General features: G+C 41.7%; 6 protein-coding genes and 4 non-coding genes across 10 annotated transcripts; 8 read left to right on the forward strand and 2 right to left on the reverse strand.

Annotated features, from left to right (window-relative positions):
- Positions 1 to 1511: 1511 nt before the first annotated feature.
- On the reverse strand, positions 1512 to 12813 carry rdh10a (retinol dehydrogenase 10a). Its single transcript, XM_033639285.2, has 6 exons — positions 12234 to 12813; positions 11600 to 11835; positions 5513 to 5611; positions 4261 to 4406; positions 2883 to 3014; positions 1512 to 2784 (listed from the first exon to the last, which is right to left on the reverse strand). Exons 1-6 carry the CDS (start codon positions 12661 to 12663, stop codon positions 2661 to 2663), a joined length of 1167 nt encoding a protein of 388 aa, XP_033495176.1. The 5' UTR covers positions 12664 to 12813; the 3' UTR covers positions 1512 to 2660.
- Positions 12814 to 15018: 2205 nt separating this feature from the next.
- rpl7 (ribosomal protein L7) lies at positions 15019 to 21194 on the forward strand. Its single transcript, XM_033638240.1, has 7 exons — positions 15019 to 15105; positions 15610 to 15709; positions 16444 to 16610; positions 17450 to 17587; positions 19560 to 19669; positions 20348 to 20563; positions 21146 to 21194. The coding sequence occupies exons 1-6, from the start codon at positions 15092 to 15094 to the stop codon at positions 20554 to 20556; spliced, it is 738 nt and encodes a 245-aa protein (XP_033494131.1). The 5' UTR covers positions 15019 to 15091; the 3' UTR covers positions 20557 to 20563; positions 21146 to 21194.
- Positions 16077 to 16168, forward strand: LOC117265130 (small nucleolar SNORD12/SNORD106). The gene has a single exon (XR_004502390.1). It is a non-coding gene; the product is annotated as a small nucleolar SNORD12/SNORD106 (small nucleolar RNA).
- Positions 17673 to 17764, forward strand: LOC117265136 (small nucleolar SNORD12/SNORD106). Its single transcript, XR_004502395.1, has one exon. It is a non-coding gene; the product is annotated as a small nucleolar SNORD12/SNORD106 (small nucleolar RNA).
- LOC117265129 (small nucleolar SNORD12/SNORD106) lies at positions 19844 to 19935 on the forward strand. The gene has a single exon (XR_004502389.1). It is a non-coding gene; the product is annotated as a small nucleolar SNORD12/SNORD106 (small nucleolar RNA).
- Positions 20612 to 20704, forward strand: LOC117265137 (small nucleolar SNORD12/SNORD106). The gene has a single exon (XR_004502396.1). It is a non-coding gene; the product is annotated as a small nucleolar SNORD12/SNORD106 (small nucleolar RNA).
- A 4305-nt stretch (positions 21195 to 25499) lies between the features above and the next one.
- Positions 25500 to 41111, forward strand: shrprbck1r (sharpin and rbck1 related). The gene is made up of 14 exons (XM_033639079.2): positions 25500 to 25913; positions 29233 to 29407; positions 29840 to 29917; positions 30178 to 30319; positions 32283 to 32373; positions 32521 to 32842; positions 34372 to 34472; positions 34616 to 34786; positions 36647 to 36807; positions 36946 to 37057; positions 37425 to 37604; positions 37988 to 38086; positions 38279 to 38422; positions 39856 to 41111. The coding sequence occupies exons 1-14, from the start codon at positions 25638 to 25640 to the stop codon at positions 39934 to 39936; spliced, it is 2133 nt and encodes a 710-aa protein (XP_033494970.2). The 5' UTR covers positions 25500 to 25637; the 3' UTR covers positions 39937 to 41111.
- A 3149-nt stretch (positions 41112 to 44260) lies between these two features.
- On the forward strand, positions 44261 to 66377 carry oplah (5-oxoprolinase, ATP-hydrolysing). The gene is made up of 29 exons (XM_033639067.2): positions 44261 to 44394; positions 45089 to 45292; positions 46686 to 46892; positions 47472 to 47663; positions 48633 to 48747; positions 50586 to 50709; positions 51336 to 51531; positions 52930 to 53095; positions 53319 to 53457; positions 55615 to 55682; positions 56078 to 56253; positions 56956 to 57081; positions 57228 to 57340; positions 57427 to 57597; positions 57689 to 57826; positions 58138 to 58276; positions 58486 to 58598; positions 59408 to 59559; positions 59721 to 59881; positions 59991 to 60092; positions 60195 to 60369; positions 63177 to 63361; positions 63464 to 63610; positions 63700 to 63834; positions 63986 to 64135; positions 64330 to 64487; positions 64692 to 64852; positions 64985 to 65082; positions 65509 to 66377. The coding sequence occupies exons 3-29, from the start codon at positions 46722 to 46724 to the stop codon at positions 65659 to 65661; spliced, it is 3924 nt and encodes a 1307-aa protein (XP_033494958.1). The 5' UTR covers positions 44261 to 44394; positions 45089 to 45292; positions 46686 to 46721; the 3' UTR covers positions 65662 to 66377.
- A 2610-nt stretch (positions 66378 to 68987) lies between these two features.
- foxh1 (forkhead box H1) lies at positions 68988 to 76022 on the reverse strand. Its single transcript, XM_033639069.2, has 4 exons — positions 75339 to 76022; positions 73046 to 73635; positions 72338 to 72442; positions 68988 to 71348 (listed from the first exon to the last, which is right to left on the reverse strand). The coding sequence occupies exons 2-4, from the start codon at positions 73517 to 73519 to the stop codon at positions 70380 to 70382; spliced, it is 1548 nt and encodes a 515-aa protein (XP_033494960.1). The 5' UTR covers positions 73520 to 73635; positions 75339 to 76022; the 3' UTR covers positions 68988 to 70379.
- Positions 76023 to 80921: 4899 nt separating this feature from the next.
- On the forward strand, positions 80922 to 105159 carry ppp1r16a (protein phosphatase 1, regulatory subunit 16A). The gene is made up of 11 exons (XM_033638142.2): positions 80922 to 81048; positions 95139 to 96302; positions 96934 to 97004; positions 99749 to 99894; positions 100236 to 100339; positions 101643 to 101767; positions 101853 to 101978; positions 102066 to 102141; positions 102371 to 102500; positions 102600 to 102762; positions 102849 to 105159. The coding sequence occupies exons 2-11, from the start codon at positions 96056 to 96058 to the stop codon at positions 103386 to 103388; spliced, it is 1728 nt and encodes a 575-aa protein (XP_033494033.1). The 5' UTR covers positions 80922 to 81048; positions 95139 to 96055; the 3' UTR covers positions 103389 to 105159.
- Positions 105160 to 106562: the final 1403 nt, after the last annotated feature.

Raw genomic sequence — 106562 nt, forward strand, 5'->3', positions numbered from 1 at the left:
CTTCTATACATAACACATCCCCGGGTATGGACTAGTCATTATAAAGAATCTTTTTATCTTTGCACCTCTTGTCTGCACTTTTTTCTATTTTAAATGGTGATTTTTTTCATTATGAATCGCTTAGAAATTAATTTTACCTTTAATACCTTTTGTTCACTTTACTCTTTTCTGTATCCTTTATTATCTTTTATATCTTATTGCTCTGTAAACTTTGAATTGACCTTGTGTATAAAATGTGCTTTACAAATAAAGCTGATGTGCCTAAATTATTAATATTACAAACAAAAATTAAATTTTAGGTAGCCTACTAGAACAATATAATTAATTGCTTTTTCAGTCTACATTACATTTTGCTGTTGACAAAGTTTTCCTTTGGGGACATTATTTACTGTTTTAAAAAGGTAATAAATCACAATATATTGCAGTATATTTTATCGCAATACTCAGCATATTGGAACATTTTTAAATTCACAATAGTATTGTATAGTGACTTCTGTATTGTGATATCAAAACGTGGATCCTCTGTTGATGCTCACCCCGAGTAGTTAGCAGCCCCTCCATGAAACTACTTTATTCATTGTTTTTACCAATTTAAATCAACAGGTCTGTTTGTTTTGCAGGAGAAGAGACCTCTGGAGATGATTTGACTCATGGTAAAAATCTCCTGAACAATGAACACTGAAGGAATTCTAACCAGGAGATGTTGTGGCTGATTGCAATCTGCAGTCCTCGCTGCTAAATCCCCCTAAATCTTCCTTTAATCTTTATTTAATCCTTCCAACGAGCAGGTAATAACAAGACACCATTTAATAATCTAAATCACTTTTATTAATTTAAGTTAGGTAGAGACACTAAACATTGGAACCACATTTGCTCTGCTATGGAGCGGTCTTCAGAAAAATTACAAAAAAAAAGAGGCTTATGTCATACTGTCAAAAAAAAAATGGCAAAAATTAAGAGGTAGAGAATTTAGGCCCATCGCTGTGACTGGAGGGATGATGCCTATTGGAATGTAGTTGAAATTCAAAAACTCTTGTCGTCCCAAAAGGTATATAAAATATTCATACATCAAATATGGTGGAGACAGTCATTTTGGGATACTGGGGTATTCACAACATTTAAACATTTACATTTCACTTTAACTGGACACGGTGGACAATGGACAGGAGAGTTAAAGTGTTACTTTGGAAAGAATAATGGAAAGCTAGTGTCTTTAATACATTTCCCTCGACCACACGTTAGTGTTGGGACAGCCTGGAGTTACAGCCTATGTCGGGTTATCTTTTTAACAAATAATATTGGTAACAGATAAATTTACAATATAAACACCACAGATCTTGAAAATAAAGACAAATGAGAGAAATACAAATTTATTTTCTCTCCGTTTCTCCCAAAGCAGTACATTCTGAATGTGTCACACATGCTAGTCAGGGGTGTGGTGATCGATATATCGACTCAGTGATCGACGATCTAATATCATCGACGCAAAAGGAAACCATCGATACATATGGTCATCTTTAAGATATGCCTTTATTTTGAAATCGTCATGGCACGTCTGTGTTACCATTTCCATCCAAGCACACCTCCTTCCCAAACATTCAAACAGTGCTAGCAGCCTAGCGCCAGGCCGACCATAGCAAGCAGCCAAGAAAAAGACAATGAGGATATTTACTGGTATCGTTTCATGTCAATCGCAGGCCCCTGAATTGACTCCAAATCAGATTGTGGCAGACTGTATGATATCAGCAAACATCGTATCGTCAGAAGAACTGATCTAATATCGCGATTTCCACCCCTAATGCTAGTTAAACCCATCGACGCCTTCACCCACTTTTCATTTGAGAGGTTCGTCAACACAGACCTGAAATAACAGGACCATCAAAGGGACAATGTTGAGTCCCGTCACACTGGAAACTCCTGTGAAGATTTGTCAGCCACAATCTGGCCTTTGAATTTGGAACGCTTAGACTTCATTATCAACACATATGCTACATGTCTGGAACTTAAGTATTTAGCAACAACTGAATATGGTAAACTGTATCGTGACTTTATCTTGTTGTTGTTTTTTTAATGGCACAAGTTATAATTAGAGCTGCAAACCAATTTTCCTGACTGCCTGAAAAAAAGAGCCTCAGCGTGGGGAGATGTTGGGTCGTCTGAAATGCTGCGTTGAACCTTCCTACACGGAGAATGCTGGCAGTGTAGAGAAAAAATCTGAAATTACAGTGCATGTCTACAAAAATAAAATAAAAGTGAAAAACAAAATCTTTTACTGTCTGTACAGTAACATACTGTATATTTCCACAATGACACTAGATAAGGCTGGTGACTACATTACGTAAATAGTTAATTATAGGATAGCTTTTCTGTATGATTTCAAAAACTAGTGACACAGTATATAGATGTTGGTTTCTTTAAACAAACTTAAAAAAAAAAAAAGACAAAACAAAGTCAAATAAATCCTTTGTGTAGTACACAGCTTTCTTTGTTCCAGAGGAACAATATGGTAAACCTTTGCATTTGCTCAATGCAAGTGCACCAGTCTAGATTCAGTCTTTTCTTCTTTCCTTCCTTCTGTCTTCCCCATTTTTCATCCTCAGTGGTTGTTTCCTCATGCTTGCAGGTTTATGTGCCTCTGTTCATGTTACAAACAGCGCCCCCTAGATCCCGTTCTTCGCCTCGTTGTTGTTCATGGCCTCCTTTCTCTGAGCTAGGAAGGGGTACATGCACTTGTCGGCGCCTAGGAACCGGTACATGCACACGATGGCCTCGAAGGGCAGGATGCTGCGGAGACGGGACGGAGATTAGATTAGTTACACGAAATATGGAGTGATGAGGGAGGGGGAAGACTGAAATTAGGGGATGTGTAGGAGGCTGCTCACCTTTTCATGAAGTTGACCATATAGACGATGCGAGGTGTACAGATCATGGGCTGGTCAGTGAGGATGGCCCTCATGGCCTGTTTCACACAGAACTCTGGCTTCAGCGGAGGCAGGAAGGGCTCGATCTCCTTCCTGAACAGAAAGAAAAACATCAGTTATTTACAGGCCCGAAATTCAGAGAACTTAAAATCTAATTTGCTTCAAACTGGCAAAAACAGATTTTAAATTTCTGAGGAACATTCTTTAACTTTTAAGTGAATTATGTTTGATTGAAAACATTGAGGAAGTAGACCGACACTGGCGTTCACTGTTTTAGTCCATGGGTTAAGTGTTACCAAATCACTGTTTTCCAAGTCACAAGTTACAAAACAAGTCTTTACACTCAAGTCCCAAGTCTGACACTTATCGTTTCAAGTCCTTAACAAGTCGTAATGTGATCTGCACTGATTATAATGCCACTGTAACAAAGTAACAACACATTAAATTAAGAAAAATTATGATTGCTTTTTCATTTTTTTTTTTAGTTTTTTAGAAGTTGTGGTGTCTCCGTCTGTAATTTTCAACCCGCACACTTTGCATACATTTTCTTTTTTTTCCAGCTGGGGCTCAGTAATGTAACTTTAGTTCAGCATGGTTCGCTCCTGCAACTGGACTGGATTCATGCAAATTGGTTCAAACAAAGTGGATCTTGGGAATTAAGTTTCAACTTGCTGGGAATGAACAGCGTTAATGTTAGTTGATTTCGTAAAATAGCTGATTTGTGGCAAACTTTTTAAATACCACACTTAAATCTTTGAGCTTTTGGGAAGGTATCAAGTTTTCTCAAGTGAAAAGGCTCACGTCCAAGTGAAGTTACAAGTTATTGGTGGTAAAATCCAAGTGGAGTTTCAGATCATTTTTGATTTTGTCAAGTTGAGTCTTACACCATCAAATTTGTGACTTGAGTCCACAGCTCTGAGAGATGCTGGTTTACGAGGTTGTAACCACTTGTTGTATACAGCAATAGTGATTGCTCCAAAGCGGAGGGCCAGTAAAGCCAGAGAACATGCCACCTGCTGACTGTAACCATCAAACAAAGTGAGGACTATTACAGCAGCAGAAGGGGGGAGTTAGCCCAGGTGCACCTGTTGGTGAGGGTTTTCCCCTGGGAAAGTCTTTGTCTAAGCCGAGCGCTGACCAATGGCATGCGAGTGACTTTATAATATCTCTGTAACACAACAAAAACCATCAGCTGCTGCTTTGAACTTCAAAACGGTGTCTGTGGGGCGATTTTATAAAGTGAAAATTAGAGATGACAAACTCGGCCCAGGTGCAAGAAAGCTTTAAAAGAACACACAAACAAACACATTAACATTGTCCGGTGTGTGTTGACGCTCACCTTATCCTGCAGCCTTTGAACATTCCCGTGTCGACCAGGTAAGGGCACACCAGAGTCATGTTGATGCCATCCTTCTCTGAGGCCTTCAGCTCATGGCTCAGTGACTCGTGGAACCCAATGGCACCGAACTTACTGGCACAGTAATCCTGAGGGAATAAATAGAGAACAGGTTAGCCCTGTAAAACTCTGCCCCTGCCCGCGCCGAGGGACCACAGACAACATTATCAAACATGCCCCATGGGCACAGAGGTCTCTCCTTGCTGTTAATGATACAGCCACAAAAACCTGAGCGAGCTTGTTCGCTGCTCTACGGTTTCATTAGCATTCTTCTCCAGTGCATCAGGAGACTGCTCGGCTTGGCGGGAAGGTTTTGATGTGGTTCGCCGTGGAAATAATCTTGTTTAAAAAAAAAAAAGGCTTGGGCAAACACAGATGCATGTCGATAAACACGGGAAGGATAAAGAGATTTGGCTGTGCCCACATGACAGGCGGGGGCTTTGGTTCCCTGAAATTAATGTGCACGTCTGAAATCACATTCAAGGCAATTCCAGGAAGCATAAGAGCTTAACAAAACCTGACTAAACTCCAGTCTCTTTGAAGGGGGACTTAATCATTATGGATGAATGCTTGTACAACAAAAGCAAACGTGCAGCTATAAAAACAAAGGCAAGCGTAGTAGTAGTCCCTGCGGACCTTCTGAAAATGACACCGTTCTCAGTCAGGGGAATAAATTAGGACTCTGTTCTCCGAAATATCAAAATGAAACCTTCTAGGAGGGCAACAAATGTGCTCTCTCTATGCTTATGGAGACAAATGACTCCACTTAATATTTTAATATACATTAAAAGAACAAAAGGAACTGAGGGAGAAAGAAAACTATAGGAAGGAAAACCAAAACCTTATCCATTGAAAGCTGCTGTGAGTTGAATACTGAGTGAGCACCAAGTTGTTCACAAAGCAGTGATGAAGATGTCTCTGTCCCTTGGGGAGCTGTCAGCTCATTCTGGCCCTGGGGCCAGAGCCCAATAGGGGCCCCACACCCCCACTGCTGCAGATAGAGGAATCTATAAGAGGCTCCCCAATGCTCATCTGTGTCCCTTAATTTAACGGGTGGAGGGACAACTAGAGAAAGGGGGCCTAACCTCCCCCAGCGCAGTGTGCTAGCTGGCACGCTGAGGGCTTTGGAGAAAAGCACTGGTTTTGGATGGTGGGAACGATGGGATGTGTATGTGTTGTTGTGTATGATACTAACCTCCACTCCAGCTGTGCTGAATAAACCCAGGGAGCTGGCAACCGTCACAATGTGACCATGATTCAGCTCCAGCATCTTGGGGAGAAATGCCTTGGTGGTCTGGGGGAAGGACAGAAGAGACAGAAGGGCAAAGGGAAAAAAAAGAGGAAGGTTAGTTCACTTGTGCAGTTTGTCTGTGCCAAAGCCCTTTGATCCTCTCTGTCCCCCTCTTCTTCCCCCTCTCCATCTGTTTCCCCCTCTTCTCCATGGTGATACAGAGAGAGGCGTCTGAATGAGAATTCATAACACGCACAAAAAAAAGAAGAATCAGACAGAGCGCTGGAGGTGCAGCGTTTTAAAGTATGAAAATAAAAACTTGAGTTGAAAGGTGTGAATTAGATGTTGAAGGAAGAGATGGATGAGGGTTTTCCCTCTTCAGGTATTCACTGTACAAACAGGTATGTGGTGTGTGTGTGTGTGTGCGCCGCCGTACAATCTGTTCTTTTCCCACACAGATCTGGTGCCTGTCGTTGGGCCCGGCTCTAAAGACTTGGTGACAACACCAATCATAGGCCTCCGTTCACTCAACAACAATACAATTCAGCCTCTCGTCTACCCGCACAGCCTCGCGCCCTGCCCGAGCAGCAGTCAGCAGAACAATCGGCAGCGAGATGAGCTCCGAGATGAAAGGAGTTTCACCAGAGTGCCACGTGAGAGCCTTGAGTGGTTTCACCGGCCGGTCCGATGAGAGTTAGTGAGGTGGTGAGAAGAGCAACCCCGCGGTGGAGATTCAGAGGGAGTTAGCGGTTGATTAAGCTATGGATCCATCCCTCATTCTGCTCGTCTGCTGACTCTGGGCTCAGCATGAGCCAATCAGCAGGTGTGACATGTGACGGCAATGACAGGAACCCAGGAACTGACCAATCACTCTCTCGCTAGGAGGTCTACAAACAACCAGCAGGCCTTTTGTTGTCGGCACTGCTACATCTATTCTAGTCAGATGTGTGCTGCCATGGTGAGGAAGAAAGAAATGTCACTGAGGACACCTTTACACAATAGTGCAGAAACAGTCAGTCCATAAATTGATTAATCCTCTGCCTATGCACTTTGATCAATACCAATTTTGACAAGTAAAATACCCAACTCCTCCTGGCTACACTTTGAACTGTAAAATCTAAAATGTGGGGTTTTTGTGAGCAATTTTAAGACATCACTTTCAGCTGTAGTAAACTGGGGTGAGCATTTGTTATTCCTTTTGACAGTTTCATTCCTTGCCTCCAATAATCCTGTGGTCATATAACTGAAGGGTAACAGTTTCATTGGTTGGTACAGTACGTAAGCCCGGCCAAAGAAATGATTCAGCCTCCTTTGTGAACATTTTCTGGAGGGGAGCACAGAGCCAGAGAGCGCATGGTACCAGGTAGTACAGCCATGAAACCACTGGCAGGGGAGGAAGAGCCTCATTAAAACTGCAACCAGAGATTAACTGCATCGGACCTACTGACTTCTAGTGTAACCTCAGCAAGGCTTTACATCTGTAGGTCTCCTTGTTTTGTGCTGCAAATAAAACAGCAAGGAGTAAGTCAGATCTACGCAGAGGAAAGCTGGGTTAAGGAGGATGACTTCACCGGTTTATTCTAAAGCAAGGTACAATATAACTGATCTGACTTAGCTCCAAACATCTGCACTTTTTCCAGGCATAAATTTTTTGCCGCATTATTCAACTCATCAAATGATGAGGCCCGAAAAGAGGGAGCGAGAGAACATGAGGCCTGGGCAAAAGCTGAGAAAGGCCTCTGCGAGCCAGAATGGCAGTGAATGAGGGAGAGAGTTGCGTGCAAATGAAGCATTAACTTAAGATATGCCCATACCTGACTTGAGCCAAGGTTTCCCACTCCCACAGCAACTTTCAGAGAGCGGGGAATGACTTGATCTGGCACAGCGCTCTCCGACTAAAGCCAACACTCCGATACAACTGGGTGATTTTGCTGAGTGGTCTGAAAATAACTGGAACTGATGGAGGAAAGGCTGATTCCCTCAGCGGGAGGACGGGGCCGAACGTGAACAAACGTCCCGTCTCTCTCCCACCCTCCCGTGATGTCCTGCTTCTCATGGCAGCTCTGGCATGTGGGTATGACCCCCGTTGACCTCTCAGACACAAAATGTGTGAAGGCAACCAGGGGCTCGTGTCTTACATCAGAGCGGCCGTAATTGGGTCTCAACGCTCCCTTGTTCCGCTAAATTACCCGCTGACACAGTCGGGCCTCCTTGGCCTATGTGGGGGTGCCTTGCCTGCTGCACCCCCTAATTGGTGCGTGCCCCCAGGAGCATTTAAGCCACACAAAGCTTCTTGCAGCTGGGGTGTCAGGCTGCATTAGTGCTAGCGCCTGACCAACAGGAATATGAACAAAATATTGGCCTTTGCGTCGGACCAGATGGCCATTTAATTGGGCTGACTTTCCCTGGACGACAGAATGAAGGAGAGGGAGAAAAATCCCTGAGTTCAAGAGCTCGTCTGATCCTACAACAGATCGTGGAATTTGAGTGGGTTGGGTTTACAGGTCGTCAGGGATGATGGATACAGATTGGTCGTGTTGTGGCGGCCGTGCTAGTCAGTGAGCCTCTGCTACAGTTGACTAAACCTCAACCCCCCTGTTGGGTGGACAGCTGGAATCCAATTTACCTGGAAAGCAACCACATCGATGGTGTTTATGGGGCACTGACATGACGTACTTTCTTACCAAGAGTCCCAGCAACCACTTAAATATGTCACCAAAAAAATCTGTGTAACTCAAGAGTGCAAATGCTTTTCCTAAACTGGATTGTGTATTATGTAATCTGTTGTCCCTGACTGTTTTTGACATGCTTCTAAAATTTCTGTAACCTAGTAGAAAAGGAGATTTTAATCTTAAGTGACGTCCTAAATTGCCTAAATTTTCATATCCAGATGGATTTGTTGACCCGTCTTTCTTCTTACCCTCCTCATCCCATGCCTTGTGATGTGAACAGGTACATGCTCAGGGACAGACTCTACATGAGAGTACTCAGGACAAGCTCCAGTAAGGGGTACAGGTGCACCAGGCTCGAGGAGGGGCCCATATAAAACCAGTCAAGTAGGACCCTTCTGCCTGGCTGCCTCCTTTCTCTGGCTACAGCAGGAATGCGGCCTGCAGAACTTGGCTCCTGTCGCCTGGCAGCTTGTCAAGCTGATCCACAGACAAGAAACCAATTGTCAGATAAAGTGGGTCAGCAGCAGCTTACCATTACCCTCTCGCCTCGCCTGTGGATGGGAAGGCACTGCCTTCCTTCCTCTTTTCTTTCCTCTGCTCTTTTCCCGCCATGTCGCTGTCAAGTGCTCGGCGCTTTCATGTAATTGCACAAGAGCGGTAGGATTTCCATGTGAGGGGAGTTGCTGCTTATTGTTCATGAACCACCTGTTGGATAACCAGCTCAAGATGCGGAGGATGATTTCCTTTCATGTCATTCCACCAGACACACACTAATCCTCAAACACAAACTCCGGTGACATTAAGTGAGAGGGCTGCACATTCCCCGTGTCCGCATGACTAAAAACTGAGGCTCGAACATCACAAATCGCCAGCTGGACTAATCAAAGCATCATCAAACAAATTAAATGTTATGACCCCCTGCCTAATAAAAACCTGAAAGGACTGAGGGACTGAATCATAGCTGTTTGTCTGTGTGTGTGTGTGTGTGTGTGTGTGGCAGGGCCGGATGAACAGAGTTGGCCTCCGTGACTGCCATGCAGCTGCACCCACTGCCTCCAAATCAGGTTGGGAGGAGTCAGAGGGGCCTGTACGAGGAGGACAGAAGAAGTGTGGGGTCTGAGCTGGCTGGTCTGGCACACACACACACACACACACACAGCTATTACCATCCTTTTCCTGCTCATGTCTCCATCCCTGCCTTATTCCCACTACACTGTCCAACAAATGAAAACAAAATACAAATATTTCTTCATCTGACCTCTGGCCTTCCTTTTGCTTATTTTACACTCTGCGGTGCAGTTTGGACGCAGGGAGAGCCGTGAACCTGCTGTCATGTTGTTCTTGAGAAACTGGGTGGGTAAATTTCAGTAACTGGCCAGGATTAATGGAGGGAGGCTGAGAAGTTTTGGGGGTTGACATCGCTTCTCTGATGTCTCCCTGAGTGGCCAAACTCATTATGATGTTTTGCCAAATAGTGACGCTTGACAAGCTGAATAAGAACACTCCTCATGAAGAATGCACCCCAGACTCTCAGTGTTCACTGCTGAAGCTTAAAAATAAGTCATGACAAAAGGTGGAGCAAGAAAACCCTCTGTGCCTGTGTAAATTAAAATGACAAAAGCCGAGTGGCCCTTTGATTTAATCTAAAACTTTGTCTTTGGAAAAGACAAACTCGTCTTTTGTAAGAGCCCTTCAGTGTCAGTTCTATAAAACTCATTGAAGGCATGAACCTAAATAAACAAGGCTTAAAATCCATTTCAAACTTTGTATGACTAGACCCCAAACTGAGGGTATTGTTGAATCATAAACCACAATTAAGCCATTTTAAAAGCCTGTTGTTCAAAAAGGAAAAACTTAATCAAAGGTTTGTGTAATGTACCACCAGAATACATTCAGTAACTGTACTGTGTTTGTGTAAGAAAGGAAAGTGGACGGCTCCCTGTTAGTCTAAGCTCTATTCATCTAGCTTGTGTCTTTAATGAACCACATCCTCCATTCTGGCTGTCGCCATTCATTAAGTCCGTCTTTCATCTGCCACCCCCCACCCCTAAAGAAACCACGCTCTCCACAGAATATGGGAGAACACAAACACAGACCCCTATTAAAAATCCCAAATCTGCCACCCAACCACTGGATCCTGACTCCAAATCCTGGATGTAAAGGGGATGTGGACGTAGCCAGCAGAGAGGCACATGAATGGCTGAATGGAGCATCCATTAAGGAGGAAATACACAACCTGTCTGACTGACAACACAAGAGATTTTCATGCTCAATTAGGGAGCTTCAAATCACTGTGGTTTCATGGTATCATTGAGAATGCAGTCCTGCGTAAAAAGAAGAGCCGGCAGCCAAAGTCTCAAAATGAGCATCATCCGCCTCGCCGGACACGTTGCTCGATATATCGTGACAAATACAATCAAAGATGAAATGGTCAATTCAGAGCTACGGCACCAGGCAGAGGACACATTCACAATCCTTGCATTTTACCCTACAGCAGGCCTTTAAACCAATTTGTGCACAGCCACTACAATTGTCCCACAGGTGGCCGTAGCCAAGCAATGCAATTATTTATCAGTCCTGATTGGAGGAGAGGGGCTTAAATGCTAAACACTCAACTCTTATTACCATCAGCAATAGATTTCTAATTACCAGGCTGAAACCATTGTCTTTCCACACCCCAAACACACACACACACACACACACACACATATAGAAAAGCTATAATAGCACCTGGCCTGTTCAACACTGCAGCTTATGCTTAACTAAAGTGCAACATATTCACTACATCAAGTCCATGTAGCCTCTCAGATAAGTATTCACACTGAAAAAGGCTCGAGGAACGGAGCCAGAGTAAAATCTGATACACAACAAATCACTGCCTGCCAACAAAATGTGGTGAGCTGATCCAACACAGATCCAACCCACGTACAGAACCCCCTGCTTCCATCACGCAAGTCAGATTTGTGCAGATTTGTGCAGCTCTGCGCTGCAAAGGGAAGAAGAAGGAAGGGCTGACATACCACGGGGATCATCACTGACTGGGGGCTGCCAGAGAGCGGCGAAGGCGAGACTTAAGAAGCCAAACCCGTGACTTTCCTCTGGCAGAATGAGACTAAGCGGAGCTGAAATTTGAACATGTAACGCAACTATTTATGGTCATGCTCTCTCGATCCTGGGAGGCACACGGACACACACCTTTTGATTCTCGAGTTTGGCACACAGAAGGATAAGATCATGAACAGGGATGCAAGTCAGACTGGAAACATTCCTGAGGACCTGGCATCGCAGTAAACACATTTGATAACACTGTGCTCATGGAAACAGAGGCAGATAATCCTAACATCCACATACAAGTTGGCATGCTTGTGCCTCAACTCACCCAGAAGTGGGCATGGCAGTTGACCACCATGGTGCGCTCAATCAGCTCATCGGGGCACTCCAGAAGGTGATGGCCGGAGACGACGCCGGCGTTGTTGATCAGTATGTCTACCTCTCCCACCTCTCGACGCACCTTCTCAGCTGTGGAATACACACTCTCCCGCTTTCCCACGTCACACACATAGGTGTAGACCTGCGGCTGGAAAGGGGGGACCTCCTCTACCCCTCCAACAGGTCCTGTAGAGGGAAGGAGATATGATCAATGAGAAAGTTTGCTCAGCAGGCTGATGTAGCCAGTTATTGTAAATAATAAATCAGAATTATTGAGTGAAATTAGATGGCAAGCATTTAAAATCAGTGGTAATTTGTTAATCTGCAGGGAGTGTGATGTGGGCTGTGTTAAGAGTCACTTTTCAGTTGAGTGTTGCAGACTTTTGGCAGATAAGAGCAACTATTTAGGAGTTTAAAAATCTGAGGTTGTGTGCACATATGTCCACATATCTTGCCATGTGAAACATTTCAGCTGCCTACAATAATAGTGTAACTCCTTGAAATATAATTTGCCACAGACGATTTCGCTGACCGTGCGTAAAAACAGATGTCATCCTAATTGCTGCAAAAGCAAACAGACTTACCGTCTTTGGTTATGGGAGTGTCCAGCTCATGGTATATCTGCCGCACCATCTCCGCCGTTTCCTCATTGCTTTGGCTGTTTATGTCCCATAACACCAGTATCGCTCGTCTCCGGGCGAACTCCTTGGCGAAGAGCCGCCCGAGGCCGCTTCCAGCCCCGGTGATCACGCACACCTGTCCCGCCACGCTCTTCTCCTTGGGCCGCACCACCCATTTCGCCCCGGCTGTTACAAAAGCCCAGAGCACCTTCAAAATGACCACGAAGAACTCCGCGATTATGATCATCATCTTTACCAAGCTTTTGAAAATCAATTCAAACAAGCGGCGGAAGAAGCGCAGGGGTTTCCACTCTTGAAACCTGTTTGCAGCAGAAAGGCAGGGACGCACCGACAAACTTGGACCACAGTGCAGGTGAAAGGAAAACGCTGACATGCACAGACGTGGCCGAGGAAAAAAAAAAACACAAAAAGCACCCCGACTTGTGCGTGAAAGGAGAGTTGAGATGCGGCTCAATCAGAGTCCAGTTGCCACTACAGCGCGCACAGTTGCAGTGACTTACGAGCAGCTACCACGGACTGTGCCTCCCACTTCCTCTGCTGCTCCTCCACTCATCTCATCCTCACTCGCATCTCACTCGCTATTTATTCAGTCCTCCCATCAATGCTGGGCCCAATAGGACTGAGACTTGAGCGCCTGTCAGGATGAAGCGCCAGGTCCATACATTACACCCAGAGGTGATGTAACCTCAAAGATTTTACCCAGCACTAATCTGTTGCAATGTTTCCACCATGTACTCATATCCTAAATGAAGATTAGAGAATAAACTGTCATACCCTTTAAAAGCCAGTGATTTTTAATCCATCTTTTGGCTTTTATCATATTTAAAACAGTCATTTATAATTAAAAATATGGCTTTAGAAGGCAGCTGCACAAAGAAGCATGTCTTGATGTATTCCACGTTGCTTTAATCTGATTTTAATAAGCAACAAAATCAGAATAAGGATATCAGGAACACGTAAATATACTGATAACTTGTTTTCCCACCATGAAATGCAGCCACACATCAGCTCCTCCAGGTCAATGTCCGTCCATACATGGAGCATTAAAAACCATCGCTGGTCCTTAAAGAAAATCCCAATTGTTTTGTCGCTTGAGCTGATTTTTTTTTTACGCAAAACTGAACTTTAATCAGAGATCAATACACTTACGCAAATCACATCATCTTAAAGGCAATGATCCATCTCGATCTGCTCATATTGGAAAGTGAAACTGGACTGACAGGGTAGATTACGCACTGAGACGTAGGCTAATAAAGGCAGGGCAAAATAATCATTATGTGTTTTTATGGGCACAGATGTCACATGACAATAATTATGATTATTATTTAAATATATATATGTGATGGCCTTCAGACAGACGAATGTGAAATTGTTCATTTACTGCTTTGCACCATTTTTCCGTATTTAACGTAGCCTACGCTCATGACGTTGTGCAACGTTTTGCAACAGCCATAATGTTACATATGTGCTCCTGCGTGGTGGGCGCGTCTGGAGGAGACAGACCATCGGTGGAAGATATTTAGAGCGTAATGTAACACCACAATATGAATGTTGCATTTAGTTAAAGTCCTATTTAACACTATTTAACCCACTCTGAGGGTCCCTTACGCAAGGAATAAATGTTGGGTTGTTCAGTATACTTAAGCTCTCCAAGATATTTAGGTCTATGAGCTCACGTGCTTTCCATACAAAATATTTATTCTGCATATAAAAATATCTGCATTAGATTTTGCAAAGAAGAGAAAGTAAGCAGCAGAAAAGGGAAATAGGCCTGTGTGGCAAAACTGCACATTGAATCAAATTAACTGTGCATCTGGCCTCATGGCACATGGCCTAGAGCATTTTTTTAGCTACACCATATCATTTCTTTCCATAACCGTGCTTTGCATCACACTACCTGCGTTTTAAGCCTGAAGTAGACAAGGTGGTGTTTTTCCTTACTGAGGTCCAGGATCACTCATGAAGATTCAGCAATAGAGACTTTCCCTCTCAGCTCCAGACGCGCTGTGATCCTGCTCTGTAAAATGAAGTGATTGCTCCCTCTGCTGGGTCAGTGGGTGCACAGCACAACCATCACCTGTGGCACTGGAATTGGAAAGGTAGCGTCACAAACATACAGTGGTCCACTTTAATCATAACAGCAATTTACACAAATATATTCAGTGGGTTTTTAATGGCATTGCTGTTTGTTTCATTGTATTTTCAACCCCATATAGTTTGTCTTGGGATTAAATTTAGGTTTTATTCAACTGTTGAAAGCAGAGGGCGAATAATTTAATTTAAAAAATAGTAATTTAAAATAGGCTACTTTTGTGATTTGTTTACGGTTGGTTTGAGAGATAGGCTATGTGCATACCTCAATAAAACTCCATTACGCTTGTTTTAAGACAATAATATTTAGTTAAGTGTGTTTCCATTTCTTAAAAGGACTTTCATGTTTCATTTAACATAAAAATAATAACAATTAAAGCATATTTGTGCCGGAAATATGATCATAAATGACAGAATGAGCATTACAAAGTTAGCTTAATGTTTTTTTTCGCATTTGCTGTTGAACTACCAGTCATACCAAATAAAACATAGAAAAACGTACTAATATGACACCGTACCTTTCGGAGAAATTCAGCAAACAGTATTACAAAATAGTTTTCTAGCGATTTGATGCTGTATTTTAGCAATAACGCGTTAAAATTCGCATCAGACATTTATTAGTCAGGCAGCTGTGAGGACAGCCCTTAGAGGTCCTTCATTCTTTAACGCGGACATGCGCAGAAGAAAATTTCTCTTTCTCGGTGGACGCAATGGCGGACGCAGAGTGAGTGTCGCCGCTGAATTAAAATCTAAGCACATCCACTGTTCAGATAGCCATCTTTGTTAATTTTACGTTGCGGTTAGATTGTTTACTTTACACACAACATAATCTTGGCAGTATTGTTAAGGATTGTGTTTCTTATTGCTGTTATGATGACTTTATGGAGTCCGATGTGTAGCCGTGTTAGTCCAACATGGCTGGCTATCCAGGCTTTTTGCACTCAAGAAGTAGCTAGTTTATGTCCCAAGAAAGGAGAACGCGTTTCAGAACTAACTGTTAGACTGTGTCGACGACTTTTATGGTACTGGTAATGTTTCCTCAACATGTAGGCTAGCGTTATTAGGAGTAATAGTACGTGCAAGGGAGCCGGCAAATGACAGGTTAGCAAGCTAGCAGCTAATAGCGGCGATGATGAGATGTGTCAGTATAGTAGTTCAAATGTGTGCGTACTCCTGATAGTGTTAGTATGTTTTTAGTCTAATTTTATCACTTGTACGTCTTCAACAGAAAAAAAGTACCGGCGGTCCCTGAGAGCCTTTTGAAAAGGCGAAAGGCCTTCGCCACCATGAAGGCCATGCGCATCAAGAAGATGCTGGCTGAGAAAAAGGTGAGTTGCACGTTTTGTGTATTCAAGGTTGTCCAAGGAGTAAGTCCTTTGAGTCAGGAAGTCTGATTGTGGGGCTAAACATGTCAGTTTAGGTCTGCGGTGTGGACACATGGACAGTTACGAAGCAGTACAGGAAGCAATAAGGGACCAACTTGCAATGCACTAATTAAAGGTGTTGATGGGATTGCATCTCACTGGAGTTGTGCCCTGTTATGATTTCATCCAACAAATACATTGATGCTCATGAATTAAAGTGCCCATGGTCATGGAGTTTAATAAGCAGGTTCACCAGACCTGGTGAAGTCACAGAATTATTAAAAATCATTGAGTTACATTAAGGTTACTGTTAGATCAAGGTGTAGTGCGACATGTGGTTAATGATGGACACTTTTTTCCCCGTCTTATCGTCCTTGGTGAAAAACAGCTGAAAACTAAGCCAGTTGTGTCTGAAACCACACGCCAGTCTAACAGTGATGTTATAGATTGGAAGAGCTATGGGAACATTGTCTGTAATGAAATCGCTACAGGTGTCTTTCGTTAATAACTGTCCACATAATGGAACAGAACAGCAAATGTATTTTCTGTAGCTGTGATATAGCTCTAATATGCGTCAATCATCAGGCAAGTGGGGCAAGAAAAAATGGCAGTAAGCGTCCTCGAATTGTCCTTAAAATGAGTCGGGACCCTGGAATTCTTGCAGTGAATGAATGTATATATCTTTAATGTGTCCTCAGGCCCGCAAAGTGACCAGGAAACTGATCTACAAGAGAGCCGAGAAGTACCACAAGGAGTACAGACAGATGTACAGGCGTGAGATCCGTCTGGGTCGTACTGCTCGCAAAGTGGGAAACTTCTACGTGCCAGCTGAGCCCAAACTGGCCTTTGTTATCAGGATCAGAGGGTGAGTAGTGTCCAGTGTCTCTCTGGGGACAGAATTGTCCCACTTGTCAGATAAAACCATTTTTAGAAACATTTGCATGGATTACTAGATTTCCAACAAGACATGATGCCCGAGCTTTTGACAGGGATCCACAAATGTTCCTGCTCGCAGGCTATGCCATGTTGCCCGCTAGCTGATTGGAAATGCCTTTGTCATGTTGCAGGTTTACTCAAACATTTGATTTTGAATATAGTCAATCCAAACCTGTGTTGCCACTAGAGCTGCAACAATATATAGATAAGTTGTTTCCTTTACTCTTATGACTGTAAACTGTTTACCTTTTTTAGTTGTGGACAAAACAAGACATTTGAGGACGTCATCTTGGGCTTTGGAAAACTCACATTTTTACCATTATGACATTTTTAGACCAAACAACCAATCGATTAATTGAGAAAATAATCAATTAAAATAGTCGTTGCTGTGGCCATATCCTGCATGCTAGTTCCACAGAAATTGTCTCAGGCTGTTCTGGTAGTAGTGGTACGAGAGCACATGTAACAGTTCATATAAGTCAGTTAAGGTAAATATTTTGAGGGACTGAACAGCTGCTGTTTAGAAGGCATTTTCATTATTAATGTCTAAATCTGGTTAATATAGCAATCCATGTAAATGTGCTTTACAGTCTAATGCTTCCTTGGTTGCGTGGTTAATGATGCACACTCTTTCCCCGACTTATCGACTATGGTGATACAGCTACGCAAAATAAGCCAATGATATCTGAAACCACAATCAACTGAACTGACGAGAAAGCTGCATACTGATGCTAAGCTACATGTTAATCAGTGTCGTTTCTTTTCCAGTATCAATGGCGTCAGCCCCAAGGTCCGCAAGGTTCTGCAGCTGCTCCGTCTGCGCCAGATCTTCAACGGTGTGTTCGTCAAGCTGAACAAGGCTTCAATCAACATGCTCAGGATCGCCGAGCCTTACATCGCTTGGGGGTAAGACTGTTGTCACTAAGACTTCCATGTGGTCCTCATGATGGAGATACAATTTGTGTACTGACTATGGATATTTTATCTCTGGAATGTGGTTGATGATGCTGAACTTTTTTCCCCATCTTATCGACCATGGTGAATACTGACTGAAACTAAGCCAGTTTTGTCTGAAACCACATTCTATGATAGTAATAGGTACTGAAAAGTCTCTGAGAAAATATTAAGTTAACTGCCCTGAGGTTTTAGGTTCAGATCAACATATAGAAACTAAAGATGGATAACATGACAGCTCCCCTAAAGTGAAGCAGAAACATCTCGATACCCTCCTGGTAGTACATTTTTACTAACGATGGATTGTCATTTTAGGAAGCTCTTATCACACTGAAAATTGTACATTTGCTGATAGGTTTGGTTCTAACTAGTCAGTGGATGCTATAGTAATGGTGTATGATATCATGACTGACAGCTGTGTGTGCCAATTGGTGTACTTATCAGTGGTGCTGCTTGTGATTGGGTCGGACAGGTGTACAGGTGGAACTCAATATTGCATAGATTGGTACTGCGCAAATGGCATCAAAAGCGTAAGATGCCTGTACCCGCATTTTGGATATTTTGCCTTCACCTTTTGTGCAGAGGAAGGAAGTGGAGACGTGTCCTTCATCTTCATATGCAGTTATTGATAGACATGTAGTCATGGGAAAGGCTTGATGGGAAGAAATACAGCTTTAACAGGGACTGTTAGTATACCCAAGGTGTCATCACTGGCTTGTCTCCAACATGAGAATTCTTTGTCTTCCACCTTTTGAATAGGTCTTATCTCCAGTCCCTCAAGAATATTATGATTTCACGCATCTGTTCAGGACTGTTAGTTTGATGTCATGTCAGGGAATAATAAGTATTGTTAAACAAATAACACGACAAATAGACTTAATGCAAATGTAACTGCAGGAGGTGAAGGCATGGCCACTCAAAGGTTTAGCTTTAATGGCTTGTTATGAGTAAGGGACAAATGTGAATGTTTAATCTGGATTTTTTACACTAAGTAGTGCTTTGAAGGATGAAATTAGCTGAACTTTACTAAAGAAACTCAAGCTCCATAGTACTATAGATGTGCACAGTGTCCAACCACAAATGTCCAGTGTTTGTTTTGCTTTTTTCACTTTAAGGCTTTAATCTCTGTAGGGTTATACCATGTATTGTATCCAGTCTATGCTGGAGTGTGGGGAAACAGAGTGCAGTTGGTTAGATGTGCTTCTTACACTGCCATTGAAGTGTTGATTGCTTTTGTCTGTCTACCTCTTAGTATGATGCAAATGCCACATAACTTCATAAGTACAGTAAATATCCTTGTTTGTATGCTGTATCTGGTTTGTAACATCCATGTGCTGTGAGGTCAGACTCGTGCTCTATCATCTGCTACACTCTCGGGGGTGAAATCTTAAAGCGTGTAGCTCCTCTGGTCACAACCTGTCTGCTGAGGGTCAGTAAATTACTGTTTATGAAGATGGACAATGTGTCTCCACCTCCTTCTGTACAAAAATGTAACCATATCAAGGGTATAGCTGCTGACTTTGTGTGCCATCATCTTTAGTCACAGTTCACACAGTAGCAAACTCTGCAATATCGAGTTCCTGCTGTCCAACCAAATGTGAGCAGCACAATTGCTCATGTGCACACCAGTGGCCATACACAGCTGTCAAGCATCAACTATGTATAACCAGTACTTTAAAGAAAAGCGATCACTTGAACATAAGCGTGATCAGAATTCCTTAAAATTACAGGAACCACCTTTTGGGAGCTGTCATGTTGTCCTTTACTATACAGTCTATGGGTTCAGTCCATTTGGAATATAACGTCTCTGATAATCCCTGAAGGATGTTGCCTTTATGCACATCTTCTCATATTGTTGTTAAGTACATTGTTCAATTTGATTTGAGCTCATTTCATAACCTTGTATGACCTGTTGCTTCCCCAGATACCCCAACCTGAAGTCTGTGCGTGAGCTCATCTACAAACGTGGCCATGGCAGGATGAGGAAACAGCGCATCGCCCTCACAGACAACGCTCTGGTGGAGAAGGCTCTCGGTATGAAAACTTTACACTTTTTTTGCTTAAAAAGATAGTCTCTACATAGCACAGTGTACTGGTGCATCTATGAGGCGAAAACCTCATGTAACCTTTGACCAATTAGTTCTTCTAAGGGAATATATACAATAATTGGTACTTAATTTGGCATAAATCATGGTCTGTATAGTGCTACGTGTGGTTAATGATGCACACTTTTTTCCCCGTCTTATCGACCTTGGTGAAAAAAAACTGAAAACTAAGCCAGTTGTGTCTGAAACCACACGCCAGCCTAACTAGACGTTACCATGAGGGTGCAGGGCTCTGACTTAAGGGCATCCTGCCATCTTAAGGACGTTAAAAAAAGATCAGAGGATGATAAAAAATTAGTTTTAGGCCACAGGATAGAAGGTAGATTTTGCTTTAAAAGACAAAACTAACATAAATAAATATATATGACAAATATGTGTAAATGTAGAATTTTTAGAGTACTCAATTCAACGTTGAGCTTAAGGAGTCTGAACTCGCATTATTCCTTGGTAGAAGTCGGAAATGGTGAGTCACAAACTCCTCCAGTTTGGGTTCAGTCATTTAGTGTCAGTTGGTAACCACCTTTGGCGCGTCAGCTCCTGTGTGTGAATAAAAGCAGCTGGATGCACAGTTTCCAACTTTTTTAACACATTGCTTTTTGATCTGCAGGCAAATATGGCATCATCTGCGTCGAGGACCTCATCCATGAGATTTACACAGTTGGAAAGAACTTCAAGCCCGCCAACAACTTCCTGTGGCCCTTCAAGCTGTCTTCACCCCGCGGCGGTATGAACAAGAAGACCACACACTTTGTGGAGGGAGGAGATGCTGGCAACAGGGAGGACCAGATCAACAGAATGATCAGGAGGATGAACTGAAGTTATTGTGAGTATTTGGTGTAACGCAGGTCCAGACAGTGTGAATGGCTCATGTGGTGTGGTTAATGATGCATATTCTTTTTTCCCCATCTTATCGACTGTGGTGAAAACCAGCTGAAATTAAGCCAATTATGTCTGAAACCACATCTTAGTCATAAATCTTCAAATCATCAACTCCATATGCTTCAGGCTGTGCAAGACACAGGGAAGAAGAAATGTGACGGCAATAAATAGATTCAATTCAGCAGTATGGTAATGATTTTATTCCTGAAGATATCAGGACTGTAAATCAGTATTTATGGCTATGGATTATAGATGGTCTTTAGATAGAGCTGAGTGATGCCTGACTCTAATGGAAATGTGTCGGCCGCCTTTTTAATGTGTTCTAAACATTAACACTGTGAAACAAGTTTTTGAAGTTCCCAAATTTGTTTTTAAGTCCACACTAAGTTTATTCAGGTCTAGTTATCATACTGTAGAAGTATAGAATGAACATTTAACTTAGTTGTTGACATAATCTGTTGGACATTGTTTCGTAACCAGTAACAAATGAAGACCACCGTGTTAACAGCGTCTTTTTCTTTTTCAGGTTTTCAAAGGACCCAAACATGTACAATAAAACTTTGAAGAAAAAAAAAGCTTTCTTGTCCTTGTCATTCATGTGCTATTTGATTCATCAATTCACCACCATGCATATAATCCTTTACCATTATTGACACCTAAAATGACAAGTCGACCATAGTATGTAAAATAACCAATAGTAGTCCATACCCATTGAGTGCACACTTGCCCACGTACAGTTTCACATGGTGTGTGTTTGGGATACAGGTCATAGGAAATTGCAGATTAAATAGTCAACTGAACCCATTAAGAAGAGCAATGTATTCAGACAGAGTTTGTGAATTTGATAGTACGATTGCTTTATTGAAAGTACAGTAGTACCATTGCCAATAGTGGGATAGTTAGTGGGCTAAAACTGTACATTAGTAGTTGAGGTAGCACGTTGAAAGGCAGATAGTCATTGCCTTATAGAAGCTCAGTTTTAGTAAGTTTTCCAACTTTTGCCAAGAGCGAACTTTAGATATTGGTCCCTAGATTATGTTCACAGAGTTTCATGCAGATCAGTCAAACTTCTTAGGAAGAGATCGATTTTAAGTGTTTTTCAAAAAATTCAAAATGGCGGAAAATCTATATAACCAGAAGTTATGGGTTCTTGAGGCAAATTTGTGCAAAGTTTCATGTCTCTACAACATACGGGGCATGAGATATGCCCATGCAAAGTGTGTGATGTCCATTCACATCCTCCCATGACCCTCTACCACTGTGCCAAATTTCACATGGATTGACCGAGTCAGTGAGGAGAAAAACGTGGAACCGACAGTTTTCATCATTATATAGTAAGATAAAACATCAGTAATAAATTTAAATAAGAACAAAGTGTGGGGGGGAAAAAACTTGATCTGAAATTTAAGAAGGGATATAAAAAAATCTTATTTTGGACCAGAAAGGTTATAATTGGGTTGTAAATTAGGCTTAATTTAATAGTAAAACACTGACAGGGAACATATAACTGTACAATCAGTTCTTTTCCTTTCAGTACATTTCACTGCCCACTTGAACTTAAGGTTTTCAATGCAGGACTTTGACTCGGAGTGGAGTATTGTGGTATACGTACCTTTAGTGAAGTAAAAGACCTGAATTTTTGGGACACAAATTTCCTCCACAAGTAGGCGGGAAACAAACAGACATAAGAATAGTCCTTAATTATGTATTATTACTCTATTTTTATCCAAAAGCTACATCGATCTGTAACTAATGAAGGCTTTTGTGGACTAAGCACAGAATAAGTCTGCCCTCAGCTGATTAAATCATCGCTTGTGGGTTTGCCCTTATTACTGCATTATATGTTAAAATATCACTGATAATCTAGTAAATGTTCAATAGACAAGATGCCTGTCTTCACCCATTCTTTGTGACAAAAAAAAGTAATTTATCACAAACTGGGACTGTGAAGTTAAGTTGTGCTTGCAATATGATGTCAATATGAGTCTACACTAGGATGTTAAACACATCAATCAGAGGGTGATTGTGATTGGCCATAAACTCAACCTGTGTCTATTTAAACTTAAACCAGAAGCTTTTGAAAACAGACCTCATTTATTACTGTGAGAATCTGTACTGTGTTCCTTAAGAATAAAGTGGTGTCATCTACTAGCTGATGAATAACTAATGAACTTCCCATAACACTTAATGGAAGGATGTTTCGATTTTTTTTTAATTTTATTTTGTCTGTAATATATAATTAAATAATTTTACAATATAATTAAAATATTCCAGTGTTTTTGTAATGAATGGATGTTCAGTGATGTCAATACTTTATGTCCAAAAACAAAAGATTAATATTTTTTATGTGACAAAAATGAAAAAAAATGTCTGTTATATAACAGAGTGGCACACAAAAGCATAACCTGTGATTTAATGGCACCTGGAAGTTAAAACATGCTGATTTCACCTCAGGAAAGTGTCTAATTTAAGCTTAATTATTTTTGTCCCATTTTACCTGAATGCATTAAGTACTCACTCAAAACCCTTTCCCATAAAAAGTAAAGTGTATTGTGAATATATTTTGAGTATAAGTCAAACATTTGATAAAATGCTACATCTTAAAACCATGTTTTGTTTTTATAACCTTGTTTTAGCTGCAGAATTCTTATCACCAAAAGGAGAGAAGTACCATGCCACGTAGCTTACCTTGCAACTTCAGGGACCAGTGATTTTTATCTTTTTAACTCTTTGCTCTGCACAACCCAGTTATCTCAGACCAATCAGAATGACTGTTTGATGTAAAGCTCATTTGTAGTAACAATTAAATAACATGGTCAGTGACTGTCTGCCATGTAAAGAGCTCAAGATGGAAAACTTTATTGTCCCATTTTACCTGAGGTCCCAGGTTACTTGACTTCACCCCCAAATATTTCCTGAAGAGTTTCACAAGGAGAATTAGCTGACAAACTGCACACTGTAGGACAGTGATACTCAACTTACGGTCCCTGATAAGGTGGTGGGTGCCCAGCCTGCTAGTCTTGAGGGATTTGGACCTAAACTAGCTACTGTAAAACATATCATCTCGTTACATGATTAAACAAAGACTTGATATTGGACGACATCAACGTACATACTACTGCCCATTAATTACCCATCCTACCCATCATTACATCATTTTTATAGTTTATGTAGAATAAGCATTTCATTTGTTACAGATTGATAGTATTTTACCAAAACAGAAAAAAACAGAAAACTATGATGGAGATGACTTTGCCCACTTGAGGGCATGTATAGAAAATTTCACCTTTTTTTTAGATTTAATGTGAGTTATTCTTTGAAAACAAGCATATTTCCAGGTGGCAATCAGGCCCTTCCACCCCACAGGCCCCAGTGCAACCTCACTGTCTATGTTTACACCCCTGATCCCTACTTTTAAGATACACAAGGTGCCAGAGTGTATAAAAAGCATCAAAATAGAGCTTGTTTATCAAAAAATGTGCTAAGGGAGTTTCCTCTGGACCCAATAGAGGTTTGGGCTAAGCCCTGAATGTCCTGAAGTCTCCGAAACGCCCCTGCATACAGAATTGAATTTTAAATCCTACTGTTAACTTATAAAGCCCTAAATGGTCAGGCTCCGTCATACCTTAGAGAGCTCATAGTGCCCTATTATCCCACCAGAACACTGCGCTCTGAGAACGCATGGTTACTCGTGGTCCCTAAAGTCTCCAAAAGTAGATCAGGAGCCAGAGCCTTCAGCTATCAGGTCTCCACATTTAAGACTAGACTTTCCTCTTTGATAAAGCTTATAGTTAGGGCTGGCTCAGGCTTGTTTTGGACCAGCCCCTAGTTAGGCTGACTTAAGCCTCGTCTGCCAGGGGACCTCCTATAATACACCTCCTTCCCACTGTCTCCTCAGTTTCTGAAAGTTGGTTCTTCATTTGCTAACATTCACGTCCTATTACTGCATGTCGCTAACTCGGCTTCTTCTCCAGAGCCTTTTTGCTGCGCTGTCTGGCAGGTTCCCTCGAATCATGGCTCCGCCTGGATCGTGTGTCGTGGTTATGCTGCTGCCGTGGTGCTGCCTGATGCCTCCTACTACTACTGTTATTATACACACATGTTCATTATTGTCGCATACATAAACTATCATATATTAATATATACCTACATCGTATTGTACCACAATTACTGGTATTATTATTATAACATTATTACTAAAATTGTCCTGTATCACTCTCTCTGTCTTTCTTTATGTCTCATTTTGTCATATAGATTACTGCAAATTTATTATCTTCATCTGTTCTGTACGACATCTATTGCATGTCTGTCTGTCCTGGAAGAGGGATCCCTCCTCAGTTGCTCTTCCTGAGATTTCTACCATTATTCCCCCCGTTAAAGGGTTTTTTGGGGAGTTTTTCCTTATCTGCTGTGAGGGTCCAGTTGCTGTAAAGCCCTCTGAGGCAACTTGTGATTTGTTATATTGGTGCTTTATAAATAAAATGAATTCAAAAGTGGCCCCCAGGCAATGCAAGTTAACCACCTCCAGAAGGTGGCAGTAGTGCGACAGTAAGAACGACAGCTGCCGTTTAAATTCAACGAAGAAGACAACCGTCCGTTTACAAACAACGCATGCGCAATACGAAGTGAAAGCATTCGCATCAACAACATACCCAGCGTCACCAGTGTGGAATTATTGTCAGTAATTTTGATGGTTTAAAGGTTTGGGACATCCAGAGGAACACTATTATTGCTCCGCAGCCAAACAGGAGCACCAAATCTGCCTGAGACGACGCTGAAGCGAAGACGGAAGAAGAAGAAGTGAAACCTCCTGCTGGAGTTTTGGAAGTCGCTCCAAACAGTTGAGTGACTACGCACTTGTTTCATGTTGTCAGTGTGGCTATTGAACACCCAGCGACGGGATACAATGTGAGAAACATCGCGACAGGATCCTCAAATCAAAGGGCAGGTAAACAACAGGGGGGTAAACAACCCAGCGGGCCCCGTGTGTTTGTTTCCTACATGAGTCAGTCGGCAGGATGTCGCTGAGTTCAGGCGGGTGGACTCACAGCCCGGGCTACACTGCGGACCAGTCCGCCGCCCTTCCCGCTCACTATGGGGCCTCGCAGGCACAACTTGGCTGCCACACCGTCCTCATGTCGGTTCGGGTGTCGGTGTGCCATTCCGGTATTCGGCCGCTGTGTCTTCCTGGAGCAGGTGATGAGTCACTCCGCCTACAGCTGAGCATGGACCCGGGGAAATCCGGGGAATTCCGGCTGTCGCTCCAGGACAGCAGCGGGGCTGGCAGGAGTGTGGTGAGTGCACAGCAGCAGGGCAGAAGCACTGTGGGGCTTGTTGTGATGTGTGTGTGAGTGGGAAACACCCCAAATCTATAAAAATATGCCCACAGTAAGACTTTTAATGCTAAATATAACCCCCTACTCGGTGTATGGATTCAGTGTTTGGAAATATGGTGACACAAAACTTCAAATTTAGGGACTGTTCATTACTTATGAGAAGGGAGGGGGTGGTGCAAAACAGAGGAGGCACTTCACATCATTTTTAAGCATTAGAGAGAGTTGTTTTTTAATATTTGGTTTAAGGGACTGTCATTCTACTTAAAATGGTCTTTTTCTTTTTTTTTTTTTAATTTGGCCTTTTTTTTGGACAGGATAGTGTGAAATGGACAAAAAAGTGGGGAATGGCATGCAGCAAAGGGCCGCAGGTTGGAGTTGAGCCTGCAGCAACTCTGTAAATGGGTTGTGGCACTATCCACCAAGCTACCGTCGTCCCTATATGATGTATTTTTTATTCATTTTAAATACTCTCAGAAGCCCAAAACCTGCTTGTTCATTTTTAAAGGCATGTTTTCTGTTAAAAATCTCCAATATCACACCATTTAGTACTGCCAGAGACTGTGAAATAAGGTTATTTATGGTGAAAGGAGGGTCATGCATTTTCCCCTAGTCACTCAGGGAGGCTTAAGGAAAAATATTTGTCATGTTATTTAAAAAATAACAAATGAATAAAAAAAATAAAAAATGAACTCACACCCCAGCCACCTTCCAACTCTGATAAGTAAAGTACAGTCCCTTACTGGCTTGTTACCAGGGCCAGTTATTGTTGTCATTTGTTTCAGGACATTTATTTAGGAACATGCAACATGTATAAGCATAATATCAAATGTAACAATAAAGGTATAATTTTTCCCTTTAATAGACAGGGTGGCCAGATGGGATAAAATTAGAGATGCATGATGGTGGATTTGTTACTGATATCCGATATGCTGATAACTGATACAGATGTTTCAAAGCCAATATTGGCCGATACCAATGACGGGCCGATATTATGGTGCATCCCTTGGCACATATTGTCAAAATAACTTGCAGTAATGTCAAAGTCATCGTCACACAGTGAACCTGGAGTCTTTGGGTCCTGTGAAGGTCAGGGCTGTTGAGAAGTTTGCCCAGTAGGTAATTCAGCACCGCAGAGCCATATAAACTTATCACGACCCTCCCTGGAGCTACAAATACTTTTCCTTGAGCCTTCCTGAGTGACTGGGGGAAAACCCTGTCTCTCCCTCGAAATAAATAACCATATTTCACAGTTTATGACTCTGATAAATGGTGTGATTTAGGATTTTATTAAAGAAAAGATGGGTTTTGGGGTTCTGAGGGTATTTAAAATAACTACAAAATAAGACCATTTAAAGTTGAATGTCCCTCGGCTCAGCCAAACCAAAAAAGACAACTCTCTTCCCAGTACTATATAGAGTGCCTCCCCCACTTTGTATCACCCCCTTTTCTCTCATAAATAATAAACAGTTCCTGATACAAAGCAATATAGGCGCATTATCTCCCATTACAGGTTGTAAATGACTGTATATTTAGATATAATTACAGGCCTGAAGAGGTAAAATGTCCAGTATTACACATGAATAAAGCTAAGAATAGAGGGATAGACTATTTCCTTCTTTATTACCCTATTAATAATCATAGGGACCCCTCCGATTTGGCTCCTGACACATGGAGGCTTCCAACCCCTTGGTTAGAAATCACTGAGAGGACGAGGGTTTAGGCCACTGCGTTTGCACAATGCACCATCAAGCCTTAAATCAACTTGTCTTTTAATATTGGTCGTCAATTCATTGCAATCTTTTTAACAAGTGTTATTGCAGCTACACTCAGTCCCAGTGATGTGGGTACACCAAGCTAAAACTGAAGCTTTCTAATGCAGAAATTCTGCAATAAATGCAACATTCATGAAGTTGATAATAGTTGATTTTGCTGAAACTGTTGTAGATTTAACATTATGGTTTAGTTTGGAGGCTGTAGTGTGTGGTGCTGCTGAATTGCATGGCATTACACATGAGGGTATTTCGTATATCTAGTCTGCTTTCATCTTAAATTTGGTTGGAAAATATAAGAAACACCTTCCAGTATTATGCCGTGCAAATTAGCAGCTTTAAACAGATGTTATCAGTTCTACATTTACAACATATAATATCTGTTTTATTGTTTGACATGTTCTCAGTGCATCTACAGTACAGGCCAAAAGTTTGGACACACCTTCTCATTCAATGCGTTTTGTTTATTTTCATGACTATTTACATTGTAGATTCTCACTGAAGGCATCAAAACTATGAATGAACACATGTAGAGTTATGTACTTAACAAAAAAAGGTGAAATAACTGAAAACATGTTTTATATTCTAGTTTCTTCAAAATAGCCACCCTTTGCTCTGATTACTGCTTTGCACACTCTTGGCATTCTCTCGATGAGCTTCAAGAGGTAGTCACCTGAAAGAGCAAAGGGTGGCTATTTTGAAGAAACTAGAATATAAAACATGTTTTCAGTTATTTCACCTTTTTTTGTTAAGTACATAACTCCACATGTGTTCATTCATAGTTTTGATGCCTTCAGTGAGAATCTACAATGTAAATAGTCATGAAAATAAAGAAAATGCATTGAATGAGAAGGTGTGTCCAAACTTTTGGCCTGTACTGTATATTTAAAGGACTACCTCACCCACTAAATGACCAATTGTATGTAAATTATTCATGACGTGCTGCCTTGAATTCTGGTAGAAAACTGGTAGTCTCATGCATCCAGTCGTATGCTCACTACTTCCCAAACACATGTATTTTCCCTATAACTTTCCTATTTAAAACTGAACTGAATGTGAAGCTAATCTATGCTCTCGTCAAAGCCAGACTCTCCAGTAAGTTTTTTTGTGAAAATGCTTTTGGAAGTACTGAGAAGGATACATGAGACTTGGATTATACTACACGAGTTGCGCTGTCAAACATTGTCCTTAAACAATCAATAAATCAGTGTGTTGCTGTTTTCTGTGGAGGCATGCAAGAAAAACAAAGTTTACTTCATGAATTCAAGGTAACACAACCTGACTAACTGAAACAAATGGGGATTTTTGTGGGTGATGTATTCCTTTAAGTTTGTTACAGTATAATAAGATGTTTAATTTATGTATTAATCAATCCAAGTCCACACGTGTAGTGATGCATGTAGTTGCCTTTTTGCACATATATATTACGTAACCTATGATTAATTTACCTTCCCCAATTCCTCCAACCTCATCTCCACTCATTCTGCTTTCTCTTCCTCTTTCTCCAGACCATCGCTGAGTTTGATCTGAGGACAGTAAACTATGAGGTGAAGTCCCCCAAGTGCCACGAGCTGAGTTTGGCAGCGCCTCCACATGACCGCATCAGCTTCAACTTCCGCTGTGAGCAGGAGGCCCACGAGTGGGCTACGGTGGTGATGTCGTCACTGAGAGAAGCGCACAGAGGTCAGTTGTCTTTCTTGTTAAACACTCACTGTTCTTTCAGATAACAGCCACAGCAAAATGATTTGGAAGTGTAAATATTTGATACCTTGTGACAGGATCCTGTGAGCTTTTTCAGACGTGTAGTACGTCGTCGTAGAAACCCCCTGATTGTTATGATTCTGTGGAAACCATCTGCCCTTTAGTGAACCTAGTTCATGCGAATTGAGCTGGTTATTTATTTATTTATTTGAACAAAAGAGCTCTTCACTGCCCTGCTCAGTGCTTGGTAACATCACTGCAGTTAATCTCAACTTCATATTTTGGCTTCAGAGGGAAGTCAGTAAATTGGTCTGTGCTTACTTACACAACATGTTCTTGTTTACTCACTCACATACATGTGAATGACGAAGTTAACACAATGCTTTTTGTTGTTTTGACGTTTCTCTTCGGCAGTCGCCCCTCAAGATAACGGTCCACAGCTCCCCCTGGATGGTCTCCAGCACCAGAGCACCTTGGCCTTGCAAAGAACAGGTGTGTACACATATTCCCTTCACTATGAATGATTATGTGATTATTTATTTCAGATGTGATGTCACTAATTCACTGATTCCTTCACTCATTTTATTCATTCATTCATTCATTTAATCATTTTTAGCCCTCTAGTGGCTGTTTGGAGGTATGGCAACATCCTCTGCACACACCTGCCCATGGGTTCACTTGTTTGGGCTTGTCTGTGTTTCCGTGTGTGTGTGTGTGTGTGTGTGTGTGCGTGTGTGTGTATCCATCTGTAGAGGACACCTGCATAGAGCTGACCCGAGCCATAGAAGCAGGTGACATGCAGTCGGCTTCTGTCTTCGCTGCCACCCTCGCTCGACAACATGCGGCGCTCAAGATTCAGCCCTCTGCCAAAGAATATGAAGACACTGAAATCAAGTACGAGCTTTGTCATTATCAATTATCAGGGTTCCCACAGTCATGGAATACCTGGAAAAGTTATGAACTGTTTTCCAGGCCTGGAATTGGTTAGAAATCAAAAGACTTTAGATCTGTAAAAGTTTTGAATATACACTTTTTTGGCCATTTTTTAAAATGTGTTGATAAAAATCCCAAACCATGTCTCTTGTTTCACAAAATATGTTTCTTTTATTACTTATTTATAATCTAGTGCTGCGTTGTGTGACCAATAAAACGTCACTAGTATGATGTGATACACATAGACCAGACCGGCATTGCATCATCACCAAGGCTGCATGCCTCTTTTTGGGGGAAAGAAACATGATGTCACATAAAGAGAGAAATGGGAAAATGTGGAAACACTTTCACACTGAGATTTGAGACACTTACAAAACTGAATATTCACTGTTAGTGTGGTAAATTGCTAAATCATGCTGGTGACAGATGGACAGCTGCTTGAGTGGAAGGCTGCTGCAGTACAGCCATACAATATAGCAATATAGCACCTGTGGGCCAAATCTGGTCCTCGATAGGGTGCTAGGTGGCCCTCCGACCATTTTCTAATTTACAAAAAATTCAAATGAATTCACACTGCAATTTATTTTTATTTATTTATTTGTACTTTGTATGTAATTAAAGTCCCAGAGTGCATAAAAAGGCACCCAAATAGAGCTTAATTACCCACAAAAAACTGACAGAGGAGGATTCCTAATTAATTATTTATGTATTAATTATTTATGTTTGTTATGTTTTACTGGCCCCTGGCCTCCTGGCAATTTGCAAAAGTGGCCTACAGGCAAAGAAAGGTTGATATACCTGGTAAAGCAGCATCAGACTGTCGTCTCCAACTAAATCTGATTCTAGATCAAATAGTTGGCTATTAACAGGTTATTTACAAGCAGCGATTAGCTGAACAATCCCTGGTGATTAAATCAAGAAGACATATCTGATTGAATCACCAGGTCAAATTCAATTGCCATCTACAGGATCTTTGGTTTTTCTATACCCCTATAAGGACATGGCGGTGTGAGTGTCTAATGAGTGAGTAAAGTTATCAAATGCAAGCAGTTTGCTTCTCTGCAAATGCCTGGAAAGTGCTTGTTTGATAATGTACGGCTGTATCGCTGTGTAGGCCTGTCTATTTTAAACTACTTGGATAAAATCATGGGTAAAATGTTTCAGAAAAGCTTTGAAAATTCATTGGTAAAAATGAGTGGGAACCCTGAGTTATGATTTCACTAACAAGATTGGTGGTCAGTAAGTGTTGAATTATATATTTTAAAAGTGAAGTGTGTAAGATTTAGGGGGATTTGGTGGCATCTAGTGGTAAATTGCAGATTGCTGACAGCTAGAACTTCTTCCAGCGTGAATTCCTTCAGTGTTTATGTTCAGGGTTTTTTACCATGAGCTGAATTATCCGCAGAGGTCTCTTCTTCTCTGAAACAAATGGACCAGGTCATTAAAACCGGTTAAAACACTAAATAAAGCAGTTTCATGCTACAAATCAGTGTCTCTCTGATGCTGTTTGGCATCTCGGAGACGGATGGCTCGCCCATTACGTTATTATGTGCTCACTCTTCTTCTCTGATAACTTAATGTGTGCTCACCTTTTTTTAATCCAGACGGTCAGGAAGTTTTTACTGTGAGCCGTATTATTCGCAGAGGTCTCTTCCTCTCCAAAACAAACAATTGGTGTTTTAAAGCGGTAAAAACACCAAAGTAGATATGAACGGCTCATTTTAAGGTAACGAAAACAGAACAGTTTTTTTTTCAGGTGATTATACGCTAAATAAAATGTACTTATTACATTACATTCCATTTATGACAATGTGTTCCCCTTAAATCCTACACACTGGACCTTTAAGATGTGATATAAAGTAGATTACTTCACAGTTTATACAGACGGTGGGGCTAACAGCTTGTCTTTCATTTTATCTAACAGCTTGACTGTTGCAGTTGAGGATTCTTCTTCATCCTGTTGTGTCACTGTGAAAGTTCTCCCTCATATGACAACCGCAGCGCTGAAACAGCAGGTTAGTCTGGAGACTGCATCTTTCCTCCTTCATTTGTGTCCTGAAAGAATCATGTCATGTCAGTTTTATTTATGTAGCCCAAAATCCCAAGTCACATTTGCCTTACAGAACCGTCTTTGTCTTTCTTCTGGTTTTCTACCATCTCAGATGTTTCTTGAGTATGGCTTCCACCCTCGGGTGCAGCGCTGGGTGATTGGCCAGTGTCTTTGCACCGACCAGCGCTCTCTGGCCTCGTATGGGGTTCGTCAGGACGGCGACACAGCCTTCTTGTACCTCCTGTCTGCCCGTCACGCTCGTTTGACTCACCAAGTTTTCCATCAGGACCAAGAGAGTGCCCTCCTCCTCAGTTCTCCATCTCTGTCTCTCACCACCTCTCCCCTCCCTGCTACCTCTGCAAATGGCCCCTCGTCTCTGGAGCGGAGGCCTTACACCACCCTGCCTCCCAGACTGCACACCAGCGGCAAAACTGGTGAGTGAGGGCGTTAGCAAAAATGCAAAAAGTAGAAATGTAAATGTAATAATCTAATGTTGTTAAACATGATGTATTACATCTGAAAGTGAAGTGTTTTTTCTCTTAGACCAATTTCTAATGAATTAAAAATAGACAAAGAATGTTAGTGGAACAGACGGTGGGAACCTCTGACAGAAATTATATAAACACACTATATATATATTGTAGAAAGGTATGCACTTACATACACTACAGATAAATTTGCCGATTTTTCAACCAGCTCTGTATCATGCCACTGTGGGTAGTATGTGTAAATTAACTGTGGTAACCTTCCCTCCATCCTGTCGGCGCCCAGATCTCCCTACTCATTTCGCTGGCTCAAGGCCTGTTGCTCAATCTAAAGATTGCAGTTCCCTTATTTTTGTCTGCCCACTGTCACGTACACAAAGAAGTTGTAAAGCTAGGCAGTGCTGATTAAATATAAACCACGATTCCGTTGCTGTGTTGCCGTTTTTTTGTTGTTGTTTTTTTTTTAGCTTACTGGTAATCTGTAATATGAGATCATTTGTTACATGCCAGCCGCCATATTGTTTCCTGATGGGCAACTTGCATGATTTCATCTACCAGTGGGAGCTTTTACCAGTCAGGAGTGGTGCATGTTTTCTGCTTCTTTAGCAAAAGGGAATGCCACAGCCCTTTTCTGGTCATATAGCACCAGTTGCAAAAGTATTTGCATCTTGTTCCATCTGTTTGTCTATCTGTCCATTCATCCCATCCCTGTGAACATGATATCTAAAGAACCCGTCAAGAATCTCATCAAATTTGGCACAAATGTCCACTTGGACTTGAATGAACTGACTAGATTAGGTGGTCATAGTTTAAAGGTCAAGTCTATTTGACCTCATCTGTCTCATTCTTGTAAACATGACATCTCAAGAACACCTTGAGGGAGTTTCTGCAAATTTGGCACAAACGTCCACTTGATAATGAACTACTTAGAATTAAGTGGTCAAAGGTCAGTGTCACTGTGACCTTTCTGTCTCATTCGCATGAACAAGATATCTCAAGAACATCTAAGGGAATTTCTTCAGATTTGACACAAACGTCCACCTGGACTGAAGAATAAACTGATTAGAATTTTGCATTTGAAGGTCAAAGGTCAAGGTCAGTGACCTCACGGAATATGTTTTTGGCTATGACTCAAGAATCCATTAGCTAATTATGACAAAATTTCATACAAATGTCTCATAGGATAAAATAATGAAGTGGTGATATTTTATATCCAAAAGGTCATAGGTCAAGTTTACTGTGATGACACAATGTTCTGCAAAAACACTTTTCTGGCCATTATTCAATGTCATATCTCAGGAACAGAGGGGATAGTTAATTGATGACACTTATCTTGGGTGTCCACCTTGAAACTGTGCTTGTATAGATCTTATGTGCTGTAAGTGTTCCTGTTTTTGCAGACATGGATGTCAGCTTTAAGAGAAACGTGACTGGTGCGCAGAGGCGGTAATTCTAGGTTTTCTTCATAAATGTTTCAGGTGGGTCAGAGAGAGGAAACATCATTGAGATCAGAGATCTCATCAACCTAGAGATGCCACAACTCAATGAAGCGCTGAGCCCCAGCACAGTCTCCACCCAGGTAATAGGCAGCAGTTTAATCAGAGGAAAAAAAAATTTATTCACACAATGTTCAGAACTTAATGTTTCAATAAGATAGGTCATAAGAAAAGAGCCATTTGATCAAGTTAAACCTACTCTTTACCACACTTCTCTGTGCCTCAGGGTTGGTCTTGCCCTTCTTGCACTTACATTAACAAGCCAACGCGGCCGGGCTGTGAAATCTGCAGTACAAACCGCCCCGAGAGCTATGTCATCCCGGGGGGGTACCGACCTGATGCACTGGAACTCAGACGGATCCAGCAGGAGAAGGAGGCGATGAGACAATACCAGCAGGTATGAGAAACTAACTGTACCATCAAACTTACCGTGCACCTACAGTCTTAGATATACAGTCATACACCCATATATACTTAGAGTAAAACCGTATTTTGGCGTACTATTTGGTGACAGTTACATAGGTTCAACGACAAGCGGGGTCAAATAATATTTTGTCAAATTAAAAAAGCTGCAAGGCAACACTGGGCCCCAAATTGGACAAAATACTAAGGAGGGCGACGTAAGACATTGATTCAAAGTTGACATTTGAATTCAAATTCTCAGGCTCTCTCAGGTTGACTCTCTTCTCTTCTGTCTCTGTTTTTTTGAAGGAGAAAGGGAGAAGAGAGGTGCTGAGGAGTGCTGGGGCTCAAAACAACTCACTCCTGTATAACCTGGACCAGGACTACTGAACACACACAGACACAGGCGTACATTACGCACCATGTTTATTTATGTTTCAGTCACAGACTGTTTGAACTTGTATCACCGTTTCCTTTGCACTCTTCAGACACTCACTTTTATATCACATAGGAAGTTATCATGCACAAGTCTATGTCTACGTCTTTATGCTTCAATTGAAAGCATATGGTCCTGTTATTTCAATCCTGAAGTTGAATGTAGGTTAAAGAGCTCATTTGAGATGCACTGATATGACCAAAGCCTATTTAAAGGGACAGTTCGCCCAAAAATCAAATATTATTGCTTTTACCTGTAGTGCTGATTATAGCTCCTACTTAAAACTGCTCATAACAAGGTCTGTGGGTTAACTAGTGTAACTGGGTAATGATTTCAGTCAAGAGACTTTGCTGTTGAGTTTTGCAGGGTTTTTTTTTTTTGGTAGCTTTGAAAACCGCAAGTTGAATGCCATCTAGTTCCATTACATTCAAGAGAAGGCAGACATCTCTATGAGCAATATCTCCCAAACTCAGCAACTCACACCAAAACCATATAGATTGATAAATAGCACTACAGGTAAGAGGTAAAATATGTATTTTTGATTTTGGGGCTAACTGTCCCTTTAAGGCTTATAGCAGCCTAATCAGGTGGTGACACAGGTGCATCCCTGGCCTCTGTGGTTTTTCATGTTTGTTAGACCTTATAGTAGAGTATGAAAACAGCTGGTGACACATTTTAGGAAAATGTGCAAACTGTGCTGGTGAAAAGTAGAATCTAACCGATACTGAATGTTAGAGGCCAATATTGACTTTTGGAAAAGATTGATTTTCTTTGTCAACTAAACACACTGATGCTTTTTGGCCCTGGGGCTTGTATTACAAAGCAAGTTCAACTTACTCTGGCTCTCGTGGAGTTACCTGGCTTCACTACTTGTAAACTTTGTCCCTGTCAGGATCCTGTAGGAATGAGGACTCTGTTTCGCTGGTGAGCTGATTGGCTAACCTGCTCCGGAGCAGCCGTGCAGTGTAGGTTACCATGCTCATCCACCACAGTTAAAAATGAACCAGCTTTGCCCAAAGATATCTCACTAAGCAACTAATCTTGCTTCGTGGTACAAGCCCCTGGCAATTTGGATCGGTCAAACTGTAGTGAAAGGTCATTGAAGACTTTTTCCTATATTGATCCATAATCATGATCACTGCTGACTGCCAGCATCAAGTGACTTTTTAATGACCCCTAAAGAGTAAAAGTTGCCTCTAAATTGAATGTATTAGCCTGATTGGTAATTTTGCACTTGTAATTGTATATACTCTGTGAAACAGATTGAAATAAAATGTTTGTACACAGTTAGTGTGTGTGCACATCTGTATTGTGACTGTGTAAATATAGCCGAGAATGTGCCTCTATAATGTAAACTGAAGGGGAACAGATTAAGCACTATAGGTTTAACCCTCTCAACAACACCACCCCTTGTGCCAGGCAAGGGAAGAGGAGCGCAGTGAGAATTTTGCCCGGCTAGTGATGATGGACGGACAGGACCTGCTGCCTAACCCAGAGCCTGTGGACTGTCGGATCTGCTACGTGGACCTGAAGCCTGGAGAGGGGGTGCTGCTGAGGGAGTGTCTCCACTGCTTCTGCAGGTAAGATAGCAAGAGAGATAGAGATTTTGAGAATCAGGCAGATGTAAAGCTCATATTTTGTCTTTAGTCTGATTGAATATCTAAGATGTTTCTCATGATTGGGACTGTCTGTGTGTGCATGTATGTATGTCTACCCAGGGAGTGCTTATGCTCAGTCATCATGCTGAGCGAGGAGCCGGAGGTGGCCTGTCCCTACAGAGATGACACATATTCCTGCTCCTGCTCCCTGCAGGAGAGGGAGATCAGAGCTGTGAGTCACACCAACACATACAGCATCAACTCTCACACATAAGACACTGTACCTTTAAAACTAGCGCCTAAATTATTACTGTGCATTAAATGGAGAAGCTCATTTCATCACTGTCAGTACCAGCCAAGAAGCTGGAGCTACTGCTCTGCTACTTGTTTTTTTATAGCCCAGACTTTGGCCTCTTTCCCTGTGGACAGCATTTCGTTGCTTCAGCAGTATGAGGCAACAGTTCGCCAACCTTCGCAGCTGCTAAATGTGAACCAATAAACTGTGATCCAACCAGGACTGCTGATGACAGGCGACGGTTTGAATGTAGCCTCTGTTTGAGGAGCAATTTCTCCAATTCCTTTCCTTTGCTCCTTCACAGTTGGTGCCAGCAGAAGAGTATGAGCGCTGGCTGCAGAGAGGCCTGTCAGTGGCAGAGTCTCGATGTGAGGGCAGCTACCACTGTGCCACCCCGGACTGTCCGGGCTGGTGTGTGTATGAGGACATAGTCAATGTCTTCCACTGCCCCGTCTGCAGGAAACACAACTGCCTGATTTGCAAGGTATAAAATATGTGCACAATACACACGAATACTACAGTATTGATCATTTACTCTCATAGTTTATAGGAAAATGTCTTGGTTTACTTAAACACACAAGATTGTGCATTAAATGTTGCTATAAGTGAATGCATAACCATGGTACAGATAGAGGTAAAGGTTGTACCCTGCACTAATCAGTCTGTCAGAGCTAATCAAAAACAAGAAGTCCCTTGAAAGAGGCAATGGACACCACACATGTGAAAGTCATCACATGGTTTAACTTGGTCTCGTCTCTTCAAGCTAACAGCTGTTTAAAGACAGAAGTGTTTCTATATTTATACATCAGAGACATAAAAAAATGATGGCACCTTTTTCAGTCCCTGTTTCTATTTTTCTCCTCTCAGTCTATCCATGAGGGAATGAACTGTAAGCAATACCAGGATGACCTTGCAGCCCGCGCTATAAATGACTCAGCTGCCAGGAGGACAACACATCTACTCAAGGCAAGCTGTAATACCCTCATGTATATGTGTACACACTGTAAGGGAAAGAGAGCGCCCCTTTAAGCTGTGTGTCACTGTTTTTGGAGCTGCTGTTACTTGAACAGTATGAGTATCAGTCCATGTCTGAGTGCAGAGACAGATTATGTAATAACCCAGAGAGAAATGGAAACTAATTTTCTGTCTCACAAACAGACTCTGGTGCAGTCAGGCGAGGCGATGCACTGTCCCCAGTGTGGCATCATTGTGCAGAAGAGGGATGGATGTGATTGGCTGCGCTGCACTGTCTGTCACACTGAGATCTGCTGGGTAACCAGAGGACCCCGCTGGGGACCGAGGGTAAGAAATGTACCTACCTGATCTCCCACACCCTCGGGAATTTTAAACTGTGATTTAGGAGCTGCATTCTGTAGGTGGTCTACATCTTTGGAAGTATGATCATAAACCCCTGGTTAAGAACAAACATGTGGTTATTGTCCCTCTAATATGTCATAAAAGTTTGACCCTAATGAGGATATACAGCCAAAACATGGTGGTTAAAGCCCGCCTCCATTCAAAAACATGTTTTTCTTGTGTTTATGTCCCCTAAAATGTTTCAACTTGACTATACTGACTTGTATCTGTGCAAGTTTTGTTACCAGAGAGGTGGGTTTTTTTTTTACATTCCTCTACTAAAGGGGACAATGTCTCTGCGCTTGGCTTAAATCTTAGATTTAAATGTACACCAGACAAGCCAGATTAGGTACATCACATATACAAAAGCTTGCTGTTTAATATAGGAAACACACACAGGGGAACAGACTTTGACACAACACCAGTGAAGAAACCTGAATCCTCTAGTGCAGAGCAGACATGTCAGTGCAGACAGCAGAGTTTGCATTAGTGTTGCTAAGTTTTGACAGCAACCACAGTAGAGTGTGCAATTACACTCTTTATTATTACTACATTCGCAAAGCTCAGTACCAGAACCAACCTGTTACCTGTCAATATATCTGAGTCAAAACCTCACCCGCCTGCACCTGTTAATAAAAGTCCCATGACTCGACCCCAACCCGTGATTAAACACACACAGTCTACAGTCACTCACATAAAGCTGGGTTCTCAATCCTTATATTACAAATCCAACAGAGGAAAAGTCTCTCACTGGCTGTGCTCGATGCCAGGATGGCAAAAACATTCTGTGCAATCGCTGCCAGGTTAAGAAACATTTTAGCATGCTCCTTCCACCACAACAAAACCTCATAAAGGATCCTCCCTGGGTGTCTTGATCTCGATGTACGCTGCCACCTCATCCATAAGCTGCAGAGTTTCATGGCCGGAGTCCTTCATGTCGGTGATGAATGTGACGAATGGGTCAAACCTTTGACCCCTTCGTCTGGGTCTGACTGTGGCTCAGACACGTATGGCTAAATCTCTCCTATGTGCCCTCTAATGCTAACGTTACCCATCTTAATGCACGCTGGTCTTTCACCATTCAAGTGAGTGCTAGTCTCGTATAGCCAGACCTATCTCCACACTTTGTTTGAGCACTGGAGAAAGCAGAAAGCAATATCTCCAGCAAGCAGTAGTGGTGCGCAGGGCGAAGGCCAGATTCAGAGTTTCTCATTAGGGAGACAGTAACAAAAGTAATTTTTTGTTTTTATGTGAGAAAACCCTGTTAAACAAAGTATTAATGATAGCAGAGTATTTAAAATGTGTCTGGAGGGGAACTTATAAAAAGTATTTGTTGTAAGGTAAGTTAAAGGTTGACTGTTTCTCTGATGCTTTTTAAGGGTGCTGGAGACACCAGCGGAGGATGTCGCTGCAACGTCAACAACCAGAAATGCCATCCTAAATGCCAAAACTGCCACTGAGGATGTCAAGAGTGGTCAGATAGTAGAAGAGACTCAACCAAAACTGCAGGATTGTTGCACACAATGAATCCTCCTTGTTATGACTGAAGACATTCTCAGTTTCCTCTGAGCACATTTCTAACCATCACTTGTTTCCTTTACTTTTTCAGCTCTATCAGAGTAACATAAATTAAAGCTTGAGATTAAGCTCTCACAAACATGGAAATGTGTGATTTTAACCAGTCAGTGTTCTGTATAAATTATCACATCAGACTGTAATAATGATCATGGTGGTTACAAGTATGCAGGGAAAGAGTGTTACCTTTTAAGTGATTGCACTGCAGATGTAGCAATACAGGTGTGTTGTTATCTCTTTTGGTAGTTACATACCAGGATACATTACATTAAACTGAAGTGGCCTTATTCTCGTGCACAAAGCTGTAGCAGGGTGTCCATGGTGACGTGTCCTGGGAAACAGAATTTTTGTTGTGTCCTTAACATGCAGTTTTCTGCATAGAGCTAGATCAAACAAGTGAATGGAGTTCTGTATGGTTGTGTTTTTGTGTCTGTGTGAAAGAGTGACTGCATGTGTGCCGCGTCACCAAAGAGGTTTGAAATGTGTCTGATAGTTAATCTGATGTTCGACCGCCTGACTTTGAGTCGAACCAGACTGTTTGCGTTCTGTTAATCACTCACATGCTTCAGAGGCCGCTGAGTCACTTCTGACCAGCTGTGTGTTATATGGTGACATCATCAATAGATAGCAGAATGTGTTGATTAATTGTCACACGTTAATTGCAATACTTGAATACTTTCTGATAAGGCACATGTAACGTTTTGTCAATAAGCTCGTACTCCTGTTAATAAACTCATATATGATAGGGTGAGTTTGGTGACATCAGCCAGCATATTTAACATCTGTATAATTGTATCCATGGTAATATTTTCAATACTTTCTAATTCATCTATGCATGAATTTGTTATTCTGATACATTAATGGAATTGTGGATAGAGCAACGTATTCTGGCTCACCAACTGCACTCTGTGTTACCTACCAGGCTAAGCCCTCGACTACACTACTGCCTTGCACTGACAAGCCATGAATAAGTCTTCACTGTTACTTGTGTGAAAATATCAGCTCTGTGTCGCTGATGTACAGTTGTGCCTTAATTATCAATAAATACCCTTTAAACTAACAGACTTTTGCTCTTTTTTTATTTGCATAAAACCACATTTAAGCCAACAAATATAAATAGAGAAAGGATTGTTGGTAACACTTTACTTTAAGGTATCTACATAAGAGTGACATGACACTATCATAACTGTGACGTGACACGGTCATGAACCTGTCATGAACATTATGTACATGTCAAGAACAAGTGACAAGTTGACATGGTTTGGGTTGTCTTGATTGTGTCAACTTGACATTAATTAAAGTGACATTACCAGAAGTTGACTATGTCATGACAAGTTGACATTAAATTTGTTTGGGATGTCCTTATTATGACAACTTGACATGAATTAAAGTGACATTACCAGAAGATGTCTTTGTCATGACAACTTGACATGAATTAAAGTGACATTACCAGACGTTGCCTTTGTCAGGACAAGTTGACATTAAATTTGTTTGGGATGTCCTTATTATGACAACTTGACATTAATTAAAGTGACATTACCAGAAGATGTCTTTGTCATGACAGCTTGACATGAATTAAAGTGACATTACCAGACGTTGCCTTTGTCATGACAAGTTGACATTAAATTTGTTTGGGATGTCCTTATTATGACAACTTGACATTAATTAAAGTGACATTACCAGAAGATGTCTTTGTCATGACAGCTTGACATTAACAAGAAATGCACCTCTTTTTGTGTTTATGACAAGTTGACATAATGATTATTATTGTTATGACAAAGACACCTTCTGGTAATGTCACTTTAATTAATGTCAAGTTGTCATAATCAATACAACCCAAACAATGTCAGCTTGTCATTACAAAAACCGAATGACACTTAATGACAGCAGTCATAAACTTTAATGACATGTACATAATGTTTATGACAAGTTCATGACAGTGTCATGTCATAGTTATGACAGTGTCATGTCACCCTTATGTAGATACCTTCAAGTAAAGTGTTACCGGATTGTTTTATACACAAGAATTTGATTCGGTATTCATTCTTGGCAAAGATTTTCATTTAAAGACAAGTTATGTCACTGGTTGCCCATTTTTGTAGTTTGTTTCTTTGTAGTTCATCTCAAACGTCTACTTGGATTCAACAATAAACTGATTACATTTGGTGGTCACTGTGACATCATGATGTGAAAACACCTTTCCAGCCATTATTCAACATCATACCTGAGGAACAGGAGGGGAGACATTTAGTTAGATACTGAACTGGTGACACAAATCTCGAAATTATGGTGACTGTATAGATTGTCTGTGCTGCTAGACTGAAAGTGTATGTGAAGCATCCATGTTTTAGAATATGTAGCTTCTTTACAGCAGCACCCATATTTGAAGGTTTGTCTGCTGTCATGGCTGCAACTTTGTGTCCTGTCCTGGTCTTCTGTTAGTCCACCATAAGCTCCCTGGTTTTCCTGCAGCAGCTGCCTCTGAGGAGCAGATCAACATTGTTCTGTGATACATATCCTGCAGTTTGTTATCTACTGGCTTGACCCTTGTTAGAGTTGATTCTGGAAGCAGACGAGCTCGGAGAACATATTGACAAGAAGCAGAATTCAGTTCAGAATGCTCTGAGATTTTTAGTGAAACACACACAGTCACATATTGTTCATGGATGTAAGCAGGTAGATTTACTGTGAAAACATTGAAGCATGGGGCGTCGGTGGATAGAGCAGGCGCCCCATGTACAAGGCTGTTGCCGCAGCGGCCCGGGTTTGACTCTAGCCTGTGGCCCTTTGCTGCATGTCCTTCCCTCTGTCTCTCTCCCCTTCACACTTAAGCTGTCCTATCAATTAAAGGCTAAAACGCCTAAAAAAATATCCAAAAAAAACCCATTGAAGCATTAAAGCAGGGAGTTGGTTCAAGGTTTGGTCATTGTCATGCAGTGGACCAGGGAGTGAAACAGGTTTCTGCAACTTGAAAGACAAGATCACAGCACACAGAGGTCAATGTTATCAGAGTGGAAGGTAACCAAAGGACATTTTCAAAACACTGACTGTGAGTGTAAAATGTCTAACACTCTCTAAATGTTTTCTGTGTGTCTCTATGTGGTTATTAAATGTATGTACTTGTCTGTAATGTCTGTTTATACTTCATTTTACTTGATTTAGGCCTGTTGTCCTCTTCCGTGGACACTTTTTGTGTCATCTAGTGGCAGGTAGAGCACAAAACACTAATCTATGTAAAAACAAGATGGCAGCCATCTCTGCCAAGTCAGTCTGCAGCTGATCCTGACTCAAAAGTTGACAAGGGGCATTGGGACTTTATAATCATTGACAATGTTGAGTGATTGGGTCCTATTGATCGCAAATAGCTTGTAAAAAAATGCACACCAAACAAAAGTTCAGATCTCAGGAGGATATATGAGAGGTCAGCTCAGCGGCATAAGGTAGGCTAGTTACAACAGGCCCCAGTGCACACTGTTATGACGGGCTCAATAGTGTACGCTGTTGTGCACATATCGTCTCATCACATGATCAGGGACTTGACACTGGATAATATTAACATACATATTAGCCAGCGGTCATCATTGTATGTCTGTATATCACAAAAAATACCAAAGAAAATGAGAAATTATTCATTTAATTTAACAATTTTAATAGTTTCTCATAGCTTATTTGGAATACGCATATAATTTAGTTATAGATGCTTCTGACTATTTTCCAAAAAAAGAAAAAATAACATGACAGAGGTGAGTTTGTCTTTTTCAAGGGCAAATAACAAGTGGCACTGTTTTTAATTTACTGGGAGCTCTTTGAAAACAAGCATATTTCCAAGGTGGCAATCACTCATAAGGGCCCTTTCTCCAACCAGCTTGTTGTTGGAGGGCCCGCTGTGTCAATGCCCTCCCCCCAACCTGCACTGTCTATATCCTCCTGAGACCAGAATTTTTGTTTGGTATGCATTTTTAATTTCTCCTAGCTATCAGGGATCAGTAAGACCCGATAAGTATAAAAACCTGAACATTGTCAACAATTATTATGTCCCAATGTCCTCAAATGAGAGGACAATAAAGTCCCAATGTCCTAAAACGAGTACTTCCTAATTAACAGCATCTTGTTTCTGTTGAAAAAATTGGTCAACTTTGTTGCCATATCAAACTACAAACATTATTAATCCTTAATAAACAAGTTTCAACCATAAAATGTGATCAGGTTTTGGACCTTGTTCACCAGGCTGACTTGGCAGAGTTGGCTGCCATCTTGTTTTTACATTGATTAGTGTAGATTGTGCTCTTACTATCGGTAGATGGGACAAAAATGTATCCGTGAATGAGGACAACAAGTCTAAGGTAAGTAGAAGTATAAGGTCAAGTTAACCCAAAATGTGGTGTTCACATGTGAGGACACAGGGTCTCAGGAGGATATTTCCATCCTTGGGTCAGCTGTATTCATTTACTGCCATGATCAGCCTGTACTACCAGTGACTGGTCAACAGATGTCAGCATAGGTGCAGATCTCAGGAGAGGGGGAGGGCCTCCCAAATAAAAACATGAAACTAGGTTACTCCTATTTTGACAAAATTAAGGTCATATGCACAATATTGATAAAGGAAAGGCACAAATTGGTGCACGGAAATTCATCTTAATGAAGGAAATTAAGTGTTTGGTGCTGAAAATGTTCTGGCAGAGGACCCCAGGGACAGTTTGCATTCATGGAGGAGAGGGTTAGATAATTATAGACATATAACTATTATGAATACAGATTATAAGATACTTGGTTACATGATATATTACAAAAATAAGTAGATAAAGAGCAAAACTGTGCAATTAAAGGACGGTTAATATGGGATAATCTGAGTATTCTAATAGAAACCGTGTATAAACCAGACACAAAAGGATTTTATTTTATTTATCTTTAGTCTGTCAGGTAATAAAAGCCACTGAAAAAGTTCATGATAATAAAAAAAATGCAGCTTCTCCTAATTGCAATGTCATTTAGACTCATTATGGACTTGTGTGAATCCCTCTCTGTTACATATTTCAGGCAGCAGGTGGTTAAGGTGAAAAACTGTGCAGCTCTCATGTAACACCGGCTCCTCTCAGGCGGGGGGCGGGGCTTAAACCCTCAGTCAGCTGCACACACAGACAGAACTGTGACTACTTGGTGGAAAGGTGAAGGTAGGACGATCTGATAGTCAACGGATTATCAAAGATTAACACTCTGTGACGGTGCAGCAGCCACGGACAGGTGAGTAAAAATGTCTGTAACCGTCAGATTGTCCAAAACTGTAGCTTTGTTGCAGTGAGATCGGTGTGTGCATGCTCCCGCTGCACACAGACTGTGAATGGGCTGCAGACACAACATGCCGAGCCGCTTACAATTCAAGTATTTAGAGCTTGTTTCGATTGCATTGACAGTGCAGTGCTCATATGTATCCTGCATGTCTCTGAAACAGGCTAATAATAAAACATGTATTCCTGCAGAATCCGCTGCGATTGTGTGTGAGCCTTTTCTGTGGCTGCTCCATGTTGACCGTCTGGGTCATTGATATTCCTGCAGAGTTCCTCTGGCTTTCCCCCTTTTTGTGGTGATGCAATATCCCTTTAAAATTGCACCTTCTAAAAACATGCAATATTTAGACATAACATCATGTTTAAACTCACATCTCTGACATGTTTTATAAAAGATAATGCAGACAAATACAAAGAGATCGTCTCAAACCAGCTCAGACAAGCCAAGTTAAAAGGTAACTTTTCAACCTGGACCCTTTCTTTCCTTTCTTTTGTTTCCAAGTGACTAATAGGAGCAACAGTTTTTGAAATAGGTCAATCATTGAGGGAGATGGCTGCAGCTGTAAAGGGCTTCAGTATAACCACTTGTAGTCAATTTACATCCATAAAAGTTTTTTGTTTTTTTTTTGCAGCTGACTGGCTCAGATTGGTATTCTAGGTATCTGACAACATTATGGAGAGGATCCCTACAGAGATAGACCTTTCAGTTCAACTGAAAGCAGCCCTGAAATCATATTTTCCAACACACCAGACTCCATTTAAATAAAGAGTAATTTAAGCCTGTATAGAGCCAGCTTATTCTTACATATAAGTGGGTGAATTAAGGGTTAATTTCAGCCAAACCAGAGCTGGTGATTCTTGGCACAGTAAAAGACAAACCAAGACAGCTTTTGTGCATTATATTTTGTTTCTGTTTACTTTGAATGAAGTGTGTTTTACGATGTTAAAATCACTGTTTTTTGAAATGGAGTTTGGTGGGTTTGGTGATAGTGATTTTGAGGCTGTTTCTGAGTGAACAAAGTTGATCTTAATCTTTACCATAAAGGTCTGAATCTGTAGGGATCCTTTCCATAACGTTGTCAGACACTTTGATTAACAATCTGAGCCTGTCAGTAGCAAAACAAGCCCTTTTAGTGGACGTAACCCTTGAGAGCCTGGGAGAGAAAGGACTGACTTATATAAACCTTGGTGGTTGACTAGAAATGCAGGTAGAGGGGGGCAGATGCAAAGTAGTTGTGTCACTGTATTGATTTTGTGAATGAACGAGTATCTCAGCTGTTCTCTTATCAGTACAGTGTTCCAGAGTGGATAATCTCTCTCTTTCTTTTACCCTCTGTGACTCCGGTTAGTCACACACACGGGAGCAGCTCTTCTCTCTCTTCACCATGGCTGAGACTAAGGGGAAATTCGACTTTGCCATCGACCGGGGCGGCACCTTCACCGATGTGTTCACCCGGCTGCCTGATGGTCGAGAGAGAGTCCTGAAACTGCTGTCCAGGGACCCCCAGAACTACAAGGACGCTCCCACTGAGGGGATCCGCAGAGTCCTGGAAGAGGTAATGTGACGGATGGGTTTTGTGGAATTACACGTTACAAAGTGTGGTTGAGATTTTCTAGATAGCCGATTTGACTTGGAAATACCACATCCTAAACTTTGCTTTTCGTCTCCTTATATGCTCCTCATTAGATTAAATTCTGGTCACAGCTAAGACATGTTACTATGAGATGAGTCTGACGTACATAGTAATAAAATTGTCTTTCAAAAAAGCAGCTGCTGAACATTGGCATACATGTACATGTTGCCGCAGGCATGAAATGCGACCCTGTCTGTATATATCGTCATGTGGTGGAAGAGGAATGTATGGTGCAATGATTCATGTAGCTTCTGTGATACATCACCATGAAATGGAAAATGTCAGTGCAGCCTTTGCTCATGAAATCAACAGTAAAACAGAAACAGTGTGAAGCAGGAATCAAAACTTTCAGCTAAATAATTCTCAGTTTTGTTGCTGTTATACTTTACAATAAGATAATTAATGAGCAGACATGTGAAGTTGTAGTTGTATAATCACTGTTACATCTCTATCATGTGCATGAACAGTACATGATACATGTTTGTGTGTATTTATTGACAGGAAACGGGGCGGGCCTTCCCTCGCGACCAGCCTGTAGACACCTCTCTGATCGGCTGGATCCGAATGGGCACAACGGTGGCAACCAACGCGTTACTGGAGAGAGAGGGGGAAAGGACTGCACTCCTGGTCACACGGGGCTTCAAGGACTTGTTGCACATCGGCACACAGGCCAGGCCGAAGCTGTTTGATCTGGTTGGTAATTGGTCTACAGTGCGACATTGGTCTATAACTTGCACAAGCTACGCTAAATCAGTCTGTGAGATGAATGAAGTTACCGCAGTAGCACACATACAATACTGTCAGCCTTTTCCACTGTCACTTCTGGCCATGTAGAGTCAAGCCTTGCTGCGCCGATTTGGGTTTCCATTATTTGTTAAGATGCACCGTGCCACGCCGAGCTACGCCAGAAATGGACCTTCTCCGCAGTAGGTTCAAAAGCCGGGCCGCCCGCCCTCAAGCAGGTAGTGGTGATGTCTTGCTTACTGCAGCCAACCTCCGACGACTTCGCTTCTTCCCCTAAAACAAGCTGTGTGTGTTGGAAGACTCCACTGCTGCTCGAAAACTCAACATTTCCTTTTTTTTTTTTTTTTCCTTAGCTTAAGTTAGGTCAAGAGCCTACGTTAACGATATGTAATCAGAAAGGATTCATTGTCCTGTTGGCCTCCTTCTCTGTGCCACATCATGGGCATTAACCACAGACTGCTGTCTTGTATTCTGTCTACTTCTCTTTTTTTTTGCCATTGTTAGCTTATGCTTTCCAAGATTTCCGGCTAAGCTTGGCCTATACCACATACTGCAGACAAACACGGTGTGGAGTATGACGTACATACTGTATACTGCGTTCGTCTGGAGTATGCAGCAGGCAGTTTGGAGTACAGCCCGTGTTTAGACATTATTTTGTGTGACAGGAACAGGGGGCGGGTCTTGGAGTTTGCCCCCACACCAGTTGTACCATTAATGGTTTAAATGATCACTTATCTGTGAAGCTGATGCTCGGCTGCAGAGCGAGCTGTCTTAAACCCAACGTCCTGTTTGCATGTTGTGTTCATTCTTATCTGTGTATCACATGTTGGTCAGATATTCTCTAGTCGGGATACCCGCTTTGAATTTACATACCCTGCGTGTGTGTGTGTGTGTGTGTGTGTGTGTGTGTGTGTGCAGGAGGTGGCGGTTCCTGAAGTGCTGTATGAAGAGGTAATAGAGGTGGATGAGCGTGTCGTTCTCCAGCAAGATGACTGCCAGCTGGCCAGAAAAGATCCCAGACGTATTGTCACAGGTGTGAAACTACTTTGTTCTTTTTTATCTGAGTCATAGTTTTGGACGAATCCCGAAATGATTTACAAACTTGAGCTTTGGTTTACGACTAAATACTTCCTAGACTTACGACATGCCCATCAGTCTCAGCTGTACTTTGTGTTTAGTGTTAATTAGCTAATGTTAGCATGCTAATACGCTAAACTAAGATGGTGAACATGGTGAACATTATACCTGCCAAACATCAACGGGTTAGCATTGTCATTGTTAGCATCCTTATGCTAGCATTTAGTAGAGTCTCATTTTGGCTGTAGACTCTTGTAGAGTTTTGTTAATACATATATAGCACAGTTTACATACAGTTTTATATTGATATTGACAGTTATTTCGAACATGTAAAAAAAAAGATAAGAAAGAAAGTAGCAAACCTATCTTAGTATATAATGTAAATTACTAATTATCCGTGATTAACAAGTATAAACTAGTCCAAATGTAAGTATATTATTAATTATATTATATCATAGTTTATTATGTCTCTGCACTGGCGATTGCTGAAGCCAGAGGAATTATGTTTTCGGGTTGTCTGTTCGTCCCTTCTCATGAACGTGATGTCTCACGAACACCTTGAGGGAATTTCTTCAAATTTGGCACTCAACGAGTGGACTCAACGATAAACTGATTAGATTTTGGTGGTCAAAGGTCAAGGTCACTGTGACTTTGTGTCGGACATATTCTCGTGATCTCAAGAAGGGGGTTTGGGATTTTTTTTTTTTTTTAATTCTGCACAAACGTCCACCTGAACTCCAGAATGAACTGATTAGAATTTGGTGGTTGAAGGTCAAAGGTCACTGTGACCTTACAAAACATTTATTTATTGATTTATTGATTTATCAAACTAGAAAAAAACCCTCTTGAGATTAAAAAACTGTTTTTCAAGAGTGTCCTGGCCGAGACAGTTAGCAACATAAGTTATAGACAGACAACGAAAGTACAAAATAAAAAATACACAGCACCAGTGCTTTGAAACGGCCGAGAGGAACCAATGACTGCAACTTCAAGAACTTCTACAGAAGATTCCACATCTAAGGAGCTGCATACATAGATGCACACTTCCCAAACTCTGTGCATACCCTTGTTATAGACCATAAAAACACGTTCTGTGAACCAACAGCAGAGCCACAAAACATATTTTTGACCATATCTCAAGAATTCATACCCTAATTATGACAAAATTTCCCACAAATGTCTAGAAGTGATAACGTTTTATATCCTAAAACACTACACTAATCTCGGGTGCCTTCCTGAAACTGTGCTGATTGTAAAGATCTGTGCTGCTGGGGGGAAGATGTGTGTGAAGCATCCATGTTTTTACAAAAATATATGCAAACTGTAACTGTAAGTGCAACTTGACTGGTGCTCGGAGGCATTTGACCACGAGGTGGTAATTCCAGTTTTTATATCAGTAACTGAACGTGCTTCAGCTGCTTGAAAAGTTCGAGTACAGAAACAAGACTAAGAGTCTAGAGTCAATCTCCTGCAGCTCTGTGAGGCTGTAAGTCTTGTTTTACTACGCATGCATTCTTTATTTTGAAATGTTGAATGATTATGTAAATATATGCACCAGACCCATCTGTTTTATTGTTTTCTGACTCTTGTATCACCTCTATGTACAAATCTCCCCTCTTGTTTCCCTCAGCATTTACTCTGTGTCTGTTCTTAACCCAACAAAGGCAATATTCTGTATTTTTTGGGGTGTAAATGCAGGAATGTGAGTTCAGTCTATGGGCACACACATGAGAGCCTTGCCTGAATGCATTAAGTAATCCTGATAATCTCTGTCTTTGTGCTTGTGTCCCTCAGGCAGCACTGGGGATTCTCTGGAGGTGTGGAGGGAGCTGGATCTGCAGCAGGTTGAAAAGGACCTGAGGGGAGTTTTGTCTCGCGGGATCACCAGTCTCGCCGTCCTTCTGCTGCACTCGTACACGTCAGTAGTACAGCTTGTTTTTGAACCTTCAGGGGTAGGGGAATATTTGCTCAAGATCATAATCTGATATTTTTTTCTTGGCTACCCAGGCCGTCACTCCAAGCCTGGAACAGATTATATTTTTTCTTTTACGTCTAACTACTCACTTTGTGTTTTCTCTTTATCACTGTATACTCAGTTATGTAATCCTTGCCCTGGATCTCTCTGTCTCTGTGGGAGTAGTGGTATGTACACTGTACATGTCAGAAGTGTCTGGTGTCCAATAGGCGGTTTCTATTGTGTGTGGTTTAGTGGGTGAGAGTTAATGTTTTTCTTTCCATAACTCGCTTAACTTCAAGTCATTTCTATGTATTTCTTGAAACATACACACACTATTGGCTGTTACCTCGAATTCACTCTAGTTCCAAGTCGTGAAAGTGATCAAAGCGGATAAATTGGATCGAGTTGAAAAGGTTCTTTCAGGAAAGCAGCAGTTGACCAACATTTTTGCTTCCTCTCACGTCTCACAGACAAAGCTTTCAAGTGAAGACACAATAGACTGCAGAGCGGCGGTGAAATTGTACAAGAGGTTCGACTTGCATTCCAGCCCCACCCCATTCTCCTCTCCCCTTCTCTCTTTCCTTCAGATGGTCCGATCATGAGAAAGCAGTGGGCTCCCTGGCTCGTCGTCTGGGCTTCACCCAGGTGTCTCTGTCCAGCGAGGTCATGCCCATGGTGCGCGCGGTGCCCCGAGGCTACACCGTCTGCGCAGACGCCTACCTCACACCTAAAATTCATCAGTATTTAAAAGGCTTTACCTCCGGGTTCAAGGGTGGCCTGAAGGTGTGTTTCCTACATCAATATGTGTGTGTGTTTGTTTTTGTGTTGATACAAAATACTGCATTTTTTTTGTAAGGTGCCTGGTCTACTGTAGAGGTATAAATCAGGTCATTTGTGGTCTCCCCCCTACAACAGGATTTTCTAGATGGTCCTGTTATGGACTCATAGACAATATTCCTACTAGGGCTGCCCCAGGCTAAGAATTTTCCTAGTCGACCAATAGTCGTCATTTAGGGCCATTAGTCGACTAGTCGCCTGCATGTTTACGATATTAATTTAATTATTAAATGATATATTTGGGCGGGGCAACACAATGGTTTGAGTTGAAGGTGTGAGAAAGAATAGTATCAGTAACATTGTTAACACTGTGCTACATTACAGAGAAATACAAAACCGTACTAATGAACCTTCATTAATATAGGCCTATATTTTATCTACAAGTGCACGTCACACACTGAGCGAGCCGCCTGTTAATGATGCTGTGGGCTAATGGGCGTGTAGCTACTTCCATGTTTCAGATGATACGTCATGTTTGTAGTCGACCAATGAAGATGAGTTTACATATCACCTTGGGTTCATCCTTCACCTTCTCAAAATGATCCCACACTTTGGATTTCCTGCCCGACATGTTATTAACTAGCCTGTGGAAGAACCGCAGGTACCAGCCCTGGAAATTAACGTGACTTAAATTCCCACCTGTTCCAGACATATAGGTTTCGATTTATTTTGACGAGGCACAGCTCCTAATAGAGTTTCACCTTTCTGGTCGACTAATGTTTGGTCGACTTTTAGGGGGCAGCCCTAATTTCTACTAAGCTATGTACCTGGCTAATGAAAATGAATACCACGCACACTTTGATTAGTGTGATCTAACATGTCGTTTGTCGTGTTAACAGCTGGAGTCACTTGTACCATTTTGCTTCTCTGCATCTCCACCAGTGGTGGAGTTGTTCGAGTCTGCAAACACAGCCTCCCATTTTCATTCCTTCACCCACCTTCTCGAAGAGATAGCTGTTGTGATATTTGCACATATCCAAACCTGTTGGATCTCTACCTCAGCCTTGCAAACTGTTGGCTAGCTGGCTTGTGCACAAAGCATCCATGACAACGGCAATGCACAGAAGCCAGAGGTTGTGTATCACAAACTGTGCTAAAAATCCTAGTTGAGATGCATATTCTGAATGAGCTGTATACATGTCCAAAGAATGCTCCTAAAACCAAATTAATACCGGCATATCACACATGTCTTTATCAGGAAAACCTACTTACAGAATAAGGCCTGATTGTGAATTGATATTATATTTGGAACATTGTCATATTTGGACTTCTAGTGGATTAGTATGCATGTAAAAATAGTCATTAAAATGATCTCCTCCATCTCTTATTTCCTTCTGTCCTCAGGATGTGGACGTCCTGTTCATGCAGTCAGATGGCGGTCTGACTCCCATGGAGCAGTTCTGCGGTTCACGGGCCATCCTCTCTGGCCCAGCAGGGGGTGTGGTGGGATACGCCATCACTTCATACAGCCAAATGGAGAAAAAACCTGTGATAGGCTTTGACATGGGTGGTGAGTAGAAGGAATGCAGAGGAACCCTGTTTGTACTTTGAACAGTTAGTGAATTATTACAAGTAACGTTGTGGTATTAAGTGCATAGATGAATTTGATGATTTTTAAAAAAAGGGGGAAAAATGTCTTTGGGTGTTTGATACAGGAGAAGTGCTCTTTTGTACAGATGTCAGCTTTTCATGCCTCTTGTCTGTCTGACTCTCTCTGTCTCGTCTCTCTCCAGGAACATCCACTGACGTAAGTCGATACGCCGGCCAGTATGAACACGTGTTTGAGGCCACCACAGCTGGAGTCACCCTGCAGGCACCTCAGCTGGACATCAACACTGTAGCTGCAGGCGGAGGATCACGGCTCTTCTTCAGGTCTGTTAGTCAATCACCGGTTTGACACATCTTGTGAAAAACATGTTTGTATATGACTTACTGGGGAAATTAAACGTACCAATTAAACATATCAAAGTCTGTTAAAGGTCTTGGGGAGTACTACTGCATATGTGGAAAAATGTTGTATAAAGCCTACTGCAGCTCTAGAGCTGCATAAAGTCAGATAAATTGCCTTTAATGATGTCACTTGAGTCAGATTGATCTGGAGCTGAAGACCAAAAGTTTCAAAATGAACAGAATCTGAGAAAATGGAGAAAGAAATGAGCTTACCAGACCTCTGTAGTGCCTCATTTCAGCTGTACATTAGCTGTCACTAGCAGAACAATGCATCAGTGGAGTACTCTTTTAGGTAAGACATCATGGTGGGCTAAAATCAGTTTGTCATACACAACTTTTTAAAGACTACTTATGGACACTGATTGCTCACATTGTGATTTGATTCCACCTGGTTGTTTGAAGTTCACATAGGCAGGGTGCAGTCATGTGGTGAGCAAATGAAAGAGTGTGAAAAAACAAAATGGAATGTAATTTATTGAAACACAAACAGGGGAATTGCTTAAAGCCGGAGTGTGGGACTTGTACTTGCAAATGAATGTTCGGTCTGTTCAAGCCCTTGCCAAATGTCTTCACACAAAACTGATTAAGCCTGAGGCCACCAGGGAAAGCTTTCTGTGTTTCACACTGTACTGCAGTTGTGGTGTCTTGTTTCTGTGGCGTTTTTTGCAACAGCAAGCTGGCACATGTGAGGCCATGGGTTTTACTTTAACCGGCCAGAGTGAAAGGGGGCGGGAATGGGCAAGAGACCGTAGCGATGGTGAAAACTCTTCAGTGTCAAAGAAAAGTTTCTGGAGTTGAGCACCAAATAAAAAAGAAACTCAACGTTCAGAGGAAGGATTAGTGTCCGAGCCCACCTGCAGGCAAACAACATAAGGCCCGTTTCCACCGCAGGAACTTCGGGGTAATTTTACGGGGCCGGGGCCGTTGGTGCGTGTCTCCACCACAGGAACCACCCCCGAAGGACAGAGTTCCGGAACTTTTACAGGGGCTAAACAAGTCCCTGCCTCAGAGTAGGTACTCAGAACGGCTCCGAAAGACTCCTGGCTGGGGCTTGGGGATTACTTGGTGCTGATTGGATATACTCAAGGAGGGATGTGACAACAACAGAAAGCAACAAAATAGCCGGCATTTTTAAAACTCAGCAGATGAGGGTTAGCTCGTTCATATAGCCTCCGCCGCCATCTAAAAAAACTCACTAAATGGCCCGTGAAAAAAATATTTTTTCCAGCGGATATCTTAGTTACAACATGATTGAGCTAGCAAAGCAGTTTTGTGTTGATATGTGTGGTATTTATTCAGTTATGGGAAATCACGATGTCTAGAAAGCATCAGCTAACAGCAGCATCAAAGCTAACATCAGGACGTCACCTGTTAAAAGCCTCCCGTTGTCGGATACGACATGAAACTACTACATTTAGCTCAATCATGTTGTAACTAAGACATCCGCTGGAAAAATATTTTCTTCACGGGCCATTTAGTGAGTTATTACAGACACCGCTATCGGCTAACGGCGTCCCTACGTCCCTACATCCCTACCTCCCCCGGCCAAAATGGTCGCGCAACAATTACGTCACATCCAGAGCCCGTAACTTTACAGGAACCTTCCTCGTACTCCGCTCTCTCAGTGGAGACACGGCGGTTGAGAGGGCCGAGTGAGAGGACGTTCCTGTAGTAGTTCCTGCCCCCCAAATAGTACCAGGAACTTCTTCAGTGGAAACGGGCCTATAACCACGCGTCAACAGTGTTTGTGTAATGCCTCTCACTGCCAGAGGGGGGAGACAAAGGTTTCATACTCAAGCTTTAACAGAACTTTTTGGTCAAGAATTTGCAAAGTGATTACAACATTGCATCGAAAAAAGACGTCAAAGCTTTGCTAAAGGTTTGATTGTCTTATAGCTGAGAATAACGACCTCTTAGAGCAATCAGTATAATATAAAGGGGATGAAAATGTGTCTGAAAGCTTAATAGTTACATAGATGACTATTGAGGATTTGTATTAAGTCAAATACATTTGTATTTTTCCTGCCATGTAACCGTCTTCCTTTCTCTGTTTGTCTCCTTCCTTTACTTCCCTCTCAGATCAGGGATGTTTGTGGTTGGACCAGAGTCTGCAGGTGCACATCCAGGACCAGCCTGTTACAGAAAAGGTAACCAACTGTTTGTGTTTCCTCCACCATTACTCCCCTTTATTTCTGTTTAACTCTTTACAGTTTCTTTCTATGGTTTTTTTCTACTGTCCTGTTCCGCTCCCCTTCTCCTGATGGATAATCTGCGTGAAGGTTGGACATTGGCACAAATTTCAGATGATATAACTGCAGCTTGTCTCACGCAGTTCTCAGCTGGAACTAAATAGTGAAAAGAAACTCGAGTCCAGCTTCACTGCTGTCGTCCCTTTAGGAGAGCTGGGAAGCATTCGGCTCCATTTCATGCAACACAAAACTGGAGCATCTAGTGAAGCATTATACATGAAAGCATTTGAACACTTAGAACAGCATGAACATGGAGAAAATAATAATACTGATTTACTGTGGGGTTTTTGTAGGTGGCCCTCTGACTGTCACCGACGCTAACTTAGCCCTGGGTCGACTCCTTCCTTCCTTCTTCCCAAAGATCTTTGGGCCGGGGGAGAATGAACCACTATCACTGGAGGAGACCATGAAGCATTTCCATAAACTGAGCCAGGAGATCAACGTCTTCTTGTCTTCCAACCAATCACAGGCACTGATATTTACTGAGATATTAAAGGGACAGTTCACCCCCAAAATCAAATATACATATGTCCCTCTTACCGGTAGTGCTATTCATCAGTCTAGATTGTTTTGTTGTGAGTTACCAAGAGTTGGAGATATCAGCTGTAGAGATGTCTGCCTTCTGTGGAATATAATGGCATCAGATGGCACTCGGCTTGTGGTGAAAGCGGCAAAAAAATATATTTGAAAAACTCACCAGCAATGTCTCTTTCCAGAAATCACGACCCGGTTACTCAAGATAATCCACAGACCTTGTTGTGAGCAGTTTATTGTAGGAACTATTTTCTTAGTACCAAACTACACCCACCAAACGTATCAGGGTGCAGAAGGAAGTGTGCATCTACTGCTAGCTCACCTAGCACCACTGAGCTAGTTGACATTACAGTTTACATTTCTCACTGTCATGAGCACGAGCCTCTTGTCGATGAGTAGATGCACGTTTCCTTCTGCACCATGATACGGTTGGCGGGTGAGGTTCGGTAGAAAGAAAATAGTTCCTACATGAAACTGCACCAAAACAATTCACACTGATAAATAGCATTACACATAAGAGGAAAATATTCTATTTTAAATTTTGAGGTGAACTGTCCCTTTAAGTCGAGTGTCACATCTTAATAATTGTGTAATTAAGTGTTGATGATAAGGCTAAAATATGTTTTTATATTTTCAGTCGCAGATTAGCACAAATGGGGCCAACCACTCCCACAACTCAGAGATGAGTGTGGAGGAGGTCGCCATGGGATTCATTCGCGTTGCAAATGAAGCCATGTGCCGGCCAATCAGAGCTCTGACACAGGTATTTCTGGTTTCAGAGTCTCAACCCCCAGCTGTTTGATTTGTTTTATGTGTCAAACATATAAAATCATGTTTTTTTCCCCCTTTCTCTGTCTCCCCTGTCTCTGTCACGCTCTTATTCCTCCCCCATCGTCCCCACCGCCATAGGCTAAGGGCCACGACACATCTCAGCATGTGTTGGCATGTTTCGGGGGCGCAGGTGGCCAACATGCCTGTGCTATCGCCAGGGCCCTGGGGATGAAGACTGTCTTCATACATAAGTAAGAGTGACAGTCTGTGTTTGTCTGTGAGTGTAAGAGAAAGTTGTATTTGTATCCATGTACTATGTGTTTGGCTGTAAATGCAGATACAGCGGCGTGCTCTCAGCCTACGGCCTGGCTCTGGCTGATGTGGTGGAGGAGGTGCAGGAGCCGTGTTCACTACAGTACGAGCAGCAATCTTTCAGCGAGCTTGATCGGAGGGTGGAGCAGCTCTCAAAACGCTGCCATGATACGCTCTGTGCACGTGGATTCACCAGGTCAGCACCTACACAACACTCCGCAGTATGGGGTTTACCTTATACCTCTCTGGGTACAATGACGCAGCTGTGTGTTTCTTGTCCTCCACAGCAATCAGATAACCACTGAGGTTTTCCTTCACCTGCGTTACAAGGGCACCGACTGCGCTCTCATGGTTACTGCTGCCGGTCACCCCAGCAACACCCAGTCCTGTCGAGCTGGAGACTTCCGCAGTGCCTTCACCAAGCGGTTAGCTCTTCCTTTACTCATTTGTTCGATGATTTGCTAATTTATTCATGCAGTGAGCTGTTGCCTGGAACATTCATTCACTCATGAGTGGATGAATCATTGCCACTTGCACTTTTGCTCCTTTGTGCCCTTAAGTTTACATTGTATAAGCAAACACACCGTTAAGTTAATGTGTCATTTCTCCATAGGAGATAAGCTCAGTCAACTTTGGAGCTGGCGTTTGTTTACACTACTCGTGGCTTCTAATGTTCCTCAAACCTCGATAACTCCACGCTCCTGCCTCCACCTCCTCTGTTTATGTCTTCTTTTAGTTATCTGAAGGAGTTTGGATTCACTATTCCAGACAGACCCATCATGGTTGACGACATCAGAGTGAGGGGTTGTGGGAAGTCTGGTATCAAGTCGGTGTATAAAGCAAAGATGGGACGTGGACAGGCGAAACCAGTCACGGTACACAGACTCTCTTAAACACACAGTACATACAGCTTAACATGTCATATACATGTAAGCACACGGACATGTCCTTTAACACACATATACATTATGCTTTGATAGATAACAATAAAGACACAAATTTATTAATTTATTTTCACTAAAATAAACTTCCTGGGCTGGAAACAGTCACCTTGTGTCAATTTTAACTCTGCTCCTCTCTGCAGATGACCAAGTGTTACTTCGAGGAAGGTTACCTGGACACCAGTGTGTATCTATGGGAGGAGCTGCCATGTGGTCACAGCATCCAGGGACCAGCCATCATCATTGACAAAAACAGGCAGGCATTTTCCCCTCATTACTATTACTAGCTTTTTAAATCAACATCAGTGAGTGAAGCCTTTTTTTAAGAGATGCAATGAGCCAACCAAAAGAGGTATTTTAACCGTTTAAAACCTGAGCAAATTGGCTCAGTTTCTTTCAAAAACATGGGAAGAAGGCAAAGAGCAACGAAGGAAGAAAGGACCCAAAAAATCTGCAAAATAATGGTTAAAAAAAGGAAAACAAGGAAATGACTGGGGAAAAGTGCTTAAAATTTATAGATAAAATTCTGTAATATTATCTCAAAATGTAATAATAACTAGATATTTTCTTTTTTTAATAATTTTTTTTGAATCTATTGATTTTTTTTTTTTTTTTTTTGCAGTTTGTGGGGACATTTCCGACCAAGCTGCTCATGTTTGTGAAAGAAATCGCACCAATTTGTTCGAGGTTCAAAACTTGTAAAAGGTGTCTGAAAGCAGCACAAGAAAAGCAAAGTCACTCCAGGTTTCAAAGTGTTAATGGATCCGCATCACTAAAGGGGGAAAAAAAAAATCAAATCCTTTCTTTATTGAACTCCACTGTTCTGAGTGTATTTGTATACAGATGTCTGCGTTTAATTTTTTATGTCGTGTGTTTTATTTGTTGTCTCAATGGCCAATTTAACATCAGGCCGAGGGACATCAGTTGATGATGATCCTTTAGGTTAACACTGGCTTAACACTTATAATAACACTTAGAATAAATTAATAGATTTTAAAAAAAACTTAACCTGTCTAAACATCTCTCTTGTGTATATTTATACATTTATTTTTTTCCCTCTATCAGCACCATCCTGGTGGAGCCCTGTTGTGAGGCCCGTCTGACAGAAGGGGGCGATGTTTGTATTGCTGTAGGCTCTGACCCTCACTGCGCTCTGGGCACTGAGCTCAACACGGTGCAGCTCTCCATCTTCTCCCATCGCTTCATGAGCATAGCAGGTACTCCAACAGAGGAAAGAGGAGGGAATGAGGAAGGAGTTAAAGGTTATTTGGGAGAAACTGGGAGAAGGAAGGCAGAAAATGTGGGAGCATGGGGTAAAGCTTGGGTCATTAAAAGATTTTCTTAACAGCTGTTGTGTTCCACCTCTCTTCCTCTACAGAACAGATGGGGAGAGTTCTCCAAAGAACCTCCATCTCCACCAACATCAAGGAACGTCTGGACTTCTCCTGTGCTGTGTTCGGACCAGACGGTGGTTTAGTGTCTAATGCGCCCCACATCCCTGTCCACCTGGGGGCCATGCAGGAGACCGTCCAGTACCAGGTGCAGGAAGTGTGCTTCTCCTGAGTTTAGACAAACTACTGAAACACTGAAGTATTAACACCATACTGTGACACAGAGAATGATCTGTTTCTTTTTCTTATCCATGCAGATGAAATCTTTGGGGAACAAGCTAAAAGAAGGGGACGTGATTCTCAGTAACCACCCCTGTGCCGGGGGCAGCCACCTCCCAGACCTCACAGTCATCACACCGGTCAGTCTGTCCAGCTCTGTGTCTGCATCCTTGCTCTCCTCATCATTAATTTTTCCTTTTCACTACTTATCCTCCTTTATCTTTCCTCCTTTCTCCACCCAGGTGTTTAGGAAAGGGGTTAGCAGGCCAGTGTTCTTTGTAGCCAGTAGAGGGCACCATGCTGACATTGGAGGCATCACTCCGGGCTCCATGCCCCCCCACTCCACCTCCCTTCAGCAGGAGGGGGCCGTCTTCGTTTCCTTTAAACTTGTCACTGGTGGCGTCTTCCAGGAGGAGGGTAAGAGGAGGAGGGTGAACCAGAAATGAATGTGAGAGACCGATGAAAGGAGGAAACGGAGATAACACAGAACAGTATCTTGTCAATAGATAAAGAGTCTCTGCTTTGTATTTTTCACATGATATTGCTGGAGTGTTACATGTGTGTATGTGTATGTGTATGTATACGTTAACCAAATAACTACAAACAACTGATACTTACTGTGCGTTCTAATACCTGTACTACCATACTATATAGCAGAGATGGGACCAAGTCACACATGTGCAAGTCTCAAGTAAGTCTCAAGTCTTAACCTTCAAGTCTCAAGTAAGTCCCAAGTCATTTTTTCTTAGGCAAGTCAAGTCAAGTCACAGGTTATGTCAAGTCAAGTCAAGTCCTGTAATAGGTCAAGTCCAAGTCAAGTCACCTTATTATTGTAATTTTACCTGCAGAATCTGATCTTAATAAAGTGAAAAGACAAGATATAAGTAACTGTCAGTAAACACTGACTTCATCGCTGTAATGTTTACTTTGCAGGGACGACCCCCATGGGTGTGCGCGCACACACACACACACACACACACACACACACACACACAAACCAAGGCAGTGGCCAAAATCACCCATTTAGCTCATTTAACCCTGTGTTGCTCGTTCATAAAACGTACAGCCAGTCTTGTGATGAACCAGTCAGAATGTTCGCTCACGTTTTCTGGCGTTAATGTTAGCAAATAAATTAAAAAACAAGTTCCACCAAACCGACCCACCCCCCGACCCCACCCCACCCCTGTATCGTATCAAGTTAACGTTAGCTAACTACCGACTAACCAGATAATATTAGCTAATTGACAAGCACTTACTGGGCAGAATGGCTCTTCAAATGACGAACAAAGTTTGAAGTTGTCGCCTGGCTGTCTGTGATGTTTATGCCGCATGTCTTGCACTGTGCTGTTCGTCTTTTGCCGTAATAATGGTAATTCCGAAAGCCGAAGACGATGACTCTCGGTACCCCTCCTGCTGACATATCTGATATAAGAGGGCCTGTTTCTCCAATAAACACATAAGGTACGTGGAGAGGGCATGACTGATTGACAGGGTAGTGATCCAGTCATGACAACGCCATTCTCAGCCTGCGCTCCTACCGGGTAATCAACATTATTTTTTAAATTAATTTATTAATTTTATATTCTAACCGAAAATATGATGTGAATAACACTCAAGTCATTCAAGTCATCGTGTATCAAGTCAAGTCAAGTCCAGAGTCTTTAACTTCCAAGTCAGAGTCAAGTCTCAAGTCTTTTATTTTTTGTCAAGTCACAAGTCATCAAAACAGCGACGAGTCGACTCGAGTCCAAGTCACAATGACTTGAGTCCTCATCTCTGCTATATAGCATGCCAGAAAAAGATTTAGTCTGTCCCAGTACATAGTGTGTCAAATGCAGTCTGCCAGAAATACCAGGATGTTCTACTACATCCAGTCTGATTTTGCAGTCTGCAAGCCAGCATGCTTCTCTGGCTATTCTGACCCACGATCCTTTGCACAGTGGACGATATGTCACATCGACTGAGCCGCAAATAGATGACAGCTGTTTGACCTCACCATAAAAATAACAATGACAGAGAACTTCAGATGTAATTAAAGTACATACATCACAAAGTAACAACAGCAGATCTCTGCAGGTTGATTTCCATCTCTGGCGAACTCAGTAAGTGGCGTTTGTTTTATCTCCAAGGTAACGCATATAAAAGCAAGAGGGTCAAAGTTCAGTGTAATATTATGAGACAGTAGTTTGTCAAAGTTGTGTGCATACTGCATGCAACAGTACGTACTTTTGAAATACAACTGCACTACCTACTGATTCTGAACGCACCCTTATTGATATTACCTTCTTTATTTTTCGAAGCTTACCATCTTACTTGAGATGAGTAATACACCATTATTAGTCGCCTGTATTTTATGATATTATGTGGTAATGCACTTGTAAGAAGGGACAGGTTTGGAAGAGAAACAAAATGTGAGCGTGAATGCTGTGAAATGGATGGGTGGTTATGTGTCACATCAAGAACGTCACTGTTTGGCAACTGATCCTCATATATCAGAAAGTCTTTGAACGCACCATAAAGGTCAAAATATCCAATAATCGCAAGAACAGTTGAGTTGTTGCAGCTTATATGTCATCAGGATTTTGTTATCATCTTACAAGATATAGGTAACTATAATCAGCCCAAATGCAATGTAAATAAAAAAATTATGATTTTTTTTAATGATGACCAATGCGCTTTTAACTTAGGAAATGCACGTCTGTCAGTACGGTTTCTTAGACAAGTGCTCCACTTTGTGGCGGACCTGGTGGGAGAAAAAGAACAGTGTCTTCCTCCATATATGCAACTTGATTTTTGTGGCTGCTTCCGTTTTCTTAGTATAAGGTGCAGTATTTTCAGTGTTTGATCTAACATTATTTGTAATCTGATGCATTACATCTCTAATTTTAAAACTTGCCATGCAATTTGTATTCAGTAACTGACTATGTTTAACAAAAACTGGGCCCAACCCTGCTCGAAACTGGGTCTAAGTGCAACAAAAATGTAACTTTAACAAGACAAATTTATGTGACTGATGCATTACCTATCTTGCAAACTGGAAGGTCAGAAGTCTGCCAAGAAAGTTACTGTATGCTTTGGGAAATAGTCATCAGTAATCTTGAGTAGGAGTGTAGTTAATGAGCCGAAATATAACACTTTTGTGCTCCGTCTCCCCATAATGCATTTCTCCCTCTCTCTTTCCCTCTGGTTTCCTCTCTTTACTTTCCCCTCTGTCTCTGTATCAGCTGTAACTGAAGCTCTGATGGCTCCGGCCCAGTACCCAAACTCCTCTGGGACTCGCAATCTCCATGACAACCTGTCAGACCTGCGGGCTCAGGTGGCAGCCAATCAGAGAGGCAGCCAGCTGGTGGGGGAGTTGATTGACAGCTACGGGTTAGCTGTGGTCCAGGCCTACATGGGATACATTCAGGTGACTGTGGCTGCAAGTTAATCAGTATGAAAGAAAAACAAAACTCTGTCATTGGGAAAAGCTTTTAAAAAAAGTACTGTTGTACCGCTGTTAATGTTTCAGAGTAACGCAGAGCTGGCAGTGAGGGACATGCTGAGAGACTTTGCACGTCGCCGACGGCAACAGACTGGCTCCCTAGAGGTCGAGTCGGAAGATTTCATGGATGATGGGACCGCAATCAGACTGCGGGTTCAGATTAATGAAGAAAAGGTGAGTAGGAGGATCTCCTCAGGATAATCTGAACATTCTGTCTTGCATGATGAACTGATCAGTTTATATAAAAACCTCCATCACCACAGGGCAGTGCGGTGTTTGACTTCACAGGGACAGGAACAGAGGTTTGGGGGAACTGCAACGCTCCACGCGCCATCACTCTGTCTGCCCTCATCTACTGCCTGCGCTGCATGGTCGGACAGGACATCCCCCTCAATCAGGTAAGGGGTTTACTGTAGGACTCTTGGTGGGTTTGAAGAATGTTTTAAGGTTTTTTTTCTTTTTTTAAGGTTTGCACTTAAAATTGAAATGCTGAAATGATATTCAGTTGCATATAGTTTATTAATCCAGTGTTTCCTTTTTCATATACAGGGCTGTCTCACACCAATCAAAGTCATCATACCTCCAGGCTCAATCCTTCAGCCTTCCCAGAATGCAGCTGTGGTTGGAGGAAATGTACTCACATCCCAGAGAGTGGTGGACGTCATCTTCAGGGCGTTTGAGGTGTGCGCCGCTTCCCAGGTGAGAAAACTGGATTTGTACATTAAAAAAAAAAAAAAATCTCAGTGAGCATATTGGCATATGAATTATGCTAATGTGTGATGAGCCCATTAATGACTCAGGTGGTGAATTGATGAGCAGGACAAAACTGTGTGCATGTATGTGATTTTTCTTTGTGTTATTTGCTTATTTATCGTCATTCCTGTTTCCATCAGGGCTGCATGAACAACATTTCATTTGGCAGTGAAAGTGTTGGTTACTATGAGACGGTTGCCGGGGGTGCAGGGGCGGGGCCAGGCTGGAACGGACGGAGTGGAGTTCACAGTCACATGACCAACACCCGCATCACCGACCCCGAGATTCTGGAGAAGAGGTCAGATATAAACTCAACTATTAGCATCCACTAAAAAAGTGTTGTTGTTGTTGTTTTAAAGGAAAAATAACAATAACAAAACAAAAACAGTTTTCCTCATTTGTCCCCTCCCCAGATTTTCACTGTACAAGTTTTAGGCTCCTTCCAACATCTTATTTATTTAACACTACTGATCTGTGTGTTGCTGCTGTTTGCTGTGTTCAGATATCCAGTGATTTTAGAGCAGTTCTCGCTGCGGCCCGGCTCGGGAGGTGCAGGAAAATACTGCGGTGGAGACGGTGTGATGCGCAAACTTCTGTTCAGGAACAAGGTTGTTCTGTCTGTACTGACCGAGAGGCGATCCACCCGTCCCTACGGCCTCCAGGGTAAACTCATGACCCTTTCAACTTGCATGCAGCAGCCATTTTCATGTTTTTTATTTGGTCTTGAAAGAGAGCATTTTGCTTAGTGACTAGCAGCTGTTATTTCTTCTGCTCTAACCTGTCTCTGCTGTTCAGGGGCTGAGGACGGTGCAGCAGGGCTGAACCTGCTTCACAGAGCAGACAGCAGAGTCCTCAACCTGGGAGCCAAAACCAGTGTCAGCCTTCAGCCCGGGGTGAGACTGCATAATGTGCATGTGTGAAAGATATACTATAAACTATAAACCATAGCAATTATGAAGTGATATTTTCATTTTGCATGAAAAAATATCATATTCTGATAACAGAATCTCATTCCAAAATGCAAATTATTTATATAACTGAAAGCAAACGTCTTCAGGATGACTTTAGACATTACATCTGCAGTTATTAAAGAGTGTGCCATTTCTTGTTGAAATGAGGCACATAAGAAAACCCCTTTGTATTGAGCCTTAAAAAGTTTTTATTTTATTTTCATTTTTCCTTTTGTGTAGCTTTATATTTCAAATATGGTCAAGCACTCTAAAAGTAACCACAATACACACTGGCTTATCCTTTACATTTAAAATTTTTGTTGAGTATAAACTGATGTGTCCACTGAATCCGTGTGTCTCCCCCTACAGGACATGTTCTGCCTCTACACCCCTGGAGGAGGAGGATATGGCAAAGAGGAGGAGGCCAACGGAAGACCACAGACCAAGCGCAGGCGCTTGAATGAGACTTTCCCTGAGAGAGGCAGCGTCTTTGAATACAGAATGGCACAAGAGGGAGTGTGAAAGGAAATGAGAAAGAGAGGGAGAGATAACAGACAAGCTGGAGGAGGAGAAGAAGAAAAGAGGTGGGGAATTACAGGAACTCAAGCACAAAGAGAGATGGAGGAGACAGTGGTAGCAACATTATACTGTGAGACATAAAGACGGCACATGTTGAAGTTAGACGGGTGAAACATTTCAAGATGTAGGCTTGAATGTAGCTTTCACTGTAGTGAACACCACTAGAACAAAAAGTTTTTCAGTAACACTGTCTTGCAGAATCTGCTAACATATTTAATACTAAAAGACAATCAGGCTGTACTAACATTAGCAGGCCAAATGAGGGAACACTAATAGCTCAGGCACATTTGTGTGTTGGACACATAAAGACGTGTCGGCTCATTTAAATGTAACATTCCACTTTTTTGTTTGAATATTTTTCTATTACTAGAAAAAAAAACAGTCCCATTTTGATAATGCATATCCCAGTGTAAATCCCATCTTATGAAGAACCCAAATTTGGCCCCAAACGTGAGACATAGTTTCTATTTTTGCACACTGAAATGGTTTCAGTTTTAAAATGAATTCAAGTGTAACTGCGTGAAAAAAGCCGACCACATGAAGCAGCCGCTAATCTGTTTTAACTGTAACAACCACTTCACTAACACCACCAAGTCACAGTGTGGTGACTCTTCTTCTGTTGTTTTAACAAGACAAATAAACCCCATTTCTACTCCTTAGATTGTCCTCTTTTTATTCCTTCCTACTCCATTCAAAGACAGTAGTTTCAGTTATCAGTTTTTAATTGTAGTTCAGGAAGAATGCAGTTGTGATTTTGTTCTTGTGACATGCTGTGTCTCCATATCATGTTAGTAATGTACTGCAGTGTCACTTGTCACAAGTTGTGCATCAACATTGATTTGGCTCATTCAGAGATAATTCTTCATCATGTAAGTCACCAGTTCCCAACCTGGGGTCCCAACCCCCACCAGGGGCCGCCGAAGCTTCACAAGGGAGTCTCCAGGCCTTCATGACTTCAGTGCAGAGCCTGAGCACAACACATGTCTTTATCTGGGCACATTTCCCCCACAAATACAACATGCTTTTTAGCACAAGCATATGGCATTTTACGTTGTATAAATTAGCCAAGCAGATAGCGGCCTTTTCCTCTAACTCACATGAACCCAGGGACAACAGCAAGATTAAACAAGGGTAAGGTTACAAAACAAGGCTCCATTACAACTCACAAGGTTCACTGACAAAACAACTGTCTTATACTAAACACGTTTTCTAAACAAATACAACATGCTAACGTTATTAGCACAAGCCTATGGCATTTTACATTGTATAAATTAGCTTGGCGATGAGCGGAGATTTTCTTTACTCATGTGAAACCAAGATAAATCGCACACAAGACTAAATGTTATTTAGTGGAGGCTTTGTCTTCATAATTTATTGTTTCTTATCTGTGATACTAAAGTAAATAAAAGCTTTGTTTCCACTGAGGGAAATGGTTTCAGCTTACAGAAACAGACAGGAGGTCTGCGTCATTGGGACGTGTAGTAACATTTCTGGGGAGGTGCACATCAGGCTACAGTGTCCATTTGATGCAGAAGTATAGTCCCGCTTAAGAGGGCTGTTTTTTAAGAAATATACAGTAGGACTATATCTCAGCATTTCATTCATTTTTATGAAGTACATTTTTTGTTAAGTTTAGATTACCATCCAAGATACAAACTTCTAACAGGAGAAGGACACGTTAAAGACCTGAACACGAGTTATATTCACAGAACCTTTACTTTCTGCTGAACAGTCCTGCGCCAGTAAAGTACGCAGTTAAAACAGTGATCTTGGTCAGGGAAGTGCAACAATTAAGACACACACAACCCACCAAGGCTCAGCGTGACTGCCGGTCATACATGTAAATTCATGAGAGGGAGTGTTGAGATGTAACTCAGGGTGGTTGTCTGGGGGAGGGGGGCATGTCAATCTTTGAGTAGCGTCCCCTCCTCCCATCTTTGGGTCAGGAATGATCAGGTAGGAGAGGAGGAAGGCTGGTGAGGGAGTGCAGGCATGCGTAGGCAGCTGATAAAGAGATAGGGGCCATAGCAGTGGAAGCAGCAGGAGGCTGACGGCTGCCGGACTGTTGATCTAAAATCAGTCGTGTGTGTGTGTGTGTGTGTGTGTGTGTGTGTGTGTGTGTGTGTGTGTGTGTGTGCTGAAAACTCTTAAAATAGATGCCATGGACTGTGGATCAAAGATGGTTTCCTTGTTTTAAGATCGCAATTCCTGTGGTAAAACAATCTATCATACTGAGAGGATTTGGGACTTACCCCCGCTGCTGCCTCTCCATCTTCACATTTCATTCACTGGCTAATAGTCGGCTTTAGGTTTTCATCTTGGAAGAATATGGGACTCTGTGTGAACATAAAATAAGCATGAATCAAGATAAAGTCCTTATTCAGGAAATTAAATATCCATTGTTAAGTCAAATACATCGTGAAACACAAAAAAACACTCACTTCAACCTATTTGTCTGAAAATGGAAAATCATCCATACTTTGCCAGTAACATCAGTTCAGCATATCTTTAGTAAGACTCTACATGTACAAGAGTCATAGAGCACTCAAAGGCTGTAGGATGGAAAACAGCTGTTAAGTAGGCAAAAATAAATCCTATGCAAGAAATAAAAATATGCAAAAGTGCAAATATTCAGAGCTCCACTACTGACACATTTTCAATTTCTGTCAAAGACTGAATGAGCCAGCAATTAGACAGTTATTTAAAGTAAATTAAATACTGGATTTTCTTTTTTATACATGAAGCTATTCCTCAAATTAACTTGTTACTTTAGACTTTTATTTCACTACATTTCAGAGGGAAAACTAATAGAAAGTGAGCCAGATAAATAAATCTAAAGCTGGAATTACTAGTTACTTGACAAATATTCATGAGATGATTTAAAAAAAAATAAAATAAAAAATAAGCCACCACAATCAGCTACAACAGTTAAATGCCACTTACACATTAATCCAACAACAATATTAATTTTGCTTTCATTCTTTTACTTTTGATTCTTAAAGTACATCTAACTTAAAATACCCGCTATGGTTTTGTTTTGTTTTTACTTGTCCGAGAGTATTTGTACATTGTAGTATTGCTTCTTTACATTTTAGGCACCAGACGAATGTAGAGCAAAGATAACGAACAGAGTTTTTACATTATATTGTATATTTCTCATGCATTTCTTATATTTTAAACAGTTACATTTGAAGGTTTTGAAATAAAAAATACCTCTCCCATGTAGCTGCCATGAGAATTCAAAGTTTGGTATTAAGCAAGGGGAAAAAAACACCTTTAAAGAGAGAAGATCACACAACCAACCAGGACTTAACAGCCATCTGAGCAAACATATTATAAGTGAGTGATCTATACATAAGAAAGTGATAATGTAGAAAAATGGACACTGTAAAAAGACCATAAAGCTGTTTGAGATGTGCAGTTTTAGTAAACTTATTCCCATATACAACAGTGAGCAGCACGGTTAAAATAAACAGCATTTTATTAACATACCCTGTTCAGCTCCATAACCTTCTTTTGATACTTTGATACTTCAGCTCAGCACTGTACAAAGCTTTAACAAGACCACAGGAAAATGGCATAAAAACAAAAACATTCACCTGTCGAGGTTGGCAGACATTTATAAGCAATTTCCACAGGAGGATGATCATAATGACATCAAAATAGTGCAAACAGCCGGCAGTGCAAAGTCCACAGGAAACGTGTCCCAGCCCATTAAAAACCTGAGGTAGATGCGGGAGGTAGTAAAGTGGCTGATTGTCTCTAGTGTCCTGAGAACATGCAGCTAAATCTAAAATGTGGCCCATCTTCTTAGCTTAAGATTTTTGTAATGTAAAAACAAACATTAAAATGACAAAGACAGTTATAGGGCCACCTTGCGGTTTCATAGTTTATCAGGTTAATATGATATTGTAGCTGCATAGGAGCAAGGAAGACAGTCCAGACGTAGTGAAATTCAAGACAGGAAGAACATACAGTAAACAGCTGGTCCTGTACATTTCACCATCTGAACAAACAGACCTAAACTCACAAATGACACAAGTGTGTGTACACATTGATGTGCACACAGACACACCCTGACAAAGGAGAAAACATGTTCTCACTGAAGTTTAAAATGCTGGTGGGATACTTCACAGCTCACATTTACTGTATATGCCGCCAACAGTCCAGCTTGTTGCCATTAGGTTTCACAAATGTTGAATTCAAGATTGAATCCAACAATACATTCAGCAGTCACATTTCGTAGACAACATGCAAAGGCAGTTTGTGTAGAAAAGCAAATTTGTGCCAATAAAAACAGTGCAAATAAGACTCAAAGAGCCTGCAGTGATAACACAGAACTTTTCACTGAAAGCTTGAGGTAGATATTTGTTTTGTTGTATAGCTGTTTGTGGTACATTTGTCCTCACGTCGATGAGAAACATGAGGGAGTTTGCTTTTGAAAATCTCAGACTTAAAAAAGGTAAAAAAAAAGTTTTCATGTTGGTAAAAATCTGTCAATTGCATCGTCCGTGGTTCAGCACTTTAGAAACAGTCAGCACATCTTGAGCCAGAGGTGATGATTGAGACTTGATTTTGGAGATGTTGCAGTAGAGAAGTGACGCCTTTGTTAGCATCTGTGCATTTTTGAGTGTCAGTATGAGGAAGACAGTGTTTCAGAGTCAGTATTGAGGATACCTGTTTAGGGGAGGCCCATTCTGCAGTGTGTACTGACCAGGTGGTTGATGATGTTGGTGAGAGTTCTGATTGGTTGGTACCAACACATCAAACACACTCTTGTTTGGAGGCACGGATTGCAACATGTTGTCCAGGTCCATGATGAGGGGAGGGGCTTGGACAGAAACTCGTCCGCTCGGGAGGATAGGCCAATAGGCATGACCTAAAAAGTGACCAGGTGCCACAGGAGAGCTGCCATAGCCGTAAAGAGGGAGTCCGCCATGCAGCGGCATCAGGGGACCTCCGTTGAACCGCATGCTGGGTGGAGCGACCGCATTGGGGGGAGCGTATTTGGCATAGGAGGTAGGAAGCTCCCATGGAGGTGCGACTGTCTCTCGTCGGGCTGACTTGTGCAGTGGCGGTCTGTAGTCCTCAAAACCGTCTGACCCTGCTTCACCATCAAGAGGAACACGCTTCCCAGACAGTGACATCCCTTTCCATTCCTCATCAGAGGAGGAGGAGGTGGAGGCCGGGCTGGCAGAGCTGGCTGAGGCACTACGGGCAGAGGAGGCGTAGCGTGGTCGTGGAGGAGGTGAAGGCCGAGGGCGCTCCACCTTGCCCCAGCAGTCCCTGGTAGACGCATCCACATCCCCAGAGGCACTAGGTGGCCTCAAGCTGTGTAGCAGAGAGTCGATAGCGAAGGATGAGTCCAGCTTAGGCCGGAACAAGTCCTCCTGTGGTGGGGAGGGGTTACTTGAGCGCATGGCAGGGAGGGGGTTGACTGGGGCAGGTGGTGGCTCAGATTCTGGCTTGTGTCCCTGCAGGATGTACGGAGCCAGATCCTGGGCAAAGATCGTCTCATCCTGCCGTGACACGGCCGTGTTTTGCCTCTTGAGGAGCTCCAGAGGGACACGACTCAGCTCCACCGCCCAGAAGTTGCCTTTGCCCTGAGGCTTCCCGGGGTCCTTCAGCACCTGGAAGGAGGATGGACATTGAGATGACACCTTGGCCTGACAACCTAGTCAGGCAGGACTGACCTAATATCGCTGTTAACCATCACAATAACAGCAGAGCTTAAAACTGGTTTGAAGGTTCCATCCAAAGCCCTCAGAGTGATTTCTACAAAAGGTTAAAGAGATAAACCAACCTCCACTTAGGATAGTGCGATGCAAATCTTAAAGGGACTGCTGTGCTATTTAGCAATCTAGATTGTTTTGGTGCAAGATGCCAACTTGTTGGAACTAGATGGCACTCGTCTTTGTGGTGCTCAAAGCGCCATAAAGATTAATTAAAAAACTTACATAATCCTTCCAAAATCATGACCTGGTTACTCAGAGTAACTCCACAACCTTGTTGTGAGCTGTTTCATGTAGGAAGAGACTATTTTCTTTCTACCAAACCCCTGTATCACTACAGCAGAAGGAAGTGTGCATCTACTGCACTTAACGTAACAGCTCAGCCAAGATGGACGCCATTTATCTTTACATCTTGCTCCGTCTTGACCACAAGCATCTCGTCCATGAGTAGATGCACTCTTCCTTCTGTGTGGTGATACAGCTGACGGGTGTAGTTTGGTAGAAAGAAAATAGTCCCTACATGAAACAGCTCACAACAAGGTCTGTGGATTATCTTGAGTAACCAGGTCATGATTTCTGGAAAGAGAGATTACTGTTAAGTTTTTTTTTTTTAAAATCTTTTATGGCGCTTTGAGCACCACAAGCCGAGTGCCATCTAGTTCCATTATGTTCGAGAGAAGGCAGACATCTCTACAGCTGATATCTCCAAAACTGTGCGACTCACACCAAAACAATCGAGATTGATAAATAGCACTACAGGTAAGAGGAGGATGTTTTCGATTTTGAGGTTGACTGTCCTTTTAAAAGTCGTGAACTCTTTCCTTCAAGCCCACTGACGGGACCAAATAGGAATCTAATCATGGACTTGTTTGACAGTTTGATCATACCTTCACAAAGCAGTCATAAGAGGAGAGGTTGTGTCGCACAGAGTCTCGCCAGCCCTTGTAGTTTCCTTTGAAGAATGGGAACAGAGTGCTGATCTCCTTGAGGATCTAGAAATCAAACAAAAAGGTCAGTATGTCTGTGCATTACAGTTGCCCAGTGCTATCTAAACACACTGGCTACGCATACAGTAAGCTTGTTGGATATGAATTAAAAGTAAGATGGTTATAATTACACTTTAAATAATAAATCTAAGAACTTTTATAGTGTAACAACATCAGCTGAAACGTGATGCACTGTATATCTTATCACTTTTCTGATACAGATCAGTGTCTGGTTTCACTGCAGTCCAACCTTATCAATGCAAACCAAGAATGGTGAGGGGTTGTAGTCACTCAAGTGTCAACAAGAGGCTGCTGTTTAGTGTCACTTTATGAACTGTAAATTTTCTGTAAGCGTTTTATCGACATATTTGATAGAAACGTGACAGTAACGCTCTGATTCTTCTTACTTTACAGGTAGAAATATACAACAGAGCATTGCATTTAATCTGAGATTTAGCTCGATTAAAAAATACTGCGGAATTAAAGTGAACACCTTTGCCAACACCGAGCGTAAAAGACACCATGCGCCATTTCTATCCAAATCACCTCAAGTATGACACAGGGGCTCAAACACATGTCAGTATGTGAGCAATCTAAATTCATTCTTACCTCAGACAACGTCAGTTTCTTCTCTGGGGATCTTTGGATGACCATAGCAATCATTGCGAGGTATGAGTACGGTGGTTTTGGATACCGCTGATAGTTCTTCTTCTTCCCACCGCTGGTGCCATTCTTCTCCCGTTCACTGCTCCACGAGTCCCGGGTAATACTTTCCTGTTTGCAGTGAGCATCTTGAGGAGTCGGGTACGCTGAGCCCGGTGGTGCAACTTTATCCATGAACGCCGTGGCACCGTTGAGGTGTTCGGAGCGCACTGCTGGTTTCTCCAAGCGCGACAAGTGCTGGGGAACCATCTGATCCAGGTGGCGAGGCCAATGTTGGGCTGGAGAGCTGCGCGCTACACCGCCGGGAGGAAAACTCTGCTGCGCATTTCTGTGGAAGTCAAGTTGATGGCCGTGGTGTTCTCCAAGGTGGGACAGAGCGAGTGGTGCCAAGAGGATCTGCTCCGGCCAGTGCTTTGTCATGCTGATCAGGCCGGGGGGAAGATCGGCCTGCACGTTCGGACAGGAGCACGGAGAGGGGGAGGGAGGTCAAAGAATCGGTCCTTAACTTCTGGCAGACTGCTGGCTCCAGGCTGACTCTATTTGAAGAGCAAACAATTAACAGTTTCATGTAAATCCCGCTGCGTAATCGAGGGGAGAATGACGCGTTATCTGAGAGCAGAATGACTGATCGCCCCGGGGGGCTGGGGAGGGTCTGTGTACAAGGAGGGGCGAGAGAAAGACAGTAAACCTGTAAATAACCCTTATGATAATATCAACATGCCACTTTACAACGCAGAGACACCAGGTTTGCTTTGGAATCAGTGATAAGAAGATTTACGCACAAGGGCCAAAAGTATTAAGAGCTTATTTGGAGCAGGAGATACACTAAGTCATTACTTTCATTTTTTTTAATAAAATCCTGAGACAAGAGCAACATCTCCATCACACATATATCAGTTTAAATCATGTTGCCAAGGCTGTATTGAATCATGAGCAGTTTTCTCTCGAGAGTGGCACTTGGGCGCAGTGGCGAAAAGTAAAACTCGTGGGGGGTGGGGTGGTGTACGAGAGAGAGAGGAGTAATTTCGATTGAAGCTTGCTTGCATGCAATCAACAATTTTTGGTGAGCAATATACAAAAGGAATGGCTAATATACAAATGTTAAAACGTTAAGTAGATGTCAATTGCAGCAACTTGGGAAATGTGTTTTTAATAGGCTGAATCAAATGAATTAGTCTCTAAATTATTTGAATCATTGAAAACCCTACAGATAATTAGGAACAGATTTTAAATGGCAATGTTGTTTTGGTTTTTATTGCTGCAGGTTAGCTTTATTCCAGAGACAAGCTATACAAAAGCTTTCCTATGTTGAGGAAAATGTACAGATTACAATTTGTCAGCTGACGCAGAAAAAGTAATTTGGAGACATTGCTCTGAGAGCGCGCAACATTCTGGGGGTGTTTTACGCACAGTAGGGTCTCCTTGTGACTATGCAGGATGTCATTCGGTGTTGAAAGACTAAGTTTCGGGAATGCACGTCTTTTGTTCATGTTAACGTAGTGCTAATGTGCAAACGCTTTCTTCCCAGCAAGACAGTGAAAACAAGTTGGATTAGCAGGAACCCCGTTGGCACGCTGGAGACTGTCCCTTCCCAAAGAAGCTGCTTTGCATGTGAGGAAATTCGGGGGCTATTCAACACCATTTGTGGGTTTTCTGGCGCTTACAAGCTGCTAAGTGTCGTTGTTGGGTCGGACATTCACACCTTAAACGGGAGCGATCATGCCTCCCTGAGCTGCTGCGTCAAGATATCTCTCAAACAAAAACTTAATCCAAGAATCAATAACCCAGTAAACTTCTGTATCGTGTTACAGTAAGTTTAATTCATGTCAAGTTACTCTGCTTTTTTTTATTTCTGTCATGGATATATTGCACCTGATAAAGTGATTGTGCCACCAAGATTTGTCACCAGAAGGACGCACCAACAAAAGAACTGGAAACAAGTCGATTTTCTAACTGATGCCACACCTTACTCTGTGCTGCCAAATCCCTAATCAGGTGACAATTAACCTACATTTTAACCTAAAGTGTGTGGCCTACCTGCAAATATATTCACCTTCAGTTTCAGAATCAGAATCAGCTGTAAAGTGCTTGCTTTGATGACACCAAATTGCATCTAACCAATCCATAACTCAACTTTCACTCCCCAATATACAAAGCAAATGCCAGACCCTGTTTATCAGGTGCCTGCAGAAGACTTTATGTTGCACAGAAGCATAGTTGGTTTTTTTTTTAAACTTACCATAAAGATCTGCAGCTTGTGTAATTTTTGCAGTGAAACTCAAAATAGTTGACCCTGTTTTCCAGTTCAGATGGCCTGCCCACCATGATGAGCAACAAACCTCCTTCACCTGCTGCAATTAGTGATTTTCTTCTTTGGTTGCATGGTTGGAAAGTTTGTCCCCCTCTAGTGGTTTCACCCAAAATTCAGCAAGAGGCTTGACTCACTTTGATAATCAACAGGCCTCCAGAGATAACGTGGAGAACATTCTCTGGTCAAAAAGTGAATTTAATGGCGTTAGATGTCAATACATTTTTTATTTCTTTCAGTGAACTGGACAGTTAAACATGTATAGGCAAGCCCTCTCACCCAACATACACATTTAGACCCAATTTACAAGCCCTTTCATAAAGAAGTGCTCAGTGCAGAAACACACTGATTTAAATACAAACTGCCTGTCTATCTCTTCCTGTCTGCCGGAGTGCCAGTTAATAGGTTTTGCCTGGATTAGTGAGCCATGCATGAGAAGAATGGGAAGCCATATGAATGGGATGGCATCCAGGACAAGGCTGTTCACATGGGCCGATTGTGTCCAGACAAATCCCTCTTAAACTGCCCCTGGGATGCATCCTGAAACTGAGATGGAGAGGAGGAATGAAGGGTTGTAGTAGAGACAGAGGAAGTTTCTATCTATCTATCTATCTATCTATCTATCTATCTATCTATCTATCTATCTATCTATCGCTATCAAAGGATCTGGGTGAATTTTCATTTTAAACATATCTGATAGTGTCGTGAAGATCAAACTCCAGGAACTGCTCCACCATCACAGCCACCCCCAACTCGATCTCCCATATAGACCTCAGATATTTGAGTGATGGGTCTTGTAAATTTGAAAAAAACCAACAACAACAAAAACAACTTATAAATAAAAGATATTGCTCCCCTTTTTGGGGGCTTGAGAAAACAGAGATTCCATGTGTGTTCCTTCAGGCAAGTTTGGAAAAGAAGGTGTATTACTTGGCAACGACAAACTTGGCAAGAAATGTTCTGCAAACTGCAAGAGGTGCAGCTGCAATAGGGGATTTGTAAAAAAAAATTTAAAAAAGCTATGGAAAAAAATGTGCCCAAAACTGTTTGAAATTATCATATATATATATATATATATATATATATATATATATATATATATATTTAAAATTATGTCATAAATATATTATGTTTATGCACTTTTTTCAGGTCATTCCCTTGTTTGTTTTTGTTTTTAATTTCTGTATTTCTTTTTTTTTTTTTTAATTATTATTTTCCTAATTTCCAGGTGAATTTTGTAATTTTTTTCTAAATTCTCGCTATTTTCTGGGCCATTCAATTAAGCCACTTTGCTCAGGTTTCAAAGGTTAATAGAACTATGAACTTGGAGGAATCTGAAGAAATGAATTTGCGGTAAATTAAAATGTATTTTTATTGTTTATATAACAGGGACAATTCACAATACATCTGCAACTCCAGTTATAGTTAAAATAGTTTGTTGTCACTGGGGAGAGGCCACCAGTGATGCGCAGTTTGACGTAGTATTATGATGTACATCAAAAACTTGTTTTTGATCTTTTGTCCATCAAAACTAAAAGACATTTCCAGTCAGAAGCATCTGCATCTAGTACACTGTATTAGGAGTGTTTGTGAGGATCAGTTCGCACAAATTATGAAAAAATAAGTAATCTGGCTTACATCTTATAGTATATAGTCTTGTAGCTTTTGAGATATTAGTCTCCGAATCTATTTTTGTTGCCACAACAGTATAATGGAGGTTATCAGAGCGTTAAAAAGTCACATTATTTGGGGAAAAAAAAAAAAAAAAAAAAAAAAAGATCAGCCAAAAGTTCTCACAGGAACTATTTCTTCAGTAGAAAGAAGTTCAATGGAAAGATTTTCGAGCAAAGTCGATTATTCAGTCTGCTCTGGAGGGACGCATCACTGTAAATTTTAAACTCTGAGAGCACCACAAATTAAATTCAATTTCACTCCATTTTATTGCAGCAAATGCAGACATCTCAAAAATGCATATATAAAAATCTGCACATTTCCACATTTGAACACTATAAAGACACTGCATTGTGTCTTATTCTGATGACCAGAGATGTAGCTCATGCTCTGGTGCTGCTTCCTCTTTCTGTCTCTGCTGTGTTGGTTGGCCAGTTGACTGCAGGGGTCAGCAGATCACAGGGTTATCACTCGCAATCTCCCTCCAGATATTGACAGCTGATTCTGATGCTGCCTCCTTAGCATTCAGAAACCAGTCAGACAACTCACCTCCGTCATAATGATTTAACTGGACAGTTAGTTGACTTTGTTAAATTGATATATAATTATGGGGATGTGAAGGGAGCATGTGTTTAGGCTTGTTTTGAGTACTCTGTCAACTGTAACCAAGAGGGCAAACACACCCTGACAGTTTATTGTGAAAAGACTGAAGCGTATTTGTGTTTGTCAAACCAGCTGACGTTAACCCTGTGACAAACATTATGCACGCAAACACACCCTTTACATTCTAATAGACAAGGCGAGGGTACTTTTGCACATTGACACGGCACACCTTGTTTTTTTTGTTTCCTCATGTGCACTGATGGACTGAGAGTCTCATCCTACTCTCTAATGTGCTATGTGTGAGCTCAGTCCTGCGTGTTCTTTAATGAAGCAATAGGAGAAGATATTCGGTCTCAGTTAATGTAGTTTATTAAGCAGTAAAGGAATAAAATTACAGAGCTCTGGGTCTCAACTTCACGTCCCTGACGAACAACAAAGGTGTGTCAGTTCACGAAGTCTGACCTCCTGTCCTTTCCCTGACCCAGTATATTTGAGCGTAACAGAGTGTCATTGTGCACGCAAGGCGTTGTCCTCTTCTCATTGGCAGTTCCACTTCCTCCTTCACCACACCACGCCCCTGCCTCGTGTTAATCTGACTCCTTCCCGCTGGCGGTGGGGGCGTGATTCCTGTTTTGAAAGACAAGAGAACAACACAACTCCCTACACGTGCTGTACCTTACTATCTGTATATCACTTTCTATTCTTTTTACCATATATGAAACTAATTATCTAAGCATTGCGGTATGTGCTCCTCAGACTCCATGTCTCTTCCTCTCCTGTACTTCTCCACTTCTGCAAAGCAAACACATTCAGATCAGCTGAAATCATCTCAGCATTCTCATTGTTCACACATCTAAAACTTATATAGTGAAACACAACTTATAGTAAAACACATAACATCATTCTATTCCCAACAGCACATATGTGTAAGAAATATGATTATATGTCAGTGTAACATAATTTCCTTTAATAGAACTACTTTAATTCTAATATTATAAAGCACTGACACGTCTCTTCAGTCTGGCTGGATTACATGATCTCCCTGTCCATTTTAGATTTAATTTTTTCAAATTACTTTTAAAGCCTTTCATGGTTTGGTTACGTTTTCTATACGTCTGATTTTTCACCTCCCTATTCTCAGTGGTGGAGGAAGTATTCAGATCCTTTACTTAATTAAAAGTACTAATACCACACTGTAAAGATGCTCTGCTAATAGTTAAAGTCCTGCATTGAAAATGTGACTTTAGTAAAATCGGGAAAACGCATCATTAAAAGTACTCAATGCAGAATATTTTGAATCAAATTGATAAATAAAAATACATAAAATAGCTGAGGGAAAAGCAGCAAGTCCTCATGGCAGATAGTTTCAACCGCATATTTGTATATTTTTATATAGTTTATGTGACAAAATCAAGTAATTGTAGCGGAGTAAAAAGTACAGTATTCTTCACATTGTTGATTTTATTTTTGTTTCCATGTTTGACCATTCCTCGTTGAATTTCATGACATTACAATTATTTTTATGTGCAAATGTGAAGAACCACTTATGGTTAACAAAAATTTAAATGCAACACTTTTATTTTTGCTCCTATTTTTCACAGGTTTAAATCAGTCAGACTTGTTTTCCCATGCACCCAATTGATATATTTTCAAATTTTGGTCCAAGCACTTTTCCTTTTCCGAGATAATCTATCCAGGTGACAGGTGTGGCATATCAAAACAGCATCATTACTACACAGGTGTGCCTTGTAGGGCTGCAACGAATCGATGACTAATCAACTATTAAAATAATCGGTGACTATTTTAGTAGTCGACTAATCGGTTTGAGTCATTTTTCATAGAAAAGTACTATAAAAGTACCCCAAAATACTCTTATCGCAGCTTCTTACGTTCAAATATTGGCAGCTTTACATACTCTGAAAAGACCAAGAAAAGTCCGCACACTTTAGCTCCCTTTAGGTGCATTTATTCCACCAACCTGGAGTGACGTTTCTTCTTCGAAGAAGGGCACCTGTGGCCCGAAACGTCACTCCAGGTTGGTGGAATAAATGCACCTAAAGGGAGCTTAAGTGTGCAGACTTTTCTTGGTCTTTTCAGTTTTATTCATTTAGTCCAGCATCTTTTTCATTTTTTGGATGTGCGCGGCTGCTCTGTTTGTTTTCAGCTTTACACACTTTCCCATGACAGTGAACTAAAACCTGTTTGCGTGAGTACAAAACAACACATTAGATGACATAATTTTGAGGTTTGGGAGAGACAGGCCGACATTTTTAACATTTTAACACATTTTTCGAAAAAATTATTAGTCTACTAATCGAAGAAATAATCGACAGATTAGTGGACAATGAAAATAATCGTTAGTTGCAGCCCTAGTACCTTGGGATGGGGCGGCAGTAGCTCAGCCCATAGGGACTTGGTTTGGGAACCAGAGGGTCGCCTGTTCGAGTCCCCATCCGGACCAAATATGGAGCGTGGACTGGAGGCTGGAGAGGTGCCAGTTCACCTCCTGGGCACTGCGGAGGTGCCCTTGAGCAAGGTAGCCCCCTCACTCTGACATCTCTGCACTTTGTGCATGTATAGGTCCTGTTTGTGCATGTGTGTCTTTCGGACCTGTGTGTTAATGACAAAAAGAGTGAAAAAATTAAATTTTCCCCTAAGGGGGATTAATAAAGTATATAAAATTAAATTAAAACTTAATTAATTTAATTAATTAATTTTTAATTTAATTTTGACAAGACTGTAATTAAATTTAATTATTTTTTAATTAAATTAAAATTAAATTAAAAATTAAATTAAATTAAATTAAAAATTAATTAAACTTAAAAATTATGGGCACCTCCAGGATATGCAGTTTGATCACACAACACATTAACATAGATATGAAAGCGGCAGTAAGACACACTGTTGGTGAAATATACTGTATATATGCCTAAAATTATGTGTGTGCGTGTGCTTCATGCTGGGGCCCCTCATAATAGCATGCACTGGGGCCCATTGTAACTACTTTACGCCACTGGGAGAAGTGCTTGGATTTTAACAAATTTGGGACCAAAATTTAGAAGAAAAATATCTATTAAGTGCATAAGAAGTCTTAAATCTTTAACTTCAACTTGTGAAAAATTGGAGCAAAAATAAAAAGTGTATAAAATGTGTGTGCAGTGTAATTTAAAAGCACCATAAAAACAAGCTGGAGACCTGCACTTTATCGCCGCCTGGTGGAGCGTGTCCTGCGGGAGGAGAGGGCGCAGGTCCGGTTGTTATGGTGAAGCATTTCCCCTGAGGGGTGGAGGAGCAGGAGCAGGGACAGGAGCAGCAGCTGATTCAGTTACACAGCCGCAGGAGCTACTACTGTCACTCAGCCCAACAGGTAGGCTGTCACCACCTTGTTTTGTCATTTTAATAAGTCGCTGTTTCACACCCTGCTCAGGTTAAAGTGTCTCAGTCGGACTGAATTAGTATTAAAGCGACGGTAACATTTAATTCACTGTAACACCAGCTCGACTAACTGCCGTGCTGCTGAATATTAAGCTAACCTGAGGCTAAGGTAACGTTAGCATGACACAACATCACTAGTAGCCGACTTTATCGCTACGCCACAAGTTTCCTCGACATTTCGTAACAGGTAAGAGTGTACCGTGTGAGGATAAACCCGCCGGTGTTGACTTTATCTCCACCTGGACGCGATGAATGAAGCCAGGTAGTTTAAATGAAGTGCTTACGTTACCTGTCAGACTAGCCACCTGTTGAGCCTGTCTGCGGACCGCTAGGTAGGTTAGCTAATCTGCTGCTCACTGTTAATCCTGCACAGTATGGGACAACACAGCAGGCGCTTCCGTTGGGGCTGGTAAAGCTTTTTATTGCACATTTATGTTATGTATAATTATATCAAACCGTTAAAGTGAACATTTACAGGCAGTTTTACTAATTAATATCTAATCTAATGTATCACAGCCTCGATATAAAGCAACAAGTGCAAAGTCTGTTCACTATCATGCACATAGGTTGACATTAATCTACATTATGACTTTTATATTACAAGCTGCAGATCACAGTTCAGTGTCAAACCTAGGTATCTTGTTATATTGATTTATAATGTTAGATAGGTGGGAAAATGATACAAACAGTAGCATGTAGTTCACATAAAGAGATTTTCCAGCATGATCACTGGATTGGATTGCATTAGATTACACAGCTCATCATGGTCTTGTGCCAAGTCATGGTGCTGTAGAGCCGAAACAACTAGTTGATTAATGGAGTAGTTATTTAACAGAATATTAGTCAGCAAATATGTTGATAAGTAGGGAAGTGTATGCACTTGAGAAATAATTATCCTAATTATCTCAGGATTAAAGTTGTCATGGAAAAAAACTGTGCCCCCATTTTTTAGTCAACAAGAATATTCTGTCAGAATTATATATGTAAAAAAGTTTCCATTAAAAATTTCAGCTTTATTTTTCTGATCTAATGAGATAATAATCTTGTCAATTAAAAAAAAACGATAATTTACAAGATTTTTATCTTGTTTATTCAGAAATATGTTTCGTGATTCCAAGATAGTGATCCTGTTAATTAAGAAAAATGAGCCAAATTTAAAACTCTCAATTCTAAATAATAATCTTGATAATTAAAAGAACAGGGCAATTATGTACGTTGTATCCATCCCATGCAGGTGAACTAAAGCTGGGGCGGGATCACAGAGATGCAGAGAACCTGTTCTACATCTACCTTTTTTTTAATCATTATTATTATTGTTATTATTACTTTTATTTCTTATATTATGAATAATGTGCTCTTTAATATACTTTTACAATCTTGTCATCTGTTATGGTATGTGCAAGCGACTATGTGTCATGGTATAGGCTGCTGTCGACTCTTTTTTTTTTTTAAGGAAACAATAAAAAATTGAAAAGAAAAACAGGTCAATTCGGGGTGCCCAGTAGCTCAATGGGTAGAGCAGAGGCCCCATGCACTAAGGCACTGTCCTTGCTGCTGTGGCCCGCAGGGTTCGACTTCAGCCCGCACCCCTTTGCTGCATGTCTTCCCTCCTCTCTCGCTCCTTCACGTCTGTTCTGTCCTTTGTAGTAAAGGCATAAAGATGCAAAAAAAATCATATAAAAAGAAAGCAAAACAGGGCATTGTTATTCTTAAGTGAATGCATTATGCTTATATAGATGTATGATTTATAATTTCAGTCATTTATCCACCAAAAATCATTCTCTGATTATGTGAAGATTTGTCGCTTTTCTTTGTCATTTGGGACAGTAAACTCAGTACCTATGGGTTAGTTAAGCGACTGATCAAGAAAATATGTAGCAAATAAACTGATAATGAAATGAAGTAGGTGCAAGCTGAATATTCTAGAGCAGTGGTTCTCAAATGGTGTGCCATCATGCCAGTCCAGGTGTGCTGTGGGATTTTATGATACCCACACATCAGTATGTTGTGCACACCCATTTCCTAAGGAAGGGAAAAGTCTTGCTAAATTTTTATTTTATTTTATTTTATTAGATTAAACCTTTACGGGGAACCTATTTGTCGCTGTTTGCGCGTGGAAATTATAAGTGCGTGACACATCAAAAACCCTGATTGTCAGCCAGTGTGAGGGATGATAACAGTTAAAAGGAGAAAGCTGTGAGTGGGACAATGGATCGCTTTATTGTACGGAGCAAGTTAAAACAAAAAGCACCAGTGAAGACGTCCGTAGACAGTATCATCAAAGCTACCTGTCTTATTTTTTTTATAATTTTATTGTCTTATGTTGTGATAAAAGTGATAACACATGTTATAGAAGCTGTTGTTCACAGATATAAATACAGATGTGCCTTGAGATTTCGGCTCGCCCTTTGGTTTGTCTCGGGCTCAGAAAGTTTGAAGACCACTGTTCTTGAGAGATGTTATTAAAAGGGGAAAAAAAATAATTGATTTTTGTGTTGGTGTTTGTTTTTTAGGGGTCACCGAGATCAATATTATATAGATGCTCTTGACAATAATACAATACTTGCTGATATCACAAAGTCTGCCACAATATGATTTGATTCAATTCAGGGGCCTGCGATCGATATGAGACGATATCAGTTAATGTCTGTGTCTTTTTCTTGGCGGCTTATCTGGTGAGTGCTAAGCATCTAGCACTGTTTGAAAGTTTAGGAAAGAGGTATACTTTGATGACGATGGGGACACAGACATGCCTTGGGAATTTCAAAATAAAGGATGGCTACGTATCACTGATTTCACTTTGCATTAATAATATTGTATTATTAAACGTTGAATTGATATATCAATCCAGATTGATGTTTTGTTACACCGCTATTGTTTTCCCTCTGATGATCACTGATGTACTGTTGTTTACTGACAATTGGGCTGACCGATGCTCCAACATTGACTTATTAACCTCAATTAAAAAAACTCAGAGTCATCTAATCTTGTTGCACCAGCCTTGCCGGTCTTGCTCACAAGTATTTCCACGTGTGGTCAAAGTACTTCTTCCACAGCGTTTCCTTGGTATGTGTAGACAAATATTTGCACGTTTCACAATATGGACCAAGATTAGCTTGGAGGCCCCTTGATACACAGCATGACAGCACACACACAGTCTTAAAAGTTCTAGAAGGAAATCTTAAAAAGGTTAGATTACATTTAGCTCTGTACCTCTACGGTAATGGACTGTCACCTTTTATGATCTTGCAATCAATTTAGATCCAAGGTGTGCATCATCCACTGCAACGACAATAGGTTATCTCAGCTCAACAATCACTTTATTAGATACTGTAGGAGGACAAAGACCTGGACCCAGTGTGTACCTTGAGTTAATCATTATAAAAAGATTTCCTTGTCATCCTAATATAGTTTCTTTTTCTTCATGATAAGATAAATCCAACAAGTCAAATGACCTAAGCAGTTCTTTAAAGGTCAGGCTGTATTTGCTAAGGTTTGGCTCTCTGTTACATTCCTTCGCTCGTGCATGAACTCCCCCTTGTTTTTCTTTGTCTTTTCTTACTGGGGCATTTCTTCACTGTCACGTGTGCATGTTTGAATGTGAGACATTCTGCAGGCGGATGCCATATACATCATCTTATCCTGTTGGCACCATTTAAAGACTTTTTATCCCTATTTTCTCTCCGCCTCTGTGCCTGACACAACCCTACTTCCTGCTCAGGAGCAGTCAGAGCAGTTAGCGTAGGCTAGTCCGTCTGTCTCCTCCCCATCCTTCCTCTTCCTCCTCGTACGCTCCTCTATCTCCTTCACATTCTTTCCTCCACATCCTCTGGCCATCTCGTGCCATATCCTGTTCTCCAGAAAAAGCAGCGACTCTTTGTCTGTTTGTCAACATATCTCCAAAATGTCCATCTCCATCATACATGTGCACTCTTTCTGTTTTTCCCATGGCCCCTTGCTCCCTCCCTACTCTGTCTACTCTGTGGCATTACTGGGATTGCTGAGTGATTACATGGAGCAGCTCAAACCATTACACATGACAGGACTTAATGTGCCCACCTCTTCTCAAGTAGATCTCCCCTCCCACTCTCTTTGAGTTATTTGTGTTGCCTTCTTCCCATGAGGGCTGCAACTAATGTGCAGATTATATTCTTGACCCACTGATTAACAGTTTGGTCTATGGACTTTTTTATACTTTTGGGTAGAAAACGCACATGTCACTTACATGAAACCAAACGGCTCTGAGCAAACACTGCCTCAATTGTTTAGTTTTTAGCCACCTAAAAAAGACTCAACTAAACTATCAAAAATGTGCACTATATTTAGAATATTTAAACCACTTAACCTTGCCGTCAGACAGCCATTTCTGGATAGAAACCTGAAGCAGTTATCTCAAAGCTACCCAGAGTCCTTTGACAAAAACAGTAATTTTACTTCACAGTACATTGGAGTTGCTGGTCCACTGCTGCCTCACTGTGGTAGTGTGTAAGTCAAAGCGGAGATAATACTCTGAATATAGCGTACACTTAACCTGATAGATTTTTTTTATGTCGGTATTTTTGGTGACTAAAATGTGTTTTGCTGCGGCCCCCGTCCACAGCAGTACATTGCTTTGCTTCAGTGCTAGTAGATTTGGTTAATTAAAGATGTTAGCTACTTTTACACTGCCTCTCTTAGGCGGGAATTTCACACCGTTATTCAGCCGAACTGTGCTGCGTGTAAGGAGAATGGGTGGACAGAGTTGTCTCGCCTCTGAGCTAGGAACAGAGGTAGTGACAGCACCAAAATGATGAATGGTACAGCCGTCAGGATATGGAGATGGAGATTTAAAAGGTAGCTGTTAGCAGTTAGCAGCTAACTCAAAGTAGAACAGCAACCGAAAATGTCCGCAAATTGGAAAAACAATGAGGTCTGGGTGCTCCTTACCCTTGGAGCAGAGGCCAAGATCAGCCGCCATATAACAGAGAAGGTAAATGATTGATATTGCCATGTCATGCCGTTGTTGTTGTTAAGAAAGCACTACCGAGGCCAGTGCTTTTGCGTTATGTGTCGTGTTCCTCTTTTGATTCTGATGCCAAGATGCAGTTTATAATCAGACACTGGAGTGGCATGTTGCCGGTGCTGTTTGGTTCTGTGTAAAAATACAAAGGAGGCATAAAGAAGGGACTTCAGAGTGGCTTTGTAGTGCCATCTCCAGCACATAAAATAAGCACAGCAAGAATGTCACATAGGTTGAACCATTGTGTTTAACTTCATATCCTTAAACATTAACATTTACAGCTGAAAATGACAATAGAAATACACAAGTTTGCCTGTTTCACATATTCAGATCAGTTGCCAGTGGTCTACCTGGAAGTGACCCTTGTTGTTAGCGTGACATCATGGGGATTAGGTCTATACAATGTAAAGTGGTGAAAATAGTAAAGAAATGCCCATCGCAGTTTGCTCGAGCCCAAGGTGTCACCTTCAAATGCATCTGATCAAATCATTGACAAACCATTTCAGCTCTGCTTCCTTTATAAATCCATTTAAGTTGCACAGTAAGAGATGAAAACAAGCTTCCTGAATATTAGGCAGGCAGTTTAGGTCATTTGGCACTGGTTCAGATACCAGGCAGGATCGTTCCCGAATCATCAAGCCGCATTGACTCAGCATTGTTTGTTTCAATCAACATGCAGGTCCTGCAGGTCACATCAAACCACACACTGAGCTTGCGGTTGTACACAACAGCTGAGCAATGTCATTCCATGATGGTTAACATGAATGAAGCACATGTTTGCCTATTTCCAGTACAGTGTGTGTGTGTGTGTGTGTTCTGTTATGGTCATCAAAGTTCAGTCACAAGCTTTTACACTCAGGTACCACCCACTTGATGAATGTATGTGCTTCAGTTTGTGTGTGTGTTCAAACTGGTCTATTCATTCCAGCTGTTGAATGAAAGTTTGTGTTCCTCAGCAGCTGTAGACAGCCCTTCCTGTTAGATCATTAGGCGGAAAAAGTCGACAAATGTCAGCCTGATGCAGGGGACATGTTTCCAAATACACAAAATGTTCAGCTCAGTGTACAAGTGCTGCCGTGACAGAGTTTTTACAATACCAGTGATCTCACCTCGTCTTTTCCCGTCCGTCTGGGCACTGCCTGACTCAGAGAATCACAAGGCTCTTACACAGTTTAGCCACCAACAAATTCCCCATTCTGCATTTGTGAAGGGCTTAATTTACAAGGAACAAAACTAACTGAGACTAATGAAATGCTGGTGTAGGTGGCTGCATCCACTGATGGCAGACCACAAGTTCGTAGTCGACCTGTTGGGGTACAGATAAGAGCTAAAGTTGCAGGACACAGACAGAAGAATGAGGTAAGATCACAACGTGTCAGAGAAGATTTTTTTCCCCAATAACTTTCAGCTAAAGTAACCTTTTGTTATCTTTATATGTGGGAATATAAATAGGTGTGGTAGGTCAGTTAGTCCATCAATAATAAACTGAAGTATTGTTGCTTTTGTTGGTGTAGAAAAGACATTATGACCTAATTTGTGATGGGTTTCTTCTGGTTTGCTTGTTGAGTATTTACAGCAGATTTAGAAATGAAACTGACTTCAAAATCTGCAAGTTGATTTATTTTTTAAACACTGTTGCGCCAGAAATATTAAAGTAACATTGTGTCACATACCTTTGGTCACAACCATGGCAAATGTACCCAGAAATGCCAGAAGCTGTTTATCGTTCACTCTCCCTACTAGTTTCCTGCTGGTAGGTGAGGAAGAGTAGGCTGATTAGTGTCAGACAGCAGGCTGAGACTGACTGAGCTGCTAGTCCGTCAGACCAAAGACAGCAATCTCATGCTGAGAGGATCTCAAAGCTTTTTTCCAACACACCCTAGCTTTCAATTTGTTTAGTAACATCCAAACTCCAACTCCAACTCCACGAGGCTATTTCCAGACTTGCCGCCACTTTGACGCTCTAAAGCATGCTGAATCGAAAGGTTAAAATAAAAACACATGGCACTTTTGATGCAAACACTTGAGCTAAGTATTGGTTTACGCAGATGGAGCCCAGGAGGAGCGGTGACTGACATATTTGTACAACAAGGCTCCTACGCACAGCAAGAGTGTGTAACAGGTATCACAGATACAATTTGGTGGTGAAATTCTGGGTTGCAGCCTGTTACATCTCATGGTAGTCGAGTCCTGTTTCAGATATTTCAAGGGAAAAAATAGCAGATGTATATTTATTTGACTCTGTACTATAGCGTGTGAAAGCAGAGCTGGTGTCCATGATGATGATGATGCCTGGATTGCAGGATTGGGTGGACCCGATAGTTAAACAGCAATTAAGCATGTTTATGTAGGACCTGTGTTCTTGTTGGGACCTGATGTGCCTTTCATGTGCCTGGACTAGCCAGTGAACATCATACTGTCTAAGCCTCCGCCTCAGCTTCATTCCCCTGATACCCAGCACTGATTGGCTTTGGCTGAGATTTGAGTTGTTTGGCTTGCTCTGCCAAGACGGCTAATCAGGAAACATTGTCCTGTGCCCTGAGTGGTGTGTGTGTGTGTGTGTGTGTGTGTGTGTGCGTGCGTGCGTGTGTGTGTGTGTGTGTTTGGAAATCTATCATGAGTAGGAGAATGAGAGTATCTGTGCAAGGGTGGCCTGTATGTAATCATGCATGTCTCATAACAGCTTTTATACCTTTTTAAATCTCATGGTGTGCAACGAGTAAGCCTAATTAGTATTGTCACTTACCTAACCAGTGACCCATCAAATTATTTTATGGACCCACATTCTGCGAAGGTCATTGCTTGTCTAATGTACCGGCATATCAACAGATACAATCTCACTTAGCTGGCTGACTCAGCCTCTGTGAGGTCATTATGGTCTTTGAAGAAATACATAAATGAGTCTATGACTTTTAAAGGCAGAATAGGGTTTGTACTAGGGATAGACCAATATGGATTTTTTAGGGCCGATGCCGATACCGATTTTTTTCCATCACCCTTAGCCGATGACCGATTATGGACTGCCGATTTTCTTGAGCCGATATTTGGGGCCGATACTGCTTTTGCTCCCTCAATTTACATCAAAAAAATGACACAATGATAACAAATATTACAGGTCTCAAGTTTAAAATAAGAAACATTTATTGAACAGTAAAAAATACTAAAACAAGATGGAAAGTTGAGGTAGAACAGGTAGAATATTATTATTATTATACATTCAAATAAAAAAAAGAGTTCAGTGCTCTTAAATCTTCCAGTAATGTCTTTATATAACAAATATTTAAGCTGGAGCATAAATAAAACAACAACTACTGTACACAGTAGGATTCGCTGCATGTGCGCTGCAGGGTCTTCCGGCAACACAGAGCTGCCCGTGGATGCCTGTCTGTAAATCATGCCAGGGAAAAATAAATCTGCGAACCCATGCGTGTATCGGCCGATGCCGATACAAGTAAAAAACTCAAATATCGGCCCAATATATCGGCCGGCCGATGTATCAGTCTATCCTTAGTTTGTATGGGTGCTGGAAATCCTTTAACACTTTGAATGTGGTGTTTTCAAGTTTTGAAAAGTGCTTGGATTTTGAAGCTAGTGCTTGACTTTGGTAATGAATCACTACCTGACTGAATACTTTGTCTTTAGATGAATAAAAAATAGAAGTTGTAGAGAGCCTAATTGCTTTTGCCTTTTGCTTGACATTATGCGCTTGTGTGATCGGCCAATCTTTTTTGATGTGTGCCCTCTGATGAAAGAGTGGGAGGCTTACATATGATAACGCCAGGAGATAACCCTTATGAGTCGTGTTGAAAACAAAAAATACATATCATGGCACAAAAGATTGTTTATAGCACAACACATCTGATTTAATGTCATGAAGACGTGAAGTAAACAGTGTAGTATCAATACAGTATGTACTGTATATAAATATATGTAATGTACCACAGCTGCAAGGTGCTGGAAAAGCTTTAAAATGCACCTTGAAAATGCTTGAATTGAACTTTGGAAAATGTGTAGAAACCCTGGCAGATGCTTGAGTTCTTGATGACATGTTTGCTAGTCGAGTGAATCTACGCTGAGATTGTTTTTGAGAGATTATATTTGGACCAAAGCAAATTGTCAGATAGAAAACATCTGTGTTGGTTTGCTGCTGTCCCATCCTGAAGCTTTCTACATATGTAAATAATGTTTCACCAACCAAAGCTTCCCTTTTTATTCCTGTTTTGAAGACACACTAAAAAGTCTGTGATCCAACATTACACACCTCTTGCAGTCAGGTGAGGCAGACTGTTTTGGGTCAGGGTGGCAACCATAGACTGTAAAAAGGCCATGGCAACACAGTAAACCGGTTTAATTGTCACAATCACATGATCAGTGCTTGGGACTAAAAGAAAAATAGATGGACATAATAAGACACACATTAGATGTTTGCTCAGCATGTGACCCACACTGTGGTCTCCAAGCTCCTCAAAACATTAACATGAGTTTATTTTGGATTTAGCACACAGAAATCTCATTTACCTCTGACAGAACATTATTGATTTACAATGAAGGCAGCCTTCATTGTCACAATGCTTGGTAATATTACATATCAAAGTAAGTAGGGGTGTGCCATATCGCATTGTTCACGATAATACCAGTAAAACTCATATTGTGATACTTGCAATATGAGTTATGGCTGAAAGCAAAATTATTACAGACTCTGCGGTGGTTCCAAAAAGAGGAGAAGCTTCAGTAGTTTGAAAAAAATGTGGCGTCCTGAATGTTTTATGAACAGCCCCGGACATCTCAGACTCTTTTTGCGACTTACCGCTCAGGGAACTCATTCAGTGGCTCCTCCGGCAGCAGCATCTGTGTCGTCAAGTGATTTTGTCATAAATCTTTGGTAATGTAAATCTACATGATGCTCACAGCTCGACAAAAAATGACATATATGTGAATGTGCAACAGTTATCGTATCATAACAGCCTGTCACAGGTTACAGGGCGATGATTAGAGGAGAAATGGCAGAGCATAAAGGTCCAGGTGGAAAAAAAAACTACAAAAGAAGGAAATCACCTGTTGATTTATATAGATTCCAGGGTACATTTGTTGTATTTGGGAGCTGTTTAAATGTGTGATTTGTGGTAGATTTTATTTTGTTGGACTATTAATATTGTATACAGTATCTGAATCTGAATGAGTTACTGTTGTTGTTCACAACTTAAAGAAATGAGAGATCATTTTTGTTTAGTTTTTACTGACTATTTGAAGGCAAACACTGCATATAAAACTATATCATTTATTTTGTTGCAATTCTGTTTTCTTACAATTTGTCACATCACATCATCGAGAGTATCATAATCGCAAAAATACCCTGAAATATTGTAATATCATTTTAGGGCCATATCGCCCACCCCTTAAAGTAAGGTAATTATGCAGATCAGGCATGCTATGTCAGTGGAAGGCCGTTAAACTAGAGGCCTGTATGTTTAAAATTCCTTTCCCTCAGATGAGCACTGTCATCAAATTGAAGCTGAAAGAACATCTAACACTGCTTGGTTGTTGTAGCCTGTTCATGGATTCCAGTCAAACAATAAAATGAACTTTGGAAGAGTCTTGTTTGCAAAAATGTAAACATTTACTGAATCTTGAATCTCTCGCAGCAGATGAATCAAGCGTCCGTATTGCTCCATGCAGATGGACCAGTCTGTGTTTTTGGTGTTTATGTCTGGGTTGTTTGGAAGCTGTTTTAATCTTTAATCAATCAAATTTTTGTTACACCAGTTAAGTCTGAGTCATCTGAAATATGAGTCAAATGCAGCTTTATGGGAATTAATTCTTTAGAAAATGAGTTTCCTTTGTGAACCACACAATACTAACAGTTAAGATTGGGATCTTTATTCCACTGATCTTTCAGATTGTGTCTGGCTTTATCCCACTAATACAGCTGTTAAGTTCCTGCAGGGATTTTGCCGTTTCTCCAATCCTTTCACATTTAAAGCCCCTTAAAATGCCACAGAACATGTTCCATTTTTCATTTGTTAACTCTGGTTGAAACCAAAAATGGGTAAGGCTACTGACTCTATATGGCCTAGCCTTATTTGTTCCTTAAGAGTTTGTTTGTTTCCTGTCATCCTGCCTTTTAACGGAACATGGACTTTGGACACCATGGCTTTTTTCCCTGCAGGAGGAAGACAGGTTGAAGTAAGCGTCCTCATGGATCACTGGCATTATAAGTGAACCTAACATTCTTCATCCATGTCTCGATCCTATGCTTTCCAAGTCCATGTTCATGTGTGTATTGTTTGAATGAATGATCCGTGTCATGGCCTGCAGTCTATGAGAGAGAGTTAAGCTTATTGCTTCAAGCTAAGGAAATCCTCACATTGTAGCTTGTGACAAAGGGTAAGAGGTTAGGTAACCTAAAAATAGTAGGAATGCAAAGTAAAGGAACAAATGACAAAAGTCTGTCTGTCCTCAGGACAAGAACTATAGAAATTTTAGTTCACAACGGAAATTGGCCGAATGGAAACTGTGACTGGTAGGTCTCCATATATATATGTTGAAGTACAGATATAGCCCGCTATCCCTGATATACTTTGTAATAATTACAAATACTGTTAGTTATGCTGATGTTACAGTAATACTATTTTTAACTACTGACCTTATTCATGGTGAAAAACTCCTCTACTAATGCTTTAGGTATCAATTCTAAGGCATCATTAAGTTATTTAGTTCATGAGGTCATCAACCACACATCCTCTTGAAAACCCTGCAGAGTATCTGGACTAAAATGAATTCATTAACAACTTACTGTAGACTAAAGCCCTGTTTCCACCAAACACTATGCTACCTTTGGAACCAAAAGTAACCCTTCAGACGTGGTACCTAGATCCTAGGCCTGTTAAGCATTTCCACCGCAAACAGTACTCTTAAATGTGGGCGGGGTTGTTGTCACTCACCGCTCCGCCCAGCACTGACAGTATTTCCTCATAGAAGGACGTTTGCACCTCGTTTATCGTCCACACAATGTGGTTGTGTGGTTTGTGCATTCAGTCCTTCTCAGGCAAGCTCAGCCGGCTGGAGCCCACAGGAGTGATGCTCTGCTATGCTTTTTTTTCTCCAAGTGAGGACTAGATATACGCGGTACACATCATGTGGTCGATATTAATATATATACATATTTTAAATTTAAGGTGTGCTGATGGATTCATGTCATCAACTCATGCGTTGAGTAACATTACAAGTAAACGTTCCACCTTAAAAGTTGCCGGCAGTCAGCCCAGTGAATAAGTTATTTTTACTCAGACTACAGCTTCTGTGAGAGGCAGCAAAACATCCTTTCATTTTATAGTTACACACTATTAATGTATGTAAAACTCTCCACGGTATGAACAGTGGTTACATGAGCCTCAAAACCAGCCACAACTCAGCCCTGAGCAGAGCGACCGTCCTCTATTGACCAATCACCGGACTGCAGTGTTCACAGCTCCACCTTTTAGTACCAGAGCTGTGTGCTAGGTACCCCAACAGAGGGGGGACCAAAAATGGGGACGGTACGGAACGGTTCCATTGGTACCATCCACAACTTCTTGCAGTGGAAATGGAAAAAATGCACACGAAACTGAACAGTACTGCTCAGTGGAAACGGGGCTTTAATGTCTTAATAGACACAATGAATTCCACAAACATGATATGAATAGATTTACAGCTGCATTATTACCAAACAGAAAGTATGAAGACCACCCAGAGGGAATTTTCACAACCAGGCAACCCCAAAGTGTCTTTTTAATCACGGTTTATCTAAAAACAAACATTTGAAAAATGGAGAAAATCTTTGAGGTCATAGGCGACTGTGTTTAACAACAGCAAAACATCCATTTACAAACTTTCACGCAACAGGTGCAGTATAATCCAAGTCTCATTCATCCAGTTGTATGCTCAGTAATCCCAAAAGCAGACAGCCCTGTCTGACCATTATGTGACAGTGGTGTTTTAAAGGGTTCATACGGATTCACCAAAGTCACACAATAGCACAAACGAACCAACTGCCTGAGTCTGGCTTTGAAGAGGGCATAGATAAGTTTCCCTTTGAGTTCAGTTTCCCTGTCTGTTTGGGAAGTACTGAGCATGTAACTGGATTAATAAGACTCGGATTATACTGCACGAGTTGTCAGAGTTTGTAAAGCAAAGTTTTGATATAGTTTAGCAGTTGTTAAACGGGGTCGCCTATGACTGCAATCCATTCAGGAGTTTCTCCGTTTTTAGATTCTTAGTGCACCAGAGGCATGTGAGAAGGAAAAGTAATTGATATACAAATGGTCACTGGGGGGATGAAGTATTCCTTTAAAGCTTTAAACCTGTTTCTTTCACTTCTTTGGGATATAAACCAAAGAAGAACCCTATAACTGCGACCTGAATCATCCTGCATCTGTTTGCCGTGTAATCAGCTGATTTAAGGAGCGCTGTGGTCTACCCACCTCCCACCTTCTCAGGAAGTTGGCCGCTTGCTGTAGTGGCTCTGTGGCTCAGGACTACTGTCTTGTCAGTCACTCTCTCTATCTCACTGAGTGCCTCTAGTTGACCTTCCTCTCAGCGCTCACAGGCCCAGGCCTAAATTATAAATGAGTAGCCTGGAAAGAGCCGAGCGTGCGTGAGCCATGTAACTCACCTGGGAAGTTAACGAAAGGTAATGAGAGCGATCGTGCTGACCGAGGTTGCCAGGGTTAGTACTTGCACTGAAACACATCACATTCCAGCTATTTAACCACTTCTCCACTACATCCCTACCTCACTCTTGTCTCGTTTGTATGCCAGTGGCAGCAAAGTGTGTGTTGGGCTGCAGGGTGTGTCAGTCATTAATGAAAAGAGTCCCACCGTCTCAGGTTTCCTTCGGGAGAGGAGTGGGAGAGGAGGGCGTAGGGAGAAGGAGCTCAGGGGTTAAAGATAACAGGATTAGGAGGGCAGCTTGCGTACATTATACTGTAACACAGCACTCACATTTTCTCTACCTGCTTTCTTTTCTCCTCTCTCCCTGCCTACAGTTGCAGACAGAAGACAATGCGGGACAAATCATTGAAACCTTGGTTCCCAGCTCATGGCCTTTGAAGACCTGCCAAAAAGTGCACCAGCAACAACAAGTTGACTTTGCAACAGTCTCCACTCAGCATCATGGGATACCTGAATCCTGTCACTGCATTAACTAAAGTAGGCCTTGTGTGAATCTTGCAGGTGCCCCTTTTTATTGTTGCCTAAACTCCCCAGTTCTTCCAACCTTGCGGATTTGTCATTTACTGCCATCATATTCTCACCATGGATTCTCAAAGACTTGCCCCTCTGTTGGATTCAAGTCGTGGCCACAGTCACTACCACTTTGGATTCGAGGCTCAGATGGAGCATACAACCTGGAGAATAGTTTGACTCTGCACTTCTAGCTCCATCTTTGCATTCTCTGTCTCTTTCCATCAGTGGCCAAGTTACCAACAGTTGATATGGATGGGAGGACTGACAGTTGGTTACAAAGCACAGCTTGGATGATAAGGTTTTGGACATCTTTCTCTCTCATTTTTTCCATGGCGCGATAAGAGTCTGTCATCTGAAAGATGGGAAAGAGACATTGCAACCATTTTCTGTGTTGCTTACTCATGAAATCATGGAGATATCCATCACCTGATTGCACAACTTAAGTTCTTTTGTTTCATCATACTTTGGATATCGTTGTTGCTTGCTTGATTTTTTTTTCCAGATATTTACGTATAAACTGCAGCACCTGTCTGTGCTCTCCCATAGGCCCTAACGTAGGCCTGTTTGGCCTTACAGAGGGGCCTTTTAAAGAGGCACAAGGAGGTATAAGAGACATTTGGAAACCTGAAACTTTTATTTAATATCTTTTTGGACTAAAAGAAACAAAGAGGAACAGAGAAGCGAAGCCATCGGAGACAGGTCGTAGTGTTGTTGAGGCATGGCAGCAGAGCACAGCGAGCTGTTGGCTGAGATGGCCACAGTCGGACGTCTGAGTGCCACCGAGCGCCTGAAGCACGCCCAGAAGCGGCGCGCTCAGCAGCTGAAGGCATGGGCGCAGATGGAGAAGGATGCAGCACGAGGGTCAAGGGCCAAAGCAGACAAGAAGAAGGCACGCACCACCAAAGTGACATTCCCCAAAGCCGTCACCCTGCTAGATGCAGCGGCACGCAATGACCTGGAGGAGGGTAGGTCGAAACATACACTCACAGAGAAGTCATCTTAGGGAGCCTCAAATGTTATTGAATGAAGAGCTTTAATGCTACTCTTTATTAAATAAGAAGTAAATCAGTCAAGATTTAGTATGTGAGGGAACTCAAGACAGGATGGCAAGTGATTTCAGACTATTCTATACATGACTAATCCAAGACTTTCCTGCTTAAACCAATCAAAATCCTATAACCTGTGACAACTGCTCCATTCTAGAAGGCAGGGGACACTGACCTCTGCATTTGGCTTGATGTTGGCCTTCCTGAGACATAAGCACTTAGTAGTCGGTGGCATGGTGCTCCTTAAAATACGATTCAAAGGAATTGATTCATGCATAATTTATATTGGATACGTCACAGTTTAATTGTAGTAGTAAGAAAGGCATCATGTTTTCAATGGTGTTATTGTCAGCTGCAGGTTCGAGGCTAATTATAGTCGCAGATCTTGTAAGTTCATTGTTAACAAATGCAAGCTGAATGGGTATCATTTCTTATTTCTATTTAGGGCAGGCAGATATGTGCCAAGTGTTATGATGTATATGTGGAAAGGACTTTGCACGGGTGTTCAGTCATAATGCTGCGTGTGTGTGTATGCTTGTGCTTCTAATAGTGAGGGAGCTGCTTAACAATGGTGTCAGCCCAGATCTGGTCAACGAGGATGGACTAACAGCCCTACATCAGGTACACACACACACACACACACACACACACACTTTCACACAAACCCAGTTGTGAGATTCACCAGTGCAGTAACAAGGACATGATCCCTCACTGGCCTCCCACCAGCAAACACTGCCAATTGTGTTCACTCTAATTCACAGCTAAGCCAGTGATACAGTGACAGGGGATCAAAATTTCAAAGGAGTTCCTGCAGATCCTCTAAATGTATTAAAAAAACATTGAATTAATCAGTCTAAAGGTAAGGCCTTTATGGACCTTTCACTATCCTCTGTCCCTTTGTGATGGTCCGACAAGCTGTCAGAGTAAGCATGGAGCCCACACTGTAACTAACTGCACTCCCTGAAGAAATATTATCATATTTTTTGAAAAATGAAAGAGTGATTCCAGAGAGAAGCAGACAGAGGGGTCTACAGTCTGTGTTTGAAGGATATATCCAGGATGTCAAACTGACTCAGCAGCAACAACAGGTTAAAAAGACAAAGATAGTTAGAAGCTAAAGCCGAACTATAGGCTACAGATCACAGTGTAAAAGTGAACCACCACATCACTGCTGATCGCCACACAAGACAATGAATATAAAGGGAAACTTTGCTGATACTGAACCAGCTGTGTGGCATCGCAGTGTGTGCAGATGAAGGTTCCTGTACAGCAGGGTCGGTCTTTGTTTCATTGTTATAACAATTAAAAAGCAAAAGCAGCATGTGTATACATTCAGTGGGCTATATCTTCAGTAGCTAGCTAGCTAACCCTACACTTTTCAGGGTCTGATTTTGGTTTTGAAACAGGGAAGAAACGTATATCTTTTTCCAACCTCTCCAGGTAACGAGTATCATTAATACACGACGTGCCCCAGGCACAACATTTAGCTCCAAATCCACAAAACCAGCCTGAAAATGAAGGAAATCTGAAACGACTGCATTAGAGTCAATGGAGCACAGTTGTGTCTGAGCCGGCCCAATACTATGTTACGATTGGCCAGTCTGCGTCCAGGGCAGGACTTAGCAACGGTCAATTGCTTTAAAATGTCTTACATCTATTTTTTAAAAGTCTTTAAAATGTAAAGACATTTGAATAAGGACGTAATAAATCTTTTTTTCTGACTTTGCATTGTAAAATCTCAAAATAATAGGTAACATTTATTTTTTTTAATAATAATTTACCGAATGTCTCTCATGTTAACGTCACGTTGATCAGAACAGCTGAACCAACAACACTCATCTTCTGTTTCTGACCCGGATGTTCAGAGCAGAGGATCCGCTGTCTGCTTACTAACTGTCACTATACCATAGACGACATAGTTAAGTCCAAATTTAACTAAAATTCATCATTTAACTGAGATTTCGCAACATGGCTGAAACCGATTCGTGGCTTGGTGTATTCTATACAAAACGTTTTTCAAACTTGGCACGGTTAGAGAGTAGAGACAGTGGAATCCCACAAGCATAGTGAGAAACAAAGAAAGAACGAATGAGAGCTGCTGCTCAGAGGGCAGAGAGGAATTAAGGGTTTATTTCGACCAAACCTGTGTTGGTGATCGTTGTGTAAAGACTCACCAAAACAGGTTTGCTAAGTTTGATTTTGCCTCTGTTGAGTTTGACTGAAGTGTGTTTTGCAATGAGTTAAAAAGGCAGTTAAGCTAGTCTTAGTTCAGAGAAGGACAGACACTTGAATTCAGAAGGTGTGTGGTTGTATTTGTCTGTTGAATAAGGAAAATGGGAGCAAGAATATTTCCTTTGTGAGTTTATTTTGGTGGTGTATTAGACTGAAAATGCAAAAGAGAGCTTGTGGAACGTGGCAAACTCACCGGCTGTTAGGGTGTTGGTGGCTGGCTGGAAAAGGTTATTACATCGCCCAACCCTATCCTGGACATACACTCTGCCAGCCTTCAGGCCATTTAAGTGGCTGGCTGTTAAACATACAGGTACCCACTCCCACAGCAGCTTACACAAGCAGAGCCTCGCAGTAGAGGGGATGAGGATACCTAAACCAGGGGTCCTCGAAGGAGTTCCAGTTTTACACCAATGCATTGTGACTGCCTTCAAGGAGGCAGGTCACCTTTTGTGAGTGTGTTTATGTCGTGTGCGGTCACAGCTCTGAGCTCACTAAGTACTGTTTGCCCTTATTTTGTCTGAACCGCACCTTATCTTAAGTGAGTTTACATGAACACACTGATTCATTCCCACCGTTTAAGTGTGAGGGCTGGTGTGTTGAGGAGTGAGGGCAACTTGCTCAGGCTTACATTCCTTTCTCGAACAGTTGCAGTCGGATTTAGAAGAAGCCATCGTGTGATTCGTGTTTTGTCTGTCAGGACCTTGAAACACACAAATCCAAAGCTACACACAGATCTACACAATTCAGATAGGCACTTTCTCTCCCTTTCTGTTTTGCTTTCTGTGTCGTTATTTCTCTTTATAAGTGGACTCATACACATGCTGCTATAAATTCACGAGAGGGGCGTTTGTGAGCACAGAGAAGTCTTTATAAAAGCAGTCGACTCTGCTCTCCCCCTTGGAAAACTTGGTGTTTACACAGCAGAGAGCTGGGCCATGCATGCAAATGTTTTCTGTTACTCAAGCCAGGATATTAGTCGCCATAAATAATGATGATGTATCTGTTTCTCTTTATGCTCCTTTGCCTGTAGTATATGTTTTCTATCATTGTCTATGCCTGTTTTGTGCCCTCTTAGTCCTTCCCTTTGCATTCATATGTCTAAGCATTTATCTACATCTGCCCTCTCCTCTCAGTGCTGCATTGATGACTTTGTGGAGATAGTGCAGTGCCTGCTGGACGCTGGTGCCTGTGTGAATGCCTGTGACAGCGAGCTGTGGACACCGCTGCATGCTGCTGCCACCTGTGGACACACTGGGTTGGTGCAGCTCCTCGTTCAGGCGTGAGTTTTACCATGAATTCCGGCCCCACATGTATGCATCCTTTCTAACATAGAAAGTTTTTCCACAAAAAATGTAGCAAAAAAGTGTAGAAATGAATAAGCTGTGTTTTTGTAATGACCAAAGTATAAACAGACTCAGACTCTTCTTGGCAAGAGACTAGTTTACATAGACGATACAAATATGGCTGCAGCTTGACTCTCAGAACACTTTGCAAGTGTGTGAATATTCCTGAATGGCTGAGTACATCAGGGTGTGTCACCGTGTGGCACTCTAATCCACTTGTTTTTGCATATGGGTGCATGTGTGCTTGTTTTATACCTGTGTGTGCGCATGCTTCTAGTGGGGCTGACCTGCTGGCTGTTAATGCGGATGGCAACATGCCCTATGACCTCTGTGAGGATGAGGCCACCCTTGAGCTGCTGGAGATGGTTATGGCTGAACAGGGTCAGTAAGATGAGTCAAATCTAACCTGTTACTGGATTTTTGGAGATTGTTGTTTCTTTAATAGCCTTTATTTGAGCATTTATGAAGTCTTACACTTTAAAAAAGGGGGAGGAAAATAGGATGACTTCAGTATTTTTCAACATGGACTTTATGTCCCATGTTTTTGTGTCTAAGTGACTAATGGGAATAACCATTTTTGAAAGTGGCCCAGTACTGAGCGAGAAGGCTTCTGCAGACAGTGGCGAAACAGGCCTTGGGACATGTGCACGGTTGATTTAACCACTCTGGGCATGTTTGCACCCTCAGTGTTAGTCCACTAAAAGTGATTGTTATTTGGAAAGGATCCCTATAAAGACATACCTTTATGGGTGTGGACAGTCAGGTGATACTTCAGGTGTTGCTTTTGTGTGAATCGTTTCCACAAGTTGAACAACCAAACCAAAGTTACGTATCAGATTTGATTCGTCTGCGAATCTTCTACCACAAACCGAACAACCAAATTGTTTCTCCCCCGTGTGGACAGTGAAGTATCGTTTCACTTCTCCCTTGGATGTAAATCCTTTACCCCACACTGAACAACTAAATGGTTTCTTCCCCGTGTGAACAATCAGGTGATGTAAGATCATCTTTGTTTAACCAGAAACAGCCCCAAAATCACTGTCGCCAAGCCCACCGGACTTCATTTAATTCAGCAGTAATTTTATCACTGTAAAATACACTTCATTTGAAGTCGACAAATAAAATAAAACCAACAAAACTGTCTTGTTTCACCTTTCCACTGTTCCTATCATCACCAACTCTTGTTGGTAGAAAAACACCCATAGCTCACCCAGTTAGATGTGAAAATATGCTGGCTCTCTACACGCTGAAATGACTGTTTATTTAAATGGATTCTAGTGGCTTCGACAAGTGTGATTTTAGGGCTGTTTTCGGTTAAAGAAAAAGGATCTTATTCTCTAACAAAAGGTCTATCGCTATAGGGATCCTTTACATTAAATTGTCAGACACCTAGAATAATAATCTGAGCCTGTCAGTGGCAAAAACAAGCACTTCTAGTGGACGTAAACTGAAGGTGCACACATGCCCTCTCGGTCAATACTGGGCCAATTTCAAAAGCTGTTGTTACCCTTTAAGACATCTCCCTCATCTGTCTGTCACATTGGAAATCCTGTGCCACACACTAATGACCAGTCCCAAACCAAAGCTAAAACAAATGTCTGACAGCTGTTCACTCGGGCTCTTACTGTCTGTGTGCTAACAGGTGTCACTGGCTCCGTCCCCGTGTGTGTTTGTGTGTGTGTAGGGATAACTCAGGACCGTATAGATGAATGTCGAGGGGCTAAAGAGGTGGCCATGCTGGCTGACATTCGGGCTCTGGTTCAGAGCGGAGCAGACTTGAATGCACAGGACGCTAATGGCACAACACTGGTAAGAAAGAGGGACGTGTATTGCATTCATAAAGAATATTTAGATGAATTAAATTAGAAATTAAAATTAAATACTTCTCTCCCAGCTCCATATAGCGTCTGCTAACGGCTACGTGTCTGTGGCGGAACTGTTGCTCGAGCACAGAGCTCAGGTGGAGGTGAAGGACTCTGATGGCTGGACGCCGCTACACGCCGCCTCCTGCTGGGGACAAGTAAGTGCTGCATACAAACCAAAACATTAGAACCTTCCACTTTTCTTAAATGACCCATTAAAAGGTATGTTTGTTTTTGTTCCATAGATCCAAATGGTGGAACTGTTGGTGGCCCATGGAGCCAGTTTAAACGCCAAGTCCGTCCTGGAGGAGACGCCCCTGGGTAAGACCATAAAGCCTATTTGGTTTTTTATTGCCTCATAGCAAAGTTATGTAAACAACAGTACCTTTCACCTTAAATGATGTTATGCTAACCCTCTGCCTCAAGTGTAATTACAGCATGTGTTAAAATAGGAACTAATTATCTTGACCCATTTAGTAAATCTTAATTACAGCTTTCTCGTCAGCATCTTTCCTTTCTTACCTTTCAGTGTCTAACTTTTCTTTTTCAGATGTCTGTATGGATGAAGAGGTCAGAGCCAAACTGATGGACCTGAAGCACAAACATGATGCCATCATGAAGAGCCAGGACCGGCAGAAGGGCACACTGCAAAGACGAGCCTCTAGTACTGGCAGCAGAGGGTGAGAGGCGACGTCAGACCAGAGGGTGAAAAACACACACATGAAGACTGGAGTACTTTAGTGCTTTACTGTTCCCCTGTCTCTCATTTGCCTATACAGTAAGGTGGTGCGTCGTGTCAGTGTGAATGAGCGCTCCAGTCTGTACCGACGGGAGCACCACAAAGAGGCCATGGTGTGGCAGGAGCGCGGCCGACAGCCAGAGCCACAGGACGATGATGAGGACAGACAAACAGACAATGAGCTGCACCAGCATGCCACCATGGTGAGCGAGCTCAGCGTTGTCTCCTCATTACTGTTTTTTGTTACATTTTGAGTTGAAGCTGATTCAACTGCTGTGTTTTGTTTCAGGTTGCTGGAGGTGGAGCCACGTCACGTTTAGAGGAACTGGAGGCTGCAGACAGGAAAATCATGTCCAGCCTAGGTAACGGAGGGACCCCTGTTTCTCTGGCCTCCTCTGTGCCTGGTGAGCTGTGGAGTGGTGGAGGTCTAATGGAGCGCAGCGCCTCCTACCAGCTCAGCCCTGCATCAGGAGCAGGGTTAGGGTCTGGGTCTGCGGAGGGAGAGGGGGCAGACAGTATGACTCGGGAGAAATCACACCACACCCTGGCTGACCTTAAACGCCAGAGGGCAGCTGCCAAGCTCAATAAGTACCCAGCGCCTCCCCCACCGCTGCCCCCTCCCTTAGAGGAGGAGCCCTCTGTCGCAGCGGTCGAGGTGACACCCACTCAAGCCCAGCCAGAGCTCCAAATCACCCCCGGTGCAGAGGAGGTAGCTTCCCCGAGCCAGGTGTACTTCACCCCAGCCAGCGGAGACCCCCCGCTGTTGAAACTCATAGCACCTGAGGAGGACCAGTCTAACAATAAGGAGCCTTGCTGTGGACTCATGTAGACAGCCTGACACACACACACACACACACACACACACACTGCCTACAGAGTAGAGAAGCTGAGCATTTTACACTCCAAAGTGGCAAAATCTTTTCAAATCAGACATGCTTGAATTGAATCATTGAAGACTGCAAGGCCACCTGCCAATGAGGGTTTGATCTACACTGCATCTCAGTGAGCTGAAGTGCAATCTTTGTGCGTCTTTGCATATCTTTTTTTCAAATCAATACAATACAGGCCTTTGCACACAAAGTCCATTTTTTTGGATGCACCTTGCACACTGATTCTGATGCCTTTTATCATTCTATTCGTTGTGAAAATTCGCAATACATGACAACAGAGACTCATTTCCTCCTTTGCCTATCTCCACTGGAGTCACCTATCTGACCGTCACCACTCCCTCCCTGTCTTTCATTTGGCACCGCAGCTGCATGAAGGGGCGGAACTGTCCTCCACATTCTGTGTGCCGTCCACACCCTCCTCCTCTTCATCGTCACCCCCTGAATATTATGACCTGAGCTGTTGAACACGACTCATCTGAGTTATGAAATGATTGTGTGCGCCCTGTTCCTCTGTCTTGTTGCAGCTGTGTCCCGCTGCCACGGACAAAAGTTTCGGCCCCAGTGTGCAAACATAATTGACACACTGTGAAGTTGCATTTATTTTTAGACGTGTGACAATTTTGGACAAAAAAAAAAAACGACTCGGTGTGCAAAGGCCTTTCACTAAAGGTCCTGGATCTGTTGGATGTCAGGTGTCCATCTAGTGACTCAGATCTAAAGATTCCAGTTTTGCAAGATTTACTTTCCTGAATCTTTGTTCTTTACTTAATTTATCTCTCGTTCTAAAACTCAGCTGTTGATGGACATTTCATTGAAAAGCCTTAGAATCATGTAAAAGTTGAATGATCCAGGTGAAGCTGAATGAAATAGCAGTTCAGGATGATTTGTTTTAAATTAAGAATGAGGTTCAAGTTCTGTTTCCTTTTCTGAGTGCTATGAGGGGTACGTGATCTACATTTACACACACTTACATTATAAGCCAGAGGTTTTGTGTTGGTTGGGAGATTGCTTGGTCATGATATTTTCAGTTTAGCTACTCTGGATTTACATTTACACAAAGATGAGAACAAGGACTGTTTCCTCACTTCATTTTTTTTCTTCTTCTTGAACAGAAAGTACACTGCAATTTTTTTTGTTACTTTTCCAATGCACAGAAAAGCCTACATTTCAATATTGTAATGGTGCAATTTGTAAATTAAGTGTTTGTCTCTAAAAGACTATGAGATCATCTATATTTAAATCAGCTGATAATTTACCTAGCCCATCATTATCACTTCTATATTTCTATTTTTTTGTCAGTATTTCTATTTTTCTACCCTCTGAAATGAATCACATCACTTATTCTATCTGATCCTGAATATGGTTGACGGTGTACAGTTCAGTTTTTAAAGATAAAAGCGTGAAGGCAAGATATTTATCAAAGATGATACATAGTTTTGATGTAAAACCAAGTAAGCTTGTCATATGATATTTTGTCAAAGGTTAGTGCCTTCTTTAGGTGGCAGATTTGATATAGGTTTGCAATGCTTGCACAAAGTCCCACATGTAAGTTTGGTGAGCAGTGGGATAAAATGATCCATTAGACATGGACTCCAGCATGATGTGCTGTCAGTGCACTCTAATTTCTGTACTGCATTTCAGTTTTGTTAGTGATTTTTACTGAGCCCTGTTTAGAAAAACAAAACATAAAAAACATTATGTTTTCACAAATGATTTTTGTATTCATTTTTTATGCAAGTGGATTTATTAAATGTCTTCTGGTATCATAACTGCTAAGCCCCGTTTCCACTGAGCAGTACGGTACAGTTCAGTGAGCTTTTTTCTGTCTCCACTGTGAAAAGTTGTGGATGGTACCAATGAACCGTTCCATACTGTCCCCATTTTTGGTCCCCCCTCTGTTGGGGTACCTAGCACACAGATCTGGTACTAAAAGGTGGAGCTGTGAACACTGCAGTCTGCTGATTGGTCAATAGTGGATGGTCACACACCTTAAATTTCATTTTAACAACTTTGACCATCACTTGAGTTTTTATATGATGTACAATTTTTGTAATAAGTGGATATTCACGCATTTATTTGTTAATTTCGGTTGGGTTATATGAACAGCATGTATCCCAATCCTCAGTCAGATAAAAAAAAAAGTGTCGTGGAGCGTTGTTCCTGTGGGCTCCGGCAACACTAAACCTCCAAGCTTGCCTTAGAAGGACTAAATGCACAAACCCGCCATTTTTAAATATCCCATGGAGAGAGACTCTCACTGCAGCCTGTTTTATTTTGTTGGCGTGCAGCCTCGTTCTGTGGACAATAAACGAGGTGCAGACTTCCATCTGTGTCACTGGTGATGAGGAAATGCAGTGAGTGCTGGACGGAGCAGTGAGTGACAACAACCCCACCCACATTTAAGAGGTCTGTTTGTGGTGGAAACACTCAGGTCTAGGTACCATGTCTGAAGGTTTTGGTTCCAAAGGTACCATACTGAAAGTGTTTGGTGGAAACGGGGATCAATTTTGAGCAGATTACTTACGTAAATATTGGCATCAGAGATGAGCTCATCTGATAACTTTTTAGGAACCTTTAATATGATTCTCTATCTGCATTATACATATTGAAATATTTTTACAATCATCAGTACTTAATAGGCTTTGATGTTCTCTTCTCCCAGATGTGTGTCCATTTATCCATTAGCTCTGTGGTTGTTTTATCTGCGTGCTATTCTAATGCAGGGCGAGGCTGTTCAACAGAGAGTGAAGGCTGAGATTATTGTTTTAAGTTTATGTCTTGAATAATGATCTAAACTTTAAAAATAACAGAATCATTTAGTTTTCTTCACAGAAGTGGATGGAAGGCTGAGATACAACCCTACTGTACATTTTTTAAAAATGTTTTTGTACACTCCATAAAATGAAGAAGGCCTCACGACCTCACTGGTATCACTCCAGCAGAGGTCAGATGAGAAGCAGCCATGCCGGCCCTCATTGAAAGGCACAGATGAGTGAACCCCCTTGCCACACACGCCCAAGAACTGCTCCGTACAACACCATCTGATACCAGCATCGCAGGTGAAGCAGCCTGTCACTGAAGGAGCTGCTCAGTGCTGTCAGAGTGTCCTGCAT

Source organism: Epinephelus lanceolatus, chromosome 20, assembly GCF_041903045.1.
Source record: "Epinephelus lanceolatus isolate andai-2023 chromosome 20, ASM4190304v1, whole genome shotgun sequence".
Taxonomy (NCBI): domain Eukaryota; kingdom Metazoa; phylum Chordata; class Actinopteri; order Perciformes; family Serranidae; genus Epinephelus; species Epinephelus lanceolatus.

What these genes read in the sequence shown, in the direction of transcription:
- rdh10a (XM_033639285.2), bottom strand. Translation starts at nt 12,663, where the DNA reads ATGTCAGCGTTTTCCTTTCACCTGCACTGTGGTCCAAGTTTGTCGGTG. An exon ending in TCAGCACAGCTGGAGTGGAG is followed by an intron (nt 4,407 to 5,512) that starts GTTAGTATCATA and finishes TTATTCCCTCAG; the next exon opens with GATTACTGTGCCAGTAAGTT. An exon ending in TTCAAAGGCTGCAGGATAAG is followed by an intron (nt 3,015 to 4,260) that starts GTGAGCGTCAAC and finishes CTTTCTGTTCAG; the next exon opens with GAAGGAGATCGAGCCCTTCC.
- rpl7 (XM_033638240.1), top strand. An exon ending in TTTGTTATCAGGATCAGAGG is followed by an intron (nt 16,611 to 17,449) that starts GTGAGTAGTGTC and finishes TTTCTTTTCCAG; the next exon opens with TATCAATGGCGTCAGCCCCA. An exon ending in GAGCCTTACATCGCTTGGGG is followed by an intron (nt 17,588 to 19,559) that starts GTAAGACTGTTG and finishes TTGCTTCCCCAG; the next exon opens with ATACCCCAACCTGAAGTCTG.
- shrprbck1r (XM_033639079.2), top strand. Translation starts at nt 25,638, where the DNA reads ATGTCGCTGAGTTCAGGCGGGTGGACTCACAGCCCGGGCTACACTGCG. An exon ending in CCGCAGCGCTGAAACAGCAG is followed by an intron (nt 32,374 to 32,520) that starts GTTAGTCTGGAG and finishes CTACCATCTCAG; the next exon opens with ATGTTTCTTGAGTATGGCTT. An exon ending in TGTCTCCACTGCTTCTGCAG is followed by an intron (nt 36,808 to 36,945) that starts GTAAGATAGCAA and finishes ATGTCTACCCAG; the next exon opens with GGAGTGCTTATGCTCAGTCA.
- oplah (XM_033639067.2), top strand. Translation starts at nt 46,722, where the DNA reads ATGGCTGAGACTAAGGGGAAATTCGACTTTGCCATCGACCGGGGCGGC. An exon ending in TGTCTTCCAACCAATCACAG is followed by an intron (nt 56,254 to 56,955) that starts GCACTGATATTT and finishes TTATATTTTCAG; the next exon opens with TCGCAGATTAGCACAAATGG. An exon ending in AGGTGTGCGCCGCTTCCCAG is followed by an intron (nt 64,136 to 64,329) that starts GTGAGAAAACTG and finishes TGTTTCCATCAG; the next exon opens with GGCTGCATGAACAACATTTC.
- foxh1 (XM_033639069.2), bottom strand. Translation starts at nt 73,519, where the DNA reads ATGACAAAGCACTGGCCGGAGCAGATCCTCTTGGCACCACTCGCTCTG. An exon ending in AGAAACTGACGTTGTCTGAG is followed by an intron (nt 72,443 to 73,045) that starts GTAAGAATGAAT and finishes TTTGATTTCTAG; the next exon opens with ATCCTCAAGGAGATCAGCAC. An exon ending in CTTATGACTGCTTTGTGAAG is followed by an intron (nt 71,349 to 72,337) that starts GTATGATCAAAC and finishes TCCTCCTTCCAG; the next exon opens with GTGCTGAAGGACCCCGGGAA.
- ppp1r16a (XM_033638142.2), top strand. Translation starts at nt 96,056, where the DNA reads ATGGCAGCAGAGCACAGCGAGCTGTTGGCTGAGATGGCCACAGTCGGA. An exon ending in ACGCAATGACCTGGAGGAGG is followed by an intron (nt 96,303 to 96,933) that starts GTAGGTCGAAAC and finishes TGCTTCTAATAG; the next exon opens with TGAGGGAGCTGCTTAACAAT. An exon ending in CCTGGAGGAGACGCCCCTGG is followed by an intron (nt 102,142 to 102,370) that starts GTAAGACCATAA and finishes TTTCTTTTTCAG; the next exon opens with ATGTCTGTATGGATGAAGAG.